At 40.9% G+C, this 121,896-nt stretch overlaps 2 protein-coding genes across 2 annotated transcripts; both read left to right on the top strand.

Moving 5' to 3' along the window:
* The first annotated feature begins 625 nt into the window (after nucleotides 1-625).
* Nucleotides 626-84,298, top strand: AFAP1L1 (actin filament associated protein 1 like 1). The gene is made up of 19 exons (XM_043986659.1): nucleotides 626-791; nucleotides 36,221-36,349; nucleotides 39,036-39,119; nucleotides 41,138-41,232; nucleotides 43,223-43,331; nucleotides 51,046-51,144; nucleotides 53,014-53,225; nucleotides 55,043-55,222; nucleotides 56,598-56,690; nucleotides 59,241-59,334; nucleotides 61,448-61,600; nucleotides 63,565-63,776; nucleotides 66,079-66,224; nucleotides 66,660-66,732; nucleotides 67,575-67,686; nucleotides 69,365-69,529; nucleotides 79,426-79,604; nucleotides 80,806-80,928; nucleotides 84,162-84,298. Exons 1-19 carry the CDS (start codon nucleotides 776-778, stop codon nucleotides 84,183-84,185), a joined length of 2,298 nt encoding a protein of 765 aa, XP_043842594.1. The 5' UTR covers nucleotides 626-775; the 3' UTR covers nucleotides 84,186-84,298.
* A 16,343-nt stretch (nucleotides 84,299-100,641) lies between these two features.
* Nucleotides 100,642-119,269, top strand: GRPEL2 (GrpE like 2, mitochondrial). Its single transcript, XM_043986255.1, has 4 exons — nucleotides 100,642-100,813; nucleotides 110,135-110,288; nucleotides 115,106-115,187; nucleotides 118,267-119,269. The coding sequence occupies exons 1-4, from the start codon at nucleotides 100,737-100,739 to the stop codon at nucleotides 118,620-118,622; spliced, it is 669 nt and encodes a 222-aa protein (XP_043842190.1). The 5' UTR covers nucleotides 100,642-100,736; the 3' UTR covers nucleotides 118,623-119,269.
* The last annotated feature ends 2,627 nt before the right edge of the window (nucleotides 119,270-121,896 follow it).

Genomic DNA, 121,896 nt, shown 5'->3' with positions numbered 1-121,896 from the left:
TTTTAAGCCTTTTACCTCCAGGCTCCAAACCACCTTTCCAGGAGTACTTCACATTACTCCCCTTAGGTGCTTAATAAATATTTATTGATTGACTAATGACGGGAAGACAAAAGGAAAAGGTATTAATGGCGCCTAGCACAAAGTGGGTGCTTGTTGACTCACAGCAGGAAATAACCTTAGAGAACACTTGGTCCAATAACTGAGGCCCCAGAGTGCAAGTAGTAGAAAACCTGGGTTCAGATCTAAGCTTCATGGGACCTAGGGCAAGTTACTTGAATTGTTTGCCTGGGTTTCCTTCTCCGTAGGATAAAACAGTTGAACTAAAGTTTCTGTAGACTCCAAATTGTTGGGTTTCGATCCGCCGACTCGGTCGAGGTGACCATACCTGGCAGAGCTGGGATTGGAACCCAAATGGTCTATCCCATTGCCTGGCAAAGGTCTTTCCCCACGCCGGCTTCAATCTGCAGAATCCACTCAGGGAAGGCTGGTCCCGCCCTGGACAGAAGAGTGCAGGGGAGGAGTGAGCTCTAGGGCGCGGGTGGTGCAGAGCCTGGGGTAAGACTGGGCGGGAGCAGGGGGCTGGGGCGGTGCATCCTGTCTGGGGGTGGGGATATTTGGGGCGGCAGGGGCTGGAGGCTGCCACTTGCAGACCTGCTGGGACTGTCCCAGTCTCAGCTGAGGCCGCTCCCGTGCGTCCGGTCCCGAAGCTGGGACGGCACTTTAAGCTCCGGCCCGCGGGTCTTCGCCCAGAGTCTGGGCTCAGTGCGCTGGTCCTATGGAGCAGAACAGAGGTGAGCGCGGCTGGGGGTGGGGGGCGGGGTGAGGCGGTGTTTGGGGTAGGGAAGAGAAAGCAATTGCACTTGTCTCGCGGCCCTAGGGAGCCTGGGAGAAAGGGCTACATGGGGCCCCCTGGGGATGCTGGGGTCTGAGGCTTAGCCAAGGGACAGCGGACCCTGGACTCCCGCACGCCTCCCTGCCCCCTGAGGGGTATTGAAGAGCGGGTCGGGTTAAAAGCGCCCCTAAACCCCGAAACTTCTCAACGCGTCTGAACCCCCACCCTCTCAGTGCCTCTGAACCCCGCACCCCAACTGTGGCCCTTATCCCCTTACCCTCTCAGCGGGATCTCGTCCATGGAAATTCCAAGGCGTCCCTGGCCACTTCCTACTCCCCGGCCCTTTTCTAACCTCTTCCCGACTCTGTCCCTCTCCTTTATACCAATGCCCCACTGTTCCCTACTCCCCTCTCCCCCAGTTCACCACACTCACCTTTTGCCCATTCCCCTTCCTTACTCCTTCATCCCTCCCCCTCCCCTTCCCCAATATTGCTTTCTTTCCCCTCCCCCTCTCTTCTTAAACCCTACACTTGACCCTCTGCCTCCCTCCCTAACTACTCCCCTTCTTCCCTATTCCCCTCACATCCTGCTACTCCTCCCTACTTCCCTCCCTCCCCCCTTTCCCCTCCTTTCCCGCTTCCGTTCCCCCTCCTTTTCTCTACTTTAACCCTCCCCTGTTCTGGGATGTACCTGCCCGGGGCTTAAACTGGGTGCCGGAGGGTCAGGTAACTTGTGTTTTCAGGCCCAAGTTACAGAAAGTGCACTGCACCGACCACCTACGTTTGACTCTGATTCTGATTAATCCTGTACCTTAAAGTCACCTGCCTGAGCCTGTTTCTTTATGAGTAGAATAGGAATAAATAACACCATTCCCCCTCCCCCCCCCCCCACTCACCACCTTGTAGTGAGAAAGCATTTTAAACGACTGGTCACTGAGATAGATTATAAGCTTTTTAACAGAATATTAAGGGCAGGGGTGGCTTAATATTTCTTCTTTGTATTCTAGTGCTTAGCACTGTAACTGACTTATTTGATAAATACTTGTTGATTGATTGGTATGTGCATATAAGCTGTTATTATTAGAGGTTTGAAGGGGAAGGGAGTCATAAACTGTAGTGCTGGTGCTGAGCCCCTACCTGTTTGGTTCTAGAAAATAGCCAGTTGCCTCCTGAAAGGCTTGAGCTGAAATGATTTCTGTGGTGGGAGCAGGGGATGTCAATAGTTCGACAATCTGAACAATGGAAAGAGCCTTGGCCTTGAAGGCAGCTTGTTGTGGTTCAGTGAGGTTTTTTTTTAGTCTTGCCCAACACTTCATGACTTCATTTGTGCTTTTCTTTGCAAAGTGGTTTGTCATTTACTTCCTCAGCTCATTTTTCAGATGTGGAAACTGAGGCAAGCAGGGTTAAGGGACTTGCCCAGGGTCACACAGCTAGTAAGTGTCTGAGGCAGGATTTGAACTCAGGTCTTTCTGACTCCAGGCCTGGCATTCTATCCACTACAACACCTAACTGCTCTCCCAGAGTCCAGGACCTGGCTTCACATCCTGCCTTACCTCTTATGTTTCCTAACTGTGTGATCTTGGGCAAGTCACTTTACATTGATGTCCCATGGTTTCCTCATCTGAAGAATGACAGATTGGATGGCCTCCGAGGTTCCTTCCAAATCTAGATATATAATCTTATGTTATAATTTTTAATATAATGACTCAGGATAGATCAATATGAGACAAAATAAGGGGTTATGCAGCTAACTCCTCAAACTTTCCTCTTCCAGTTCTTTTTCTAGACGTTGAAAAATAAAGTACATGCTTTCCTGCTTTTCCAATTCCCAAACAGTGTTTAAATTTAGACAGAATTAGCCCAAAGGGAATAAATAATCTTTCTACACATGCATCATGGCTACTGCTAATGGAAACATGATTATCACTTCAAGAATGAGGCCTGAGTTATTCAAAAGAACCCTCAATTGTGCATCAGGAGTTTAGGTTTCTCAAATCCTAGTTTTGCTACTACCTCTGACCTTGGACAAATCATTTCATCTCCCTATATGTAAGTCATCTCATCTGTGAAAGGAGAAGTACTACCTAGGTGATCTCTTAAAGTTTTTTTTCCCCATAGTCTGTTTTATGTTCTGACATTCTAATAATATTATTTATGGATAATTAGCCCAATGTAAGAAAAAGTATATTGAAATTAGAATGGGGGGGGCAGGCAGCTCAGTAGTGAAGTGGATAAAGCACTGGCCCTGGATTCAGGAGGACCTGAGTTCAAATCTGGCCTCAGACACTTGACACTTACTAGCTGTGTGACCCTGGGCAAGTCACTTAACCCTCATTACCCTGCCAAAAAAAAAATTAGAACCAAAATATCTGGGTTCAAATTCTGCTTTTGACACTAAATGATAGCTGCCCTTGGGGCAACCTACTTCCCTTTGGTAGGACTGACTCAGTTTCTTCATCTGTAAAATAGGCGATTGGACAAGATCTCAAAGGACCCTTCTAATTCCTACCCTCTGTACAGCCAATTGTTAATAAGAATTTATTAAGCACTAACTATGTACTAGGCATTGTTGGGGATATACAAAAGATAAACCATGAAAACACCTGCACTGATTACTTTGCAGGGTAGTTGGAAAAAATATTTTGCAAACAGTAAAGTCTTCTAAAAAATGAGATTTTGTTAGGTTCCCTCCAGGCTTTGTCCTGGGGTCTCTTCTCTTTTTCCTCTACACTATTTCCCTTGATGATCTCATCAGCTTCCGTGGTTTTAAAGATCATCTATATACTGATGATTCTCATATCTATTCATCCAGCTCTAACCTGTATTAACCCCTAGATTTGTAATTACAATCGCCTCTTAGACATTCTCAAACTGGATGGCCCATAAACGTCTTAAACTCAGTATTTCCATAACTGGACTCATTATCTCCCCCCCCCCCCAAATCCTCTCCTCTTCCAGACTTCCCTACTTCCAAACTTCCATCCTCCCAGTGACCCAGGCTCTCAGCCCAGGTGACATTCTCAACTTTACTATCTTCCTCTCCACCAATATCCAAGCTATTGCCAATTCTTGTTGATTTTACCTTTGTAACATCTCACTTTTGTATATGTTTTGTTCTCTCTTCTAACACTGTCAGCACCCTGGTGCAGGCCCTTATTACTGGAGTACTACCCCATTAGCCTGCTGGTTGGTCTCCCTGTCAAAGTCTCTCCCTACTTTAATCCATCCTCCACTCAACTGTCAAATTAAACTTCTTAAAGAGTGGTTTTAACCATGTCACCTCCCTATACAATAAATTTCAGTTGTACCCTATTACCTCTAGGATCTATAAAATCTGCTTGGCCTTGAAAGAAAGCCCTTCACAGCTTGGCCTCTTTTACCTTTCCAATCTTTCTTACACCTTACTTTCCTCCCACCCCAAGGACTCTGCAATCCAGTGACATTGTCCTCCTCATTGTTCCTTGAACTCTCTGCTCCATCTCCAGACTCTGAGCTTTTTTACCTGAGACTCATCATTTAATCCTTGCCAGCCTTAGTTTCCTCATATGTTAAATGGGGATAGTAATAATTACTACCTCCCAGGGTTGTCGTGAGGATCAAATGAGATAATATTTATGGAGTACTCTGCAAACCTTAAAGTACTACACAAATGCTAGTGGTTATTGTATTTCTTCACTGGTTGTCTGTCATACCTGGAACACTCTCCCTCCTCATCTCCACCTCCTGACTTCCCTATCTTCCTTCAGGTACCAACTAAAATCCTATCTACAAAAAGCCTTTCCTGATACCTATTAATGCTAGTATCTCTCCTCTTTATTATCTCCAATATATCCTATTTGTACATATCTTTGTGCATATGCAACACATCTTGTTTGTGCATGTGTTTGTGTTTGTGTGAGCTCCTTGAGGACAGGGACTGTTTTTTTTGCCTTTCTTCGTATCCCCAGTGCTTAAGCTCAGTGCCTGTAGTATAGTAGGCACTTAATGTTTATTGACTATGTTTTTGGTTTTATTAACATGGAATGAATACTTTAATTTATCCATAAAATTTCATCATTATTCTTTGACTTCTGATGAAGTCCTGTTCAGGTGCTGAATTTCGACAGGAGATGATCCTGAGTTTCCAAAGACTAAGGCAGGGGAGCTCACGGTTTGCCTAATTTTACCAATCTGGAAAGGTTTCCTCTTTCCAAGGATTAGTTTGTCCTTACCTTGAATATATTAGCATAGCAACTTTTTACAGACTTTTAAAATCAGAGATAGATTGTTAATTGTAGTATCAGAGCACAGTCCCCAATCAATAAAATCATAGATGCTTAAAATATTGATGTTAATTTTTTGAATGATTTCTCCTTCAGCTCTGAGTCTCATAGCTGGGGAGATGACTGCTGGGTGCTAACTCTTCTCTAGCAATTAAGGATTACAAAATGAGGGGGCAGCTAGGTGGTGCAGTGGATAAAGTACCAGCCCTGGATTCAGGAGGACCTGGGTTCAAATCTGGCCTCAGACACTTGACACTTACTAGCTGTGTGGCCCTGGGCAAGTCACTTAACCCCTGTGAGATTAAAATTGGATATTAGATCATAAATCTCCCCTAATTAACCTTTCCCTTAATTTATCTCCCAGACTAGTAAATGGAAGAAGCTTCTGGTTTTCTAGTTAGAGCTTTTATTGTATGGTAGTCACAAGGTGATGTTTATTAGAAGGATAGGAAAGTAGAAATACAATACAAATCGTCTTAAGTCTAGGCTTAGTCTATATTCCGTATAAAACTCCCCAAAAGCGGAAGGCCACCTTTGGGGAGAGAGACCGAGTCAAGCGCGTGCTGTTAACCGAGAGCCGGGCCGAGTCAAACTCCAGTCAGCGTCTGTCTGTGCAGCGCAGCCAGGAGACCAGCGGAGCAGGAAAAAAGGCCCCACTTCCGTTCTCTCCTTGCCTTTTAAGCTCGCACCCCGGAAGTTGAGTGCTCAGCAGGCAATCTGGTGTGCGTTGCAGACGGGCTGGTGTGCGTAGCTCATGCTGTTGGTCTCTTCCCCAAAAGGGTGGTCCTAAAAAAAACCTGGTGTCTCTCCATTATCTAACCGACTGTTAAAACTTTTTACCACACCTCCATTGCCCCACAAAAAAAAATGTTTAAAGGATTACAAAAGGAAATGGCACTGTAATGGAAAGAATGCTGAATTTGGAGTTGGCAAAGGTGATCTTGAATCCATCCTCTCCCTTTGCCACTCATTAGCCATGTGCTAGGTAGATCACTTCCCTTTATAGTTATGTCACTGTATCACGCATAAAGCTTTATCATCTGCAGAATGGGGATAATAACCACACTGCCTACCTCATAGGGCTTCTACAAAGATCAAATAAAATAATGCACATGGTGCTTTGCAAACTTCATTCCAAAGGCAATGGGGAGCCTGTTTTTTGAGCGAGTTTAGAGATGTGAGCTTTTTTTTTTGTTGTTGGTTGGTTGGTTGATTTTTTTTTTGAAAGTGCTTGTGCAGCTTGTGCAGTATGCGTTGGAGGGAGAATGGAGGAGGAAGATTGGTTAGGAGGCTGTTACAGCAATCTAGTCAGGGGGGAAAGAGAACATGTGTTAGGACACTGGCAATGTGAATGGAGAGATGGGCATGGTTTTGAAAGGTATGTTGGAGGAAGAATGAACAGCTCTTGGTACATGGATGTGGGGAAGCAGGGAGAGAAAGGTGACAGTGTTCATATAACACAGCATCTCTTTTTACAGAAGAGGAGACAAAAGTCCAGAGAAGGGAAGTGACCAACAAGCCACAGTCAAACCAGTGGACAGAGACAGATCCAGAACTCAAGCCCAAAGTCTCATTTCTTGGCTTCTTTTGGAGTTCCCATTCTAGTACTACCACACGGCACTATAGAAAACCTATTTAATGTAGGAAGAAATATAAATGAGTCAATTATTACTGGGAAATTATTGTGAATTAGGGGAAATTGAACTTCCCTAACTCACAATTTAAATGATTCCCAACACAGTTTAAAATGAAGTACTGAGATCCCAGATGAGCAATGATGCATATGGGGTCACTCGGTGCCAGTGGTGGAAGCAAGACTAAAGCCCCAGTTATGATGCATCAGCTAGAAGAGCTAGAAGGAAGCTTAGACATGAACTCTTCCATCTCCCTGGTTTTATAGATGAAGAAAGTTAAGGCCTAGAGAGGGCAGGTATGACCTGCCCAAGGTCGCAGTAACATGGTAAGGTTCAACAATGCTGCTATTGTGGGAGCTCTTTCCACCAACTCAGATGCACCCTTTTAACTTAATAATCTTAAAGATTTTCCTGAAGCTCAGAAAGCTTGTCAGAAGAAAAATTTGAACCCTATCCTTCCTGACTATATATCTAACACTTTGGCTGCTATGCTTTATGACAACTCTGCATCTCTACCCCCACCCCTAGGACTAGATCTTGGCCAAAGTTACACCAAATAGTAAATAGATGGTCAGCTAGGTGGCACAGTGGATGGAGTGCCAGGCCTGGAGTCCAGAAGACCTGAGTTCAAATTTGGCCTCGGACACTTATTAGCTGTGTGACTCTGGACAAATCACTTAACCCTGTTTGCCTTAGTTTTCTCATCTGTAAAATGAGCTCAAGAAGGGAATGGGCAAACCAGTCTAGTATCTTTGCCAAGAAAATCCCAAAATGGGGTCACAAAGAGTTGGACACAACTGAACAACAAAAGTGCTCACTCAAATTAAAACCTAGACCTCAAATCCAGTATGTTCTCCACTACTTCTATGAAGAAAGAAATAAGTGCACATTTCTCCTCTTTTCAGTTTCAAGAATGTGATTATCTAATATGTTAACAATCACCAAATTAGAGTATCAGCTTTTAGTCACCTAATAGAGCCTTAGATTGTTAGCAGAGGGATGAGGGATGAGTTTGTTCTGGGGACACGTGGGCTGGAGGACAATGGCCACTGGAAGAGGTGAAGGGTCAGCAAAAGGACCACAGGCTGCTATTTATATGGCATTTTTCTGCTCTAAAGAAAGCCCCATTCTTAAAAAATGGATGGTGTGATGTAATAGGAAAGCCTGTGGCTGGGAGCCAGAGGACCTGGGATAGAGCAAGGCCTGTGACTTTGGGCAGGTTCCTTCATCTCTCTAACTTCATGCTCCCCATCTCTAAACTGAAGCTGTGTCAAAATCAGCAGTTTCCAGAATAATGGAGGTCAGAATAACCCCCCTCGCCCTTTTTTCCTGTCTTGTTGGGACTCTACTCACAGTACTGTATTGAGCTCTGTGTGCGACATTTTTAGAAGGCCCATGAACAAACTGTGTATGTGCACAGAGGTGGAGACCAGTCTAGGGAAAAAGACTAGGGTATGTGTGTATGTGGTGGGGGGGGGGCGGGGCGGGGCGGGGCGGGTCTAAAGGGTTGTCCTGGAGAAAAGGACTAGATTTAAGATCATAGAATTTAGAGCTAGAAGAGAACTTTAAGAGATCATCTAGTCTGCACTATTAAGTTTTAAAATGAGGAAACTGGGAATTAGACTTATTTAGCCAGTGGAACCAGGATTTGAACCCAGGGCTTCTACCTTCAAATCTACCATTCTGTTATATCCTGCACCTTTGGTTTACCTCTGAGACAAGAGATGAATGGATGAATGGAAGTTATAGGGAGGCTGACATAAGTGATGCAAGGAAAAATTTCCTAATTATCAGAGTTGTCAGTGTCCAGCAGTGAAATGAGTTGTTCTTCGATGCAATAGTGAGCTCCCCATCACTAGAAGTATTCAAGAGATGACTGGCTTACTCCCTTTTAGGGATCTTTTAGAGGAGATTCATGCATTAAATTGGATGTTGGAGTAGATGTCCTTTGTTACCAAAGAATCTGAGAATCTCAGAAGTGGAAGAGACCACAAAGGGCATCTACTCCAGATCCCTGTGGAACCCTCTTTTACAGAGATATTTTAAAGGCCAGATGAGAGGACATAGATAGAAGCTCTTTGTAAAGGGCTATAGAAATGTGAGTGGCTTTTAGTATTAAAATTGGTATTTCATTTAACTGATAAATTGGGGTGATTGATTTTAAAAGGGATTTTTTTGTGGGGCAATGGGTGTTAAGTGACTTGCCCAGGGTCACACAGCTAGTAAGTGTCAAGTGTCTGAGTCAGGATTTGAACTCAGGTCCTCCTGAATCCAGGATCAGTGCTTTATCCACTGCGCCACCTACCTGCCTCCATAAAGGGGATTTTTCACTGCATGGTTAGTACCCTTTATCTGGTACATTCCCCCCCATGAATTTGACATATTATTTGACATACTGTAAAGGGACTAAAATTTTAGCTATACTATCTAAAATATCTAATGAGTGGTGGCCTATATATTATAAGCTTTAGCAAGAGTTAGACTTTCAAGCATTTATTAAGTAGAATAAGAATTTTGTAAAGGGAGAGAGAAAGGCCTAGATTCCTCTATCTATTAAAGGGAGAGAGCATTCCTAGCTCCGCTCTCTGCCAGAGTCCACAGAAAAGAGAGCGAGTCAGAGTGCCAGCCTCCCCCTTCTTCCTCCCACAAGCAAATGTCACTTCCTGACGCCAAAGAAAAGACGCGTGGTCTTGCCCTCAGAGACCTTCTCCTCATGGTGGAGCTTTCCTACAGTAAGTCTCCAGCAGGTGGCATCATTCCAATCATTACAATACACATAAGTTTTGTAAATCCTTATGACCCCATGGACAATGGCACACCAGGCCCTACTATCTCTCAGAGTTGTTTGAGTTCACATGCACTGTTTCAACGATACTATATCTATCCATCTCATCCTCTGCTGGCCTCTTTTCCTTTTGCCTTCAATCTTTCCTAACATCAGGGTCTTTTCCAATGAGTCTTGTCTTCTCATTATGTGGCCAGAGTATTTAAGCTAATCATCCTCTAATTAATCCATCAATTAGGAAGAATTCATTTAATACCTACTTTGTGACTGAGTCTGTGGAGGGGTTAGAATAAAGTAAAAGATAGGATTCATGCTGATAGAGGTTATGATCTTGCTAGGGAGACATAAGATATGCACCAAAAAAAAAAAAAAAACTGTAGGGAAGTCAGGGGATCTGGATTCTTGGCTTGACTCTGTCAAATAAACCATTTTATTCTTTGGGTCTCTTTCCATCTGTCAAATTAGGAAGCTGGACTAGGTGGTCCTAAATGGGCCCTGTCAGCTCTCACAGTATGTGTTCTATGTTCTGACATGCAATGTTCTTTCCTAAGGACCCTTCCAACCTTGACCTCCTTTATTCACTGAATCTGGTATTCTGTGGTAAATACAAGATCAAGTACAATCAATTCCTTAGGAACTCTGAAGAGATAAATGTGGGCTGGAGGAATTGGGGAAGACTTTGTAGGACAGGCATGACTTGAGAAGAACCTTGAAGGACCAATGGGTTTTACTGAGGTTGGTGAGGCCCTTCCTAGCAGAGAGGCTTCTCTTAAACCCATGCCTTTTCACTGGCTGTCCCCCATGCCTAGAAGGAGCCTCCCTTGCATCTCTCCATCCTGGCTTCCCTGGCCTTCTTCAAGACATCTCAAATCTCACCTCTTTAAGAGGCCTTAGCTGCTGTTTCTGTGTGTTGCCCATAAATTCCCCGATGCCCTCCCCCCAGTACTCTGAGATTAACTTCCATTTGTACTCAAGTAGTTTCTCCATAAGTATCTAGTGTTGCTGCTGGGAGGAGGTTAAAATAAGGGGGTATTATATCAGCCTTCAATTATAACAGTAATAGATCTAGAAGGAGCTTAGGATCTAGGTTGTTTCCAACTGCCTAATATTTTATAGATGAGGAAACTGAGGCACAGCCTGTTCAGGGTCACAGTGTCTGAGTTGAATTTAGACCACTTGCCTGAAACCAGGTCAGTTGCCCATGCCACTATGTGGAGATAAGTCTGGATAGACAGGCGAGGGGTGCTCTGTTTTTATAATCTGGTGGGGTGAGACAACACAAGCCAAAGGCAGAGAGTCAATCTGGGTTTTAGTCTTGGTTCCACTACCAGTCTGCTGTGTGAATTTATGCAGATTCATAGACCTTTAACTTTGAAGCTGCAAAGGACTCAAGTAGTCTTCTAGGGTTAGCTAAGAATGCCAGCTTTGTCGCTTACTAGTTCTGTGACCTTGGACAGAGCCCTTCATTTATGTGGCCCTCAGTTTCTTTCTCTGTAAAATGAGAAGGCTGGACTACATCATCATCTCTAAGGTTACTTCTCCACCTTTATCCAATGATCCTTCCTAGTACCTCTTAACAAAGCTTACCATCCCCCACTTGTCTCACCATTCCCCCACAACTACCTTTTCTCTCAGTCCAGGGGTAATGGTAGGGGCCCAAAAGGGATGTGCTACAAAGTACACGGGGGTGGGGGGATATTGATGAAAAACACTATCTCTTTACTCCAAAAGCATCAGAGCTTTATATTCCAGGCAGCCCCTGGGACTGACTTGTGAGAGCTGAGATCATATTCCTGAAAGTGAATTTCGAGATCATCTGTCTAGTCCAGAGGGTCTTACCCTTTCTTTGTGTCCTAGACCCCTTTGGCAGTCTGGTGAAGCCTAGGGACGCCTTCTCAGAATAATGTTTTTAAATGCATAAGATAAACTGCATAGGATTACAAAAGAAACAGATTATACTGAAATATAATTAACAAAATATATATTTAAAATAAACGAACGCACAGACTCCAGGCTAAGAACCCTTGATCTAGTCCATCCGCCATCCCCCCCCCTCCCCCCGGCCTACTTTTTACAGAGGAGGAAACTTCCCCAGAGAGGGGAAGTAACTTGTCTGAGGTCAGGCAGGTAGTAAGGCACAGCACCTGGATTCGAAATCCTGGTTCCCTGGGTCCCCAAACCAGTGCTCATACTCATTCTTTTGTGCCTTTGTGGTGGCTTACAGCTCTTCATAGTGCAGTGTGTGTGTCCCCCCCCCCTTTATCCTCCCATCCACATACACTCTTGGTTCTGTGATGGAGTAGCCTAAGAGGGAGAGGCCAGAAGGAAATGGGGGGGGGGGGAGCTTGGGCTGTCCCTTCCTGGATTAGCCCTGGGAATCCAGCTGTGCTGTTTGCAAAAGCAGTTATCACTTGCTAATTCTTTGTCAGACTTAAAAGTGGCTGGAAAGAGAAGGAAAAAAAATATGAAGGGAGTCAGTGATCAGGAGTAGGAGAGGGAGATGGAAATGAGGAAGTGGGGGGAGGGAAGGAGAGGACAGATCCCTTAGGATCATAAGCTACTTAGATCACTTGGTGTTATCCCTTTGTTTTACAGAGAAGGAAACTGAGGCCGGGAGACATTCAAAGCCTTGCTCCAAGTCACTCAGGTAGTTAGGTGGCAGAATTTGGATTAAACCCAGGCTTTTGACTCTTAATTGTGTATTTTTGAAGTGGGAGAAGGAAGGGAAGGAGAAGAGGAGTGAAAAAGAACAACTCACATGTATATAGTTGGGTTTTGTTTTGTTTTCTCACAACCACCATGGAAGGTAGGTATTGAAAATATTCTTATCCCTATTTTATGGAGGAAAAAAACTGAGGTTTCTGGAGGAGAGAAAGACGTGCCATCACACATTTAGTAAAGGATTTGAATCTCAGGCTCTTGTGCCTCCAAGTCTAGTTTTCTTTCATTACCCTATAGAGAAGAGAGAAGACGGGGTGAGCTGGACTGAGCTGTATAGGTCCCTATAGCTCTCCGGTTCAGCAGTTCAATTGCCTTCATCCCTTCCTTCCTCATATAGTCCAAACTCAACCAGAAATAAAAACAAAGCCTGTCCCATACTCTCACGCAGTCAGATTCACGCAGTGGTAGACCTGAAAGGGCGTGCCTCTTATTCATTCATTCATGATCATTCACTCAGTCAATTGATCATATTTTATAGAAGAGAAATCTGAGGCTTATAAAAAGGAAGGCTCTTACCCAAATTTACACCATGACAGGGCTGGGACCAGAACTTAGGTTCTTACTCAAAGTGAAAAGGAGACCTACGGAGCCAGACTCCTGCTTAGGGAGGCTTTCAGACACTTGGGTGTTCTCTGCCCCTTGGTCTGCATTTGGAAAGAGGAGACTGGGAGAAGAGATTGGTGAAAGAGATTCAGGACTGAGTAACATTTGGTCTCACTCATTTTTTCCCTCCCCAACCCTTAGGTTCAAAATATTTGTTTCTACTTTCAAAGTTTCTTCTGTTATATAGGCATTTTCCTTGCTTCTCTCTAGCCCTTGCAGACAGAAAAAGTGAATTTTAGCACTGTATTCATTACAGCCTAATTAAACACCCCCCCACACACACACACACAGTGTGCCCCTGTGGAAGTGATTATAATTATAGCTCCCATTTCTGGAGATTGTGGAATTTCAGGTCCTTGAGGTCAGGGACTATCTCGATTTTTTTTTTTCCTTTGTCCTCCCAAGCATATAGGACAATGCCTGGTATGTAGTCAGCACTTAATAAATGCAAGTTTATTGATTCAATCTGTAACACTTTCAGTTTTACAAAACATTTTCCTCATATGAGTTAGAGAGTGCAGGTAATTTCCCATTTTTCAAAATAAGGAAACTGAGGCAAGCACTGGTCAGTGTCTCCTGACTTGCAGGCCAGAGTTCTCTCTGTGACACCACAATGCCTCTAATAGATTTTGTTCTGGAAGGAAGAAGTCTCCTGTTTATATGTCAGGTTTGTTGGCTAGTCAATGTTTCGTTTTAATGCAGGGCCTTCCGCAGTCCCTGAACTATGTCCTCCATCACCACAGTTCTTTTTACTGCTCAGTCAGAGTTTGCTGCTTATTCCTCTTCTCAGCATATGCCTTTCTTTGTATTTGGTGCACCAGGGATGTAGAATCTGAGAATTTCCATACTGGAATGGACCCTAGAATATAGAATGCCAAAGCTGGAAGTGACCACAGAATGTCATAGGGAGAAGGAATATTAGGACACAGAATGATAGAGTTGGAAGAGGTCCGAGAACACAGAACCCTGAACACTCTTAAGGGACCTTAGGACATGGAACAAAAAACAGAATGTCGGCACTGAGAAGGGATTCTTAGAGTATCCATTGTCAGAGCTAGGAAGGTGTTCAGAACATGGAGTGTGGAAAGTTGTCTCAAGCTGGAAAGGGTGCTCAGGACCTTAGGGCATATCATGTCAGAGGGGGAAGGGGCCTTAGAGATCTTGGAATCCAAACCTTCACACCTTTCCTCCCATTTTGCATATGAGGAAATCGAGGGCTAGAGAATGAAAATAGCTTGTCTAAAGTCACAGTGTGAGTTGGGGGGTAGAGCTTAGGATACATCCCAGAGGTCAGAGGTTACAGACTGAAACCTGGAAGGTATCTTATAGGCCATCTAGTCCAACCTCCTCATTTTATGGATAAGGATCCTGAGCTTAAGGAGTGTAAATGAAAGGAAATCCCTAGGGCTCTTTTGTTTTTAAGGAAATGATATGCTGCAGTGTTAGTAGGCTGTAGGGATAGATACTGGATTTGTGATTTCATTGATTTAGGGAAGTCCCAAATACTTGAGGGAATTCCCTCTACCAGAGCAGACCAAAACCTATAGTCTTTTTTAAAAAAATGTAAATAATATTTTATTTTTTCCAATTATATGTAAAGATAGTTTTCAACATTCTTTTTTTTTTTTTTTGGTGGGGCAATGAGGGTTAAGTGACTTGCCCAGGGTCACACAGGTAGTAAGTGTTAAGTGTCTGAGGTAGGATTTGAACTCAGGTCCTCCTGATTCCAGGGCCGGTGCTCTATCCATTGTGCCACCTAGCTGCCCTCACCATTCATTTTTTATAAGATTTTGAGTCCCAATTTTTCTTCTTTCCTCTTTCCCCTTCCCAAGATGGCAAGCAATCTGATATAGGTTATATACATGTGCAATCATGTAAACATATTTCCTCATTAGTCATGTTGTAAAAGAAACAGAACAAAAGGGAAAAAAGCACAAAGAAACCCACAAAGAAATTGAAAATAATATACCTCAATCTGTATTCAGACTCCAGAGTTCTTTCTCTGGATGTGGAGAGCATTTTCCATCATGAGTCCTTTGGAATTGTCTTGGATAGTTGTATTGCTGAGAAGAGCTAAGTTTATTGAATTTGATCATCTCCCAGTGTTGCTGTTACTGCAACACCTATCGTCTTAGAGAATTGCCTAAGGCAGGGCTTCTTAAAGTTTTTCCACTCGAGACCCTTTTTTGCCTGAGAAATTTTTTACATGTCCTTGGGTATATAGATATATAAAATGGGTATACCTAACCTTTTACTGTTAAATTTTTCACAACCCCCAAATTCAGTTTCGAGACCCCATATGTGGTCACAATCCAATTTAAGAAGCTTTGGCCTAAGGGCTTTGCCCAGGGTAGATACAAGACTTCTGTCCAGATCTTCCTGCTTCCAAACCTGGCTCTTTATCCATTACACCACATTGTCACTTTATGAAACTCCTGTATGTCTTTAGCTAGCATTTATGTGGTTCTTTGAGGTTTGCAAAGTACTCACATTTTAACCTCACAATAATGGGGGGGGGGGAGTAGGTGCTATTATTATGGAATTATTTAAATAACACTTAATGAACTGACAAAAGAGCCTAATAATTCAGAGTGCTGTTTGTTTTCCTAACAACAGGGTGTCATTTAATTTATTACTAAATGAATGACTGTCTGAATTCCTACAATTGTATTCATTACCAGACCAGATCTTCATACTATTTCCAGAAGTGACAAATGCGTTTTTCCTGAGTTTTCTTCCTAGTTATCTTTTGCTTTATTGAAAAGGCCTGATGGGCTTCTGCTTTCAATATCAAATTCTCTTAAAAGTTTCATGCATCCTCACCTCTTTCCCTTTGCTATCAGAGGATAGATTCCATCTTCCTCACCAAGGCCAAATTTATCCAACTACACCTAGATTTCTACTTCATCATGTTACTTTCCTGGTAGACTGGGGCACTCCCCACCCTTTTTGCAGCAGTGATGCCAGAGATTATTCTAATAGTGTTTACTTAGGAACCATCCCCAGTCTAAGTCTAGCACTGGATTTGCCTTTTTGGTGGGTAAGTGATCATCTCCTCAATCCTCCATTGGTGAGCTGCAGGACTGGGAGTTTCTGTAGGCCCTCACAGAGTAGGCTTGTGGAAAAAGAGTTTTGATGGCTCCTAGTGTGTGGTACATCACAGAATCATAGATTGTTAGATCCAGAAGGGGCCAGTGCTTCCATTTGTCAGATAGACAAATTGGGGTTCAGAGAGAGGATAGTGACTTGTCCATGGTCACACAGTAAGGTGGCGATGGACCTGAGGTCCTTGTCCAGGGCTCTTTAGGCCACACTATACCTACCAAGTGAATCACTATTACCTCCCCAACAAGGCTTCCATAGATGCAGAAGATCAGTGGGGGCAGAGAGGAGTTTCAGTGTGTCCTCTAAGAGGTAGAGTGAACTTCCTTGAGTTTGCAGAACTCAGAGAACAATCTTTGGATTCTTACTTCAGAAGAGATAAGAGGAGCTTCTTCTGTGCCTCCCTCTATTCCCCTCCTCCTCCCCAACCCTCCTCCCTTGGTTTTCCTTCTCCTGCAGCCTTAGTCTATTGCAGGAAAGATTGTGGGTCACTAAAGGCCCTGTTGCTGGGGAACCAGTCTTCTCTTCCTACTGGACCAATCCTATTATAATTTTTCTGGAAACGGAAGATCGTGTCTGCTTATATAGGAGAAGAAAATGCTAGACTTGAAGTTAGGAATCTGGGTTTGAATCCTGACCCTGATGCTTGCTATCTGTGAGACCTGGGACAAATTTCTTAATGTCACTGATACCCAGCTTCCTCATCTATAAAATGGGATTAATAAGACTTTATTTTACTTCACGAAATTGTTGTGAGGAAAGTGCTTTGTAGTCCTTAAACATTATGGAGAGATGAGTCATCATCAAGGTATTATTTGTAGATATGATACTTACTAAATGTTGAAAATGAAGGGTTTGGGCCAATGATCTCTGAGGTCCCTTCCATCTATAAACTCATTCTCCTAATAGTAATAGCTCATGTATATGGGGATTTTTCTGCCTCTGAGAATACCCAAATATTCTGTCTCATTAGTCCTTACAACCACTCTAAGAGTGGGGGTCAGGGCAGAGACTGTTATTCTCCTAGTACCTATCAGGAAACTGATACTCAGAAGCAGACAATAGCCTGCCCAAGTGAGAGCCTTAAGTGGAGAGTCATTAGGCAAACATTTCATTGCTTAGAGGCAGTTGAGGGAGTTTCTTTACCTGGAGTTCTTTACCCTTTAAATCTCAGGTTCAGTCCAACATCTTGGGTTCATTCAGTTCCTGCTGTTTTGATGCTTCTGGTAGCTTTAAGAAGAGGCATTGTAAGTATTATTGTTTAGCATGATCTTCTCCATCCAAGTCAGTGGCAGAGCCAGGAGTCAAATAGAAGTTTGCTGACTCCAGGCCAAGGCTTTCCCCCCATAACCCATCCCCACCTACCACTTTCTCTTCTGAATTAATGGGATTTTAAGCGGTCCTGAACAAGTGAAGCCCATAGTAGTTCAGGAAATTAATGTGAACTTATTTCTGTCTTTTTCCTCCTCTGCCTCCTGAGCTGTTATGTTTGAGATATTTCATAGTATTTGGAGGTAGAAGGGACTTTAGAGATTTTCTAGTACCAACCCCTTCATTTTAACAGATGCCACCTAGAAAAATGACTTGCCCAAAGCTTTTTGCATATAGTTAAGTCCTAGAGGTGGGATTTGAACTCAGGGGCTCCAATATGGAATCTGGCTCTCTTTCTTCCAGTTCACTTCTGGGAAATCTATTTGAGTCAGCTGGAAGGCCCAGGCTAGTCTGCTAGGATCCCAGGATAGATGGATTGGTGCTGCTGTATAAAATTCCACTTAGAGTCCCGACCTCCTTGCCCATGGGGCCTTGTGGGAGGGAAGGCTACCATGGGTCAGGGAGGGCTGGGCTATTCCTGCTCCAAGGCTCAGCTGTTAGGGCAGAATGCTCAGCAGCATTGCGGCAATTCCTTCTTCTGGGAATGTGGCATCCACCAAACCCTTAGCTTTTTTTAGCACAGCTTGAATTAAGAAGAAAACTAATCTGTCAGAGCTGTGGAGGGTAGGAGGTGGGATGGAAGGGGGTTAGCCCCTTTTCTCCCCACCTCAGTCTGGACACTCCCTCAGCCAGGCAGCTTCTGCCAGCCACACCCAACCTCAAAATGCTCTGTTCCACTTTTGAGGCAGCTCAGGGGCTTAAGGTCATGGGATTTAGTACTGTGAAGGAAACTGGGGGATCAATTAGTCTTACTGTACCATTTTACAGAGGGAGAAACAAGGGTGCAGAAAGAGGGAGACATTTGTCCAAGATAACATAGTGGAAAGAGCACTTACTGGCTCTGGAATTGAAAGAACTGGGGCCAATCAATGGGTCTGAAACTGGGCCAGATGTTTCACTTCTCTTTCTTCATCCATAAAATGAGACCTTTGGTTTTCATGACTTCCAAAACCCTTTCCAGCCATGATCCTAGGCTCTATCAGTGTGTGTGTGTGTGTGTGTGTGTGTGTGTGTGTGTGTGTGTGTGTATACAGTAATAAGTATAAGAGCACACGGGATCATTGATTTAGAGCTGGAAGGGACCTTAAAGGTCATCTACAGTTGTCCAGTCCTTTCGATCTACCTCTGAGGGGACCGAGAACCAAAGTGGTCACACTATTTGCCCAGGTTCTTATGTGACCCATCAGTGGCAGATCCAGTATATGAACTCAGGTCATGTGACTACCAATCCAATGCCCTTTCCACTAGTCCATGCCACCCTCTGAGGGAGCAGGCCTAGAGATGTGGTTTGGAGAAAATGAGGTTAAAGGGGATCTTACTTTGCCATCTGTCAATTTGAACACCAAAAGATCACTGTGCAGAGCTCTGTACTTGAGGCCTGGGATCATGAGATTTTAGAGTGAGATGATGCCATAGAGATCATTTAACCCATTTTATAGAGGAAGAAAGTGAGGCCTAAAGCAAGTAAATTACAAGGTCACAAAGATGGTAAGTGGAAGAACTAAGATTCAAACCCAAGTTTTCTGTGTCCAAATCCAGTGTCTCTCATCATTATACCAGGCTGGGGATGCTAAGTCAATCAATCAATTAGCTAGTATTTATAAAGTACTCCCCATGTGCCTGGCTCAGTGCTAAGTGCCAGGCATACACCCATAAAAGCAAATGGTCCCTACCTCAAGAACCTTACATTCTAATGATGAGCCGGCATGTACAGCCATAGGGTATACACAAGACGTATACCAGACCATTCTAGAGAAGAAGGCCTAACCCCTGCAGGAACCAGGAAAGACCTTATGTAGAAAGTGATGCTTGACCTGAGTTTAAAGAGGAAGAAACTGAGCCCCAGAGAGGCTGACCTGGGCAGGGGTGGGGAGGCCAGCAGGCAACTCAAAATAGAAAACATGGTCTCTGTCCTCAGACAGTTTACAGTATACAATTCAGTGCAACAGACAGTAAGTGCTTTCTACATATTGTCTGTCTGTTGTGTTTGGCAATGGGGGAACTACAGCTCATCCCAGGACCAAGAGTGACCTCAGAGGTCATCTAGTCTAACTCCCTCATTTTACAGGTCAAGAAACTGAGACCCAGGGGGATTCTGTGAATTGCGTTAAGGTTATAGACATTCTAAGTAGTGGGTATATAGGTATATAAAATAGGTATACATAACTTTTTACTGTTGCCAAATTTTTCACAACCCCCACATTCAGTTATGTGACCCCATATGGGGTCAAAACCCACAGTTTAAGAAGCTAGGATTTAGACCAAGTTCTTGATTTTACAGAAGGGAAAGCTGAGGCTTGGGGAAGAGAAAGGATTCATTCACAGGTGTAATGAGAGGCCTAGCCAAGACTCAGATCTTCTCGACCCAAATCCAAATACCTTTCTATTCTCCTGCATCTCTGCCCAGTCCAGGCCATATCAAGCTTATTGTCAGTTAGAGGAGATGGTGCATAACAATAAGACTTGATCAAATCTTACTGGAAGTTCTGAAGGAAGAAGAAAGATGGTTGGCCATCTTGACTCAATCACTTGCCATCTATGTAAATTGTAAATCCTTTGTACCTACCAACTCCAGGCATTTAGCCTGCAGAAAGGCTGCATGGTTAGCCTTTGAAAGTTTGATTGGGGGGAATGGTACTAGGAGCCTCCTTGTAAGAGCACTTGGCCTTGCCTAGTCTTCCTTAAACTCCCAGGTCAGTATCTTCAATCCATTCACCTTTTCCCTCCTGAGAGAAATGATTATTAAATAACTAATTGTTAATATGGGGAAGACACAGGATTTATCCCTTTCTGAAACCTTATTAGGCCAAGTCAGCATCTAAAGGGCAGGTGCTCCTTTAATTCAGACTCCACCCAGGTGTAGGGAAGCTCACTGTGTTCTACTCCCCTTTTTGTGGGGATACATTCTGTGATTAGATTGCCCAAGAGTTTGGGTGAATTGGAAGTAAATGACAAGATCAGAGTCACAACCCCATTCCCTTATTAGAATAGATCCACCTCTCATTGTGATTATTCATTCTCTTATTAATTATTATCCAATCAGAGTTGATTTTCCCCTCTCAGGAACACCCATTCTTCCAAAGGCATATATGCATTGAATGGGTTTCATGAGGGCTCTTTGGTCTAAGAGAGATGGTCAAAGGACCATCCTTTTATTAATAATATGCCATAATAATAATAATAATAATAATAATAATTAGCAGGGCAATGAGGGTTAAGTGATTTGCCCAGGGTCACACAGCTAGTAAGTGTCAAGTGTCTGAGGTCGGATTTGAACTCAGGTCCTCCTGAATCTAGGGCTAGTGCTCTATTCACTATGCCACCTAGCTGCCCCAACATTATTTTTTTAAATGATTACGCAGCCAGAAATTATGTCTCTCAAACTTTTATATTCCACTGTGAGATTAAAATTGGATATTAGATCATAAATCTACCCTACTTAACCTTTCCCTTAATTTATCTCCCAGACTAGTAAATGGAAGAAGCTTTTGGTTTTCTAGTGTGAAATTTAAAATTGGATATTAGATCATAAATCTCCCCTACTTAACTTTTCCCTTAATTTATCTCCCAGACTAGTAAATGGAAGAAGCTTCTGGTTTTCTAGATAGAGCCTTTATTGTATATAAGGTATTGTTGATTAGAAGGATAGGGAAGTAGAAATACAGTAGAAATCGTCTTAAATCTAGGCTTAGTCTATATTTCTTATAAAAACTCACCAAACCAAAAAAGGCCACCTTTGGAGTGAGGGAGACCGTCTGTGCTGCGCCGCCAGGAGTCCCGCCAAGCAGGCAAAAAGGCCTCTCCCTCACTCCAAAGGTGGCCTTTTTTGGTTTGGTGAGTTTTTATAAGAAATATAGACTAAGCCTAGATTTAAGACGATTTCTACTGTATTTCTACTTCCCTATCCTTCTAATCAACAATACCTTATATACAATAAAGGCTCTATCTAGAAAACCAGAAGCTTCTTCCATTTACTAGTCTGGGAGATAAATTAAGGGAAAAGTTAAGTAGGGGAGATTTATGATCTAATATCCAATTTTAAATTTCACACTAGATAGAGCTTTTATTGTATGGTAGTCACAAGGTGATGTTGATTAGAAGGATAGGAAAGTAGAAATACAATACAAATCGTCTTAAGTCTAGGCTTAGTCTATATTCCGTATAAAACTCACCAAAAGCGGAAGGCCACCTTTGGGGCGAGAGACTGAGTCAAACGCATGCTGTTAACCGAGAGCCGGGCTGAGTCAAACTCCAGTCCGCGTCTGTGCAGCGCAGCCAGGAGACCAGCGGAGAAGGAAAAAAGGCCCTACTTCCGTTCTCTCCTTGCCTTTTAAGCTCGCACCCCGGAAGTCGAGTGCTCAGCAGGCAATCTGGCGTGCGTTGCAGGCGGACTGGTGTGCGTAGCTCATGCTGTTGGTCTCTTCCCCAAAAGGGTGGTCCTAAAAAAATACTGGCGTCTCTCCATTATCTAACCGACTATTAAAACTTTTTACCACACCACACAGCCTTGAGCAGTTGACTGACCTAATTGGACTTGAAGGGCCCATATCCTATGGGATTATAGATCCAGAGCTGGCATTTGAGAGATCCATCTTAGATTGTCAAAGGATTGGGCAGCTAGGTGACACAGTGGATAAAGTACTGGCCCTGGATTCAGGAGGACCTGAGTTCAAATCTGGCCTCAGACATTTGACACTTATTAGCTGTGTGACCTGGGCGAGTCACTTAACCCTCATTGTCCCACCAAAAAAAATTGTCAACGGATTAGCAATTTAAAGACAGAAAGGACCACAGAGGTCATCAAGGAACCTTCTCATTTTACAGATGAAGAAACTGAGGCTCAGGGACTTGTCTAAGACCAAATGTGTAGTAAGCGGCAGAGGTAAAACTTGAACTTAGGTCTTCTGACTCCAGAACCTATGTGTGCGCATTTGTTTGATTTTGTATACATACATGTATGTTTGTATGTATAGGTGTACTTGTGATTGCATGTATGTTTGTATTCCTGTGTCCAGATATGTGTACATGAATGTCTGTATACATTTGCTACAGTTACGTGTGTATGTGTGAGTCCCAACTTCCCCACTTCCTCATGGAATAATTTCCTTTGTGAGCTCAAGGGGGAAGAATCCTGAAGACAAAGGAACAATTCTGGGAGAGCTCAGTCCCTCAGCCTTGAGCAGCTTCTACCAAAGCTAGTTGCCCATGCCTCTGATGATGAGCAGGGAACTACAGCCTGGAAAATAGCTTGATGGGGAGGAAGTTGCTAAGTTTCCTGGTGATGAAACCTCAACCAGGGAAGCTATACTAAAATGGGGCCATGGAAAGAACCTCTGAATAGGGATTTGAGAGACCTGGGTTTGGGTCCCGGTTCTGGCACCAGCTTGTGGGACCTAGGGAATGACATTCATCTTCCCCTGCAAAATAGGGAGTTGGGATAGATGATTTCCCAGAGTCTTTCCAGCTGTGTCTTCCCAAGTCTCTTCAGCAGCTGATCTTCAGGGAATTTTTTTTGACTAAAGAATGTGTACTTTGGGCTTGGTTCTAATCTGCCCTCTCTCTGTGATCCCCTTAAACTTTCATGAGTGGGAGATGCTAAGTGGCAGTCTGCCTTGCCTGCCAAATAAAGTTAGGTTCTTCCTGACATTCAAGACCCTCCATAGTCTGACTCCTACTTATCTTTTGGGGACCCTGTGTCCCTTACTTAGTGCCTAAGGGTGTCCTATGTAGTAGCTACACTAGACACCTTAGCTGCCATTCCCTTAAAAAGTTTTGTGACTTGACTCCCACTATTCTTCTACCTGGAATGCTCTGCTTTCCAGCAGGGCCTATCTAAAGCCTTCTGAGCCCCAGAGCCCAGCTCCAGGGTCACTTCCTCTATAAAGCTTCCCCTGATCCCTTCCAGCTGGCAGGAATCTCCTCATCCTTTAACCCTTCCCCCTGAGCTTTTTTTGATGACATTCTTATTGTAGATAATATGATATTCTACCTTTTGTTGTAGCAGTTGGTGTATTTGTCTGATGTCCTAAATAAGACTCTGTGTCTAACTTGAGGGCAAAGGCTATGTTTAACCTAACATAGGGGCTTGTCTTGCAATAGAAATTATATTGTTCTTCAGTCATTTCAGTCATGTTTGACAATTTGTGACCCCATTTGAAGTTTCCTTGGCAGAAACACTGGATTGGTTTACCATTTCCTTCTCCATTTTTATGGAAGGGGAAACTGAAGCAAATAGGGTTAAAGTATCTTGCCTAGGAGTACACAGCAAGTTAGTGTCTGAGGCTGAATTTGAACTCAGATCTTCCAGACTCCAGGCCAGTACTCCATCCACTGCCCCACCTATCACCCCCAATAAATAACAATAAATGCGAGTTGACTACTTGACTGACTTGCTTTCTCTGGGCCTTGGTGGGACCAATTGACCCCAAGATCCTTTCTAGCTTTGACAATATGAATTCCTTATGCTGTAAAGTCCTTCTCATGTGCTCCTCTAAGAAAATTGTCACCTGGATTTCTCTAGCTTTTAGCACAGTGCCTGCCACATAGTAGGCACTTAATAAGTGTTTGTCAGGTTCACTCTAGGCTTCTCCACATGCTCCTTTCATGTCATCAGTGAGACAGTCAACTGCCCTAGTTCATTTTTCTGTTTACAGATTTTTTTTTTTGGAGAGTGGGGGACGCATACTCTGTTCTTGCACATACAAGAATGGTGAACATACTGTGTCTGTGGCACTGTGCTCAGCCTTGAGGGAGAGAAGAGTTTAGATGAGACATTGTGCCTGCTCTCATGAAGCTTACAGTCTATTATGGAGAAAAGAGACAGAGACAACTGTAATGTACAGTATCATGTACAGTCTTTGTCTAGATGATACAAGAGCCCAAGTTTTTGTTACTTTGTCTTCAGTGCTTTCAAATATCTGTGATTCTGTTAGTGTGGCTGCTATCCAGTGCCCACTCATGGACTTCACAACTCTTCCATGCCATTTGAAAGTTGCTGTCGCTTTAAAAAAAATACAACTAAATTCGTCCCCAGCTGACCAACCTGAGAGTGATCAACTTCTCTGCACTTGGCTGTGCTGGTCCTCAGCTGTCCCAGGGCCCATATTCAAAGCCTTCCAGTTTGGTAGGATGTGCAAGAAAACCTTGTGACTCACTGACAGAATGGTCCAGAACCTTAGGTGACCTGCCCACTACTGTGAAGCATTAGTGAACTTCTACAGCAGGTGGCTAGAACTCATATATGTTAACCCTTTTCTAGGATTCCCCTTAGTGCAAGGGTCTTTCCCTTGTTAATTATCTCCAGCTTGTCCTGCATATGAGTTGCCATCATTGTTTGCATGTGAGCTCCTTAAAAGATCAAGAACTGTCTTTTGTCTCTTTGTATCCTCTGTGCTTAGCACAATGCCCGGTACAGAGTAGGTGCTTAATAAACAAATGTTGGCTGATCATCAATCTAGAATTGGAAAGGACTTCCAAAGTCTCCTTTTACAGATAAAGAAACAAGAGCTGAAGAGTCTTGCCCAAGGTCACATAGGGTAATAAGTGGGATTTGAACCCTGACCATCCTCTGACTCCAGAGTCAGCACTCTACCTTGTATAAGTAGAGAGAGCTATGAGCAGAGGTAAGGATTGAGGTTTTTAGCTGAATTCTACTGTTTTTTGTTTATTTATTTATTTGTGCGTGTGCATGTGCGTGTGTGTGTGCATGTGTGTGTGTGTGTGTGTGTGTGTGTGTGTGTGTGTGTGTGTGTGTGTTTTACATCCAACTCCACTTGTTCCAAGCTGTGGTCTTTCTTATGGCTTTGTAAGGTCAGGAAGTGTTTGTTTGAATGATAAACAATGCTGATCCAGCTGGCTGCTGTGGCCCCTGCTTCCAATCTGCCGTCTGGCCTTCACCAAGGATCGGAGGGAAATGCTTGTCAATTCAAAGGAAGGAAGGGAGATGTCCTTATAGCCCCAGCTGGGTACATTTGCAGTGAGTTGGATGAGATCTGGCTGTGGGAAAGGGAAGATATTTCTCAACACTTGGAGAAGCAAGGGAGGGTCATGATATTGCTTCTGTGATAGGTTCAGGTGTCTGCTAGGCAGATGATGCTTCTGTGAACAGAACATCGGGTGGAGAGAACATATTAGCAGGTAGAATGTGGTCCTGGGGGTGGAAGCCTGATGAGTTTTGTTGACCTCTGTTGATACGGAAGGAATCTGGGAGAAGATACACAGCTGGTCAAGTGAGACAGGATGGTGTCCACTGATAAGAAGTGGCCTCGGATTAGTCTGACTCATGCCTGAGATTATACTTGAGGATCCGTTGAATCTAATAGGAGAGAGACTGGACTCTGACAGTACACACAACCATCAAATATGAAATAGAAGGAAGTACTGGATATCAGCGTAGACTCTGCTAATGCTACGTAGATGTCCCCCATGCCTGGAATGCTTTTTCTCCTGTTTCAACTACCGACCTCTCTGTTTTCCCTTAAGTCCCAACTAAAATTCCACTTTCTGTAGGAAACTTTCCCCAACCCCTCTCAAATCTAGAGCCTTCCCTCTGTTAATTATTTCCTATTTAGCTTGTATTTAGCTTGCTTTGTATGTATTTGTTTGCATGCATGTTGTCTCCCCCATTATATCATAAGCTCCTTGAGGGCAGGGACACTTTTGTCTCTTTTTGTATTGCAAGTGCTTAGCACAGTGCCTGGCACGTGGTATTTATTGATTGATTGCCATAGAGGTACAAAGTCAAAGAACATATGAGACTAAAGAAAGCCAAATGAGTAGCATTTGCCACAGTGTGGTGAGAAACCCATTAATTCATCACAATGTGTCATCCACTATATTTAGGATTATAGAATTTTAGAACTGGAATGAGTACGAGAGATTGCCTAGTCCAGTTCTTCCATTTTGCAGATGATAAAGCTGAGGTTGAAAAAAAAGTAAAATGACCTTCTCAAGGTCAAAAAGGTAATAAGTGGCAAAACCAAGTGTTCTGAGTCTAATTCCTTCCATACATGTGCTTCCCCACCATGTTATTTTACATGGATACAACTGGTTATTGCTTTCAAACCCAAAGCTTCTGAGGCCTTGATGGCAGATACATTTAAGGCTTTGTTTCTTGATGTTAGGCCGATTTCCCAGGCTAAAGGAAGTTTTGGGAGTTAACATGGGGGTGGCTAGGGAAGTGCTTTGGAAGAGCTGAGTAGTACTATGAACCAGAATCTTTGTGAATCATCTCTTTAGATTTGGAGGAGACCTTGGATGGAGTTATACAATTTGATGCATGGTATACTTTTGGGAGTGGGTGGGGTAGGAGGCAGCTAGGTGGTGCAGTAGATAGAGCACTGGGCTTGAAATCAGGAAGACTCATCATCATGAATTCAAATCCAGCCTTAGACTGGCCATGTGACCCTGGGCAAGTCACTTTACCCTGCTTGCCTCAGTTTCCTCATCTGTAAAATGAACTGGAGAAGGAAATGGCAAACCACTCCAGTATCTTTTACAAGAAAACCCCAAAATGGGATCATGGAGAGTAGGACATAACTAAACAACAACAACATTATGTTTTGTTGGCAGTGTTAAATATAAGAGGGAAAAAAACAACTTCCTGTTGCCAAATGAGACTGGCTACATCATTAGGAAGTGAGTTTCCTATCGAGAGACTTGGAGGACTACTTGTCAGGTGTGTTGTAAAGGAGATTTCTCCTCAGATACTGGTTGGAATAGATGATCTCCTCAGGTTCTTTTTTAGCTTTGAGAATCTGCTCTAGAGTGGAGGATATAAGTTCATCCCCTCACCTCTGATGCTTACCTTGGGCAATTAATTTAACCTCTAGGCCTGTTTCCTCTTGTAAAAGAGAGAGTTGAGTAGATAACCTCTGAGGTCTCTTCTAGCTTTAGATATCGCATCTTATGGAGCTAAATGGGCCATGCACCTCCATAATGAAGTACTCTGTACCTCACTTGACCAAATGGGAGAAGGGCAAAAAGAGCAGAGAACCTAATAGCCTTTGAGCACATTGAGGGCTATGTATAGTCTTTGTGGGAAGAGCACTGAAAGAACTTGCATTCAAATCTTGGATCAGACTTTTACCAGCTTTGTCTTTGAGCAAATTACTTCATTTTTATGAACCTCGTATTTCCCATCTCCACAATGGAAGGAATACTTGCAACCTGACCTATGTCACCAGGTCATTCTGAACAAAACACTTCATAAACTAGGCATGCCTTATAGGTATGAGCTAATATTATTGTCATTATTATTATATAATGGCAACGAATATTTGGCCTTGGATGGAAGAGGCCCATAGATACCAAACAACGAGACGGGGGCCCCATGAGTACTAGAGGTCAGAGGAAGAATAAATTCTCCTGCTTCCCAATTTTCTGCCTTGACCCAGGTCTACTGAGAAGAATGCTCTGCGCTAAATAAGGCAGCCCTCTGCCTGGTCATGAATTTCAGGATGGCCCTGAGGAACTGCCTCTGTGTTCCCTGGGGTTTCCTTGTTCTTGAGCCAGGGAGGAAGCCGACTGCTTGGAAACAGCTGCATTTCCTTGTGAGATTATATGTGTGAAATCCACAGTCTTCACGCAGTCATTCAATAGGCATGTACTGACAATCTGCTATACATCAAAGGTGAACTTTGACACATAGTAGCAGTGTGACCTTGGTCAAATCACTTCCCTCTCTGTCTCTGTAAACAGGGATTAGACCTGGACTTGTGATTTCATTGATATAAGGAATTCCCAAGTAATGAAACTTCCTCTATCAAGGCAGGCTATCACCTCAGTCACTTATAATTTTAGAGAGTTGTCTGGGGCACTGGAAGTAGACAAGTAAGTGACTTTCTTAGGGTTACAGAACTGAATATGTCAGAGGGAGGATTTGAACCCAAGTCTTCCTGATTTCAAGACTCATTCTTTTTCTGATATACGAGCTGCCTCTTGGGATTGTTTTTTGGGGAAAAAGATATGTGTTAAAAACAGCTTCTTACATCAGCTGTCCCTCTGTGACCTTGGAGAGTTAATAAACCTCTCTCTAATGAAGCAGCTGTGAGCCACTATGTGGCATCACTAATGTGGAGATGTAGGCCTTGTTTGAGGGAAGTGATGGCAATGAGCTCAAGTTCCTGTGGTGTTTTAAAGTTTCCAAAGCACTTTCCTCACAACAGCCCTAGGAAGCAGGAAAGACAAGTGTTATTATGCCCACTTTGTAGAACAGGAAGGGAGGGTCAGATAGGTTAATAAGTGCCATGAGCCAGGTCACACAGGTAGTAAGGGGCTCAGGTCTCCTGATTCCAAATCCAGTGCCCCTGCACTTTTGGCATGGGTGCTCAGATCTCCCCCTAAGCTATAGAGCTTGGAGCCAGGGTCATTGAGCCATGCCTGCCCATTATCTCTTGTGTGCCTGGGGCTGTAGCAAAGGTGAAATTACAGGGGCTCTTAAAAATTAAGTTTTTATTAATATTTTCCGGTTTTTACATCATTATAGTTAGCCCAAGTTATCCCTCTCCCTAGAGCAGCTAGGTGGTACAGCAGACAGATGCCAGGCCTGGAGACAGGAAAACCTGAGTTCAAATCCAGCCTCAGACACTAGCTGTGTGACCCTGTACAAGTCACTTAACCCTGTTTCCCTCAGTTTCCTCATCTGTAAAATGAGGTGGAGAAGGAAATGGTGAACCACTCCAGTATCTTTGCCAAGAAAACCCCAAATGGGGTCACAGAGAGTCAGGCACGACTGAAAACAATGGAGCACCATAGGCAGACATTCAATATCCACCTCCATGTCTTGATGCAAGCTGTTCCCCAAGTCTATGACGTTCTTCCTTGTTGCTTCTGTCTTCTGTAATGCCTAAAGTCCTTCAGGGCTCAGCTCAAGTGATGCTTCCTTCAAAAGTCCTTTTCTGATAGCCCAGTTGTTAGTCTGTCCTCACCCCATCACTATGTATTGATTTTATATCTATCTTGTATTTACTTACTTGTAAATATGTTTTATCTCAGTAGAGCAGTGGTGTCAAACTCCAATAGAAACCGGAGCCACTAAACCATAAATGAGCATCCCTGAGGCTGCACACTGACTTAGACAAGTACATATTAATCTATGTCCTATTGTCTTTTTTACTTATTTTGCTTAATCTTCCTCAATTAAATTAATTTAATTTTATTTTTTTAGTGAGACAATTAGGGTTAAGTGACTTGCCCAAGGTCACACAAGCTAGTAAGTGTTAAGTGTCTGAGGCCGGATTTGAACTTAGGTACTCCTGACTCCAGGGCCGGTGCTCTATCCACTGCATCACCTAGCTACTCCCCCTCAATTACATTTTAAGTTGATTTTGTATTCAAGAGTGTTGCTAGAGTTAGCTAAGTGGCACAGTGTATGGATTACCAGCCCTGGAGTCAGGAAGACTTGAGTTCAAATCCAGCCTCAGACACTGAATAGCTGTGTGACCTTGGGAATGTCACTTAACCCTGTTGGCTTCAGTTTTCTCATCTATAAAATGAACTGGAGAAGGAATGACAAATCCCTCCAGTCTTTCTGCCAAAGAAACACCACAGGGGTCACAAAGGGTCAGACACAACCGAAAAATGACTAAACAACAACAAAAATCCCTCTTTCTTTCCCTCCCAGAGAGCTAGATAGGGAAAAAAGTCAGCACAACTTATGAATACGTAAAAATGTGCAACATGTAGGTGTCTACCCTTCTCTTAACTCTTCATTTAAGTCCTACTTAGTCTTCATAATTTTGTTATAATTACTTTTGATTTTTTTGGAGTGTAGTTATTCTTTCCATTTACATTATTGTAGGAACGATGTTTTGTTTTCTTGGCCCTGCTTTCCAGGGGATCTTAAATATAGACTCATAGGCTACATGGTACTGGGGAAAGAGCCTTGAGTTGGATGGATGTCAGAGGACACAGGTTCAAATCGAGGCTAACGATTAATTCGGTGACCTAGGCCAAATAACTTCTCATCTCTGGATCTCTTCTGTAAAATGGAAGGCATTAGAGTAGATGGCCTGAAATACTTTTTTCAGCCCTAAACCCTAGGATACTGTAAAGTGATGTCCTATCTCTGAACCTGTTTCATGCTCTGTAAAATGGGCAGGGTTTAAACTAGAAAACTCTAGCTTTAGGAATCATGTAGGCCAAACTTCTTATTCTATGGATGCTGCAACTGAGGGCCAGAGAGGGAGGTGACTTAGTAAAGACCACACAGCTCACTAGTCCTCAAGTGAGAATTCAAACCAAAATGTCCTGACATGGATTCCAGTCCACCCTTTAATGCCAATTCTTTCTTTCTGAGGTCATCTTCAATTCATCCTGTATATATCTTGTTTGTACGTAGTTTTTTGCAAGCTATCTCCCCCATTAGTTTGTGATCTTCTTCAGGGAAGGGATTATTTTTTCCTTTTTTTTCCTTCCTTCCTTCCTTCCTTCCTTCCTTCCTTCCTTCCTTCCTTCCTTCCTTCCTTCCTTCCTTCCTTCCTTCCTTCCTTCCTTCCTTCCTTCCTTCCTTCCTTCCTTCCTTCCTTCCTTTCTTTCTTTCATTTCTTTCCTTTCTCTGTCTGTCTTTCTTTTTGGTATGTCTAGTGCTTACCATAGTGCCTGGCACCTACTAAGTACTTAAATGCTCATTGATTTAACTTGACTACTTTGCAGCAGAAAGTTGTGAGTTTAATAAAGTTTTAATAAAGTTTCCATTCAGGCAAACTGGAGCTTGAATTATCATCCAAGCCAAGAAAATGTGGTAGGTACATCATGTCCCCTTAGGATGACTTCATAGGATTTGCAGCTGGAGGAGACTTAATGATTGTTTGATCTAACCTTGTCATTTTACAGAAAAGTTTCAGGGAGGTTAAGTGAATTGTCCAAGTTCACACAAATAATGAATAACAGCTAGGATTTGAAACCTCCAACCTCCAAATACAGACTCATTCCAGGATTTCATGCTAACTTCCATCTTTTAAAAGGTGTTATCCCTGATAGAGGTAAAACAGTTAGTGAAAGAAGTTCTTTACTCAGGTTGCAAAAGGTTAATATTTAATTTGGCTCCAGCCAAGAAGGGGGAAACAGAAGTTTCAAGAGATTGAAGAATATGAATCAATACGGCAGGAAGAGCTACTTCCTGCAGACATCCTGGACCCAGAGCAGGGCTGGCCTTAAAGGTCTGCTTAGGATAAGGAAAATGCCCAGCCTCCATGGGGTTTTCTTTTGTTTTGTTTTGTTTTTTGTGGGTTTTTTTTTTTTTGGAGCAGAACTGTGCTTTCATGAGTGTAGGGAAATCCTTCTATCCATGCAGAACAACACCTGCTCTGTAATTTACAGCCCTAGAGGGTCTCGCGGGAGTACTGAGAGCTTAAGAAATTTGCTCCAAGTCACATAGCTACTTTGTGTTAGGGATAGGACTTGAACCCAGGTGTCCCAGACTCTGAGACCAGTTCTCTATCCATAACTCTATGTGGCCTTATGTAGCCCACCCTATACTGTAAAAAAGGCAAGGATAAATGGTGCCAGGGTCTGGTACCTCTTGGCTCAAGAAGATAAATTCACTCAAACCTATGTCTTTCTTATGTCTCCAGTCCCTGGCCTCTGATTCTTTGCAGTGCCTCACCAGGCAAATGAATCCATTGGATTAGATGATCTCTTATGTCCCTTTAAGCTTTGAGCTCTTTGAATCTGATGAATATTATAAAGAATCTCAAGGATTTTGGTTGCTAGGGTCCTTCTTCAATGCCTCATTGATGTGGAAGGGGACACAGATTATCAGAGCACTGGTTCTGAAGTCAGAGGACTTGGATTCTAAGTCTACCTCTGAGGCTTATCTGTGTAACCATGGGAAATCATTTAACCTCTCCAGGCCTCAGTTTCCTCCCTGTAAAATGAGGGTCTCGACCTTAGAGAATCTCTTGAGGTTCCTTCTATCTCAAGATGTATGATCCTAAGCTGGTGGCACATAAGCATTAACAAGGACAACCAAGATAGAAAGGCTTTTAGGGTTGAGTCAAGGAAGGAATCTGTGTCTACTATCTGGGTTTGGGGGTTTAGCCTTCTTCTTAGGGTTGTCTTGGTGTTTTAGACAGTGGAGACAGATGTAATTGCTTTATCTCTTACATGTAATTCTTATTTTGGAGAGGTTTAAGAGGTCCAGAGAAAGTGACTAGTCCGCTGTAACGATTGGAATAACGCCACCTGCTGGATACTTACTGTAGAAGAGTTCTGCCCATGAAGTGAAGGTCTTTGAGGGCAAGACCAGCCATCAGGAAGTAACGCGGACGAGTGGGAGGAGGAAGGAAGAGACTGGCGCTCGGGCTCAGGCTCTTTCCTCTGGACTCTGGCGGAGAAGGGAGCTAGAAATGCGCTCTCCCTTTAATAGATAGGAATCTAGGCCTTTCTCTCTCTCTTTACCAAATTCTTATTCTCCTTAATAAATGCTTAAAAGTCTAACTCTTGCTAAAGCTTATAATTTATTGGCGACCACTCATTAAATATTTTAGACAGTTTAGCTAGAATTTTAGCCCTTAACACCGCCATCTTGTTGATTACATGACCAAAGTCCAACAATTATACCAACTACCTCAGGGGGATGTTGTAAGAAATCTTTAAATGTTTGGAGAGACATGATCTATTATTATTATGCTTTTGCAAAACAATAGAATTTCTCATTTTTCTTTGCCACTTTATAGTCCTACTGAGAAACAGGGGTTCTAAGTGCTAAACTGAAAACTGTTATTGTCAAGAAACATTCATTGAATGTCTACTGTGTACAACAGATTGGGAGTCTAGAGAGGTGTTCAATATACAGTACTTAAAAGCCCTTAAGGATCTTACAGACCTAGCAAAGGCTTTAATTCAATTCATCAAGCATCTGTTGATTGCCTACTATATGCTAGGCACTGTGCTAGGCTCAGGAGGTAATAAAGACAAAAATGAAACAATCCTTCCTTTCATGGCATTTAGCTTTTAAAGCCCTTCCTCACCTGACCTCACTCATCCCTGTTTGCCTCAGTTCCTCATCTGTAAAATGAGCTGAAGACGGAAATGGCAAATAATTCTAGTATCTTTGCCAAGAAAATCCCAAATGGGGTCATGAAGAGTAAGACACAACTCAACAACAAATCTCTGTAAGGAGAGGGAAAGTTTAATTTTTTCCAATGTAACCCTAGTGCCTAGCACAGGTCCAGGAACATAGTAGGTGCTTATTAAGTGCTTGTTGACTGATTGATTGGGTTCTTTAGTGCCAATAACCAGAAAAAGATAGGACAGAAGAAAGGGAAGAGGGAGAAGAGGAGAATAGAGGCCTAGAGATGCTAATTATTACTCTGAGAGATATCTAAAGATTTTAGGAGACTATATGTTCAATATAAGTCAATCATGACATGGTAGCTAAAAAAGCTAACATGATCTTAAGGAAAGGGACCTAGACCTGTGATTTCAATGATATTGGAAACTCCCAAATGAGCAAATTCCCTTTATTGTTTTTGTTTTTTGCTTTCTTTCCTAAATTTTATTTTTCCACAATTACATATAAAAATAATTTTAACATCCATTTTTATAACTTTGTGCTCCAAATTTTCTTCTTTCCTCCCTCTCCCCCTCACCTTAAGAAGGCAAGCTATTCAATATAAGTTATACATGTGTAGTCATGCAAAACATTTCCATAATAGTCAGGTTGTGAAAGAAAATAGACAAAAAACTTAAGAAAAATAAACTTTAAAAAATTATGCTTCAATCTGTATTCAGACACCATAAGTTCTTTTTCTGGAGATGGATAAATCACATTTTTCATCATAAGTCCTTCAGAGTTGTCTTGGAACATTGTATTGCTGAGAATAGAAAATCATTCACAACTGATCATCTTATAATATTGCTGTTACTTTTATATACAGTACATTTCACTTTGCAACAGCTCATGTAAGTCTGTCCAGGTTTTTCTGAGAGCACCCTGCTCATCATTTCTTATAGCACAATAGTGTTACATCATAATCACATCTCACAATTTGTTAAGCTATTCCCCAATTGATGGGCATCCCCTCAATTTCAAATTCTTTGCACCAAAAAAGAGCTGACATAAATATTTTTGTACATATAGGTCCTCTAACTTTTTGTTTTTATCTCTTTTTGCATATTGAACTAGTACTGGTATTACTAGGTCAAAGAGTATGCATGGTTTTATACCCCTTGGGCCATAGTTCCAAATTGCTCTACAGAATGTTTGAATCAGTTTACAATTCCACCAACAGTGCATTAATGTCTCAGGAAATACCCTTTACCAATGTCAACAACTCATAGTCTTATAGAGTCATCTAGAACACTGAATGGTTACGTGACTTTCCCTGGACCACACAGTCAGTATGTGTCAGAGACAGGACTTGATAGAGGCCAGGTCTTTCCATTATGCGGTCAAGTCCCTTGGATCTTAAAGTACATTAATACTGACTTAGTTTCCAAAACAAGCAAGGAGCTCATCTTTGCCTTCTTCCTACCCATTATATGAATTTCTGTAAGTCATATTTTAGCAAATTGGAGGCAGCTAGATGGTACAGTGGATGGTACACTAGGCCTGTAGTCAGGAAGACCTGAGTTCGAATCTGGCCCTCAGATGCTTACTAACTGTGTGTCCCTGGGCAAGTCACTTAACCCTGTTTGCTTTAGTTTACTGAAGAAGGATATAGCATACCACTCCTTTAATTTGCCAAATAACAACAACAAAAAAATGGGCACCCGGCATATAGTAAACACTTAGATGTTTACTGACTGACTGTTAATCAAGGTATATAGGGAATTAACACAAAAATTCTCCAATATTTAAGACTTCAAAGGAGTACATATTGTACTCAAAATAACAGTTACACACTATCACTATCCCTATGAAATATTGCTGCAAATCTCTACCAATAAGAGGAATGCAAAGTAAAACAATTGGGGTTTCACTTCATATCGAGCAAATTGGCAAAAATAACAAAAGATGGAAAAAGAGGTATCTTCTGAAAAAAGGCACATGAATATGCTCTTGGTTTAACTGAATTGGGCCAACCCTTCTGTGAATAAAACTAAAAAGGGGGAGTGCAGGGGGACTAAAATGTCCATGTCCCTTTGACCTAGAGACCCTCTTGTTAGGCAATGAGGTCAAATATGGAAAAAAAAAGATTCCATATTCACAAAATATTCATAGCAGCACTTTTTGTAGTAGCAAAAAGTCACAACTGGAAGCAGTAAATCATAATTTGGGAATTTCTACACAAATCATGGTATATAAACTATAGAATATTATTATGTCATAAGAAAAGATGAATATGAAGAACCTCCCTAGAGGTTTAGGGATGGAATCTGAATGATGACTTAACAAGGTAGAGAAGATTCCTTCTTTTATATATATATATATATATATATATATATATATATATATATATTTGGGGGGGGCAATTGGGGTTAAGTGACTTGCCCAGGGTCACACAGCTGGTAAGTGTCAAGTGTCTGAGGCCAGATTTGAACTCAGGTACTCCTGAATCCTGGGCTGGTGCTTTATCCACTGCGCCACCTAGCTGCCCCTGATATAATTTTCAACTCTAAGCTTCTATAATTATGCTTTTGCTACCTCCTAAGATAGGCCATCAGGCTTCTTTCCTGAGCAGCACTTGCCTGGCCTGTCTAGCCCTATCCCTGACTGGGATTCTTCACTGTCCATATCCCACATCAGGGCCACCTTCTCTGGATAGAAGGAGGGGGATCCCATAGCAGAAACAAAAACTTTGGTCCCCCAGCTTCCTCCTTGTCACCTGCCCAAGGTCATGCAGGACCCTGCCATCAGAAGCCATCACCATCAACTTGTATTTTCTGCCTTTTGTTTTGGTTTAAAGTGCTAGAGCAGCTCCTTCCTGAGCTTACTGGGCTGCTCAGTCTTCTGGACCATGAGCACCTGAGTGAAGCTGCCTTGGAGAAGAAAATGGCTGTCTCAACCATCCTGAAGAACCTACAGCCTCTTCCAGGTCAGTCCCTCCCTTTCTCTCTGCCTATGAAATCTCCTCAGCCAAACAGCTCCCACCTCCTCATAAGTAGTGCTGTCTTAGTGCTGACTCAGCAAATAATTACTGACTATCTTCAAGCACCTAAGGGGATAAGGGAAATCATCATGGAATTGGCCTTCAAGTTGGGCTTTTAAAGATGGGTAAAATGAAGAGGGGGGAGGGCCAGCTTCTGGTTATAGAGATTAAAATGAGCCAGAAGTGGATAGAGCACCGGCCCTGGATTCAGGAGGACCCGAGTTCAAATCCGGCCTCAGACACTTTACACACTTACTAGCTGTGTGACCCTGGGAAAGTCCCTTAAACCCAATTCCCTAACACACACACACACACACACACACACAATGAGCCAGAAGTGTTCAGAGGATAGTCCAGTCCCCCAAATCTGGAGCCTAGAATGAATGATATAGAGTAAGGGCCTAGAATGCTGGGCAAAAGAATTTGAATCTTACTGGATAGGCAGTAGAGATTCATTGAAGATTTTTGAGCATAGCATTAATGTGATCAGATCTAGGCCCATGAAGAAGTATTTCTCTGGCTAGGTTATAAAGGATGGATTTTAACAGATAAGACTAGAGATGGGAAGACCTATTAGGAAACTATTGTACTAATCCAGGTCGGGGATAATGAGGATGTGTCTGCTAGGATGACACTGGTGAAAATACAGAAGAGATGGATGGGAAGGATATGGAAGAGGCAGAATCTAGTATAATTTGGTAACTAAAATGGTTTGGATGATGAGTCAAGGTTAACATCAAGCTGCGAACATGGAGATAGGGAGAATGATGGTAACATACACATGATTCTCTCGGCCTCCAAGCTATGCCGAGGTATGTGCTGCGTGGCCTGGCCTGAGAATGGCCTTATTCTATGTCATCTCTTATTTTTATATTCTACACTACAGACTATCCAGCCTCTACACTGCAGAGGAATGACAGTCTAACCCTTTTGCCCCTTGCCTTCTCAGAGCTGTAAACCAAATAGATCATGAAGGATCTAATCATTTTACCCTTTTGTGAGCATTCTTTTTTTTTTTTTTTTAGTGAGGGAATTGGGGTTAAGTGACTTGCCCAGGGTCACACAGCTAGTAAGTGTTAAGTGTCTGAGGCCAGATTTGAACTCAGGTACTCCTGACTCCAGGGCCGGTGCTCTATCCACTGCGACACCTAGCTGCCCCGTGAGCCTTCTTTAATTTCAGAAGGCCTCTTGAGATCCTTCCGGATCCAAATGATGGATTCTAATTGGAAAAGCCCTTCCCCTTTCTAGGCCTCAGTTTTTTTTTCTATATAAGTGAAGGGTTTGACTTCAGTGGTCTCAAAGGTCTTTTCCATCTCTCTAAATTCTATGGTACTACTAATGAACCCAGTGAAGTAAGATGCGTACCTTTCACTGTTTTGCTGAGTAATGGCCTTCCTCTCTCAATCAAGGAAATGCTTTAAAGGACCAGCTAGTCCAGTTTCCCCCATACCTCAAAATACAGTATCCCAAGAATAGACAAAGACATGTCCATTCTTCACAGTCCATGCTTTCATAGAGGTAAAGGGGGTAAGACTGTGATATATCAAATATTAATAGTTCCCATTCATTCAGCACTTTCCAGTTGACAGGGCAATTTTTTCAGTTGCCCAATAGGATAGGTAGAACAAGTATCATTATTCCTATTTTACACATGAGTAAATTAAGGCCCAGAGGTAGAAAAACAACAACTGGCCACTATGAGCTTCAGTTAATGGAACTGGGTGTATTTAGCCAAGAGAAGAGAAGACTATAGGGTGACATGATACCTGGCTCCAAGTACCTGATCGTGGAACAGGGATTAGATTTATTCTGCATCAGAGAGGAGAAGCTGATGAAAAATGAGGCAGCACAGTTACTAGCTGTCTGAGCCTGAGCGAGTCACTTAACCTCTGAGCCTTAGTTTTCTTACCTGTAGAATAAGGATAGTAATAGCACCCATCTTACGGAGTCATGGTATGGATCAAATAAGATGCTTCATAAATGTTGAAGTGTTGGGTCAGTGTGAGCAATTATTGTCACTCCATCGCTGAAGGTTTTGAAGGAAATTCTGGATGACTATTTGGGAGGAAGAAGATTCCTGCTCGGGTTTGGGTCTGGGCTTAATGACCCTTGTGGCTCCTTCTCGATCCCACAGCGTCTCTGCTCTTGGCAAACAGAGGCAAGATTCTAGCCTCAGGTATCCTGACTCAAAGGCTGCCGTTTTTCCTAGGAGATCAAGTCACACCACCTCTGGTTAAAAGAATGTGTGTGTACTCATGCCTGTCCCGATATAACAGACTAAAATCACAGGCCCCTAGAATGTTAATATTGGAATAGGCTTGGAGAGCAGCTCAACCAGCCCTCCCATCTTACCTTGGGGAAACTAAGGTCTAGAAAGGAAAAGTTACTTACAGAAAATCAGAAGGTGAATTACTGAAAGTCAGGACTAGAACCTAGTTCTCTAGGGTTCCTTCCACAGCATTAGGCTATCTCCATTCCTCTCAGCCGGTTGTGTTCCATTTCTCTGCCTGATCCCTAGTGGATGTGGAGGGAAGGAAAGAGTCTGGAGGAGGACCTCTAACTCCCTTTTAGCCATAGGTGGTGGTGAGAGAAGCTCCTCCCCTCCTCTGTGACTATTTATCCTTCTTTGCAGGAAAGGAGATATCTTACATGTACATGAACACAGCAGACTTGCATTCTGGACCTAGCTTTGTGGAGTCGCTCTTTGAAGAATTTGGTACGTGTTTCAAATATGCAACTCTTGTCCTCCTTTGTGGTTCCCTTAAATGCCTGGGTGGCCCCTGCCTTAACTTACGTCTGAAAATATCTCACAGATAGAGCTGAGAAGGACCTTAAAGATAACCAATTCTAACTCTCTCATTTAACAGAGAAAGAAACTGAAGCCAGAGAGGTCCAAGTGATTAGTCCAAAGTCACATAGAAAGTCAGTGACAGCTAGCCTGAGAAGCCCAGTCTTCTGGCTTCAAGTTCAATGTGCCTTCCGTTACATAGCACTCCATGTGATTAGCACTTATCCATTTTGATGAGCCAGGGATGAATTCCAGTTTTACAGTCATATTTATTAGGACCCAAGGAAGCCCAGTTTTGAGTTTGAAAGGAGGACGGGTATGTGTTTGGTTCACCTCAGGCTAAATTGAGGGACAAATACTGGAGCAGCTCAAAGAGCCTTGACCTAGAGAGTCAGGAAAAGTCTTTGGGGTCAGAGGACTTGAGTTCATACACTGCCTCTGACCCTACCTTCATGACTTTGTGCCAATCACTCGTGCCCGTGACTTGTGCCAGTAACTACCTGGGCTTTGGTTCTTGGTCTAGAGCTATGAGACTATGATCCTCTAAGATCTTCCACTCTATGTGACCTTGGATAAAATCCCTTCCTCTCTGTGTGCCTAGTCTATAAAAGGAAGGGAATTGCAAGAGATGGTTTCCCAGATTCTGCTTATTTCTAAATTTCAACACGATCAATGTTTATCATGTTCCTGTTATATAAAAGGCCTTTGGTTAGGTGTTGGGAATATAGACATTTATTTTTAAAATAACATTTACATAGTGTTTCAAGGTTTATAAATAATTCTAACAATTTATAAATTTATAGTTTTATCATAATTTATAATTTATAAACAATTCTAACAATTCTGTGGGGTAGGTAAGATGTAGACCCTGCTTTCAAGGCATTAGCAATAAAATGGAGATTGACATTCAATTCCATGTAGAACAGAAAGGTACTGTTTCTTCTTTTCTTTTCTTTTTATTTTTAGTCTTTGTATTTCCAAGCCTTAGCCCTATGTGTCTGACACATGGTAAGCAATTAATAAATGCTAGTTGGTTTTTGATTGATTGATAGGACGTGTGCAGAAATCACTACAATACAATGAAAATGAGAAGTGAAAAGAAAACATTTAGGCAAAGTGTTAGGAGAACCCCGCAGAGGGAGAGATTATTTTATTGGGCAGGATGGAGAATCAGGGAAGACGACTTAGAAAAGAGAGCACCTGAGTTGGACCTTGAAGAAGGAGAAAGACTGATAGGCAGAGATGAGAGTTTGGAGAGCCCATTTCTAGGCTTTGGTAGGGGCAATGTGATCAGACATAAGAGAGAAGAGAGTGAAGGCCAAGAATGTGATGGAGAATAGACCATTCGACTATAAGATAGAACATATGAAGGGGAGACATAGCTTTGGTGTAATGTAATTTCTTTCATTCAACAAAGCTTTAATAAACTCTATATTTGGTACTAGACAAGATAAAAAATTTTAGATAAGGCACAGTTCCTGTCCTCATGATGTTTACAGTTTGGTGGGAGGATAAGATGTAAAGACAACTATAATTCACAACATTATATGTTAGAAGCGTCAGTGAAGCATATTAACTTTCTCCTTATAGAGAGCTGATTGACTATAAGTGCAGAATGAGTCATTTACATATACATATATGTGTGTATATGTATTTGGAAATGGCCAATGTTGGACTTTGTTTTGCTTTCTTATGCATATTTGTTATAAGAGTTTTTCCTTTTTTTTTAATTGAGGGAAGTCAGGTGGAGAAAAATGAATTTTTGTTAATTGAAGAAAAAAATTAACAAGGTACAAAACAAACTATGTGAGATCAGAGATGGAACGTCTTTACAAATCAGGGAAATCAGGGAAGCCTTTGTGAAACATGTGGTATTTTAGTTGAGATTTGAAAGATGGAATTCACACCAGACTCAATTGCTATCTAATGGTCTGAATCTTCCCTAGACTGTGCCCTGAGTGACCTTCAGAACATGCATGAGGATGATGGGGAGGCTGACAGAGACAACTTGGAGCCAGCAATGAACCAGTTCCTAAGAAAAGTGAGTTGGGGACTAGAGTCTTTCTGGTGCCTATCTCTCCCCTTGACCGTAAGGATGGACCCTAGTTCTGTCATTAGAAGTAGTGCTAACTAACCCTGGGCAAGTCACTTAACCCCCATTGCCCCGCAAAAAAAAAAAAAAAAAGAAGAAGAAGTAGTGCTGTCAAAGCTGAACTCACAGCATCTCAGAGCAAGAAGGGCTACCGAAGGGCACTTGATCCAACCCCTGCCTCCCTGAGCAAGAGTCCCCTCTCTAATGTCCCTGATAATGTAGCGGTCATCTTCAAGATCTCCAATGATGGGGAGCTCACTGTCTCTTCCAGTAGCCCTTCCCACTTTGGGGCAGCTCTATCAGGAAGTTACTTTTTACATTGAGCGGGAATCTTTCTTTGCAGCTTCCATCCATTGTTCCTAGTTCTGCCCTATGGGACCAAGTGGAATGAGGGTAATCCTTTTTTTAGTTGAAAGCCCTATAAACACTTTAATGCAATTATCATCTTTCCTTCCACCCCCTCTTATTTTTTCAGTTCCTCTCAACAGATTCTCACATGGCATAGTCTCCAGTCTCCTTCACCATCCTGGTCATCCTCTAGGATATGTGCTAGTTTGTCAGCTTCCTTTCTATTCAAAGCAGTGATACCTGGAATGGAGCACAATGCTCTTTATGGGGTCTGACTAGGGCAGAGGAGTACAGAATTACTAATTTTCTGATTCTGTGTTGCATGGTGGATTGAATACTAGGCCTGAAATCAGAAAGACTCATCTTACTGAGTTCCAATGTGGCCTCAGACACTTGGTAACTGTATGACCCTGGGCAAATAACTTAATACCGTTTGCCTCAGTTTGCTCATCTGTAAAATGATCTGGAGAAGGAAATGGCAAACCACTCCAGTGTCTTTGCCGAGGAAACCCCAAATGGAGTCGCAAAGAGTTGGATACTACTGACCCAACAAAACAACAAAAGATTCTGAATATAGTACTTATGTGAATGTAGCCTAAACTTAGTTTTTTTAGCTGTCATGTCCCGTTGCTGGCTCTTGTTGAGCTTGAAGTCCCTCAAGACCCTCAGAACATTTTTATAGGAACTATTGTCTCACCAAGACTTCCTTGTCCTATTCTTGTATTGTATACAAGTGGCAGCTCTGGAGTCCCCCCATGGAGACACTTTGATTCCATGACCTGAGCTCTCCTCCCATTTCATAGAGTTTAGTCTTTAGCCTGGAGAGTTAAAATTACCTTCTACTGACTTTGACTCTGAGACCACAAGATAGGGCTATTAATCCCCTCCCTGCTTCCTCATAGGGCAATTATGAAGACTCAGGATTTATGGCAAAGACTTTTGCAACTAATTGTAAAGGACTCTAGAAATAGCAACTGTTTTTTTTTATCAGTATTCATGAATTTACTTGGGGATGGATGTGTTGTTATAATAGGGGTTCCCTGGAGATGGAAAGCAATGATTCAAGTAAGACAGTCTCAGAGCAGTAGGAAGTTCGCTGCACTGGGAGTTTGGAGCCTGGGGGTCGAGTCTGGTCTTTGGCGTAATCTCACTGTGTGGCAGTGAGTGAATCACTTCCTCTCCCCAGGCCTTTGGTTTCTATTCCATAAAATAGACTTTGTGATTTCTAAATTCCTTCCTATCCAGTGCCTTCCCTCTTTTGCTTCCTATTTATCTTATATAAAGTTTGTTTTACATGAATTTGTTTTCATGTTGTCTCCCTCATCAGACTGTAAGCCCCTTAAGGGCAGGGACTATTTCTCCTTTTTGTAACCCCCAAGTTTAACGTAGTGCCTGGCACAGTGTAGGTATTTAATAGGTGTTTATTGTTCAATTGATTTGATCCCTAATGCTCCAAGATCCTGCTATTCCTGACACCAAGTTCTGAATTTGTAACTGGGACTGATGTTCCTACTACTTGTGGTCTCCTCTTCCCTGACATGCCAATCTCCATTTCTTTGTTCAAATTATCTTAATTTTAATTTTTTTTTAGTCATCAGATCCTCCTCCACCACTTCCCACTAATCCTCCTCCAGAAGATGACTATGAAGAAGCCCTTCCCCTGGGTCCAGGCAAGACACCTGAGTACATCAGCTCTCACAGTAAGTCCACTGGGTGTTGTTGGAGTCAGACAGAAACAAAGAGGTGGAATAATGGGTAGTGATATTAATATGATAGTGGGTACTAGATTAATATGATAGTGGGGAGATCTGTATGAGGAAACTCTATCTACTTGGGGCAGCTAGGTGGCACAGTGGATAGAGTACCGGCCCTGTATTCAGGAGGACACGAGTTCAAATCCAGCCTCAGATACTTAATACTTACTAGCTGTGTGACCCTAAGCAAGTCCCTTAACCCCAATTGTCTCACAAAAAAAAAAAAACTCCATCTACTAATTCATGTTGGCACCTTCTCTGCAACTTAAAATCTTAAGAGAGTTGCTTACATTACTGAGAAGTTGAATGATTTGCAAAGGAGTGACACAGCTATTGGTGTTTTTTTTTAAATTCATCCATTACTTTTATGAGAGATTAATGCCCAAATAATAGATACATGTCATTATCAGAATTGTTTTTCTCTCAGTTTCTCTTGATTTTATTGATGTAAATATAGAAATGTGGAAGGGCAAGAGTAGTACAATTCCAGAGTAAATCCACAATTGCTGATAAGGGGAAAATCCATACTTTGTTTTTCTGTTTTTTTTGTTTTTTGGGGGAGGCAATTGGGGTTAAGTGACTTGCCCAGGGTCACATAGCTAGTAAGTGTTAAGTGTCTGAGGCCAGATTTGAACTCAGGTACTCCTGACTCCAAGGCCGGTGCTCTATCCACTGCGCCACCTAGCTGCCCCTGGAAAATCCGTACTTAAAAAAACCTTCATAGTTAAAAGTACAAGATATTGGATCTCTGTTTGATTTGGGGTTGATAGTAATCAAGAGGAGGAAATGTATTTTCTTCTGATAAGTTTAATAGTATTTAACAAATAATGGTAGCAGAGAAGGTATTTAACCAATGTAATGCAAAATGTAAATGGAACCAACATGCCAATGAAAATTTAAAAAGGGTTATGGAACAGATTAGAAATCAGAATCCTTAAAAATGTTGTTTACATAAAACATTTAATAAAAAAAGATCCAAAGAAATTTAAAGGAAAATTTTGATAAATTGCTACTAATAATTCACAAAAACTATTGGTGACACTGATGATACTGGACAAAGTTGAATTTGCACTAAAAGCATTAAAATAGACAAGGACATTATATCATACTCTAAGGGTTTTTTTCTGAATGATAGGTCAAGTGTGTGTATATACATGTACATATATACATGTGTATATTGTGTGTGATATAAGTGCATATATATATACATTCAATAAATCTACAGTATTACAAGGTGTAACAAATCTTATATAATTATTGGTTAATAGTTCTCTATCAATACATAATAACAAGGAAAAAATAATTTTAAAAATTACCAAGCCAAATGTAGAGTAAACTAAACTACATCTAATAGAAAAAATTCAGTGAGAAAAACAAAGAATATACCCACACCTACACACACACAACACATTTGGAATATACACAAAAATAATTATGTCCAAGTACCAAAGAAAAAACTTTATGTACTACATTTATAGATCAAAAGATAATGAAGTTAGTTGTAAAGAAGATAATAGGATATATTAGTACTTCTTAAAAATCCATTTTGATCAAATGAGGTTTATAATGGGAATGCAAGTTAGGTTAAATAATAGGAAGGTGGTATAATAAGTGCATCAATAAGAAAAAACTATAGTTACATCAGAGATTTTAATTTCTTTAAAAAATTATTTGTTAAACACAAATGTAGAGAGAAAATAGTTCCCTTAATATAACACACACACAAAATCATTGGAAATGATGAGTTCATATATACAATGGAACAACCTTACAAGAATTCCCATTATAAAATTTATATTTGGGCTATCAACTCTTTCTACTTCTCTTACTATAATAAAAGATGCTAACATAGCAATAAGGCATGAAAAAGAAATTAAAGAAACAAGTATGGGAGATGGAAAAATTAAAATATTTTCATGTGCAAATTATATGGTTGCATATTTAGAAAATCCAAGAAGTACAGCAATAACAAAAGGAATTTATGAAATAAATTACTTCACTAGAGTATTTGGGAATAAGATAAACTACAAAATCATCTGCATTTTTATATTCACTGCAACAAAAATCAGGAGACAAAATCACTTCTAATCTTGACAAAATGTATCTCTTATTAGGGCATTAGCCTATTATGACATATAAGTCTGAATGAATGAGTGAAAACAATTTTTCGGTGCTTACTATGTGCCTAATGGGAATAAAAATAGAAAAGCTTAGATAATCCCTACTCTCAAGTAGTTCGAAATCTACTCGGGGAGACAACAGAAAATTGCCCCGCCAAAACAAACAAAAAACCCAAACTTCATAACATTATAATCAACCATTATTAGATTGTAATATAAACGATGGCCCAAAAAACAAAGTCATGAAGGGGTTTCAGTATTTAATAACTCCTTTATTTTTGTTTGTTTGTTTGTTTTGCAGGGCAATGAGGGTTAAGTGATTTGCCCAGGGTTACACAGCTAGTAAGTGTCAGGTGTCTGAGCTCAAATTTGAACTCAGGTCCTCCTGAATCCAGGGCTGTGCTTTATCCACTGCGCCACCTAGCTGCCTCCTATTTTTTGTTTTTAAGTTACAACACCATAGCATCACATACAACATATATAGGAAATAAATATGTGTGTACATATGTGTATATATGTATGTATATTTATATACTTACATATATGTACACACATATATAGAAAATAAAAAGTAATTTTCAAAATGTTATTAAAACATCAAATCTCTTTATGGCTTTTGGTCTACCCTATATAAACAAGATTAATTTAAGCCCTGATCACTTTATTAGGCTCATACTCCTTGCTAATAAGTCAAAAGAGAAAGCAGTGTGATTGGCTGAGAGAATCATTCATGCCTCTTGGTCCTAGACTTGAAAACAGTGAACACAGAAAGCTGAAGTGAGAGTAGGCTGGTCTATCAGTGGAAGAATTCCAGTTCAGAGTTTGTCAGTTCAGGAACTAGAGCCTTGAAGTGGAGGAAAAACTAAGCCCCTGAGAGGGAATTGTTATGGGTGGGGGTGGTGTGAGTAGAAACTAAGGGACTTTCAAATTTCTATCTTCTTTTTTCCTCTTCCCCTATTGACCATGTCATTGGGGAAACTGGACCAGTAGGAAACAGTGTATGCATCTAGCCAGGAGCAGACACATGAACAAATCATACACATAGATTCAAGAGATAGTCACCCTAAGGAGGCAGTTTATGTCAGAGAGAGGTACTGACTATGAACTCAGAAAGGAGCTGATCCAGAACAGGCGAAGAACCATGCCTAAGGGGTGATACTTTAGGGCTCCACAAAAGGAGAAAAGACTCCAGTTACCAGTTGTCCCTTTGTCACTCATGTTCCCCACATGTGTAGTTCATTACCATCATCATCTAGGTTTGTGCTTACTCTTCCTATAGATGCTATGTATATTTATTAGATACAAGCCGTGCCCCAAGGTTATGAACCAAATGCTTTCTAATAACTGTTCTTACTGTAACATAGAAAAGGTAGTAAGTACCTTTAATGGGAGTCAATTGAGTCTACTAGCTAATTGTTTGTTTGGTTGTTTTTTTTTTACTAGCTAATTGTTAATAGAACATACCATTGAAGGCTTAAGAGGTGTAGTAGTGATATAGTTATCTACAGGGTCCCTCTTAGAACTATGAGAGCCCCTATGGACACCCAACCTGTAACCCTTTGATACAAGGGTGGATCTGTAGCCCAAGCGGAGATTTTACATTTTACATGGGGTATAATAAAAGCAGTCCTACGTACAGCGTATGCTTTGTTAACTTGAGTGCTTTGGAGTAGGCTGGACATCTATGGACAACTGGACACTAGGTGTTTTCTATCTATAATCTAGAGTTTCCCAAATGTGACTCTACGTTGGGTCACTACAAGTCAAAGAGGGTGTGATTTGGGGGATAGCCCCTACAATGAAACCTCGTCCGTGTAAGCCTAGAGTTCAGTGTGGTGGGCCATGGATTATAATACTATAATCCCTGATTAGGTAAAGGCTGATTATATTGTGATCAATTAATGTAGCAGTATTATGGTATCATAAAAATGAAAAATATGAAGAATTCCAAGAACTATGGAAAAGCATATGACAATGAGGCAAAGGAAGGTCAGCAGAACCAGAAGAATAGCATGGACATTGCCTACTACTACATGAGGAAAAAAAAAAAGAAAACTCAATTTTCTAAGTATGTAGATGGAGTTCTAAGAGGATGCAGAGGTTGTTCACTTTTGTGTTTAGTTTAATGTTGCTAAAATTATACAATTTTGTTATTTTTCCAGGAGATTAAGATATAAATGGTTCAGATTTGAGGGTTTGGTTGGAGGTTAATTCCTGTTTGGCTCAATTGTTTTAATTTTCATTTGTTGTAAATGTATTTGTAGTAATAATTTTAAAAAATTTAAACAGTTTTTTTAAATGGTTCACTGAAATAGGAATCAGGAAACCTAGTTTGGAACATTGATTCACCTGCAGGTATGTGGCCAGGGCCAATTCCTTCCCCTCTCTGGGTCTCAATTTCTTCATCCTTAAAAGGGAGAGGATTGGATTGAAAGGCTTAAAGTCTCTTCTCTAATCTGACATTTTGAGTTCCTCTGCATAAGTGGAAGTTTACAGAGATTCAGTTGAAACAAAGCAACTCTAACTCCACCTTGTCTCGGGGCTTGGTGTCAGGGGAGGAAAGGAAGGGGTCATAATCAGTTGACATCATCAGTATCCTTAAGTTATTACAATTCTTTGGTCTGAAGAACGCACTAGAAGTGTCTTCCCATTGAGGAAGCAGCCAGGCCAAGCTCACAACATCCCTGGGAGTGGGAGAGTTGTAGGGCCTGAGAGGGGAGTGACTCCGGAAGAGAGATATTGGAACCTTTTCCAGAGTGGAAGGCCCTAATTACGTCACACAGTATCCTTCCTGTCAGATACTGCTTCTGGATCATATTGCCAGGTGTCCAGAGGTCTCCTCTCAGCACAGGGATTGAATAGAATCCATTCCCTCTCTTGCTCCCTATAGTACCAACCTCCCACACCTAGATCTCTAACAATGTTTGTGGACAAACTAAATAAATCTTTGCTTGGCTTCTCAGCAGAGCTAATGTCCTCAGGTTTTAAGGATTCTGAGTCATAACAGAGGAAGGAATAGTCCTGGTTTCATAAGAAGCTTTTGCTTCTTTTTTCAACTAAAATATGACATGGCAGAGAGAATTGTGGACTTAAAATCATGAGATTTGAGTTCTAGGCCCATCCCTGACACTACTTACTCAGTGACTTTGAGCAAATCACTTGTCATAACCACGAATGTTAGGCTTTTGCATGGTGCCTAATGCACTGCATCTGAAGTCGAGTCATTATTACATTCAAATCCCACCTCATAGACTTGCTAGCTATGTGACACTGGGCAAATCACTTAACCATGTTTGCCTGTTTCCTCATCTGTAAAATGGGGATAATAATAGGATCTATTTCCCGGGGTTTTTGTGAGGATCAAATAAGATTTGATAGATAGATAGATAGATAGATAGATAGATAGATAGATAGATAGATAGATAGATAGATAGATAGCATTTTACAAACCTTAAAGCCCTACTTAAGTGTTAGATATTATTTTTATTATCATCTCTATTATTATTATTACTTCCCTAGATAATCATTTGTATCTCATCTGTAAAGTAAGAATATACCTGCTGACTTCACAAGGATTTTTGGAAGCATATTTTTTTTAAAAAGTCTTCCCTATGAAAATATTAAGAAATAAACATTTTCCTGCCTAAAATGCTTTCTAAATTTTTTTCTTGAAGAAAGCATGTAGAAGGTCAAGAACAAAAAACTAAGGCCTTGGGGAAACGGATTAAATATGATAACCAAATTTAGAACAAAGAGAAACTCTTGTTTAGTTAAGATCTTTGCACTCCTACCCCTCAAATGATTGACCCTATGACCCTTTCCATTGAGAAAGAATTATATACTGGTCCTAGAGACCAACGTCTAGTAAGGAATCTGATTATCACAGTCCTTTTAATAGAAGATTAAATGAGTGATATTCTATAATGTTAACCCCAAACTGTATCTTAACATATTGTGACCTTTTCTTTGTTAAAGATTCAGGGCAGCTAGGTGGCACAGTGGATAAAGCACTGGCCCTGGATTCAGGAGTACCTGAGTTCAAATCCAGCCTCAGACACTTAACACTTACTAGCTGTGTGACCCTGGGCAAGTCACTTAACCCCAATTGCCTCACCAAAAACATAAAAGTTAAAAAAAAAGATTCATATATATATACATATATATATATACATATATATATATATATAAAAATGTATACACACACACATATATAATGCTTTTGTACTACAAATTATCTTGGGGTAGAGGGATATCCTGGGATAGGCATGGGGGGAGTCTGAGATGACTATGCTAGTTGGGACATTTCTCTAAGTTAAAAATGCTTCTATTTAGAATGTTAAATACATTAAAAAAACTTGACAGACTTGAACTAAAATACAGAGTGTCTAGTTATCCCTTTCACATCATGACTTTCCCCATCGCAGTTTTGATATATTGCAGGTCAGCATAAGAAATTAAATGAGAATTTTGAGGGAGTTTTGTGGAAGCTGCAAACAACATGCAAAGGCCAGCAGATGACACAGAACATTTTTACAAACTGAGAAATGCATAAAATACCTATATATATATATATATATATATATATATATATATAGTATTGTATAATATCAAGAAAAGAGAGGGACAGCTAGGTGGTGCAGTGGATAAAGCACCAGCCCTGAATTCAGGAGGACCTAGGTTCAAATCCAGCCTCAGACACTTGACACTAGCTGTGTGACCCTGAGCAAGTCACTTAACCCTCATTGCCCTGTCAAAGAAAAAGAAAAAAGAAAAGAGGGAAGGAAATCTCTGAAGCCAGAAGACTTCTCTGGTATGAAGGGAGGGCCAAAAAATTTTATGGGGATTGTCCAATATTTCAGGGGTGCCATGCCCTTTACCCTGTGAGATAGAAGGGATAACTGTAGTCTTAATACTTTTTCTTCAGTAGATCAAATGAAAAGAGGACATGATGGAAAGAATATTGCACTGGAAATCAGTAGGATTCTGCTTAACTTTGAAGAAGTCATTTCTAGCTCAAATGCCTTATCTTCTTTCTAATGGATCTTCTAGCTCTGAAGTTCTGTGTATTGTGTTCTAAGGTGTCTTCCATGTCTAACATTCTATGTTCTAAGGTGACCTCCAGGTCTAATGTCCTATGTCCTGTGGTCTAGTGTACCCTCTAACTTTGCCATTCTACAGAAGTTGCCTTCTAGCTCTGATATTCTGTGTTCTATGTTCTAACATACATTGTGGTTTGATGTTCTGTGTTGCATTTCTACTAGTTAAGCATTCTGTATTCTAAGGTGTTATTTTACTTCTAATAATTAATTCAGGATTTTTGACTCCTTTTTCATACTGTTCATTCTCATAAGAGGAGAGAAATGCTCATAGATTTTTTCATTTGCTGAGGAATCTTTTGAAATTGAAGGGCTTTGGGGTTGAACACAAAGAGAAAATTGATTTTTTTTCAAACCCCCATCTGTGTTCCCGAAAACAAGAGATGTTGGTTACAATTCTTCTTGCATGCCTCCTATCTGATGTTGTTTTTGTCTTTCCTGCAGATGGTTCAAGCCCACCCAACTCCATTGAGGATGGTTACTATGAGGATGCTGACAGCAGCTACCCCGTGACCAGGATTAATGGGGAACAGAAGAATTCTTGTAAGTACTAATGTGTTAAGTCACTTAGAATGTGGAGATCTTCTCTCCCAGAACCTCATTTGTGGTGTATGATCTCCATAACTGTAAGAGGGCCTATTCAATAAAATTTAACAGTCACTGTATTAAGCAGCTACTCTGTTCAGAGCCCAGCTCTAGGTACTTCTCCACAACATCTTCCCTGGTCTCTAGCTCAAAGTCAGTCAGTCAGTCAGTATTTATTAAGAGCCTATTATGAAAAAAAAAAAAAGAGCCTATTATGTGCTGGCTACTGTGGTAAATGCTGGGGATAGAAAGACAGATAAAACACAGTCCCCACCCTCAAGGTACTCACCATCTAAGAGAGGAGACAATATGCAAATGACTGTGTTACAAACAAGATATATAAAAGATAAGTAGGAACTAATTAACACTGGGAAGGCAATTAAGAGGGCTTGGGAAAGTCTTCCTGTAAAAGGTGGGATTTTTGCTGGTATTTGAAGATGGCCAGGGAAGCCAATAGGCAGAGATGATAAGGAAGAGTATTCCAGGTATGGGAGACAAACAGAGAAAATGCCCAGAGCCAAAAGATAGAGTATCTTGTTTGAGGAGCACCAAGGAGGCCAGTGTCACTGGAGCGACAAGCAAATGGAGGGTGGGAAGGGAGAGGTATGTGTAAGGAGACTGAAATGGCAGGGGCAGGGTCTAGGTTATAAAGAGCTTTGATTTTTATTTGATCTGGGAGGTCAAATGGACTCTGGAGTTTATCGAGTGTGTGAGGGCGAGTGGGGCATGACATGGTTGGACCTACAATTGTAGGAAAGCATTTTGGTTGGTGACTGAAGGGAGGATGTACTGGAATGAGGAGACCTGTGGCAGGACAACTCACCAGCAGGCTATAACAATAGTCCAGGTATGAGGAGATGAGGGCTAGGTGGTAACAGTATCAGAGGAGAAAAGGGAATGTATTTGAGAGATGTTACAAAGGTGAAATCGACAGGCCTGGGCCACAGATTGGATATGGGCCCCAAGGAGCTTCATCAATTTTAATCTTCAGTCATGTAAAGTTAAAGAAATGAGGCTGAATGGGGGCTCATATTAGGCAGATTATTCCTCCTCTCTGAAGGAGTCTTCAGCTATAAGATGGCCAAGTAGGTGGGACTAAATGATTTGTAAGGTTTTTCTAGTTTTAACGTTCCATGTTGTGATGTCTTTTCCAGCTTTCACATGTAATATTCTTTGTTTAGCTCTGGCATTTCTATATCAAAACCTAAGCCTCTGGGGCAGCTAGGTGGTACAGTGGATAAGGCATCTGCCCTGGATTCAGGAGTACCTGAGTTCAAATACTGCCTCAGACGCTTGACACTTACTAACTGTGTGACCCTGGGCAAGTCACTTAACCCCGATTGCCCCACAAAAGCAAAAAAAATAAACAAAAAAAAAGTTTCAAAAAAACCCCTAAGCTTCAGTTTTATCATCAATAAAATGGAAATAATACTTATACTATCTACCATATAAGATTGCAGTGAGGATAGCATTTTGCAAAAGTATTATTATCATTGAAATTTATTATTGTTATTATCATTATTATTGTTATCATAGTCTTTGTTTTAAGGTCCCTTCCAGACATATAATTCTACGTTTATGATTCTAGGCCTAAAAGTCTCTTGATCCAGACCTCCCCATTCTGCCCAGCAGCCCCACTCCTTCACCTTTGTTCCCTTGAGAGTAAGATCTCTGTTTTTCTTTTTCTTATTTCTGTCCCTAGTGTTTACATAGTTCCTGGCACATAGCAGGCACTTAATAAATCCTTATTGAAGTAGAAGAGCCAGATACTTCTCTGATCAGAGGTGATCCCAAGAGTAACTTGGAACTTTCCTTTGCTTCATCTAGATAATGACTCAGATGCCATGAGCAGCTCTTATGAATCCTATGATGATGAAGAAGAGGATGGAAAGGGGCAGCAGTTAACCCACCAGTGGCCCTCAGAGGAAGCCTCCTTGCACCTGGTGAAAGACTGTAGAATCTGTGCCTTCCTGCTACGGAAAAAGCGCTTTGGCCAGTGGGCCAAGCAACTGACTGTTATCAGGGACAACCAGCTGTTGGTGAGATCTAGCGATTTTGCATATGTGTGTAGGTGATTGTGTGTGTACATGTATGTATCTACTTATATATGGCTGTGTGTCGGGCACACATGAAAGCATGTGCACACGAACAAAGAATGCTGGTCATAGAATCTCTGCTCTAACACTTAATGTGACCAGACAGGAGACATTTTCCTTCTCTGTACCTTACTTTCCTCATTCATAAAATAAGAATAGTAATACTTGCCCTACTTACCTCATAAGACTTTTGTGATAAAGGTGCTTTGCCACCATAAAATGCTATAGAAATGAGAATCCTTATTACTACTATACTTCTATACATCCATTTAATTGAATTTGATATTGTCTTTATTATTAAAATTGTCATCTTTGAGTTGCTTTAGCTCAAAGGTTATTAACTTGTCTGAATTTTTAAAAAACATATTTGGATAGGGGGCAGCAGCTAGGTGGAGCAGTGGATAAAGTACTAGCCCTGGATTCAGGAGGACCTGAGTTCAAATCCAGTCTCAGACACTTGACATTTACTAGCTGTGTGACCCTAGGCAAGTCACTTGACCCTCATTGCCCCCCCCCAAAAAAAAACCTATTTGGATAACTATTTCAATAGCCATGGTTTCCTTGGTAATCCTACATATTTTATTTTATTCATTCAAGGCATGATTCTGAGAGGGCAGTCCAGAGTCAGAGACTGCCACAAGAGGCACATGACACAAAGCAAGGCTAAGAAACTTTGCTTTAGTTAAAATAATAAAACCATTCCCTGATGGCCAGACCTTTGGTGATGAACCTCTTCTCTATACTCTTAGTAAGCTGAGCCCCAAAGACTGTCCTGCATAGTTCATCACTGGGCTCATCCTCAAATTCTCCCCAGTATGGTAAAACCTACAAGACCCTGAAATCCCTCGGATATCCTTCAAGAATCCAGGTTCTCTTCATATATCGATGAGGCATATGAGGAAGATCTGATTTGTGGAACTATGGATATTTTTATTTACAATAATTCTCCTTTTGTTCCTCATTGGAATGCAAGCTCTGGCAGGTCCTTCCAAGCTCAAAAGGCCTTAGAAATGGCCTTGGCAGTCCATTGTGTATGTCTTATCCAAGGACCAGCTCAGCTAAATGTGGAGAGACTCATTACCAAAAGGTTGGCTTTTAGATGATACATTCTTTCTCCCTGGCGGCTGATGAAGAAAATAAAAATACAAAATGGCCCTCAGTTCTGGGTATCCCCTCTTCTGTTTCCATAGCAACATATCTATGTCTCCCATAGCATAGAGAGAACAGAAAAGGGAGAAGAGGGCTTTAAGAACCACAGTTTTTTAGACTATCTACAAATTGTTTATAATCTGAATATGATCTTTGTCCAAATGTTGGATTTCCATGGTATCAGTTAATATTGCTAGGCTGTATATCATACAAATGAGAGAGGTAATGGTATCACCGTGCTGATGATCCTGCCTTGGTTGGATTTAGCTAGATTGGACAAATTAGCTACCAAGTGTTCATTAGTCCCTGAAGGGTTAGAATGGGCATGAGGGGTGTCCCTGGAGTCCTGAGCTATGCTTGGGCTCCTAGTTACAATCTCTTTATGTGTGTAGCTATTGGGGAACCAGTGTGTGGTGAGTCTGTTGTTCCTGTCACTATAAGATATGACAAAGGCCCTGAAAGTGTGTTATACCTCTTCCTTTCTCCCTCTTTCCTTCTCTTTCCCTTTCTCCCTTTCTCTCTCTTCTCTTTTTCATTCTCCCTACTCTCTCCCTCACTATCTCTTCCCCCTCCTTCCCTCCTTCCTTCCTTCTCTCTCTCTCTCTCTCTAGTGTTACAAAAACTCCAAGGACCGCCAGCCCCACCTGAAGCTGGCCCTGGACATCTGTAATGTCATTTATGTGCCCAGGGATGGACGTCGCAAGAAACATGAGTTACGCTTCTCTCTGGGTGGTACAGAGGCCCTGGTTTTGGCTGTACAGAGCAAGGAACAGGCTGAAGAGTGGCTAAAGGTAGGAACACTAGTTTTATTTTCTCAGTCAAGTTACCTTAATTCCTAAGTGGGAGTGGAAGTTGTGATGGGGTGGTCAGCTCTCAAATATGTTTGGATTTCCCAAACTCTGAATTGAAAATCAGGCCCAGGGCAGGAATTAGCCTGATCCACACAGCCATTATATACAACTCAGCTCATTTCATGATCCTTAACGGAGGAAGAGAGAGATTCTCTGGGAGTGTGGGGAATCTGGGACCATGTTTGATTTCTGAAAACTGTGAAGTAATCTTAGGACATAGAATGTCATAGCAGAGAGATGCTGTAGAGCACAAGATATCAAACCTGGAGGGGGGACTTAGAACACAGAATTTTGAAACTAGAAGGGAACTAGAGGTTATCTAGTCAAAGCTCCTCATTTTAGAGAGACAGCCAAAGAGGCCCGAGTTCACATAACTAGTTAAAGACAAAGCCAGGACTGAAATCCGAATATCCTGATTTCCATTCAAGTACCCTTTCCACTCTGCCACAGTGCCAGTATCTCCCTAGGACCCCCAGAAAGGTTATCTATGGCTCTCTCTCCTCTTATGGTCCTATTAAATAAAACTCTTTTAGGCCTTCTCTGGTAATTTGCTCACTGAATATTTGGTTTCTTCTCTTTATTTTTTTTTTTGTCTTGGACATAAAGGGGAGCTGAGCTGGATGATCTGTAAGGTTGTGCTTCTAGCTCTGCTTGGGAAAGACAGTTCTCCTTGGGCCTCAGTTTCCTCCTTGGTGAAATGAAGAGGTTGTACTAGATGAGTTCTGAGGTCCCTCTCAGATCTGGAGTTCTTCTGTGCTTCTATGAGACTAACATGGGGCACTAGAAAGACTCCCCCTACCCTCCAAGTGGGAGCCAGGTGAGACCTGGCTTCTAGTTCCTACATTACCACTAAACTGGTGGTGAGACCTTGAACCAACCTCTTCTCTCTGAGCTCCAGTTTCCTTCTCTGTAAAAAAAATGAGATAATTCCTGCCTTGCCTACCTTGTCAAATGAGACAATGTATGTGAAAGTTTTTAAACTGAATATGCATGTAAGAGATGATTATATTAAACCATTTCTATTTCCCAAGACTCTTTGCAAAGAACTCCACTATCATTCAATATCCTTCCGATTGGGGCATCTCTTTTTTTGTCCCTAATCCCTATATTCATATTTTGGGGGGGCAGGGCAATGAGGGTTAAGTGACTTGCCCAGGGTCACACAGCTAGTGTCAAGTGTCTGAGGGCAGATTTGAACTCAGGCCCTCCTGAATCCAGGACCAGTGCTTTATCTACTGCGCCACCTAGCTGCCCCACTACATTCATTTTTAGGAAAAATGAGAATGTTTCATGCATATTCTGGTCCTTTCCACAGGTTATCAAAGAGGTGAGCAAGTCTAATGGTGGAGCAGATGGAGCAGAGGAGCCCAAGTCCCCAGTTTTCCAGTGCAAACTAGACCTAGACAAGGTAGAGTCTCTTTTAGGGTGTCCTCTAGCCCTCACAGAAAATTCATTGTTTGAAACAAGAGTGACTTCATTCATTGAATCATCTATCAAATCTTTACCAACTGCTCAAAATGTACAAATCACTGTTTATTCTGAAGGGAATACAAAGATATAGGATTATCAGATTTTGAAAGGGCCCTAAGAAATCAGCTGTTCCAATCCCCTGTTTTTACAGATAAAGACTTCAAAGGCAATAAAGTATAAATAATTTGCCTAGACTCACAAAAGTAGATTTAGCAGATCAAGGGATCACTCCAAATCTAATGCTCATTTCACTAGTCCATGCTGCCTTGATTTCTGTTATTTTTTATCCTGAATTTAATACTGTATTTGTATGTACATATAGATATGTGTGTGTGCATTTATTTATTTGTGAGTTTCTATAGTAGATTGCCTTGGTTTGTTATGGAGCTCATAGGGTAGGAGTGGTGAATAAGGCTCTCATGAATACACATACCTCTAATACAAGGTAATGGTACAAGGAACATAAGAAAGATACAATGAACCATGAGAATTCAGTGGAGGAAAAGATCACTTCTGTATGTAGGGACGAGAAGAGATTTCACAGCAGTGATGCTGCAGTTGAGCTTTAAAGGATAAAACAGATTTCTTTTTTTCCATCTTGCTATTAATTAATTTTTTTCAGTTAATTAACATTTTTTTATCTTTCTCCCATTCCACTCTACCCCAGGAGGAAAAAGAAGCCTGTAATAAATATACATAGTCAAGCAAAACAGATTCTCCCATTGGCCATTTCCAAAAATGTGTCTCCTTCTGTTTATATAATTCATCCCCTCTCTCTCAGAAGGTGGGTGGCATTCTTCCTCATTAGTCCTCTCCTTGTACTGATCAGAAATCATAAGATTTGATGAATTGAATTTACTCCTGTGGAAATAAGGAGGTGGAGAGAGGGATAGATAACACACTGGGTAACATAATTAGGATCCAAAAAGACATGTAAAAGCTGAGAAGATGTGCTAGAACTGATAGATGAAATGTAATAAGGGTAAAATATAAAGGCCTACATTTGAGCTCAAAAAGAAGTCAGTTACACATCTATAGCATGAGGCAGGCCTTGCTAGATAACAGTTCTTATGAAAAAGACCTGGGGGGGAGTGGTTTCACAGAATCTCAGAGTTGGTGGGAACTTCAGAGGTCATTTTGTCCAACATGCACCTAAATGCAAATCCCCTTTACAATATCCCTAATATTAGTCGTCCAGCCTCTGTTTGAAGGCCTCTAATGATCCAGGACCTATTGCCTCCAAAGGAAAGAAAGGAAATATGCATTTATTAAGCACTTCCCATGTGGCGGGCACTGTGCTTGTGTTTTATTTTTAAAATAAATATTGCCTCATTGATCCTCATAACAACTCCGCATGGTAGGTGTTATCCATTTTACAGTTGAGGAACCTGGCAAATTGAGGTCGTAACTTGCTCAGGGTCACACAGGTAATGTCGGAGACCATATTTGAACTCAGGACTTCAGGCCCAGCACTCTATCCACATCATCACCTCGCTGCCTATAGGCAGCCTATTCTTTTTTGTAAGGACCACTCTATTAGCAAGGTTTTTTTGTTTTTGATAGTCTACATCTTCCTTTGTAACTTCTCCTTGCTCTTAATTCTTCCCCCTGGAGCCAAGCAGAAAAGTATGATCCCACTTCTGCATAAGTCTTCATGAGGGGGCAGCTAGATGGCACAGTGGATAAAGCACCATCCCTGGATTCAGGAGGACCTGAGTTCAAATCCGGCCTCAGACACTTGACACTTACTAGCTGTGTGACCCTGGGCAAGTCACTTAACCCTCATTGCCCCACCAAAATAAAACAAAAAAACAAAAAAAAAAAAGACAAAAAAAAAAAATAAGTCTTCATGAATTGCTGTGTGTGTGTGTGTGTGTGTGTGTGTGTGTGTGTGTGTGTGTGTGTGTGATCTAGGGTATATGTGAGGCAATGGGGCGATACAGTGGAATGAGCAGTGATCATGGATGATGACCTGGAAGTGATTCTGCCACTTACCACCTGTATGACTTTGGACAAATCACTTAACTTCTCTGGGACTCAGTTTCCTTGCTTGTAAAATAAGGGAGTTGGACTAGATTTAAGGGCTATTCCATCTTTATCTCTGTGAAACAAACCCTGCTCTTGAGGGTTAAAAATAGAATTAATAGCTGCCTATCTACCTCATAGGATCATTATGAGGAGAGTGTTTTGTGGTCTTTTCAAGCGCTATAAAAATGGGAGTTCTTGTTCTTTATTAGCTAGATTGGTCCTCTGATGTTAGAGACCAGGGTCCCATGCTCAAAGCTTTTCCATCTTGGTAGGTCCTGGGAGAGCTTGGGTCTTCTCACGGGATGTGAGAACTGACCATCATGTAAGCATGACAATGGAAACAGGACGTGAGTGAAGGGGTGGATAATCCAATGAGTGAATGAATGTATCTGGGGAAGGTGGCACAGATGAGGAGAGGATGGGTACCTCCACCATGTCCTGACTGTTTTCTCTTCCGCAGAGATTATCCCCAGACAAGCAGACGTCAGACTCAGACAGCATCAGCACAGGAGAAGGCTGTTCCACCAACAGTCGCCGGGAGCCCGGGGACTCTGGTGAGAGCTTTACTCTTCCTCCTGCCCGGGTGGTGGATCCCCAGATGCTTCCTCAAAGCAGCCCTATGAGAGGATATGTGTGTGTGTGTGTGTGTGTGTGTGTGTGTGTGTGTGTGTATTTTGTTGGAGCTGTCCATTCACAAGAAAGTTTTAAACAGCCACACACACTGTATACAAGTATAGTTGTTGATAGAACACAGTACTGTACCTGCTCAGGTGTACCCTAGATCAGCCCTTCTCTAGGAGTCCCCTTGAAGCTAAGTAAAGGCTGTGAGAGCCAGAAATGCAGTCCCAGGAGAAGGTCTGCAGGCTCCTCCCATCAAATAGCTGTGGTGTGGTTGCACAAGCAGTGGCTTTGAGTCAAAGGACCTGAGCTTGAATCCTTACTAGGTAGGCCACCTTGGAAGCTTTCTAGACCTTGGTTTTCTTCTCTATAAAACAGGAGGGGAACAGTGCAGAGGGATCTTTCTGGTGCTTCCTCCATAAAGTCTTTCTTACCTCCCCCAAACCAGATATGATCTCTCCTTTTAACCGCCCCCCGTCCATAGCATGCTTCTTTTCTCTCTTCTGGAGCCCTTACCCCTCACCCCTGAGCCCAGTACTGTCAATATTCCTGCACAGGGCTCATCTCCCCTACTAGACTAAAGGCTCCCTCTATGGCTCTTACTGAAGGATGTTGTTGATGGGAGTCATGCTTTTGCTTAGGGTTGAACTAGGTGACCCTTGAAGTCCCTAGTAGCTCTGAAATCCTGTGATTGAAATGTGTATGACAGAATCACTGTTAATCCTTCTACATCTTGGAGAGCCTTCAAAATTAAGAAATATCAATTAATTATAATAACCTAACATAGCAATCATATATATATATATGATCTATTGATTATATTTATTACTTAAGTAATCTTGTGAAACTCACAGGTTTTATTTAAACATGGTAGTCTTATCTTATAATTTGCCTCAGTTTTCATTTGTAAAATGAAGATAATAATAGCACCTCCCAAGGTTGCTGTGAGGATTAAATGAGAAAATAATTCTAAAACTGTGACATTTTAAAAGTTTGAGAGATAATTTCTAGGTAATTAACCATTTTATTAATAATGCTAGCACTTTCCAATAAAATGGGTCAGTGAGTGCCAAATATGAAAACTGTATGGGTGGGCTCACAGTTTATATGCCCGTGAAAGAGTGGGTGTTTCCCAAGGGTAGCTGTCAACTCCGATTGGTTAACAATTAATAAGAGAGAATGAATATTACAATGAGAGGAGTCTAATGAGGAGGGGGGGAATTAACTTTGATTATGTCATTTACTTCTGAATTGCCCAGCCTTGGGCAATCTAATCAAAGAATTTATCCCTACCATACCTCTGTAGAGCACAGTGCACTTTCCCACCTTGGATTAAATTACTTGTAAGGTTGGGTAGGGTCTGAACAAGATTGAGGAGAAAGTTAACTCAATCTCATTATCAGCAATGTCCTCCAGAGACTGAGCAACCTAAGGCTTCTGAAAATATTCTGGTCCTAATTCAATAAGTGATTATTAATATGAGGGAGAAATAATCATTTCTTTCAGAAATGCTTAGTGTAGTGCCTGGCACATAATAGTAAGCACTTTATAAATGTTAATTATTATTGTTGTTATTATTATAAGTGGCAGGTAGGTAACAGAAAGGGGATAGGATGCCAGACTTGAAATCAGAAAGGCCTGAATGTGAATTCTACCTTAAATACTTGCTAGCTCAGCCTCTCACAGCCTCAGCTTCCTCAACCATAAAATGGGGATAATAATAGCACCTACCTCATGGGGTTGTTGTAAGGATTAAGTTACGTAAAGCTTATGTAAAGCGCTTTGCAAACCTTGAAGTACTGTGTAAATGTTATTATTGTTATTAGATATGAAAACTTGAAGCCAAGAAAGCTCAAGTGACTTATGTGAGATTACAAGCCCAAGTTAAGTTAATGAATTTCAGAGCTAGAAAGGACCTCAGAGATCCTTTATTCCAAATCTATTCCTAATTGCCAGGATCAGGAAGCACAATGAGCCAGATACGGGTGAGGTTCTGGAATTCTGGGAATAAGCTTCTCCACCCTACTCATCCCTCTGTTTCTGTGATAGGGAGAGGCAAGAAGAGCAGCCTGGCAGAGCTGAAGGGCTCTGTCAGCCGTGCTGCTGGCCGGAAGATCAACCGCATCATTAGCTTCTCCAAGAAGAAGTCACTGAACGAAGACGCACAGATGTCCCCAGCGGAGGAAGGGGTCCCATGCTGTGGTTGGTATAGGATTCTCTAGGGACTGCAGTATCGCTACACTAAGTCCAGACAGTGCCCTTCCTATAAAACTGTTGATTCTTAGAGATGAAGGGGTTGTAGAGAACATTTAGTCTTGTCTCCTACACAGTGCAGGATGTCTTGGTATAATTTAGGAAGCATTTATTAAGACATTATTATATGTGAGGCAATGGGGCGATACAGTGGAATGAGCAGTGATCTTGGATGATGACCTGGAAGTGATTCTGCCACTTACCACCTGTATGACTTTGGACAAATCACTTAACTTCTCTGGGACTCAGTTTCCTTGCTTGTAAAATAAGGGAGTTGGACTAGATTTAAGGGCTATTCCATCTTTATCTCTGTGAAACAAACCCTGCTCTTGAGGAGCTCATATTCTACTAGGAGGATGCAACATTTACACAACTGAGTATAATGTAAAGAAAACTGAGAAGGAAGAAAGTGCTAACAAATTGGAGAATCAGGGAAAGTTTCATGGAGGAAATGACAGCTTCACGGAGCATTGATGGAAAACAAGGTTTCTGAGAAGTAGCAAATTGAGAGTGCATTCCAGGTTAGAAAACAGTATTTGGGAATGCACAGAGATAAGAGATGGGGAACAAAGTTAAAGGAAGAGTTAACAATCCAGTTTAGCTAAAAAGGAGAATTTGTAAAGGAGAGGAGGAATATGAAATAAGGAGGGAAAAGTAAGTAGGAATCAGATTGCAGAGGGTCTTAACATTAGGGGAAGGAATTTGAGTTTTATTCTAGAGGCAATGGGGAGCCATTGAAGGTTTCTGAGCAGAAGAGTCATATGGTTAGACCTGTACTTTACCAAAATTATTTTGTAAGCTCCGAAGGATGGATTAGAAAAGAAAGAGACCAATTAACAGGCCATTAGTCCATTTAAAAGTGATGAAGACCTGAGAGCTAGGTTGAGGTGGTAACCATGTGAGTAGAGAGAAGAAGACAGGTGTAAGAGTAGTTATAGAGGCCAAGACTTAGTAACTGACTGAATATATTAGGGTAAGAAAAAGAAAAGGGTTAAGAATGAACTTAGTGTTGTGTCTGAAGTACCATCTGTGTGTTATGTTTGAGGTCCTATCAATGTCGTAGCACTAGGTATGTGTCTGAATTCCCAGTCTTTTTGGCTCCAGGTATGATGTCTAAGCCCCCGGGATGGCCAGCATTGAATCATTTCTTCCACTCCTTCTTGGGTGACCTTCCCCTCTTTCAACTTCCTTGAGATTTCCCTACTCTAGAATGAAGGGGAATGGTCTGCATTACTTGGCCTGTCACTTCTCAACAGGAGACACCATATAAGAGTTGACCTAAGGGGCCTCTAGATCCCTTCCAACTCTAGATTTGATGCTATCCCATGTTCTATGATCTCTTCCAGCTCTAACATGTTATGTTCTTTTAGTTCAAAGCAAGAAGAAGAGCTCTTGGTTCCTTCTGTTATGTCTATTTTCCTAGTTTTGCGTACTTTACTCAGTAGCTGGTCATATAAACCTTCTCACCCTTCTCTGAATTCTTCATATTCATCATTTCTTACCACACAGTGATAATCCATTACATTGATGCATCACAACTTGTTTTGCCATTCCTCAATCAATCTGCATCTACTTTAGTTCCAGTTCTTTGCCATTCTGGTTATTCTAATTTTTTTTAAATCGCCCTTAAATGGGTGTGATGCCCCAGTCTTACTGCCCCCCCCCCCCGCCAAGGTCTTCCACATTTCTTTCATCAGTGATCCAGGTGCTGGGTGTCTGGTGATAGAAGCAGAGGGGATCGTGAAACAATAGTCCTGTGGCATCACAGGTACTCATGCAGCTCCTGTTTGTTCCCTGACAGATGGGATGCCTTGAGGGCTTTCTTAGCCCTGAAATTCTAGGATGCTGTGGTCTTATGACAGAAGTGTAAATCATCAAGAAAACACTAACTTTCTTCTTCCCCATCCATGCAGGTTACTTGAATGTCTTGGGGAACCAGTGCTGGAAGGAACGGTGGTGTCGCCTCAAGGGTAACACATTATATTTCCACAAGGATCGCACAGACCTTCGGACCCATGTGAATGCCATCATCCTTCAGGGCTGTGAGGTTGTGCCAGGCTTTGGCCCCAAGCACCCATTTGCTTTCCGGATTCTCCGGGGCCGGCAGGAGGTCTCTATCTTGGAGGTAACAGTGAAATCCCTGAAATGTTCCATGTGGTTTAGAGCCATGCCTTTAAAGTTTTTTCCCAAAGGAAGGAACTGAGGAGGCCAGTGCTGATTCTGCTTCTGACTCTAACCAGAAGTAGAAGAAGGGGAGTCTGAATCCTATCTCTGCCACTCACTAGTTGCGGGACCTTGAACAATTCATTTTCTCTTTTTGAGTCTCACTTTCCTCGTCTTTGAAATGGTCATAATACTCATTCTGTTTATGTCACAGGGCTGTTGTAAGGATGAAATAAGATAATGGATGTGGCAGTGCTTTGTAATTGTTGGGTGCTAGATAAATAAGAGCTATTACATATTACCTACCACACAATCCATTAGTATGTCCCTTCCCTTCTTTCTGCCTCTATTTCTCTAATTTGAGGACGCTATATCTCCTCCTTCACAATAAGCTAAGACATGGTGAGATTAGTGTTCTGAGTGCCACAAGTATTGGTAGAATTCTTGATTCAGACTATTAGAGCTGAGGGTGGGGGGTGGGGGGTGGCAGCTGGGTGGCGCAGTGGATAAAGCACCAGCCCTGGATTCAGGAGGACCTCAGTTCAAATCCAACCTCAGACACTTGACACTTGACTAGCTGTGTGACCCTGGGCAAGTCACTTAACCCTCATGGCCACAGAAAAAAATTAAACACACAGATTATTAGAGCTGGAAAGAACCAGCTGGAAATATAAAGCCTAGAATGTCAGAGCAGGAAGGGACTTTAGAATGTTAGGACTTCAGACTTTAGGACTTAGAACATCAGAACATAGAATGCCAAAGGGACCATAGAACTCTGCCTAATGGAGCTGGAAAGGACATTGAGATGTAGAATTCCTGGTAGAAAAGCCTGCCTAGAGAAAGGGTATAGCAACCCAAGTCGATTCATTCACCCTTCACTCTAATGAGCCTCTCTGCCCTTTGTGGAGGTCTTTAAAGATGGAGAGGTGTTTAGGTGGTCTGGGGCCTAGAGAAATGAAGGAAACAAATATTTATTGTCTCCTATGTATCAGGCACTATACTAAGCACTTTATACATATTGTCTCATTTGGTCTTCATAACAACCTTATGAGATGGGTGCTATTATTATCCTCATTTTATAGTTGAGGAAACTGAGATAGCAGAGGTTAAATGACTTATCCAGGGTCACATAGCTAGTAAGTATCTAAGTCCAAATTTAAACTTCGGTCTTCCTGACCATACCCAGCATTCTATCCACTACATTACCTAGCTGCCTAGAGATGCTACTACCAAGCTTGAACTTTAGGGTGGTAGCTCTTGATGTCCTTGAAAGTGTGGTATATAATGGCTTGGGGGCTGGACTTGGTCATGATAATTTGGGTTCAAAGCCTACCATAGATAGTTACCAGCTGTGTGACCCCAGATAGGTCACTTAATCTATACAATTCTCAATTGCTTCATTTTAAAAATAGAGACAGTAATCGTATATCCAAGAGGATCGTCAGGATCAAGTGAGTTCATTTATATAAAGTGCTTTTGCAGACCTTAGCTATATAAAGGTGAGCTAGTATGACTTTGGTAGATCAGTCAGTCAGTCATTGAGTACAACATTTATTAAGTGCAAGTTGTGTACAGAACACTGTGATAGGCACTAGAAGAAATGTAACTTTTTTTTAGGATACCCTAGACCTTTAATGAACTTACACTCTATTAAGGAACCGTGACACAGCTATGACACACAGTATTAAAGTGATAAGTAAATTAGAGAATTATAAAACAATGTGCTATGTGAAATATAAAAGAGAAGATCATTGTCCATTTGAGGGAACAGAGAAAGCTTGTAGGAAGGAGCATCTGATTTGTGTTTTTAAGGGAAAGTCAAAGTTTACCAGATAAAGAAGGAAGAGAAAGCATTACCCACACAGGGAGCAACCTGAAGAAAGATACAGAAGTTTTTTTGGGGGGAGAGTTGTTCAGAGATCAGAGAATTATCCACTGTGGCTGAAGGATAACATATAAAGCTGGAAAAAGGTTGGCTCCAAGCTGTGGAGGGCTTTGAATATTAGGCAAAGGAATCTTCACATTACTAGAAGCAGTAGGGCACTAATGATTTCCAGGTGGAGGACTGACATGAGCAGCAAGATTACTCAGTAGTACAAAAAGATGGGATGATAGAGGATGAACAGAGTAGCGGTTAGAAGATCTATAAGAAAGCTATTGGAAGAAGGAAGAAGACAGAGGAAATGCAAGGGACAGGGCCTAGAGCATTTCCTGAATTTTCCTAGATATTCACCATGGCCTGACTTCTTGTGTCTCCTCCCCAGGCAAGCTGCTCTGAAGATATGGGCCGCTGGTTGGGGCTGCTGCTGGTTGAGACAGGCTCCAGAGTACCTCCCGAGGCCCTGCACTATGACTATGTAGATGTGGAGACAATAGCCAGCATTGTCAACGCTGGGAGACACTCCTTTTTGTAAGAACTTTACATCTGGTTGTCAGAGCTGGTGTGACCCCAAGAGGAGAGTGTCACATCAGACTCCTCCAGCCCTATGATCAAGGGAAATGGGTTGGTCAGATGGGGGAGGGGGAGAGGAGGGAGAAACTTAGCAATGGAGAACAGAATGCATCACTCTATTGGCTTAACAGAGGAAGGGATAAGCTATAAAGAAACCTATAAATTTAGGGAGAGAGAGGGATAAATAAATGGACAGATAGGAAAATGGGCAAATGAACAGGTGGACAGATAGATGATGAACATACAACTGGATGAGTAGACCGATGGATTAATAATAATTATGAACTGATATTTGAAGGAAAAGTATTAGTATTATTTTTAATACTTCTGAAGCCTTAGAAACTTAAAATTAGAACTTAATTTCTCTCCTTCCCTTTCTTCTCTGCTATCCAGATTTGCAAGCTCCTGTCAGGGCCGATGGCCTGAGCCTAGGGTCTATGACGAGGTCCCCTATGAGAAGATGCAGGTATGAGCATGTGAATCCTGCCCAGCAGGGTGGTCAGGACCTTGGTCCCTCTCCTTATGCTGTAGCCTTTTTTTTCTCCCTTTCTCCATCACCACAATGATATCCCAATACTACCATGAATCCTGAGGGTTACTTCTTTAGAATCATTTGGACATAATTGGTGGCATGGTGGATAGAGGTCTGGAGTCAGGAAGTTGTTGTTCAGTCATTTTCAGTTATGTTCAATTCTCCATGATCCCATTTGGGGTTTTCTTGACAAAGACACTTGGTGGGGTTTGCCATTTCCTTCACCAGCTTATTTTACAGATGAGGAACTGAGACAAACAGGGTAAGTGACTTTCCCAGGGTCACACATCTAGTCAGTGTCTGAGGCTGGATTTAAACTCAAGAGTCAGGAAGGTAGTTCAAATCTGGCCTCAGACACAGACTATGCCCTGGGAGAATCACATAATCTCTTTTTGCCTCAGTTTCCTCAATTATAAAGTGGGGATAATATAGCCCTTATCTCTCAGGGTTGTTGTGAGGATCAAATGAAATGGGATTTGTAAACAATTTAACAGAGAGCCTGGCACATAGTAGGTGATAAATAAATGCTTATTCCCTTTTTCCTTCCCTTCCCTGTCCTAATTCCTTGCTTTGCTTTCAGGGACCACAGTGCCTCCCAGTATCTGCCTAACTAGGTCTAGGCTGCTTCCCCATGTTTAATGAACATGAGCCTATAGCTTCAAGACTATGTTCAGCCTTTGTCAGGAAACCTGGCAGTCATGAAGTCACAGAGTCTGTGAGCTAAAGCCTAGGGTTTTCTTGGATCCTAAATCGTCTCCTTTCACCCTCTTCCTTAGGACGATGAGCCCAAGCGTCCATCTGGGGCCCAGGTAAAGCGACATGCCTCTTCCTGCAGTGAGAAGTCACTCCGAGTGGACCCACAAGTCAAAGTCAAGCGCCATGCTTCCAGTAGGTTTTGTCTGGGGACATCTTCCGCAATTAAGGTGGAAGATGGGAAAGATTTCCAAGGGCCCTTCCATCTCTGAAGTTTTATGCTCTAACATTATATGTTCTAATAAACCTTTTAGTGCTAACATTTTATATTTGTCTAATAGTTTAGATTCTATCATTTTATGTTCCAAGGTTTCTTCTGACACTAATATTCTATATTCTTTGTTTTATATTCCACATTCTTTGTTCTAAAATTTCTTCAAGCTTGAAATGGCTGTGATTGTGTGGCGGCTTTCTTTCTGCTTAGAAATATAGACCCTGTCCTAAAAGTCTTAGTGCAGTTATGAGCTATTATATATTCATTTCCCACACCTATGCTGTATATCTACCTTATTCTCATAAGTTCAAAGGGCATTTTGTGGATCCACACTCCTAAAACTATAGCAGATTGGCTCCTCCTGGTAAACTTGCTTTTTATAGCCCCCTTGTGGTCAATTATCCCCAAACCAAAGCATTTCCTAGGAGGGCATAGTAAGAATAATAGCTATGGGGGCAGCTAGGTGGTGCAGTCACTTGACACTTACTAGCTGCGTGACCCTGGGCAAGTCACTTAACCCCCATTGCCGAAGAAGAAGAAGAAGAAGAAGAAGAGCTATAAAACACTTTTTCACAGAGACTTGGGGCTCCTTCTCCCACAAACACTCCCACTATCAGAGGGCTGAGTAGGAACAGACTTAAGAGTACCCTGGTAGAGAGGCACATATTGGGGTACAGTAAGGAGCTCATGAAGCTAAGTCATCTCTCTCCTCGAGTACTATAGGGTCTCAGTGTCCTTTCCATTTGAGAGGTGTCTTCATGTTGCTCCCACTCAGGGGCAATATTTGTGCCGGGTGGGTCACCAAAGTGGGATCCCTGAGCCTGCTTCCTCTCTGCAGCCCAACTCCCAGTTGCCAGACTCATGTCTTTCTCCTTGGTTGGCTCTCTTCTCTGATACCAGAGGTCATGCCTTGCTGAAGCTCCTTCCTGCCCTAACTGTCTATATCCTTGTTTTCCTAGCAACTCCGCAGCAAGATGCCAGGGAGGATGTGAGGGAGGAAAAGGAGGAGGAATATCCTCAAACCCTGTTCCCCTCTTGGACAATCTCAGAGGTCACACTCCACAAAGCTGCTCCTGGACTCAGATGTACCCAAGGCTGTCAGACTTAGCTCTTTTAAAAGTTCCTAGGGTTGTGGCCATTCTTCCACCAGTCAATGGCCAGCTAACTGCCCCTCTAATTCTATCAAGGGGAAGTCCATTATAATGGCATAACAGGACATAGACACAATCTTTCATTTTGTTAACATATTAATACCACGTTTCCTCTGTTATCTACCCCTTAATTTCTATGATTACACCAACTGAGTTAGGAGACAGTAAACAACTCCTACTACATATGTAGTGTGTGTGCTTGTGTGTATGTAGTGTCCCAAAAAGTCTTAGAGCAATTTCAAGCACTATGACTTGACACCGTATATAATACATGCACATATGTATATGCATAACACACCTACATACACATTTATTTTTATTTGGCTGGGATTGTGTAACTCTCCAGAGGTAGGAGTTTTCCCTCCCCATCCAAAATTCTGTCTTTGTGACAATGTTGTTGGGGAGGCTACATAACTGAGGGCTCTTTTCCTCTGCTTCATCTTTACAGGTGCCAATCAATATAAGTATGGGAAGAACCGGGCAGAGGAAGATGCCCGGAGGTACCTGGTAGAAAAGGAGAAGCTGGAGAACGAGAAGGGTTTGATCCGGAATGAGCTAATGGCCCTACGAAAAGAGAAGAGGGAGCTAAAAGACGCCTTGAAGAACAGTGCAGGTACTGGTGGTCCTCATCCTAGTCAGGAGACTCCCTTAGAATAACATCATGGGGCAGCTAGGTGGCGCAGTGGATAGAGCACCGGCCCTGGAGTCAGGAGTACCTGAGTTCAAATCCGGCCTCAGACACTTAACACTTACTAGCTGTGTGACCCTGGGCAAGTCACTTAACCCCAATTGCCTCACCAAAAAATAAAAAAAACACCAAAAAAAGAATAACATCATGGAGTTGGGGCAGCTAGGTGGCTCAGTTGATAAAGCACTGGCCCTGGATTCAGGAGGATCTGAGTTCAAATCCGGCCTCAGACACTTGATACTTACTATCTGTGTGACCCTGGGCAAGTCACTTAACCCTCATTTCCCTGAAAAAAAAATAACATGGTCTTTAGGAAAGTCTGAGCAAGAACCGGTAAGTTCATTGGAATCAAGAACAAGTGTATCTTTTTCTGGAAATGGTCAGCTGAGGGGGTAGATGGGTGGGCACAAAAAACAGAGGGACCATGTTTTCTTTCCTATGGTCCTGTTGGGCTGAAATGCATTCTTTTGGCTAGGGGATTATTTTGTCTTTTTTCCTTCCCCTCTAATTACTTTCTTTCTTTTTTTTTTTTTTTTTGTGGGGCAATGAGGGTTAAATGACTTGCCCAGGGTCACACAGCTAATAAGTGTCAAGTGTCTGAGGCTGGATTTGAACCCAGGTCCTCCTGAATCCAGGGCCAGTGCTTTATCCACTGTGCCACCTAGCTGTCCCCTCTAATTACTTTCAAAGAATATTTTCAATACTTTTTAAAAATAAATTTACCTCAAAGACAATATATTGTTAGCTCATATTTCCATAGTGCTTTATAATTTAAACTCCTATGAGGTAGCTTTTTCAAATATTATTATTCCTATTTATCATTAATAATAATAACTATCTAGAGAGACAACGTGGTGTATATATATAATGAATTGGACCCAGGAAGGACCTGACTTTAAGTCCTTTCTCTGAACCACACTAGCCCTAAGAATCAAGAAAATTATAGAACCTCTCAGTGTTCTGGGGCAATTCTCTAAAAGCTACAAATTACAAACAGTTTCCTGGTTGGCATTGGTGGAGAGACAGTTCTCCACACTGAGATCACAGGACCAGATAAAAAATCATATATGAATCAGTTGAGAGGCGTTTATTAAATGCCTGCTGTGTACCAGGCATTCTGCTAGGCCCTGAGAATACAGAGGCAAAAATGAGATAGTCCTGGCCTCTAAGAGCTTGTTTTTTTTTTTTTTCAAATTAAATTAGTCTTTTCACATGAAGATCTGCCTTCTCTCCTTCCCATCTCCCCTGACTCTTCCCCCTCATTGAGAAAGCAAAAAAGTGAAAGCGACAATTGCAAACATGCATTGTCAAGTAGAATAGATAGTTTATATTTTATAGGGGGAAACAACATGTATACATATAAAAGCTTATACCAAATAAATGCAAGGTAATTTATGAGAGAAGCTCTAACAGCATCTGGAAGGTCAGGAAAGGCCTAGTTGACTGGGTGGTGGTTCAACTGAGGTTTGGGAGGAATTCTGGGATTCTAAGAAGCAAAGGTGAGTAGAAGGCATGGAGAAGGCAGGAAGAGAGGGTGGGGGTGGAGGGTAGGGTAGAGACAGCCAGTGTCAGGGCATGGAGCTAGGGGATGGAGTGTCACATGTAAGGAATGGAGAGATGGCCAGATTAGCTGGATTGAAGAATATGTTAAGGGGAGTAATATATGATAAGGTTCAAACAGTAAATTGGGGACAGTTTGTAAAGAGTTTAAATGCCAACTAGAGGCATTTGTATTTAACTCTAGAAGTAATAGTACCACCTAAGGGTGGTACATGACATGGATGATGAGCCGGGAAAGGACACTGGAAAAGAGTGGTCAAATAGGCAAGAGGAACATCAGGAAAGAGCAGTATTACAAAAACTCAGAGAGGAGATAGCATCCAGGGGGAGAGAGGGTCAACAGTGTCAAATTCAGCAGATATGATGAGAAGGATGAGGACTGAGAAAAGACCAGCAGACTGCCATAGTTTAACAATTAAGAGATCATTGATAATGATGGATAAAACAATTTCAGGTTGAGTAAAAATAGCTAGTATACATAGCTTTTTTCTAGTTTAGGTGAAAAGTAAGGAGAGATAAAGGACAGTAGCTTGAAGGGATGCCAGCATATAGTGAAGATTTTTTTTAAGGATGGGGAAAACCTGGATATGTTTGTAGGTATCAGAGAATGAGCCAGTAGAGATCAAGAAATTTGAAATGAAAGAGTGGATATAAAAAAGGGGCAAACAGCTTTAGGGAATTAAAAGAGATGGGATCAAAGGTATAAGTTGAGGGGTCTGTTTTGGTGAGAAGTGCCATCTCTTTATAAGAGACTGCAATAAAGGAGGAGAAAATGAGGAATGATGTTAGGAGGTTTTAAGATGTAGGATAAGGGGAGAAGAGGGAGCTTGGGGTGAGAGTCTTGGAGTCTGAGTCCACCTCTTCTTTTTTGTTTGTTTGTTTTTGGGGAGAGGCATGGCTGGCAAGTTTATTGGATGGGTGTTTCAGTGTAAGAAGATGACAAACAAAGTAAAGGCTACACCTCTTCTTTTGAAATCATAGGGAGACAGGAGTAGTATGGGAGGCTTGAGGAGAAAAGAGGTGCTGTGAGGAGTGAGACAGAATCAGTTAGTGAGGAATAAAAGGATTGCTTTACAGAAATGAGGGCCCATTTGAAATTAGATGATAAAAATTTGTAGTGGACTCATCAGCATGGGTTTGTGAGTTCCTCCAGCACTGTTGAGCAAAATGTGAGTAGGAGTAGAAGAAGCAGATTATATGAGTAATCAAGGATTGGGATTTGGCGAGGCATAAATGACTATAAAATTGAACAAGTGAACTAGAGGATTAGGATTGGAAAGGCAAGAAAGTGAAGCCAGAACCTCGATGGGATGGATGAGGAAAACACTTGAGGGGTCAAGGGACATGGATATAGCACTTTTTGGTTTTTATACTGTTTTATGGATATTATATCATGTCATCTTACCAACAATCCCATGAGGTGGTTACTATTCCTAGATTTTACAGATGAGGGAACTGAGGTTTAGAGAAAAGAAGGGATTTGTTCAAGGTCACAGATATTAACTTATAGGGTCAGGGCTTGCTTATTCAAAATGTATAACTTAGGAGTAAATGTTCTTACTAAGTATATGCACTATACCATTGCCCAAAAAAACCCTTTTTGTATCCAAGATATGCCTGGGTTCTCTAAAAGTCAGCCTGATGATTTTGGGGGCTCCAGATGCCTCTGTTCCACCAGTGTTTGAGCCAATCCAAACAGCTGAAGGTGGCTCCTTTCCCTTGCTGGAAACTGTCAGAGATGTAGCTCTTATACTTCCTCCACCCCCTGCCCCACAAATCCCATGCTAGCTCCCCAGAATCCTACCTGGGGCCTAGCACACAAAACCCAAATTGTATCTCTGATCTTGGCCTCAGTGAGAGGCCCTCACGTTTGTGTATTGTTTTTACTTTTATTCCCCTGCTGCTTGTTCTTCATATCTATCTATCTATCTATCTATCTCTATCTATGTATCAATCTATCTAATATTTTCTGTGTATGTATGAGATAGAAAAGCAGTTCTTTTTCCAACTAGCAAAAGCTTTATAATTATAAATTGTAGAGTAGGGAAGTATGTTAGTGATGATCTAGTCTAACTCCTTCATTTTACAGGACAGTAAACTGAGGTCCCTAGCAATTAAGTGGTATGCTCAAGACTACACAGGTGTATTCATCAGGGATTCAAATGCAGGACCTCTGACTTAAAATTTATGGCTTACTCCACTTCTCCACATCTAAGAGATTAGACTTATTATGTATAACTATGGGAATTAGAAGCGGAACCCAATGGATGATGATTGTAAGGTAGCAGATTGTGGGTATCACATTTTAGGAAGAACATTGATAAGCTAAAGGATATACAGGGAAGAATAACCAGGATGATAAGGGAACTTTAAGAGGGTAAACTTAAAGAACTAGAGATGTTTAGCTTTAGTAAATGAAGACAGGTTGTCTTCTAGTATCTGAATGACTGTTCTGGGGGAAGGATTAGATTTGTTCCAAAACTGGGATCAGGGTGGAGTTGTTTTTGTTTTTTGGGGTTTTTGAAGGGGGGTAGTGGGGGGAGGTTGGATGAGGATGTGAAATGGTACTATGTAAAGTTGCAAGGATTTCAGCTCAGTGTAAAGAAAAAAATTTTTTAACAACTGGAGCCATCCCACATGGTCCAGATTGCTTCAAAAGGTACTAATTTCCCCATCATTGGAAGTCTTCAAGTGGAAGCTATACAATCTCTTATCAGAGATAATACTAGTTCGCATTTCTATGTAATTTTAAGGTTCATAAAGCTGTTTCCTCCGACATCTCTGATGTAGATAACACACATATCTTCAGTTTACATTTGAAGAAACCAAGACTTAAAGGGATGAAAAAACTTACCCAAAGTCATATGACTAGTAAATGGCAGAGTCAGGATTTGAACCCAGGTTTCACTCTATCTCTTTCTACTGTCCTGTGTGGTAGAGAGGTTTCCTACTCAAGTAAACATTAGCTGTCTTTTGAGGTTCTTTTCAACTCTGAGAATCTTAAGATTTTACTACAGATAAGCCCTATGTGAAATTACAGGTCCAGGGGCAGCTAGGTGATACAGTAGATAAAGCACTGGCCCTGGATTTAGGAGGACCTGATCCGGCCTCAGACACTTGACACTTACTAGCTGTGTGACCCTGGGCAAGTCACTTAACCCTTACTGCCCTGTAAAACAAAACAAAACAAAACAAAACAAAAAGAAATTCCAGGTCCAGTTCCTGTCCCTTTCCCTAAATGAAAATGGGATGGCTTGTCATGTGAGCCTATGGTCTCTGACCCAAGTAATACATCTCTAAAGCCTCTGCTAATTAAACTGAACACTTGAGCATTAGATGTTCTACTTCATCTGCGGTCCTAGCTTTGTTGTTTAGATATTCAGTAGTATCCAGTACTTTATGACCCCATTTAGGTATTTCTTGGCAAAGATACTGGAGTGGTTTGCCATTTCCTTCTCCAGCTCATTTTACAGATGAGGAATTGAGGTCAGCAGGATTACATGACTTACCCAAGGTCACACAGCTAGTGTCTGAGGCCTGATTTGAACTCAGGAAGATGTCTTCCTGACTCCAGGCCCAGCATTCTAAACACTGTAACACCCAGCTGTCCTGTGGTCTTGACTATTACTCTTAAAATTGGCAGTAAACTGTCCTTTTCCCCAAGGAATACTGGCCACCTGGCTGTCTAGCACATTAGCCCTCCTACAGTTTACATACCATATTTCCCTGCAAGCAGGCTTAGCTTTCTTTGTCTTTTTTCCTCCCACTTCTGTATGGCCTAGATAGGACTTGCTGTTCTTGGCTCCCTGTCTTGGGGTAGAAGGTGTGTCTCTTCTTTCTTCTTGCCAACAGCTAATTTTCTTTCACTTTTCTGGGACGGGTCCCAGATCCACAGAATCTTAGAATGAAACTGGACTCCTGAAATTCATCCTTCACACAGCTACCAAACCAACTTTCTTAGAGCATGAATCTGATAGTGACACCCCCTACTCAGTAAACTCCAGTGGTTCCCTCTTACCTTCAGGATCAAATATAAACTCCTTTGGCATTTAGGACCCTTCACAACCTGGCTCTGACCTCCTTTTCCAGCCTATTCACATTGCTCCCCTCCTCACACACCTCAGTCTAGCAAGACTAGCCTTCTTTTTAAAAATTTTTTTAAAATTTATTTTTGTAAGCAATAGTGTTTATTTTCTTTTAGTTTTCAACATTCATTTTTGTAAGATTTTGAGTTCCAAATTTTTTTTCCTCCTTCCCTCTCCTCTCCCCAAGACAACAAGCAATCTGATATATATATATATATATAATATATATCTTCCTCCAACATGACACTGAATCTCCCACCTCAGAGCCTTTGTACATCTCTTTCCTGGAATGGTCTCTCTCCTCGTCTCTGTCTCTTCTGAGTACCTAGTTTCCTTCAATGTTCCACTCAAGTACAGCCTTTCTTTTCATGAGCCCTTTCCTGATGTCCCCAGCTGTGCAAGGGTCTTCCCCTTAAAAATCACCGTGTCCATTTGTATAGGTTGTCTCTGACAGGTAGACTGTCAGCTCCTCGCAAGTAGGGACTGTTTTCTCTTTTGGTTTTGTATCCCTAGTGCCTAGCAGAATGCCTGGCATATGGTTCCTGCTTAATGACTGTTCTGTTGATTGTCTGATTGATTAGCCCTGGAGGAGATCTGGCCTAACTCAGATCCATACACGCATCCCCTGTACAGTCTCTGACGAGTGGTTCTCTAGTCACCATTTGAAGTCCTCCAGTGATGAGGCAGTGGAAAGATTGGAGCATTCAGGGGGGCAGCTAGGTGGTTCAGTAGATAAAGCACTGGCCCTGGATTCAGGAGGACCTGAGTTCAAATCCGGCCTCAGACACTTGACACTTACTAGCTGTGTGACCCTGGGCAAGTCACTTAACCCTCATTGCCCTTAAAAAAAAGAGTGGAGGATTCAGTCAGAGGACAAGATTTTAATCCCACCCCCACTGCCTCCTTATAATCTGAATGACCTTGAGCAAATCTCTCTGTGCCTTAATTCCCTAATCTGTAAAATGATTCTCTGGTGGGAAACTGACTGCCTCCTGAGGGATCCCATTCCACTTTGAGACAGCCCTCATTGTTGGGGTTTTCCTGCTCTCAAGCTTCAAGCAGCAGAGGCTACTTTCATACATGCTGCTCTCTCAGGCCAAGCAGAACCTCTTCTGTATGTATGACAGGATTTCAAATACTTGAAGGCAGCTTCTATAACCCTCCTCTCCTTCTACCACCTGCCAACTTCTCATCCATGCAGAATGTCCCCCATGCCCATCCTGGTATGGAATGGTTGATAATCCTCTCACTGTCCTGGTCATCTTCTGGCTGAAATAGTTTGTCAGTATCTTCATCAAGAGCAAGGCCAAGGCGACCCGCTGCATCCTGGGCCATCGCCAGCGCTCTTGGCTTTTGTCTAGCTGCTGGACTTTGATGGCTTTGGAGGAGAGAGTGAGGCTGACGACTTTGTGAAGCTCTGCCTCACTTAAATCCAAATCACAAACAAGCGAAGACACCATCTTCCTGATGTCATTGGTCCTGTTCAAAAATGAAGGATGAACAACACATCCTCATTAAAGTGGGCTTTTGTGAATTTAACACCATACTTCAGATAGTGCCAGGCCAGGTGAGAGAACAGGGTCAATTTCATCCTGTTTATTTTGAACACTATACTTCTTTTAAGGCAGCCGCAAGCCTCTTCCAGTCTTGTGGTGCCATAAGATGGCGCCACCTAGTGATTAAAGTGAAGATTTCTTGTCTCTCCTTGACCATTTTAGGCAGAGAGGGTATTCACACATAGGAGGGTAGTATAATGATCCAGCTCTCAGAGGATCTTTTATTTATTAAGAAACTTGAAGAGGCAGCATGGTGGCTGTGGGAAAACACTAAAATTAAGAGTCCCAGGATGTGGGTTCAGATCTTGACTCAGCTACAAATACTGCCTGTGGTTTAACTTTTTTTGATCTTGGATGCCTCATCTGAAAATGAGGGAGTTGGACTAGGTGGCTTCTGAGGTCCTTTTGAGCCTGAGATCTATAAACCTACAATACTTGAAGAGCTGAGAACTTCAAGGTTGAGAAGGAAAGGGAAACAGCCAGTTGTATCCCACAGAAGGGTGATTGATGTTGGTCTTGTGGATGACCTTGAGAGGTCAGGGAATTGGGCAAAAATGACACAACTAGTTGAAGAAAAATTAAATTCAATTTAATAAACATTTATTCAGCACATAATGTACTAGATACTATGCTAGATACTGAGAATACAAGTAAGGATGAAAAAATTGGTAGCCTGTGACCTGGATGAGCTTGGTCTAATGGGGGCATAAGACATATGATAATTAGTTAGAATGGGATTCACTACTTAGGAGAAGTGAAATAGAATGTTCAATATGCAGAAATGTGATGAGAAGTTCTTCTAGAACTCCGGAGGGTCAGTTGTCACAAATACACAGAGATAGAAACAGGAAGGCCAGGATGGGAGAAACTAGTAGTCTAGTTTGGGTAGTAAGTAGTAAATGAGGGAAGAAAAAGTAGGTTGGAACTTAGAAGTCAGGATAAGGAGTTTGTATGTCCCTATAGATAATAAGGAGCCATTTTGAGCTGGGTGGAGTGATGTGGTTAGAATTCTGAATTCTGAACATTAATATGTCAGTGTGTGCCCACAGATAAAGGGAAGACTGGTTGCTGATAGGCTGCCCAGTGGGCCACACCAGAATCAAGCCTGTCCCCACAATCCATATAAGCAGCACTGGACAGAATCTGTACCTATACCTCTTGTGTAAGAATATAAGATAGATAGACAGATACATCCATATATATGCACATGCATATACAGAGAAAGAGAAGAAGGAAAGGAAGAAGGAACAAAGAAAGGGAAGAAGGGAGGGGGCAGAGCCGCAGTCACCTCATTTCAACATTTATTAAATCCCTATTATATATAAAGAATTATGTTAGATATTAAGGAATCTACCATCAAAGGTGATCGATATAGAGCTGGGAGAAACTTTAGAAGTCATCTAGTCCAAATTCTTCATTTTATAGATGAGGAACCTGAGGTAGAGAGATTTTTATAAGTGACTTGCTCAAAGCCACTCAGATAGTAAATAGTGAGATTCAAACACTAGTTGTCTAACTCCAAATCCAGCATTCTTTCCACTCTACCTCATCGCCCCTCTGTTTACATTCTAATGAAATTCCTGAAGCCATCTAATCCAAGCTACTCCAGAGAAGGAATCCCCCTACTAAGATCTCTGACAAGTGGTTATTCAGCCTCTGCTTAAACCCCCCAGCGATGAGGAGCCCATTACCTTATAATGTAGCCCATCTCATTGTTGACTAGCTTGAATTAATGTTTTTCCTTATGGAGAAAGGAGCATCCACCTCTCTGTGACTTCCACACACTGGTCGTTGATCTGGGGCCAAAGAGAACCACTCTGATCCCTCTTTCCCTAGACAGGCATTTGATCACAACCATCCAACAAGAGACACCATTAAATCTTCTCTTCCCCAGGCAGAATATGTAGTTCCTTCAACCACTCTTCACATGGCATGACTTTGAGTCCCTTTCATCACCCTGATTATTTTCCTCTAGAGGGAGTACAGTGTAGTGTCAAGAGAGAGCTGGCTTTGGGCAAGCATTTTAACCTCTCTGACCCAGTTTCTTTATCTGTAAAATGAGGCTAATATTACTGGTAGTACATACTTCACAAGGTTGTGGTGAAAATAAATCTTTCCTTCTATAAATATATGTGTGTGTGTGTACTGTGTGTGTGTATATATGTGTGTGTGTACTTTGTGTGTGTGTGTATATATATACACACACACACACACACGTTTTCATCTATCTATAGCTAAGAAATGAGGTATAAGATCACATTCTGTCTGGTGTATCTCATTAGGATTGTGTGGACAGCTGGGCTTGATTCTGGAATGGCTACCGGGCAGCTGGAAAGGAATTAGTCTCCCTGTCTCAGTCTTTCCTTTATCTGATCTATCCTACATATATTGCCATATGAATCTTCTTAATTCACAACAAGCTAATTTTACTAAGATATTTTCTATCAATTGCCACACTTCATTTGGCATCAGTTATTGTTACTTGTCCATGTTCTTCCTAAACCATGGCACCTAGAACGGGACATGATTTTGTTGGTGAGGTCTCACTTGACTCCATGACTCTTGAGAGTGTCCCCAATGGAAAGAAGATGAACTGCTTTGTTGTGCTCCTTGAAAACAGGAACAAGATTAAAGGATCTAGAAGAGAAGCTAGCGACGCTAGAGGCCCAGTGCCGGGAGAAGGAAGAGAGGAGGATTGACCTAGAGCTGAAGCTTGTGGCCGTGAAGGAGAGCCTGAAGCAGTCCCTGGCTGGTGGACCAGCTCTTGGGCTTGCCGTGACCAGCCACAGCAAGGCTGCAGTGAGTATACATTTTTCTTTTCCATGGTCTCTCCCACACTGTGGATATCTACTCAGACTGCGATCTCCATTAGGAGTACTGGGAGATGGAAAAGAGCAGCCTTGATTGCATCTCTCAGAAACCTGACCAGCTTCTGTGATTCAGCTGACTTCAATTTGCCAAGCCCCTCTAGTAGAATCCACAATAAAAAGATAAAACAAGATATAGCCTCTGTCTTCAAGGAGTTTACTTTCTTGTAGAGGCAATGAGATATTCTAATTCACATCTGTATAGCATCTTACAGACTATAGAGCTTTCATTGCAGCATCCCTATAAGGTGAATAGTTGAAGCATAAGTATTCTCAACTTACAGAGGAGAAAGCCAAAGCTCAGAGGGTGAAATCTCATGGGCTTGCAGAGCTGGAAGGGCCTTCAAAGAGCATCTAGTCCAATCTCCTCATTTAGTAGGTGAGGAAACCAAGGCCCAAAGTAAAGGGGTCTTAAAGTGTCGGAGCTCAGGGGCAGCTAGGTGGCAGTGGATAGAGCACTGGTCCTGGAGTCAGGAGTACCTGAGTTCAAATCCGGCCTCAGACACTTAACACTTACTAGCTGTGTGACCCTGGGCAAGTCACTTAACTCCAATGCCTCACTAAAAAAAAAAGTGTCTGAGCTCAGATTTGAACCCTGCTCTTCTGCCTTTCAATCCAGTGCCATCCCCACTACACAGTGCCCACCTATCTAGGCTAGGAAGCATTAAAAGGAGAACTAGATTTCAAGTGCATGTTCTTTCTAAGATCCCATGCTGCAGATTAACAAGTTGGAATGCACTATATGCCAGGGAAAGGTTCCACAGAAAGAGAAATGAGATTAGGAGATCACTTCTAGCTAAAGGAATCAGAGAAGGCTTCATGGAAGAGATGGCACCTAAGCTAGGCCTTAAACAAGGTCCTTAAACTCTCTGGGCCTCAGTTTTCAGGTAAAATAAGCAAGTTGGACTCTATGATTTTCAAGGGCTTTCCCTTGGTTCTATGAAGTAAAGGACTTCAACTGGTTGAAGTGTGTGTTGTGGAAAGGGTGGGGGTGAGGGTGGGTAAGGGGTTCTATCCAGAAGACATCACAGTAGCCCAGCTCACATTTGGCTCATCTCCTTGCCTCATTGTTAATATCAAGTAAGGCAGCTTTCTCCAGAATCCTAAACTTCATCGTTTGTTGCTCTCCCTAGGAAACAACAAATAAGCCTCCCAGTCTAGAATCCTCTCCTCCCGTCAACTGTACATCAGAACTGAGGAAAAGGAGCCCATCTATCAGTGCTTCCAGCAAAGGAAAAGTGCTCCAGAAGGCCAAGGTATGGGAGCAGCACCTTATATAGAATCCAGCTACCACACCACCTCACCACACCTAAATACAGGCAAGAATTAGAAAGGCAGCCACAAGAGAGGAGGACAGGCTGTCTAATCCTGGCTATGCCACCAACTTGCTACATTACTTTGGGCTAGTCTCTTTTCATCTTTGGGTTTGAGTTTTCTCCTCTATATAATAAGGAAATGACCTTCCAGATCTCTTGATTCATCAGAGAGTTCCCAAGGCCTTCATTCAGATCCTATTGACTCTTAGTTTAGATACAATTCAAATATTATTCTAGAAGCAGGGAATCTGAAAGGGGGGGATGTATATACTTTAGCTTAATAATGTCCTTCTAAAAAGAAATTTCAGTTAGAAAACTGAATACAATACTGCAGATCTAGTCTGGCCCAGGATGTACTGGTAAATGTTTAACAACTGGCTCTCTAAAAATGCAGGACACACTTTTAAGCTTAATCTGCATTATTAACATTTTCTCAATCACTTTCTTAAATATAGACAATCAACAAAACAATAAATCAAGCACTAATTCATAGTATTTGCTGATGTCCAAGGTATAAGGGCTCACACTGAAAATTTAACAATCAGCTTTCCAGTCCTAGGATGAGCTGGTTCCAGCATCCTTGGCACTTACCAGAGTAGAGTATATATAGATGGTCTATCATCTCATTTGGAGAAAGTTGTACATTTAAGTGCAGTTCAAAGTCACATTAACTTTTCTGATTACCATATCATACAGGTGACTAGAAATGCTTGCAATACATTAAGTTCCATAGACCTTTTCCAGACATACTACTGTCTAATTAAGGCTCCCCCGTCTTGTATTCTTAAAGCTGATTTTTTGAGCCCTCTTTACATTTTATCCCTATTAAATTTCACAATATTTTAAATAAATAAATATTCACTACAATCAGTCCTAGATTCTAGCCTGCCACAATTTTTATGGATTCTGAATCCCATCATCAAATGTGTTATTATTATCCTTTCCTCCATGCTTTGGCTTATTCACAAATTTAATTAACACACCATCTGTGCCTTTACCCAAGTCACTGATAAAAATGTTAAATAGTCCAGGACCAAGCACAGATTCCTGAGGCCCTCTCCTGGAGACCTTTTTCCAGGTTGGTGTTGAATTATTAAAAGAAAAAAATAATAACTAACATTCACATAACACTATTCATATAGCATTTTAAGGTCTGCAAAAACCTTTACCAATATTATCTCCTTTAGCTTTTCAAACAGCCCTGCCAAGTTAGTGCTATTCTCATTTTGCAAATGAGAGATCTGAGGCAGAGTTTAAGCGATTTGCCCAGGGGTCACATGGCTCATAAGTGTCCAAGGTCAAAAATCTGTGATTTCTTTTCAGTTGTGGGCACTCCCTCCCTTATGCTGGGAGATTGCAGCTCCTCTATAACTTAGACAATCATCTTTGAGGGTTGCTGCAGCTGAAACATTTTGCCCCTCGCTTCCAACCTGATAGTGTGTTTCTTTGCATATGCTAGTCCTAAAATTACAGGAATTAGTCCCTTACTAGGTTCCTACCTCAAGCCCTTTCAATTTGTCAGAATCTGCTTGAGTTTGTGCTCCCTGGCTTTTGAGAATCCAAGGTCATTTCTGCAACATAAGGAGGCATTCAACTTTAGTGGAAGACCTGATAACTTCTATAGTATCTTTCGAGCCCACCTCCTCTTCTTTCATATTCCTCCCCACTGTGATCATCCCAGACCAGGGCCTTATTACCACACACAAGGCTATCATGATAGCCTCCTAACTGATCTTCCTTTCATAGAAGGGATACTTTTTCATGTCTGGACTGGACTAGATGCCCTTTGAAGTCTCTCTGAAATTCTGTGACTTTGTGGGACTGGTATTTCTGGCAGAAAATTACCCACCACAGGAAGGTCACTATTCTATTTCTTTGTTGATTTAAGATTTTCAAATCCTAGGAGGTAAGGAGTCTTAGCATTATTATCACCTCCATTTTACAGTGAGGGAGACTGAGGTTTGAGCATGTGGCCGAGATCATGCTGTAAGTCGAAGAGCTAAAGCCTGAATCCAGGTCTTCAAATCCCATGCTCCTTCTGCCACACCACACTGTCTGCAGATTATCTGGGCTCCAGTCCCAGGTCTGGTGTTTAGTAGTTGTGTGGCCCTAAGCAAATAATTTCCTTTCTCTTGGGTCTTAGTTTCCTTTTCTGTAAAATGTGAATGATGAGGGGCAGCTAGGTGGCGCAGTGGATAAAGCACTGGCCCTGGATTCCGGACGGAGGTCCTGAATTCAAATCCGGCCTCGGACACTTGACACTTACTAGCTGTGTGACTCTCGGCAAGTCACTTAACCCCAATTGCCTGAAAAAACAAATCAAAACAAAAAAATATGACTGATGATAATTAAACTACCAACCCTACAGGCTTGTTTGCAGGTTCAAATAAGATAATGGATGTAAAAATGGTTCATAAATTTTTGGGTTTTTTTAAGTGAGTCAATTGGGGTTAAGTGACTTGCCCAGGATCACACAGCTAGTAAGTGTTAAGTGTCTGAGGCCGGATTTGAACTCAGGTACTCCTGAATCCAGGGCCGGTGCTCTATCCACTGCACCATCTAGCTGGCCCCCTATAAACTCTTAATAACTTAAAAAATATGAATTAGTATTATTTTTTGTTATTATAACATTGGTATATAATCCTCATTGTCAGCTCTTACCTTGGGGCCTAATGGTGATGCCTCCTTAGAACAATAATAAGTCATCTACATAATGCTTAGGGAGAATGATGACCACTTGCCAGGGTGTTGTAAATGGGCCCATGATTTATTTATAGTTAGCCTCTGAATAACCTCTGAAGTCCTTTCCAGCTCTCAGTTTCTGTAATTCTGTGGTTTTGTCCTTGCTTTCTGGGCCTCAGCTTCTTCCTCTGTAAAATGAGGGGGTTAGACTGCCTGAGATTGGAGGTTACGTCTAAAGCTGAGATTCTCTTACAGTTACTGAATTGGGCTCTTGGGCCTTCCTTCCCCCATCCATTTAGCAAAGGTGGCCACTACATCTTTTTGTGCCCAACCTAGACACAGTTCCTTTCTTTTCTGCCCCTTGACCTCTGGGATAGAAGTAGAGTGGCCACTCCCCCAAGAGGATGATTATCCAGTAAATGATGTCATGAATGTTCTTCATTCACCTCAAACACCAGTAAAACCTGCTTGTCTGTCTTTCTGCTTTGTAGGAATGGGAAATGAAGAAAACCTAAGAGGAGCATGAGAAATATATCCTCTGGAGAGATACCAGCTTCTCCAGACCAACCTTTCAGCCCCTTTTTCCTGAAGAGCCAGAGAAAAGCACCACTGTTTGGGAACACATGAAGACCACTTTCATTATCTGTTGGGGGGTGGGGGGGAAGGGACAGGTAATTTGCCACAGGAGACACAGGGAGGGGGGGGAGTGGTAGATATGCTAGTGATGGAACAAGGAAGACTCTACGGACTTTGGGGGTGGGGGTGGGAATGGGGATTAGAGTGAGAGGACTGTTAAGTAATGCAGTATCTCTGGATAGGCTGGACTGGCCATTTTTTTCACATCTGAAGAAGCAAGGAGCCAGTAAATAATCACCTTCATTTGACTCTCAGCATCCCATTTCTTATCTATGAAATGACATAAGGAAATACTAAAGTGTTTGGGATACTGTAGTGAGGGTAAGCTCCTCTTATGACGCTGTAAAGGGTTCCTGGGGCCTTGGTAGCTAGCTACTGGAAGCCAGTCTGAGCCTGAATATGAAGCTCCTCCTTACTGCCACAGATATGTGATTTCATGGCTTGAACAATCCCCTCTATTTTCTCAACATTCATCAATAGCTATGGCCCTCCATAACTTGTGTGCGTGTGTGTGTGTATGTGTGTGTGTGTGTGTGTGTGTGGCCACCCTTTTGGTGATAAGCTTCTCCACACTTAGCTCAGCTGATTCTCAGACAACTCACCTTCTTCACTAGGCTTGTAATGCTTTCAGCATTTGATGGGCTGGCATAGCCTTAAAGGTTCCAGGGTCACCTCCACACCATGAGGAGGTGCTGGGAGTTGCCTGAGATTAATGGCTGCTTGGGCTAAACTTGGGCTAAAGCTATGCAGAACGTGACTCCTGTGGTTGTTTATCTGTTCCCTCTGTGGAGCTGCCTTTCTGGGAAATAGGACAACTACTATCAATAGCGTCTGTTATGCCTGTCATCAGCTCCCTCAAGCTGATTGATATGAAAACGAAGATCTGAAGAAATGGTGAAAACTTATGCAACTGGGAGGTACATATTATGCCTAAGCCAACCCTAAGGAGAGTGATACACATAGCCACAAGGTTAGCATGCTAATAGCATGCTCACAAGCTGACACCTGCTCATAGACAGGCATTGTGGTATTAGAAAAAACACAGGAGGGGCAGTTAGATGGAGCAATGGATAAAGCACCGTTCCTGGATTCAGGAGTACCTGAGTTCAAATCTGGTCTCAGACGCTTGACACTTACTAGCTGTGTGACCCTGGGCAAGTCACTTAACTCTCATTGCCTCACCAAAAAAAAAAAAAAGAAAGAAAGAGAAAGAACACAGGATTTGGAGTCAGAGAACCTGGGTATGAAACCTGCCTCAGACACTTAGAAAGTGTGTGTCCCTAGGACAATCACCTGATGTGACCGAGCCTCGATTTCCTCATCTACAAAATGGGGACAATAATAGCACCTACCTCACAGGGCTTTTGTGAGAATCAAATGAGATAATGTATGTATGTATCAAAGTGTTTTGGAAATGTTGAAGTGCTGTAGAAATATAAGCCATTATGATGATGATGATATCTCAGCCCTGCAATTTATAACCTGTATGACTTGGGGCAAGCCACTCAAATCTACAAGTTTAAAGGGCTCGGATTAAATAAATTCCTTCACACTCAAAATCCTGTGAATATAGGAAGCTATGAGCCAATGATGCAGGTGCTTTAATGTACCAAATGCATAGATGCCTTCTTCCCTGGGACTCTATCCTAATGCCCGCCATCTCCTCATCTCACATGTGATGCCTCTGAGGCATCTGCTAGTTAATCTGTTGTGTATGGGAATAGAAATCTGCTTGAAATGAGTTGAGAGAAATCTAGGTACTCAAGATTTCTCTTCCTTCATCTTGGTGTGTAGCTCACTAGGGAAAAGGGCTCCTCCCTTTCCCCTTTCCCACCTTTCCTGTAAAACAGTCCATTGCCAAAGGCCAAAGGAAGCCCTGCTGAGTGAGTGTGAACACTCTGGGGAAGTGGGGACTTACATGTTGAGCTATCATGCATACTGTGCCACAAATTACTGTTTAAAAACTGTATGCACTTTAAAGGTCTGTGTCTTGTTTTCCTCCAATAAAGATAAAACTCTGTAACTTTTTATTGCTATGGAGTCAGCGATCTGCCCAGATGGTTTTTAATCATCTTAGAAAGTTACCTAGGACTCCACAATTTCAAATCGGACATGCATTTATCAAGTGCCTACTGTTTGTAGGGCACGGTAGTATGCTAAGGTAGAGAGACTCTGGGTGAGGCATTTTATCTCTGAGCCTCCAATTCATCTGTCAAATAAAGGGATTGGACAAAATGATCTTTAACATCCTTTCAAGCAACATTTTATGAGTCTAGGTGAGATGCAGTCCCTGGCCTCATGGGTTTACAGCCTAGTGGAGAAGTATCCCTCAGGAATCATTTTCAAGTCCCTTATTTCACTGGATCCTCACATCAACCCTTATCAGATAAACAAAAGGTATTACCCTCATTTGATAACAACAAAAACTGCATCTCAGAGAGACTAGTGAGTAACCTCAAGTTGCACCACTAGGTAGTGGAAGAGTTAGGACTAGAACACAGGTTTAATGAAGTAGTGTACTTTGCTCCATATCATATTGTCTTACACAACTCACATTCAATACTGGGACTTTAACTTGATTAGAGCTGTCCAAATGGGTGATACGGAGTTTTGATGTGGAAAGTGATCTTCCTTTTAGTAGTCCCATTAAATTTGCTGAAGGGTTTAGAGGAAAAGAGTTTGGGGAGCTCCCAGTGGGCAATTACATTAATTTTTAAAAAATTAATACTTTTTTACTACGGAATGTTCAAGTCCCTATACTGGGATAAAAAGATTAAAAACAAAAACAGAGTCCCTGCTCTTAAAGAGAATAAGCTTCTTTATCTTATTAACCGCTGGATCTGCTCCATTCTATGAGCCAGGATGCTGATAGAGTCCATAGAGTCACAGTTTCCTTCTGATGTCAGCCTACATGCCTCATAGGCCCTCTCATCAAATATAATTATGCACCCAAATATTCATGGAACAAATAAAACTTTTCAAATGAGAATCCACCAACCATTTTTTAGCCCCTATGTATGAAGTCTGATGTGGGAAATAAAGAGAAATGTGATCCACTTCCTATCCTTGGAAGTAAAGGAGACAAAACAGGGTCACTAATAACTACAAAACAAGATGTGATGACTGCCAAATGGAATTCAATTCAGATAAACATTAGACACCAGTTTTCTGCAGGGCCCTGTGCTTCAGATAGAAAAAGTGGCAGTCCCTGACCGATTACAGTATAATACAAGGTAAAATGAGATGAGCAAAAGAGTGATCCAGGAATAGTGATCTATGAAAATTTAAGACTATGACTGGTAAGTGTGTAAGAGGGGGACAAGACTGGTGTGGGCTTCATGGAGGAAAAGACACCTAATTTAGACTTCGGGAGAATAGGTTTTCAATATGCAGAGATGAAAAGAAGTATTTTCTAGGCTGTGGAATTACAGAGGTAGAAAAAGCATGCAGAGTAAAGGAAAATAGGCCAGGAAATAAAGACCAGAGTGTGAAGGTCATTAAAAGCCAAAGCTGAGGAGTTTCTGTTTCATCCTAGAAAATACTGGTCTCCGAAGTTGGGGCCATAGAATTAGCCAAGGAGGAATTGACTTGGTTCAAAGAATTTTTGATCATTCCATCAGAAGGTGGGAAAACGGGTCACATCCCACCCTCTCCCTATTGTTAATCATGAAGGTGTGTCCTGCACAACCATTTTACTCCTCTACTCCTTCCCCTGCCCCATACCCACTCAAGGCTGGTTCCTCCTGTGACTGCTCCTCAGGGAGGTTTATTACTGGCTCAGGTACCCTGACAGTTTAGGTCAGATATTAGAACTAAATAAGATACCTAACTATTAGCTTTAACAAAAATATTTGCTTAACCATAGCATAGAAAAATTATTCAAAGAGGATAAAGCAGGTCCCTCTTCCCTTCACGGGGAAATTCAGTAGAGTGAGGTGACATGAGTCCTTGAGAATTCCACCAAGTAAAAAATACTCATTCCATTTGGTCAGCATTTTTGTGCCCTTAGGTGAAAAGGAAGTCACATCAACATGGCCTGAGGCCACTAAGAAGGTAGAAATCTAGAAGGCTTGTGCCTTAGCTGCTTGGGTCAACCAGTTCTTAGGGGGCAGAGTTCTTTGCCTTTTAGGAAAATCCCTATCCTAACCTACATGTTGTTGGGGCAGCTAGGCACAACTGGGCCTGGAGTCAGGAGACTTTAGTTTGAATTCAGCCTCAGATTCACTAGCTATGGGACCCTGGGCAAATTGCTTAACCCTGTTTGCCTCAATTTCCTCATCTGTAAAATGAGCTGGAGAAGGAAAAGGCAAGGTATTCCAATATCTTTGACAAGAAAACTCCAACAGGGAGTTCAAAGAATAGAACACAAATGAAAAGGACAAAACTAAAACCTACATGGTGGATGGGGGTAGGTAGGGGAAGTATAGCATCTCATATCTTATGAGAGCCCAAATCTAACCTAAGAATCTCTAGACAGGCAAAATTCCTCTCCTGATCCACTTGAGCTGCAGGACAGTGATCAATTAGTAAGACTCCTTCCTCATGTTTCATTTTTGGGTGGAAAAAAAACACCACATAGTTGTGATTATATTACCTTCCTCCACCCCTAACCTATCCCTCTTCTGAACACTATTCTTTCCAGTCATTCAGGTTCCCAACCAAGGCATTATCCTGGACTCTTCATTCCCCTCACCCCACATAGCCAATCAGTTGCCATATCTTGCCATTTGTACCTCTATAACATTTTTTCCTATCAGTCTGCTTCTCACTACTCACAGAACTGCTAACCTGATTCAGATCTTCATCACCTCTCACTTGTACTATAGTAACAGCCTTCCCATTGGTTTGTCTTTTCTCTCCCTCCCCTCTCCAATCACAGCAATGCCAAAGTGGTTTTCCTTAATTGCAGACCTGATCATGCCACTTCTTTACTATTTGACATTTAGCTTATCCTTTTTTGAAATGTCTATTTTTGCATGTTTCATAATATATAATACACACAAATATTAATACAGTATATGAATATCATTTATAAGTATGCAAATATACATACATATGCATTAAATATATAAATATACATAAATGGGAGTTGCCGGCTCAATATTCTTTCTTATGGGGTACAATATCAAAAAAGGTTTGGAGACCACTGCTATAGACAGTAGAGCCCCATTTAGTCTTTGAGCAGGGATGTGATATGATCATAGATGATTTGTAAATGATACAAACTACATGTTATGGGAAATCTAAGGAATGAGGAATCATTTCTGGCTGCAGGTGAGGGGAAAGTGAAGGGATCAGGGAAGGCATAATGAAGAGGTGGCCTTGGATGATGGACAGAATTTCCATAACGTGTTAGGAGAAGAGGAGAGGCATAGTAGTAGGAAAGAACAAAAGGGAAGTATGTAGGAATGAGAAAATGTAACATTCTAGGGGGGTAGCAACAAACAGACATTTTGGCTGGCAGTTCAAGTAACTTCCTTTTTAAAAATTAAAATTAAAGTTTAATTTATGCCTATAGTTTTAATATCATGGTCATTTTCAGATATATATGTGTGTGTTTATACATATATGTGTATACATATACATGCATGCATATACACATATTCACATACATACATGCATGCATACAAACACACCCCAGGAGTTTTCCCCTGTAAGAGATAAAAACAGTTAAACAAAACAATGAACAAAGCAACTATATCTGACAACATAGCAGCATTCTCCACCTACAGGCCCAACTTCTCAAAGAAAAAGGAAAATTATTTATCTCATCTTTCCTCCCACGTCCCAAACTGGTCATTTCAGTTACACAATTGTTCTAGGAAAGTAATTTTTAAGGGTCCTCAGGAGAATGATGTCAATGTCCCACAGTCACCATCCAAGACCTTTATGTTTCCAAACCTGTAACATTATTTCCTAAGTTCCTTTAAAAACTTCCTGGATCACATGGCTCCATACTGCCCCAAATCCCAGAGAAACTATAAAAGTAGAAAATTATGGTTAAGTGTTTCCTTTCCAATAAAGGTCCTATAATACATTTGGAATATCTGTTCTCAAACAGGTCCTTCCTCATCTATAAAATAGGAGTTACAAAGCAGCATATTTGAGTTTGATGTTAAAAAAAAATAGGCCGCTTTTGGAAGTAATGACTTTCCCCTCACTGGATTGGTTGGTTGTTGTCCTTCATTCTCAAAAAGGACCAAAACAAGAAATCACTATGTTAGAGTCAAAGTCCATTGTGTCCAACTGTGGCTCATCAGACCAATTTGAGCTCAGAATGCTCTACCATAGGCCAAGCACAAATAGTTCGTGTGAACATTCGGGCTAGATTCTTTAATTTGTATATCTCATGTTTCTTTTTGAGCTGCTGCAATTCTGCTTTGCTCATAGAACATGGTACCTTTGATGAGGGCATGCCATGCTGGGTAGTCCTGTGCCAGCATCTTCTTTGTCATGCAATCAATCCCAAAGTTACTCAGAGAGACCTTGTGAGAGTATCCTTGTATGGATTCTTCTGACCACCATGTGAGCACTTGCCTCGTGTGAGTTCTCCATAAAATAGTCTTTTAGGCAAACATACATTTGACATTTGAACAACGTGGCTAGCCCATTAGAGTTGTGCTCTCTACAGTAGAGTTTGAATGCCTGGCAGTTTAGATTGAGAGAGGACCTCAGTGTCTGGTATCTTATCCTGCCAGGTGATCTTCAGAATCTTCCTAAGACAATTCAAAAGGAAGACATTCAGTTTCCTGGCATTGGCCCTGGTGTATTGTTCAGGCATATAACAATGAGATTAGTATAATGACTCTGTAGGCCTTTAGTTTGGTAGTCAGTCCAAAACCTCTTCTCTCCCACACTTATGTTCAGAGCCTCCCAAATAGAGTTAGTTCTGGCAATGTGTGTGCCAACCTCATAATTGATATGGACATCCCTGGAAAATATACTGGTATTCGTGTGGCAAGCACTTAATAAATGCTTTATTTAACTATCTCTCTCTCCCACAGTTCGGATGCTTTTTTGCTCATTCACTCCTGCACTCTGGCCTTCATAATATTTTCTAGTTTTTCTAATGCCTCTGTAGGACTGACCTTTGTTCTCTGATCTGATTCAGGGCTTTGGGGACCTTCTTCCTTAATACTTTGTGAAACTTTATTTTTGATTTTCTCTTTTCTTTGAGCCTTGGTCTGACCATCTTGGGCTTTTGGGTGCTCTGGGTTCTGCTTGGTCTCTGCCAGTATTACGGCTGTGAGGGGAGACTTTCCCACCTCAGTAAGTCAACAAGCATTTATTAAGTACCTACTATGTGCTAGGCACTATGCAAAGAACTGAAGATACAAAGGAAAACAAAGGGCAGTCCATCCTTTCAAGGTGCTCACAATCTAATGGGGAAGAAGGTATGCAAGCAACGATGTACAAACAAGATACTGACAGGATAAACTGGAGAAATTCAACAGAGGGAAGGCATTTGCATTAAGGGGGATGACAAAAGGCTTCTTATAGAAGGTGGGATTTTAGATGGGACTTAAAGGAAGCCAAGCAGTGGAGATATGACAGAAGGAAATTCCAAGTATGGAAGATTTCCAGTGATAATGGAACCAGGAGATGGAATATCTTGTTAGAAAAACAGCAAAGAGGCCAGTGTCACTGGATCACAGTTGTATGGTGAGGGTAGTGGGGAAGAGAAGAGTAAGTTGTAAGAGAACTGGAAAGGTAGGAGATTATGAAGGGCTTTCAATGTCAAATAAAGGTTTTTCTATTTGATCCTGGAGGCTATAGGGTGCCACTGGGATTTTTCTGAATGGGGTTAGGAGGGAAGTAACATTGTCAGACCTGCATTTTAGGAAGATTAATTTGCCACTTGAGTTTAGGAGAGACTGAAGTGCAGAGAGATCTGAGCCAGGGAAACTAATCAAAAGGCTACTGTAGGAGGGCCTGCTAGGTGGCGCAGTGGATAAAGCACCGGCCCTGGATTCAGGAGGACCTGAGTTCAAATCCAGTCTCAGACACTTGACACTTACTAGCTGTGTGACCCTGGGCAAGTCACTTAACCCCACTGCCCCGTTAAAAAAAAAATGTTAAAAAAAAAAAAAGGCTACTGTAGGACTTCCCAGTCAGGTAATAAACAAGAAAGATGTCTAGACATTTTCTCTAATGCCCTCAACCTCTCAAACCTCTTCAAAACAGAGGTTATGCTCCAAAAACAAACTCCCTCTGTCTCCATGATTTAAGACACCTGTAATCCAAAAGAAGGTAAAAACAAATAAACCCATGAATGGATATAGTTCTGGAAATACTAGCAAAGGCAATAAGACAAGAAAAAAATTAAAGGCATAAAGATAAGGTAAGAGGAGACAAAACTATTCCTATTTGCTGATGATATGATGGTATACTTGGAAAATTCTAGAGAAACAAAAGATATTAATTGAGAATTAATAGCATCAACAAAATTGTAGGCTACAAGATAAATCCTCAAAAATCAACAGCATTTCTATATAATAACAAAACACAAGAAGCAAGAATAGAAATGGAAATCCCATTCCAAATAACTACAAAATGCATAAGGTATCTGGAGATCAATCTACCAAAGCACATACAAAATATATATTGTTTCAATTACAATGTGTTCCTTAAATTAGAAAGAATAACAAATAGCTGGAGGAATATTTGGTGCTCATGGCTAAACAATGCCAATATAATAAACTTAACTTAACAAAATTAACTTATACCTTTAATGCTTTACCAATCAAATTTCCCAGGGGATACTTTATAAAGCTTTGTAAAATAATAGTATGATTTATTTGGAAAAACAAAAGATCTAGAATATTAAGGGAAATGCTGAAAAGAAGTAGGGATGAAGGGGAAATTGTACTTTCAGACCTCAAACTATATTATATGATATGGTATGATATTATGTGATGTGATATTATTCTATTATAATTTAATATTATATTATACTATATTATGTCACATAATATCATATCATATTTTATTATGAAGAAATAGTCATCAAAACTATCTGGCATTGGTTAAAAATATACATTAATGGAAGAGACTAAATAAGGGAGAATCAGAAACAACACTTAATAACTCAGTGTCTGATAAAGTAGAAAACATAAATTACCTAGGACAAAATTTTTATTAAATAAACATAAATATTAAACATAGTATTTAAAAGGGAAAAAATAAATTATGTGAGACAAATGCAGAGAAGCATGGAAAGCTCTATGTGAACCAGTAAAAAATGAAGTAAGCAATACCAAGAAAACATATACAGTAATGTTTCTCACAAGAACAAACCCCAAAATCTGAGATAGTTTTAGAAAGAAATGTATTAGTTCATTTAGTACAGGAGGGCAAGCCAGAAAGAAGACATGGTACTGTCAGAACCATGTAGGTTCTGAAAGCTTTATGTTGTATAGAATTTGGACAAGGGTTCCTGCATAAACCATTAGTACACAGTTAAGTAATTTTGCAGAGAGGGAGACTTGAAAGCTAGGTAAATTGAGATGCATATGAGTAAATGTAAACATTCAATGAAATTCTGGCTAAGTCAAAACAAAAAGCAACCCAAAACAAAAGTTTGGATGGACTCAAAGCAAGAATGATTTGCATGGATCCCAGACCTGAGAGAACTCTAAATTCCTTGTAGCCATCTCCACCATTCCTAGAGAGTTACTGGGGTCAGGTGATATTCTGGGTACAGACAATCACATAAAGTTGGATTTAAACAGTATAATATTTTTTCTGACTAATATAATAAATCCTTTTCCCCCCATGATAACTACAAAAATGTAAATGGGAAGAACTACACACCAAAGTATAAAAAGTGAATGTAACAAAACTATCATGATCAAGCAGAATTCGAATGAAGAAAAGAGGACACCCCTCACTAACCCCTTATGGAGGTTTTGCACATGTTTTCAGATTTTTTTAATATAAAGATAAGCTGTCCTGATTTTTTTTTCTCTCTAAAAATATTAGTTTTTATATGGTATGGCCCTCTGGGAAGGGGGTGACAGGGAGAAGAATACTTGGGATAACTATAATTAGGTAAGAAACATAAATCATAAAGTCCATTTTTTTTAAAGTCCACTTTTTCTTAAAGTCCACTGGAATAGTTCAGGCTGAAGTAAAAAGGCTCAGCACCCGGGTGGTGGCAATGTCAGAGGACACTAAGAGAGAAGAGGATATATAGGAAAAATGTAACAAAGGTAAAATCAACAGGATTTGGCAACAGATTAGATATGAAAATGACACATAGGTTGTGAACCTGGTTGACTGGGAGGTTGGTAGTGCCCCCAACATTAATAGGGAAGGTTAAGGGCAGGGGTTTTGGGGAGAAAGATAATGAATTCAGTTGGACTATGGGACATCCAGGCAGTTTGAGATGTGATTCCGATGGTTAGGCAAGAGGTTAGTGCTGGATAAAATAGATCTAAAGATCATTGGCCTAGAGATGAAAATTGAAGTAATGGGAGCTGATGAGGTCACCAAGGGAAACAGTATAAAAGGAGCAGATAAGAGGGCCCAGGAGAGAGCCCTGGAGATACCCACTGGTAGTGGAAATGACCTGGACAAAGATTTAGTAAAAGAGATTAAGAAGGAACTGTAAGATAGGTAGGAGGAGAATAATGAGACATTTGTGTCACAGAAACCTAGAGAGAAGAACACACCAAGGAGAAGAGAGGGATCAACAGTGTCAAGGGTTACAGAGAAGTCAAGGACGTAGATTAAGAAAAATGCCATTGAATTTATCAATAAAGAAATCACTGGAAACTTTGGAAAGAGCAGTTTTGGTTGAATGATGAGGTTAGAAGCTAGACTGTAAACTTAAGAAGAGAGTGAGAGGAAAGGAAGTGGAGGCATCAGTTGTAGACAGTTTGTTCAAAAAGTTTAATCACAAAAGGAAAGAGAGATACAGGACTATAGTGGGGATAAGTGGAACAAGTGAGAATTTTTTTGAGGATGTAGGAGATAGGAAGAGAGTGAAGATAAGAGAGGGTAGGGATAAGAGAGAGGACTCTACCAGAGAACACAGGATGGAATAATATCACTTTGGGTTTTAAGGGTTAGAAGAGTTTATCTTGGGGGCAGCTAGGTGGTGCAGTGGATAGAGCACTGGCCCTGGATTCAGGAGGACCTGAGTTCAAATCCAGCCTCAGACACTTGACACTTACTAGCTGTGTGATTCTGGGCAAGTCACTTAACCCCAATTGTCTCAAAAAAAAAAAAAAGAAGAGTTTATCTTGGCAAAAAAGAAGAGCCATCTTTTCATGTGAGGTGGGTGAAGGAGGTGATAGTTATAGAAAGGCATATTAGTGATTTGAGATTGGGAGATGGAGAGAAGTTGGAGCTTTTGCTTGATGGTCCTCATTTTTTCATGAGGGAAGGTTCTCAGTTGAGAAAGTGTAGAAAGAGGAAACCATGGGAGTTTTAAGGATTTATTAAAAGATTTGGAAAAGCTGTCATGGTGGATGGAATAGTGAGTTAATTAGGGAGATTTAAAATTATTTCCTTGCTACAGCAAATTCCTACTTGAGATTATGTAACATAAATGTGTAATGAACCCAGTCAACACTACACAGTCAAGATTTTCTCCAGCTTTGTTCAGCAAGTACATGAGTAGGAGTGAAGGCAGCTGATGGTGGGAGTAATACAAGACTGAGGTTTAGTAGGGTCAGATTGGCAGTAGGATAAGGGGGCAAGAACTCAAGAGAAGAGGGCAGTGTAGAGATGAACTGGTTCACCAAGAGGTCAAGATGGGGACGGGAAGACTGTAGACAGTTCAGGGGTGATTGCCTGGGAAAGAACTGAGAGGTGGGAGAACTAAAGATCATGGTGAGGGCAAAGAACAGGGTTAGGAGATTCAGGAAATAGAATAATAATAGTAGATTGTGATTAGCTAAGGGAACATCAAAGATAATGCACATGGGAATGGTACATTTGTTGGTGATAGCAAGGTCAGGTATGACTATGTGTAGCTGAGGTGGGATAGAGGAGTAGGTCATGGGAAATGAGTAAATTGAGAAACTTGGAGGTTTAAGGACTTATCAACATGTATGTTGAAATCCTCTAGCATGAGAAGAGAAGATGAGAAGGAAAGACTGAGACAGTAACTGAACTCATTGAGGAAAGAAGGGGAATTTCCTGGAGGTTGGTGGACAACAGCTACCAGTATTTTGATTGGGAGGTGGTTATGGATGGACTGAACCTCAAAAGAGGAGAGATTATTGTGTAATGGTGGTAGAGGGAGAAGCTGAAGTGGCAATGGAGAGCAAAGAGTACTCCAACTCCCCTGCTTTGGCCAGTGAGTCAGGGAAAGAAGTGAAAATGTAATCTGTACTAGAAAGGGTGGCCAAAAAGTTGTGTCATTAGAAGGGAGCCAGGTCTCAATGAGAGCCTGGAGATGGAAAAATGAGAAAAGAAAATATTTTAGATCAAAGCAAGTTTGTTACCTCTGCAGCAGGTATTCCAAAGAGCATGAGTCAATCAGTCAACAAGCATTTATCAATCCTACCCTATGTGCAAGACACTGTGCTAAGAACTGGGAATACAAATACAAGCAGATATGAAGGCAGACCCTATCCTTAAGGGGGAAGCTAGGTGGTACACTGGATAGAGTGCTGGGTCTGAAGTCAAGAAGACACTAGCTGTGTGACCCAGGGAAAGTCACTTAACCCCATTTGCCTCAGTTTCCTCATCTTCAAAATGAGGTGGAGAAGAAAATGTCAGATCACTCCAGTATCTTTGCCAAGAAAACCCCAAATGGGGTTACAAAGAGTCAGACACGCCTGAACAACTATCCTCAAAGTGCTTATATTCTTCTAATGGAGAAAAACACCACAAAAAAGGAAGCTGAAAAGGGGTAGATGGGAGGAAGGAATGAAGTATGTGAAACGGAAGCATGGTTAAAGCAATTCCAGAATGCAGCCTAGAGAGTAAAAGACATGGTTAGTCTGGATGCTTTCCTGGAATGGAGGTTCTTGGAGGAGTCAATCAATCAGAGGGACAGGTTGCAGAAGCAGAAGGTACTTTCAATGTGTGAATTCCAGGGCAAGATTGAGCTTCTAATATGAAGAGGTTTCTGGGAATATCTATAGAGGAATGAAGCACAGTGGAAAGGGAAGGTAGCTATAGAGTGGAACTTTGCAGGAAAGGACTGGGTTGAGTCATATGAATAAAGGAGTGGGCAGTGGGGGACAGAGAAATGATCTTAAATGATGACCCCTAGGGGTTCAGAATTACTGCGATGAGGAAGGTATGATTGAGTAGGAGTTTGTAAATTATTGAGGAATGAATTCAGTATGGGGAAGGGAACAAAACATTTATCAACATCTCGAGGGGTGCTGCCTCAGGGTAGAATCATCTCTGGGTTAGGCAGTTCAGGTAAGGGGTTGGGGGAGCTGATGGAACAGTGTTTCTTCCCTTCCTCCAAAGGAAGGAGATCTGCTAGGATGGAATGGTGTTTAGTAAAGAATCAGTAAAGAAACCACCACAGACTGCTTTTTTTTTTTATGAAGGACGTTTAAAATGTCATGCTTCAGGGAAGTTAACAGCTCCAACTACCCATTACCTCCTGATGAGGGCAACTAGTACTTGTTGCTCCTTCAAAGGAAAATTGAGCTCTTTTGCTCTCTTGTTCTTCGGAACCACAGAATTCCACTTGACTAAGGCTTTGGAGGTTTTATTGTGTGCAGCTCCCCTGCGAATTCCCTTAGTCTCCTCTTTCCTGAAGGGTATTTCATCAGGCTTCTTATTTTTTATTTTCTTCAGGTTTTTTTTTTTCACAGTGGGCACTGAGGAGGAAGTTGTGATGGGTTCAAGTTGTTCTGAAAGCACCAGCTATTCTCTTTATCTCTGCTCTACTGAACTCTTGCACTGGCAGATTGCCCTCTGACCTCTCCAGTAGCTTATTGCCCTGAGGAGCTTTTAATGTTTTCTCTGAAACTATCCCCTTTTTTATTACTAGGACTCTGGGTATTCTGTCAACAAATCCACAACTTTTTTTCCTGTTGGCTCAATGCCAGAAGGTGTTTCATATGGGCCCCCTTTTGTTCATCTTGGCTTTTTTCTAGTCAGATAATAAGTATTTATTAAGCATCTATTATGTGTCAGGCAGTGATAAATGTTGGGGATACAAAGAAAGGAAAAAGACAAGCAAAAAAAGGGCTGTGAAGTCAGGGTTACTTTTTCTTTCTGGGCATCAATTTCCTCATCTGAAAAATGAAAGCCTTGGAATAGAATATATGATCTCCCTTACATCTATAATCTCTCGGATTTGGTAGCTCCTTCCAATGATGCAGGTTTTGACCCATCCATGCCTGCTAATCCTGTATAACTCTAGTTTGTTCCAAAAGTTCAGCACAGCATAGTGCCTTGATACATAATAGGCACTTAGTGCTTGTTGGCTACATTTGACAGCAGGGAGGTTATACAGCAACTGAGAAAAAAAATAAAGAAAGAAAACTGTCACTTTATAATCCCTTCAAGTTCTAAATCTTGAAGTGGGTATCTGATAGACATCTTATACTCAACATGTCCAAAACTGAACTCTTTATTCCCCCCACCCCCAAACCCTCTCCTCTTCCCTACAACTTCCATATTACTATCCAGGGTACTACCATCCTTCTAGTTACCCAGGTTCACAACTTAGGTGTCATCTTCTACTCTTTACTCTGTCTTTCCTTCCATATCTATCTTCTTGCCAAGGCATGTAGATTTTACTTGAGTAATATTGCTCACATATGCCCCTTTCTTTCCTCTGACACTGACACCAGTCTGGTTCAGGCCTTTATCATCTCACACTCAGACTATTGTAGTAGCTTGCTTATTGGTCTCCCTGCTTTAAGTCTCTCCTCAGTTCAGTTCAGTTCTCCACCACTCAGCTGTCAAAGTGATCTTCCTAAAGCACAACACCTCCCTTCCCACCTCCCCCAATCAAACTCTACTGGCTCCCTATACCTCCAGGATCAAATATAAAATTCTCTGGCTTTTAAAACCCCTCATAATCTGCCCCCTCCAAAGTCTTCTTACACCATACATTACCCCCCTTCCCCTCAACTTTGAGATCTGTTGATACTGGCCTCCTTGCTCCAACAAGACACTCCATCTCCCTACTTCTGAGCATTTTCACTGGCAATCTCCCATGCCTGAAATGCTTCCCCTCATCTCAATCTTTCTAGCATCTTTTAAACCTTGAAAAGCTAAAATCCCACTTTCTACAGGAAGCCTTTCCCAATTACCCTTAATTCTTTTTTTTTTTTTAAATTTCTGTATTAGTCATGTTGTGAAAGAAGAATCAGAACAAAAGGGAAAAACCTCAAAAAAAGAAAACAAGAAGTAGAAACATTACGGTTCAGTCTGCATCTAGATTTCACAGTTCTTTTTTCTGGATGTGGAGAGCATTTTCCATCATGAGTCCTTTGGAATTATCTTGGGTCACTTTATTGCTGAGAGGACTTAAGTCTATCACAGTTGATCATCACACAATGTTGTTGATACTGTGTACAGTGTTCTCCTGGTTCTGCTCATTTAACTCAGCATCAGTTCATGTAAGTCCTTCCAGGTTTTTCTGAAATCTGCCTGCTCATCGTTTCTTATGGCACAATAGTATTAACTTGTGTAGCCATTTCCCAATTGATGGGCATCCCCTCAATTTCCAATTCTTTGCCACCACAAAAAGAGCAGTTATAAATATTTTTGTACATGTGGGTCCTTTTCCCTTTTTTTTGTCACCCTTAATTCTAATACCTTCCCTCTGTTGTTTATTTCCAATGTCTCCTGCATATTGCTTCTTTGTATACAGTTATTTGCATATTGTCTTCCTCATTAGAGTATAAACTCCTTGACAGCAGGGACTGTCTTTTTTTTTGCTTTTGTTTGTATCCTAAGTGCTTGGCACATAGTAATCTCTTAATAAATATGTTTACTGACTGACTGAATAACTAACTCCTATCATTCTACTTATATTTTCCTTCTCCATTTCCACCTCCCCTTCTTTTGCATCCCCTTTCTTAAATTTTATTTCTTTTCAATTAACAAGTGTTTATTTTCTCTCCCCATTAGAAAAGTAAAACAACTCTTGCAACAAATATGTATAATCAAGCAAAATAAATTTCCGCATTTCCCCCTCCCTTTTTGTCTCTTCCCCTTCTTTCCTTTCTCCTTTCCTTTCTCCCTTCCTTTTCCTTCCTTTTCCTCCCTTTCCTCCTCCTCCTTAGCCCTTCTCCCTTTCCCCTCCCTTTTGTCCCGCCCCGTTCCAGCCCTCCAGTGGCCGGAAGTGATCTATTCACCCTCCCCTTCCGGGATGCTAGATGCCTTCACCTGTCCGAGCCGCGGGGATCACTGGGAATTGTAGTTCTCTCTCCCGTTCTCTGAGGCGAGAACGCCTCCTTGCCTTGTGGCTTCTTTAGTCTGTAAGGCGGCGGAACATGGCTGGACGCTGGCTCTGGGCGGCCCCACGGACCCTGCAGCGACTCGCGGGCCGCCGCACTCCGGGCCCGAGCAGGTAACTGAGGGAATGGTGTGGGGCGGGGCCTCGGACAGCTGGGGCCGAAGGCGGGGATGGTCGAGGCACAGAATGGGAAAGCCCTCGGCTGCCTTAGAACTGAGGCTCCTGGGTCCCTAGTGGGCAAGGACCTTGGAGGACTTCCAGCCAACCTAATTTGACATAGGAGAAAACTAAGGCTCAGCAGAAGTAATTTGCTTAAGGTCCCACAAGTGGTCGAACGGGGATTTGAACCCAGGGGCCCCCCGATTCTAGTTCCCTTTCCTTTTCCCGCCCTTGTTGGATAGATTTTGAGCTGTTGGCAGAGCCAGACTTGGGGCCCATGTGTGACCGACCCTGGTCAGTCGATTTCCACGCCTCAGACCTGGGCCTGAACTCTGGAGTCCCAAGAAAAGGCATCACCCACTCCCACCCCCCTCCCGGCCTCCCAGTCTGTGCCTTCATGGAATTCACAATTGAATGGAAGAGAGACAGCATACAAACAACTGTGTACCAATACATGTACAGGGTGACTTGGAGATGATCGAAGAAGGAGGGCACTAGCATTGAGAGGTTGGGGAAAGCTTCCTTTAGGAGGTGGGATTTGGGGCGAGAGATGATGGAGAGAATTCCAGGCCAGATGGTTCCTGCTTTTGAAGGGACAGTCTTGTAGCATCAAGTCAGATTGAAAGGTCCAGTACTCCTCAGGGTGCACTAGCAAAGCAGATGGTAAGGCAGCTTCTTTGGTGGTATTTCCTTTGACAAAAATGTCAGCGTTTCTGATATGAAGTCATCTGACAGAGCCAAGGACTTGGGTGGTTTTAACTTTTCCGGGTCTGCTGTGGTTGTTGCTAAGAGGTTGTTAGACACTTTCTGCTTGCATCTTAAGTGTTGTTTCCTGGGATATGGCTCTGGAAGCAAGACTGGTGGTCTAGGGTAGGAGGGTGAGGACATGGCTGCAGGATCAGTATGGTTGGTATGGAGGATGCCAAGGGGTTTTGAGATGAAAACAAGAGGAGTTCATTGAAATAGCCTTATTTTTCTTAGTAAAGGTCGAGATGAATGATCCTCAGCCAAGAAGTGGGGAGGAAGGAGGTGTTAAAGGCTTAAGGAGAGAAATTTGGAATAGCATTTTCTCAAGGTTCAGAGTGTTTTAAAAACAAGATCTTATTCATTTCACACCCAGCACACTCACCACTGTGGCAGGCTGCTGAGACTTTGTTTATTCTTATAACATTACATCTCTTATTTGTTCTGTTACACTAGACAACAGCAACAACAACAACAACAAATGGTTTTCTATTACATTGCTAAAAATAGTTTAACTTTACAGGATTTTTTCTTTGTGATTTTAAACATAGCTTAAGGGTTTTTTGGTCATTTACTTTTTTCACGTTTTATATTAAAATGTTTTGTCTAAGCAAATCTAAAATGTAGGTAATGAATGGTACTGATGATTTCCTGTTGTATTTTCGCTATGGAACATCCTTTCTCAGCATCCAACAATATTCTGACAGTATGTTTGTATTCCACTTAATCGTGGTTATTCTTTTTCCATTGTAGAGATTTCTTGATGGAAGTATTACCCTTGTTCATCACTGTAATAACACCTGAGTTTTCTTGGAAGACATCCAAGTATGAATTCAAGAAATGGATCTTGAGTGACATGTTATACCCAATAATTTTCTAGGCTTTAAAGAAATCATTTACTGTTTCGTGGTGATTTTATGCCTTTTATTTCCCCCCAAATTACTTTGTCAATTTTTACAATAATTTCAGTGAATCTTTTTTCAATTTCAACTCTAATTGAAAATTTTTCATCTTTTGCTTTATTTGAGATCCCACAAATATTCCATCATGGATTTAGACTCATTGATTCTTGGAAATTTATTCTTCAGATAAAGAAAATTGGCAATATTTCGATACATTGCACTGACAAAATATTTCATTAAACTAAATTTGTTGTGAAGGGCATCTAGGTGGTGCAGGGGATAAAGCATCAACCCTGGATTCAGGAGGACCTGAGTTCAAATCTGGCCTCAGACACTTGACACTTACAAGCTGTGTGACCCTGGGCAAGTCACTTAACCCTTATTGCCCTGCCCCCCCCCCCAAATTGTTGTGTAGCAGTAGTAATAACATTTTTTTTGGACTACCCAGTGCTTGCTTTATATTTTTCTTTCCTAGAATCACTTCTTTTCAGACCAATTTTTTATAATTTTTTCCTAACTGTGCTATTCTCTTCACCCCCAAAATAGCAACATTAATATGCTCAAATTGCAATGCTAGTAAAACAACAATCACTTTGAGTATCCCATGGGCATACTAAGAATTCTTTTCATACTTAATACTTCTCAAGAAAAATTTCATGTTGTAAACATATTTTAGAGTCCTCTTGCTACTTCACATAGCATCCAAGAACACGCCAGTTATTGATTTCTTATTGCCTTCCCTCTCTCAATGACAATTTATTTCCTCACTGCTTAATTTATATTAAAACTAAAAATTTATGTGTCACTCAGTAATTCTCAGTGATAGAGAAATTCCATTTACATTTTGAATTCAACATAAAAATTATATACATAAAAATATAAATAGAATTATATAGGTCCAACTCATATGAGCCCTGAAGGAATATGGGAAATTCTCTTTCTTTTGGGAAACTGTGTTCTAGTCAAAACAATTATGCACCTGATAAACTTGCTGTAACCATATCCTGTTAATATGTTACTTATTTCCATCTACAACTCAGTTACTATATCCTGCTGACCCAAATCTCTACCACTCTCTTTTGCTTTTTGTTTTCTTATTACAGTATAAAAGACTGTAAAATGATCATCTTTTACTCATCTCAGAGAAGAGTTTTTACAACACTAAGATTCTGTATCTGTGATGAATGTTTTCTTCCTGCAGCTGCTGGAATGAAAATTCCTTGACCAGTCTAAATCAATGAAGTGTATTTCTTCCACAATACATAGACATTTATCAGTGTGACAAATTGCATGCTAAAAAGGGTCATGGGGATTTCCTGCCCAGATGACTAACTGAAGATAAGGCAGACCACCAAGCTCTCATATACCTGCTCCAGGAAAACCCTAAAGTTCACATGACATTTAATATCAATGAAGAAATCCAATGAGAAACTACAATAAGTGACTTTTCCCAGGGCCTCTGTTCCTAACACTCTCCTGTGGTGCCAGAGGGGGCCTTAAAGATGCAGTCCTCTGAACATTTCTGATGAAAAAAACAGAATTGAGTACGAAATTTGAAATACAAATTCAAGGGTCCAGGGAAATCTGGAAAGGTAAATTTCTTTGAAAAATTGAAAGGAACTATATGATGATATGGTGCTTATAATAAGGGGAGAATAAATGTGTCCTTCAGAACCTTAATGACTTCAAAGGATAAAGATGTAGATAAATAAGTTAAAAAAAAAGAGGTCCTGGGGGTGAGAGAAAGGGTGGATGCTTTGATTATTTTAAGAGGATAAACAAGGTAAAGAAGGTAAAAGGAATATACTGCTATAGATAGGAGGGGAAAGGGTATGGAAGTTGCTTTTTTATATAATTGGGGTGTTTGAGAAGAAGAGTGTACAATCATGGAGAAAATATTTGGAGGATTGGACATTAGATGAACTTCACTTTTAAACAAATAAGGTGCTGAACACACAAGGAGTTTGCTATAGAAATATATGAAACTCAACTAAGAAATAATCAGGGATGAGTAGGAGAGTAAGAGGGAGGATAATACAGGGGAAGGAATAGTCACAAACAACAAACTTCCTGATCCAGAATGGGGAGGGGAAGAAAAGATCTAGGGAGGTGCCTTATTTTCTCTTGGACAGTTGGCAAATGACTAAATATAATGGAATATTATTGCATTATAAGAAATGAGAACATTCCTGAGAATCCTAGGTAGTGTGAGTTGATCGAGAGCAAGGTAAGCAGAACTAGGAAAATAATTTATACAGGGATAGCAATATTACAAAGAAAAAGAACTTCGAAACATTTAACTCAGATCAATGTGATGACTAACCCCCAGAATGCCTCCAGAAGGACCTCTGATGAGGCATGTTACTCACGTCCTGACAAGTGATAGAAACAAAGTGCAGAAAAAGACACTTTTGGACATAGCCATTGTGTTGATTTTACTTGATTGTACTTATTTGTTACGTGTTTTCTTCTTCTTCTTCTTTTTCTTTTTTTTTCTTTCTCTGGGTTTTCAGTGGGGGAAATAAAAGAGGAAAGAGCAATAGTGATGTAAAAACACCCAACCCAGCAGAGGGCTATTGTAGCATTATTAAAATGAACAGAAGACAGAAAGAATTTCAGAAGTAAGTACAGATAAGTAGAATAGTTTTGAAAGTAACGTGGAATTTATTATACTTTTATTTAATGTTGTTTTGGAGGGAAACTCAGGGGAGCTCAGGCAACTTCCTGGCTTTTCTCCACCATCTTGGCCAGTACGCCCTATTATACTTTTTTTTTTTTTTAGTGAGGCAATTGGGGTTAAGTGACTTGCCCAGGGTCACACAGCTAGTAAGTATTAAGTGTCTGAGGTCGGATTTGAACTCAGGTACTCCTGACTCCAGGGCCCGTGCTCTATCCACTGTGCCACCTAGCTGCCCCCTATTATACTTTTTAAAAAGTAAATGGTGTGAAATGTAGATTCAGTTTTATAGAGAATCTTCTTTTGTGGGGAAATCCTTTTGGGTGGTATTTTTAAGTTCAAAAAAATTTTCTAAGTTTTTTTGGAGATCTTTATGGATGTGTTGACTGGCCCTCCTATCTTTCTTTTACCTGTAAGTTTGATAAGCTTGACATGGTATTTATGCCTTCAAGTCATTGATAAAATGTTAGGTAACCCAAGGCCAAAAGTAAATGACTTTTCTGCTGTTGTGGTACTCATACCATAGTTTTATAGTATTATCCCTGTCAGCTCTTAAGCTCTGATCCTGGGTTCATAGGATCAAGTGCTGTAACTGACATTAGAGATAATATTCTACAAATTATCTATTCTTAAGCTGGGGACACCAAGTCTCAGAGACCAGAAGTGACTTGCCTAAGACTCTATATCTGGAAAGTTGTTCAACCAAGATTTGGATTTAGGTCCTCTGAGTTTGAATCCGGGACATTTTCCACCTATTGTTTTTTTTTCTCCTATTGTTTTGCTTCAGATAACTATGATACACAATACTATATGAAGATCCCATTAAAAAGGGACAAGATGCTACCTGAGATCTGGTGGAATGTCTTTACCTCACTGGGGAACTTCTTTGAGGGAGTGACATTTGAATTGGCATTTAAAGTTTCCATAGAAGCTCAATAGATGGGGGTGGTGGGGTGGTGGGGAGGAGAGTAATCCATGAATAGGAAACAATGTAAGTAAAAGGCATAAAGACTTGAAAATTCAGGGCAAGTTCCTGGGAGAGAGAGTCATCTAATTTGGCACTGGGATGCAATTGAAAGAACTGAATTATGGAGACATTAAACTGGGGTTTAAATCTCAGCTATACTACTTATCAACTAGTGTGACCTTGAAGAAGACACTTAATTTCCCCTGCCTCTCAGTTTCCTCATCTACAAAATAAAGAGGTTAGACTAAATGATTTCTTGGATTCCTTATAGCTCTAAAATCTTCTGATCCTTGCTTGTATTGAGTGTTTAGGGAAAAGGAGAATACCCATATCCCTCCTATCTTTCCAAGCTTCTTACACCTTCCTTGCTACCCTCGATTTTTCTATCTGGTGACGTTGGCTTTCTGGATGTTCCATGAACAAATCACTCCATCTTTCTGCTCCAGGCATTCTCTCTGGCTGTCTCCCCTGCCAGGAATGGTCTCCCTCTTCCACTTTGCTTTTGTTTTTTTTTTAGTGAGGCAATTGGGGTTAAGTGACTTGCCCAGGGTCACACAGCTAGTAAGTGTTAAGTGTCTGAGGCTGGATTTGAACTCAGGTACTCCTGACTCCAGGGCCGGTGCTCTATCCACTGCGCCACCTAGCTGCCCCTCCCTCTTCCACTTTGATACTGACCTCCACGACTTCCTCTAAGTCCCCACTAACATCCCATCTTCTACAGGAAGCTTTCACCAACTCTTCTTAATTCTAATGCCTTCTGTTAATTACCTATTTATTCTGTATATAGTTTGCTTTGTATATATATTTTTTGCATGTTGTCTCCCCCTTTAGAATGTAAGTTCCTTGAAAGCAAGGACTTTTTGCCTCTTTTTGTATTCCCTGCACCTAGCACAGTGCCTGGCACATAGTAGGTACTTAATACATGTTGAATGATTGATTGAGTAGGCTACTTTGGCAGGATTGCAGCTTATCACATAGAGTATTATGAAATGAAGCATTGAAAGACAGAGTAGTATCAGATGTGGAGGGCCTTGAATACTAGGCCAATCAGATTGGAGGAGGAGGAGGAAGAGGATGATGATGGTAGCTAGGAGCCTTCTATGTAGACACTGTGCTAAGTGCTTTACAAATATCTTCCTTGAACTTCTAATCAAACATTTCATAAATAAGAAAACTGCAGCCTAGTTAAGTGTTTGAATGACTTGACTAAAGTAATATGGCAAAGCTGAGATTCAAACTCAGGCCCTCTGATTCTCTGTGTGCTTTCTACTGTGCTGTGCTGCTGCCTCTCTGTAGGGTCCGGGACATCAAGAACAGAATATCCATATAAGGGATGGAATGTGAATTCCAAGACATGCCGTATGGACTATCCATATAAGGAAGAGCCATACATATTGCTCTTAAAGTGCTTATATTATGAGCAAACCATGAATTAGGAGTTCATGCAGCTTTTAACCCAATCAGCATTTTCTTCACAAGCACTGCAACCAATGAATAACATTAGTTAGAACAAAGAAGGCCCCTTGCCCTATGTAACCTACATGTATAAATATCAGAGAAGGGGAAGGAAAGCTCAGGAATTTAAAGCAATTCACAGTGTCCACCCGCTGCCACCACGGACACACTGACCCCCCTGTAAGTAAGTCTCCTTTAGATCAATTCTATCTCTTTCACCCTGCAACTGCCAATGGCTTTCTTTGGTATCGAGTTTTCATTTGGGTACGGGGGCATTACATACCTGAGCCCTAGCCGTACCCCACACTTTCTTAGAATTTCAGAAATGAAAGGGATCTCAGGTTCCAAGCTAATGCATACCTGAGTAGGAAGCTTTATAGCATTTCTGGCAAGCAGTCTTCTGGCCATCTCCAGATCATACTGGCTGCGCTTTAGCAATCTTCACCCCTCTCTCATAGGAACCCTGGATGCTGCCTCTGAGACACTAGGCTCTGTTGGTGAGGTTTCTCTTCATCCTACCTAGACCCAAGTCTCTATTCACTTCTTGGTTATTCCCAAATCAGTCTGCCACAGCATGAATTATCCCCCCAGTTCTCCTTTATATGTTGTTATATTCCCCCTGTGGAATATAAGCTCCTTGAGGCCAAGGACTGACTTGTAGTCCTTGTATCCCTAGTGCTTAGCACTGTATCTAGCACAGAGTAAGCCCTGGACAAATGCTTTATCATTCATTCATTCATTTAGTCTCTGCTTAAAGATTTCCATAGATGGGAATTTGCTACCTTCTAAAGCAGCATATTCCACTGTAGAATAGCTATAATTGTTAGGAAATTTTGTTTTTAACTTGATACAGAATCTACCTCACTGAACATCGTTTATTCCAGTTCTGACCTCTGGGGCCAAGCAAAACAACTCAAATGTTACCTCCATCTCCTCACTTCCCAGTCACTTCTTGATCCCTTGCAATCTGGCTTCTGATCCCACTTTTCAATTAAAGCTGCTCTCTCCAAGGTTACCAGTGATCTCTTAGGTGCTTAATCCCATGTCCTTTTCTCAGCTGTCATCCTTCTAGAAGACTTAGAACTTTTGATGATTTTAACCATCCCTTTCTCCTGGAATAACTTTTCTCCCTGGGCTTCTTTGATGCTGCTCTTTCTTGATCTCCTACTTGTTTGACTGGCCTTCTTTAGTCTCTTTCACCAAATCCTCCTTCTGTCCACGAAATTTTGGCATCTCCCTAAGGGTCTATCCTAGGCCCTTTTCTTTCTTACTCAGTGGTTTCATCAGCTCCCATGGTTTCAGTGATAATTTGTGTAATGATAAGTTTCAGATCTGTGTATTCAACGGTAATCTTTCCTGATCTCCAGATCAGGAGATCTTCCCTTAAATATCTTGTAGACATCTTAAACTCAACATTTCTAAAACAGAATTCATTTCCCTCAAAACCCCTCCCTCTTCTAAAGTTCCCCGTCACGGTTGAGGACACCACCAACCTTCCAATTGCCAAAGTTCAAAACCTTGGAATTATCCTTGACTCTTCCCACTCCCTCAATCCCTATATCAAATTAGTTGCCAAATCTTCTGAATTCTCCCTCTACCACATCTCTCCCCGCTGTTTCCTTTCTGCTCACATTGTCCCAGCCCTATTTCAGACCTTTATTGTCTTCTCAGGACTACTGCAGCAGCCTTTTAACTTGTCTTCCCTGGACTTCAGGCTCTCTCCTCTTCAAACCACCCTTCATAATATAACTCCCTTGTTTGGCTTTTAAAGCCCTTTGCAGTATGTTTAACCTAACTTTGCAGCCTTATGCGTTCCTTATATTCATTTATTTTCTGTTGCGCTCAAACTGGCCTGCAGGCTATTACCCTACATGACATTCTGTCTTTTTACTTATGATCTGTCATGAAGGAAAGATCCTCCTTATTTACCTGTGTCATAATCCCTCACTTCCTTCACAGCAAAGGTAAAGTATAACTTCCTACTTGATGCCTTTCCTAAATCTTCTGCTTGTTAATACTTTCTTCCCCTGGAAATTGCTTTGCATATATTTGTGTATATGCTCTAGCCCCTCAGGGAAAATGTAAAATGCTGGAGAGCAGTGACTTTCATTTTTCTCTTGGTCTCTGGACCTAGCATAGTACTTTGAACATAGTCGGTACTTAGTAAACGTTCATAATTGAATCAAAACCCAGATGGCTTAGATATGGTTAAGGAGTCCATCTGTGCATTCTAGAATTGCATCAGTTTATAGTGACAGCAGCAGAAGAGAGAGTGCCTGATCTGTGAACTATGGAGTCCAGGTGGTCTATGGACCAAGAAGGCATAGGAGACATGGTGCCTCAAAATGAAATTAAGTCATTTTTTAGTAATCCCGAAAAAATCCTGGGGCAATCAGTTTCAAAAAGGAACTACCAGGAGGGAAGTGAATAGCTCACTTAGTAGTTAGGCCTGGGGCCAGGTCTTTCACACCCATGTCATCCTGGTATTGACTGATTATCTGCTCTTTCCCTTTTCTGTACATTCACTCCAGAGGCTGTACACCCGCCTTCAGCACAGCTGCTCAGAGTAGTGCTGGAGAGGACAGCGGCTCCACTGACCCTCCTGCTGACCCAGGCCCCTTATTGGCCGAAGAAGCGCTGGAACACAAAGCCCTCCGACTGCAAAAGGAAGTCCGAGATTTAACTGTGAGTCTTACACAGGATACTATTGTTAGCCATTACGAACTGAATGAAGGTTTACTGTCTTTGCTCACCTTGATTTTGAGGCTTGAATTTTGCACTAATTAGCTGTTCATGGTTCTCTTATTTATTTGTTTGTTTGTTCATTCATTCATTCATTCGTTTGTTTGTTTGTTTATTTATTTATATTTTTAGTGAGGCAATTGGGGTTAAGTGACTTGCCCAGGGTCACACAGTTAGTAAGTGTTAAGTGTCTGAGGCTGATTTGAACTCAGGTCCTCCTGACTCCAGGGCCAGTCTATCTACTGCACCACCTAGCTGCCCCCATGGTTCTCTTTTAATGCCTAGAAGAGCCTCTTCTGACACTTAAGCTATTTTGTGGGCTTTCAGCAAGCCACATCACTCTCTTAACCCTGACTTTTCCATCTGTAAAATGGGGATGATAATATTTGCCCTATTTATCTCACAGGGCTATTGTGAGGAACCCATGAGATATGTAGGTAAGGTTCCTTGTGATCATAAAGTATTATGGAATCATAGGCCTAGGAGATCATAAAATACAAAGCCCTCATTTTATCTATCTGAAAAGCCAGCCTTTTAGAGGAGAGGCAACTCGCCCAAATATTCATCAAATCACAGAACTAGGATTTGAGCGCAGCTCTTCTGACTCCAAACCCATGGCTTAGGCTGCTCTGCTATTAGACCCGAGCTCTGTGTTGATTCCCATGGCCAGCGCCCTGGCCCCATCCGTACAGAAAAGCTTTGAGGATACAGATAAACTTAAAGAATGAGATCTAGTTTTTTAAACCTCTTTGTGCTGAAGACTTTGGTGGCCTCCAGGAAGATGCCTGGAAGGCTGGCCATGGGAATCAACACAGAGCTCGGGTCTAATAGCAGAGCAGCCTAAGCCATGGGTTAGAAAGAAAAAAGGATTCAGAGGTAACGTTCATGATTAAATACTCTGCACTCATACCTGGGGCAATGGGAATGAACTGAAGCTCTCAGAATAGAATTACTGTTATTAAAGAATACCTTCCAGTCACCTGCTCTCTCCACTGTTTTACATAGCCAGCTTTCACTTCTCAGTTATTGGGGAAGTTTCTGTTATGAATCACCTTTTATTTCTCATGGACTTCTAAAGCTACCTATGTGAAGTCTGGCAGGGGCGAGAGGAGGATGATTTTATTTTTAATTATAGGTTTATTCTACCATTGTGATGAAGTGCACTGGTCTTGTAATTAGGAAATTTAAGTTCTAGTCCTGGTTCATAGACTTACTAACTGTGTGACTGTGGGCTGCCAACTCAGCTAACCTCTCAGCCTCATCATTCTCATCTGCAAAATGGGGATATTATTTATAATGACTATCTTATAAGGCTATTGGGAGAATTTAAATATGGTGTATGTGAAGCACTTTGTAAACCTAAAGGGTAATATTAATTTCCAATATAATAATTATTACTACTGCTATAAAAAACTCAGTTTTCTTTTGAGGAACGTGCTTTATAAATCTTAAATGCCATAGAAAAACTGCTATTAGTGTAATCAGAAACTATTTTAACATTGTAGTTTTTTTTCAAGATCATAGGATTTAGAGCTAGAAAGGAGCTTAGAATTCAGATGAACATCTTCATTTTCCAGAGGGAGAAACTGATATCTAAAGAGGTTAAATACTTTATCCATGATCACTTGGGCATCAGGGAAACAACTTGGTATAGTGGGAAGAGAGATGATCTGGGAGTCAGGAGACCTGGCCTGGAGGATAACATTCATTAATAATTGTATATAGCATTTCCAGGTTTGTGAAGTGCTTTATATCATGTCATTTGATTTTCAATTAGATTTCACTTTTCGGTATAGGAATTATGGGTATTATCTTTGCCCTTTTATAGATGAAAAAACTGAAACTTAGAGAAGTTAGTTATTTGCCAATAGACAAAGAACAAGTGTCACAAATGGGATTTGAACTCTGGACTTCCAGATTCCAAGTCCAGTACTTCATGCACTACACCAAAAAAGGTATGGGTGAGTTTTATGCTGCATTGGTGGAGAAAATTTACATGTTGATATGATTATGGATCTTTAAAGCAAGAATTATACCTCGAATCCAAGTCAAGCCTCTCAGGTTATAGTTGAAGAATCTATTTGCAAAGACTACACGAATGTGAAGCGTTTAATTATGGCTTTGACAGGGGCCCGTTGGCTTTGTCTCTTTTTGAGGTCCCAATAGTGAGAGATAACGAAAGGGCTCTGCATCTGGGAAGTAGGGTAGGGACATGCTACCTGGTGAACTTCTAATCATGTGGAAGCACAGCCCTTCAAAGCCAGAGTGGCTTATTTTGAGCTTACTTGTCAGACTAGTGTTGCCATCACTTGAATCCTCTTGACTTTGGGAAACCCCAAGTATTGTAGCCATCACTTATGGAGAAGACAGGGTTTGATGGAATCATCACTACAGGCAGTCATTTGTTGGTTCTGGGAAACAGTACATTTGAGCAGTGACTCATGGCAAAAGGGGACAAAATGGGGCCAATAGGAAAGGTCTGGACCGTGGTGCCAGGTCAAATGAAAGCAGTCTTTGGCAGTTCCTGGGTAGGGGAGTGTAGATGAGGTGACTGGATGCAATAGGAAGGGGGTAAACATTCTGCTTATTTGTCACGGACTGATTTTGATGCTGGCTAAGAACTGGATTTGGGTTCTAGTCCTAGTTCTGCTGCTGTTTTGGAGAAATCACTTGACTTCTCAAGGCTTCAGTTTTTGCTTCTTGGAAACTGAGGTCATTGTGCTTGGATAGTCTTTAAGGTCCTTCTAGCTCTAACATAGCATGTTCTAAGGTTCTTCTCTTCTCCCTGACAATTTATGTTCTAATGTTCCTCCAGCTTTGAAATTCTATGACTCTGGCCATTTTTCAGCATCTATTCTAAGCAAAAGCAAGGATTTTACTTTATTGATTTTCAGTACGTGGAAATCCCTTGCCTTTTAACTATCTTTGTTTTCCACTGATGTCTATACCTCTTGGATATTGCATAGTTAGCTGATATTTTTTAAAATCATGCATTCCTTGCTTCATCCTGTCACTGTTCCCGCTTCCTTCCAAACTGTGGTGTTATGTATGTTAAGGGGTTCCTTCCCAGGGCTCTCTGAACTTGTCTTTTTGAGTTGCCAGTTCCCAAGGGAAAAGAATGTTGATTTTGCCATCTTCTTCGTGATTCTTCCTCTCCTTTGGGAGGGAATTAGTCTTTCCCTCCCCCTACTGCTCTTTTCCTTTTGCCCTACCAATCCCATTTAGGAGGAGATTGCTCCCTTCTCCCAAGCTTCTGTTTGGATTGTGAACTCCTGGCACTTGCATAGAGTTTCACATGCAAATACATTTCTCCTGCAATAAACCAAGTTGTTCATATATGTTTTGTGAAGTAGACAGGTATTATATATTCCTACCTCTTACCTATTTCCCTATTTTAAATTGTTATAGTCTGATGCCTAATCCACTACAATTATTTCCACGAGTCTTTATATCAAACAAGAATAGGATAAGGTACTTTAGATGACAGTATCAGTGATGCTGCATGTAACATTCAAAGGAGAGAAACTTAGCTGATGCTCAGAAAAGTTACCTATGTTTATCAATATTAATAAAAAGGATATAGCAAAAACTTTTGCTTTTTCGTCATATAGGCACCCTAAGCCCTAGGCTTTTTGTCCTGATCTTGGAATAGGCCATGACATTTATGAAGTCCAAACAAAAACAAGAAGTTCATCCAAAAGCTATCAATTGGCCTTAATAGGTCCATTTAAAAAATTTTAAAGTAATATTTTTGTTTATGGTTTGGGGTTCCAATTTTTATCCCTCCTTCCCTCCCTCCTCTCCCCAGTCCCTGAGGCAGTAAGCAATCAGATATGGGTTATAAGTGTACAATTATGTAAAATATTACCTTATTAGTCATTTTGTATAAGAAAACTTGAACAAAAGAAAAAATGGAAAAATGAAAACTAGCATGCTTCAGTCTGTGTTTAATCAATATCAGTTCTTTGGAGGTAGATGGTATGTTTCATTGATTGTCCTTTGGGATTATCTTGGATCATTGTATTGCTGAGAGTAGTTAAGTCATTCACAGTTCTTCATCAAACAATATTACTTCCTCTGTGCACAAATGTTCTCTTAGTTCTTCTCACTTGACAGGTCTATTTCTTTACTCTCTCTCTCCCTCTTCTCTTGGGGTACTTTATACTAGAGAGTAAAGAAGTTACTTGAGTACCAGTTTACAAGTACCAATTATAAAGAAGCAAGATTAGAACTTAACATCTAGGCTGGTATAGTTATACCCTGTGGGTACACCAGCTATTTATTTATTTATTTATTTATTTATTTATTTATTTATTTGTTTGTTTGTTTGTTTATTTATTTATTTATTTATTTATTTATTTATTTATTTATTTATTTATTTATTTATAGTGAAGCAACTGGGGTTAAGTGACTTGCCCAGGGTCACACAGCTAGTAAGTGTTAAGTGTCTGAGGTCAGATTTGAACTCAGGTACTCCTGACTTCAGGGCTGGTGCTCTATCCACTGCGCCACCTAGCTGCCCCTTATCAGTTATTTTTCTGGCCTTTTCTAATTATCCTCTCCCTCTGGCTGAAGCTGTCATGTCTCACCAGCCCAAAGCAGGCTGGCTAATTCTAGTTGAACCAAGTTCCTTTACAAATGCAAGATTAAAAAACAAACATGCATTTAACAAAGACATACCACACAGAACAAAAGAAAGGACATTTTCTACTCACGAACACTTGAATTTTGATCATTTTGATGTTTTTCGTGGTATATAGGAAAGATACCAGAAAGCTCTGGCTGATTCTGAACATGTACGAAGGCGCACACAGAAATTTGTGGAAGATGCCAAGATATTTGGTAAGTGGAGGAATTGTACATAATCATAGACCTTTTTCTGTTAGGAGCAGCTCATTAGTGGTTTTGCAGTTTATGCTGACTAAAATCAGTGAGGTTTTCTAGCAGACCATATTGATCCATAATCTATTTCCATTCTATTGTTGATGCTTTTTGTAATGTTTGTTTTAAAAGAAATCCTGGGCATCCTTAACTATAATATTCCTTGATTTCATTTTGTAAAATCTTATGGTTTTATTTGAGGTACATGGTATCATTTGTTCTTCTAACAGTACTGATGCTGACTAATTGCCACCCACTGTTTGAACAGAATACATGAATAGTTGTTCCTATCACTGATTAATCATGCCTCCTCTTTATATATTCAATGCACATTGGCCCACACTTACTCCTCTAGCATCTTGTTTTACATTCTACCGTGAAGCACTGTGGCATAGCAGAACTAAATGTGCTACTAAATATGTAACAGAAACATCTGGCTTCTTTTCATACCTCTGCCAAACTACTTGCAAATCACTTAGAACTTTAGAGCTAAAAGGTACTTCAGCGTTATAGTTCCAGTCCACCCAGAGCTGAATCATAGTCCCCTCAATAACGTAGACCTAGGCATCTCCCATCTCACCCCCACTTTTCATTCAGCTCTGGTTCTGAGAACAGTACTCATGAATGTCACCATTTCTGAAAAGGATATGCCAATTATTTTTACCTATGAGCTCAGTCTTGATTCCTTTTGACTTCCAAAGCACTCTTCTCTGGCCACCACTTCCCTATGTATAAGCTGCTTAGGGGCAGGGAGGGACTACCTTGCTTGCTTGTATTTTTATCCCCAGTGCTTATCACAATGGTGGAACATAGTAACTGTTTAATAAATATTTTTTTTTTCATTTGTTCATAGAGCATCCTGTAAGTGGTGACTTAGCTTCTACCTTAAAATATTTAGTCATAGCAACTCACTACTAACTACAAAGTAGCCCTTTGGGGCAGTTCTTATTTGCAAGGTTTTCTGTAAATTGAAAAAAAAATTTAACATTTCTATAATTTTTGTTCATTAGTCACAGTTCTGACCTCTAGGACCAAGCAAAGCAAATTTGCATTTTCTTTCATGAGGACATCCTTCGATTATATACCCCATAAGTCTTCTTTCCAGGCTAAATGTTCCCAGGATCTTCAGTTAAGCCTTATGTGGTATGATTTATGGTTTGGAATTCCATGAATACCTTTCTGTGGAAGAGCTCCAATTTGTTAGTCACTTTTCCTAGAAGGTGGCCATCATGACTGAATGCAGCATTCCAGATATGCTCAGACCAGGCTAGTGAACAGTTGGATTGTCACCTCTGTCACTTTGGAGGAGACAATTATCCTGCTAGTAATGTAGTCAAAGATAACATTAGCACTTTTTATGTTAATTGGCATCAGTTAAATGAGGGGTTTATACTAAATGATCTCCAGGTTCTTTCCAGCTCTAATAATCTTTGAATTATAGTAATGTGGAAGTAATAGGATAGTAAAGTAATAGGAACCTTAGTACCCTGCTATCAGAATATGATCAATAAAAGTTACAACAAAGATGTTATAGACTTGAAACCGTGATGAACAAGATGGACTTAATAGTTATAGTGCTGAAAACTTAATGAAAAAAAGATGAAAACATTGCTTTCTTTTCAGATTCATATGGAACATTCACAACAATTGATCAGTTTCATGGTCATAGTTGTCTGAGGTCAATTTAAGGCAAAATATTTTGCATGCCACATTTGTAGATGATAGCCAAATAAATAATTAGAACAAATAAATTCTAACAGAACTAAAAGTAAAAAGTAATTATGATAAAAGATGCAAGTTTATACAAATAGTTAATAAATATTATATCAAATTATATCTGAGTTAAGCAATGAAATTCCAAAAAGAAGAGAATATATAAATATTAAATCAGAATTTATGTTAAGTAAATAAAACTATACAACACTGCATTTAAGGAAATTAGAAAAGGAACAAAATAATGAAGCAAAGGAAAATGAAGATTATTAAGACCCAGGAAAAAAACAGATGATGGAAACAAGGATGGAAAACAAAGGAACAGCTGAAATATTCTATAAATTATATCATTTAAAAATGAGGATTATGCACATAATACCAACTGTGAGGATCAGAAAAGTGGTATATGTAAAGTGCTTTTAAAACTTAAAATGCCAGATAAGGAAAGAAGGGGCAAAATATTTATTAAATGCCTGCTATATATAACAATTACAGTTCTAAGTATTTTACAAATATTATCCCACTTGATCCTTACAACAACCTCAGGAGGTAGGTACTGTTATTTTCCCCATTTTAAAGTTGAAGAAAATGAGGCAGATAAAGGTTAAGTGACTTGTCCAGGATTACATAGCTTAATCGTGTGAAGGCAGATTTGAATGCAGGTTTTCCTGACCCCAGACCCAGTGCTCTATCCCACTGTGCTACCTATCAATCAGCTATTATTGATACTATTATTAGGCAAAGAGGCAATGAGAGAGCTGTCTCAAGAGTCGGGAACATTTGAGTTCAAGTCCCATTTGTCATGTATTGGTTTTGTGATCCTGGATAAATCCCTTAACCTCTCTGTTCCTCCAGGGACTTTGGTAGATTATAAGTCACAGAGATGTAGTGCTTATCTGCATTGGTAGAGAGGGTTTTCCACCTGGAATTTTCTACATCAATGAAATCCCAGTTCTACTTAAAAAACTAGCCAAGAAAGTATTGTGATAGAGTAGATAAAGCAATGGATTTGAACCCAGTCTGGACTATGATTTATCCCCTGGCCCCTGTTTGTACTCTTCGGTCTCTTCAATTAGTTCATTCCAATCCGTATCATAGAAGCTACCCTGGATTAGTGGCAGAGGACTTGGTTCAAAATCTACCTTGACTATCTTGGACAAGTCACTTTAAGTCTTTGCCTTTAGTCTCTTGAGCTGCAAAATGAGAGGGGCAGACTTTGATGGCCTCTAAGATTCCTCTCAACTCTAAATTGTATTCTGTGAGTGTATAACATTTAAGATAATCTAGTAAGTCTGGACAATTATGCTGTTTGTTTGCTTATTCACAGGGATCCAGAGTTTCTGCAAAGATTTGGTAGAGATCGCAGATATCTTGGAGAAGGCCACCAAGCATAGCTCTGGGGAAGCAGAGCCAGGGGACCAGAAGCCAACCCTCACGAAGGTCTTTGAAGGACTCTCCCTCCTCCAGGCTAAGCTTCAGAGTGTATTTGCTAAGCATGGTCTGCAGAAAATGACTCCCATTGGTGATAAGTATGACCCATATGACCATGAGATCGTTTGTCACATACCAGCCGATGGAGTACAGCCAGGCACAGTGACACTTGTTACCCTAGATGGCTATAAACTTCATGGTCGAACCATCAGACCTGCCCAAGTGGGTGTGGCTGTTGAGACACAGGAATGATGGGGTCTGGGACCTGGGGAAATTTACATTCTTTCTTCTTGCACAGAACACAGCCCCTTTGTTTCCTTTATTTATTACACAGATTTGTATTATAATTGGGATATTTTGCCCTATCTATTTTGAGTTTAATCTATGTAGTGGGAAAAAAACCATATTCTTGTCAGTTCTGACATGTGGTGAGTCATATTACTTCTGAGCTATAAAATGAGGGGTTTGCACTAAACAATTTCTAAGGTACCTTGCAGCTTTAATTTTATAATCATATGAATATAAGTTCAATATTATGGCATTTAGTTGGTTTAATGTAACATTTCCTTTGACTTCATCAGAAGCCCTATCATTGGCCTTTAAAATGCATGTTGGATAAAGTTATTTATTAATAACCGTACACTAGTGTCTTTCAGGTAGAAAGACAGAACAAAGTGTCATATAGTGTGTGTTTGTAATTGAATTTAATTCTGTGATGTGTCTCTCTTCTACCCATTCCTACTTCCCTATATTCCCTAATACCAATTCAAAATTACCTTAATGGAAAGTGTACTGAGCCAGGAATATGTAGACATGTTTATTATATATTCTGCCTCTGTTATGTGATCTTGCACAAGTCTCCTCTCCTCTGAACCTCATCAGTAAAATTATGGATGTTAGACTAGATCTTTAAGTTCTTTTTTGGATCTGACAGACTATATTCTAACTTATTGATCAGTTGATTAATTTTTTCCTCATAATTAATTTGTGCTGTTTTTTCCCCTTTTAGTTCTGACAGTCTGTTCTAAGGTTCCTACCAGTGCTAATATTTCCGTGATTATATGAAAACATGTTAGAGTTTAATAAGGAAGACCAGTTCTATTTTATAATATATAGATTTATCTAAGTGAATTTTATCTGAAATGCAAAAATATCACCCTTTTCATTTTTTTTTTCAGTTTTTGTACTTAATAATTCAGTAAATCTGAGATCTCACAGAAGTGAATATTCTCTCCATTAGTACAGATTCCAACCCATGTCTTTCTTTTTTTGTAGTCATATTTAAATTTTTTCCCTAGTTTTCTTTTTTTAATGTTTGTTGCTGATGTCTTCTGTTTTTTACATCATCATAATTTTCCCCAGTATTCCTTTCCCTTCCTCTCCCAGACTGCCATCCCATATGACAAATAATATTTAAAAAGAAAAATAAGAGGAAAAAAATCAGCACAACTGATCCACATATTGAAAAAGTTTTAAAATGTGCAATGTATAGTAACTATGGACTTCTCACCCCCATGGAGGGGTAAGTTGGGGATGTCCTCTTATGTCATCTCTTCATTCAGTTCACATTTGAGCTTTATAATTTTGTTACATTCACTTTTGATTTTTTTACATGTGATTGTTCTTGTAATTTACATTGTTGTAGTTATTGTATATGTTGTTTTCTTGGCTCTACCTACTTTATCCTATATCAGTTCACATATCTCTTTTCATGGTTCTCTGTATTCATCACAGATATAATTTCTTACAGCGCAATAATATTCTATTATATTCTTAATACCATGATTTGTTCAGCCATTCCCAATTTGAAGGGTATCTACTTTGTTTCCAATGCTTTACTATGACAAAAAAATGCTGCTATTAATATTTTGGTGTATATGAAAACTTTTCCAAATTGCTTTTCAAAATGGAAAGTTTCACAATTCCACCAGCAATGTATTAGTGTTCCTACTATTCCACAACCCTCCAACATTGACTATTGCCATTTTTTATCATTTTTGGCAGTTTGTAGGATGTAAGGTAAAGCCTCAAACTAACCCATGTCTTTCAGAAGTTATAATAATAACTATTTTGTAAAAGGTTGCAGATTTTTTTTATTTCACTGGATGAATTAAGATACAGAAGGCAAACTTCGTGTAAGTCAACAGTTAACTTATCCTACATTATTAGACAGAGCAAATGTAGATTTAGCCCCTGAAAATACTCCAGCCATGCTAAAAACCTGTTAGCATGGTTGAAGAATGGCAATCACATAGAATCCAAAAATTAGCAGGGACCTTGGAGGTCAATTATTCCAAACCTTACTTGAAGCACGAATCACCTATTGAGTATCCTCAGCAAAGTGGTCATCCAGTCTCTACTGAATACCTCCAGTTACTCGGAACTCATCTCCTTGCTGTTAGAACTGTCCTAAAACAGAGTGGGCTACCTCAGAGTAATAATTCAGGCAAAGGCTAGATGACCATGGAGTTTTTCAGGCAGAACCTACCACAACCACTATTGGGATACTGGAAGGGGGTTAAGGGTTGGGATAGTTGCCCTCTGAGGCCCCTTTTGCTTTTAAGATTCTAAGCACTTTGGGGGGAATAAGGTTCCTACTTGAACTTACTACAGGTTTTTCTAATAATTTCTCTTATGTCACTAAAGAATATAATTAAAGAATCAATCACAAATCCTTCAGATTAGGCCAGGTCATATAACCTGTATTCATGGAAGACACATCATATGAGCCTAATTGTAGGATTATGGGGTTCATTTCTTCAATTTAGAATCACTTGCTGAATAGTGATGATCTGTCTAATCTGGATTTATATCCCTCCAAACTTAATCTGTTTTTTGGCTAAAAATAGTTTGTTGCACAGTAGGGTCACAGGCAGCTTTTTAAAAAATTATTATTCTGTAGTTCTTTCTTAAGGACATTATACTGGTCATACTAGTAACAGTTTTGACCCCAGACATTTAGATCTGTTCTAACAGCCAACAATAGTTCCACTGCTTTTTTCTTTCCATGAATTTCTGAGCATGTTTTCTTTGCCAATTAGGCCTTCTCTATTGGATGGGCCATTTCCACATTCTGCTCAAAGAATCATGGACATTTTGGATCTGAAGGGGCCCTAAAACACATCTAATCCAGATCCCTCCTTTTCTAGATGAGTAAATTAAGGCCAAGAAAAGTGAAGTGACTTGCTTAAGGTTAAACAGCTAATGAGTAATGGAACCAGGAAATGGACTCAGGTCTTCTGACTTTTCACGGTATCATCAGTGCCTTTGTTCTGTCTTTAGATACAGATTTCAGCATCTTTTGTGGCATGAAAACCTAATTTTAAAGAATTATACAGAAAGTAGATGGGTGCGGTGGTTTTAAAAAAAGAGCAGAAAAACAAATAACAGTTCTGAGGGTTAGCAGATTTGAGTTCCAATCTGACTTTAACATTAATTTTCAGTATGACCATTGGTAAGTCACTCCTAATTTTGACCTTAGCTTTCTCATCTGTGAAATAATGGAGTTGAACTAATTATTAAGTAC

Source organism: Dromiciops gliroides, chromosome 2 (genome assembly GCF_019393635.1).
Source record: "Dromiciops gliroides isolate mDroGli1 chromosome 2, mDroGli1.pri, whole genome shotgun sequence".
Lineage (NCBI taxonomy): Eukaryota > Metazoa > Chordata > Mammalia > Microbiotheria > Microbiotheriidae > Dromiciops > Dromiciops gliroides.
Note: the sequence above shows the minus strand (reverse complement) of the source record. Positions and strands in the feature narration are given on the sequence as shown.

Coding starts and splice junctions, on each gene's coding strand:
- GRPEL2 (XM_043986255.1), top strand. CDS start 100,737: ATGGCTGGACGCTGGCTCTGGGCGGCCCCACGGACCCTGCAGCGACTC. Junction 100,814..110,134: donor CGCACTCCGGGCCCGAGCAG/GTAACTGAGGGA, acceptor CATTCACTCCAG/AGGCTGTACACCCGCCTTCA. Junction 110,289..115,105: donor AGGAAGTCCGAGATTTAACT/GTGAGTCTTACA, acceptor CGTGGTATATAG/GAAAGATACCAGAAAGCTCT.
- AFAP1L1 (XM_043986659.1), top strand. Junction 36,350..39,035: donor GAACCTACAGCCTCTTCCAG/GTCAGTCCCTCC, acceptor CCTTCTTTGCAG/GAAAGGAGATATCTTACATG. Junction 41,233..43,222: donor TGAACCAGTTCCTAAGAAAA/GTGAGTTGGGGA, acceptor ATTTTTTTTTAG/TCATCAGATCCTCCTCCACC.